The sequence below is a fragment of the Hypanus sabinus genome, chromosome 18 (assembly GCF_030144855.1).
Source record: "Hypanus sabinus isolate sHypSab1 chromosome 18, sHypSab1.hap1, whole genome shotgun sequence".
NCBI classification, from domain to species: Eukaryota; Metazoa; Chordata; class Chondrichthyes; order Myliobatiformes; family Dasyatidae; genus Hypanus; species Hypanus sabinus.
This window is the reverse complement of record NC_082723.1, coordinates 65,975,727-66,097,345: the sequence shown is the minus strand read 5'-3', so window position 1 is coordinate 66,097,345 and position 121,619 is coordinate 65,975,727. Positions and strand designations below refer to the sequence as shown.

General features: G+C 45.0%; 2 protein-coding genes and 2 non-coding genes across 6 annotated transcripts; 1 reads left to right on the top strand and 3 right to left on the bottom strand.

The window, feature by feature from the left end:
* Positions 1–2,925: 2,925 nt before the first annotated feature.
* On the bottom strand, positions 2,926–2,998 carry trnaf-gaa (transfer RNA phenylalanine (anticodon GAA)). The gene has a single exon. It is a non-coding gene; the product is annotated as a tRNA-Phe (tRNA).
* A 13,710-nt stretch (positions 2,999–16,708) lies between these two features.
* LOC132377537 (general transcription factor II-I repeat domain-containing protein 2A-like) lies at positions 16,709–18,399 on the bottom strand. 2 transcript variants are annotated; one of them, XM_059943816.1, is made up of 2 exons: positions 17,153–18,399; positions 16,709–17,083 (listed from the first exon to the last, which is right to left on the bottom strand). In XM_059943816.1, the coding sequence occupies exon 1, from the start codon at positions 18,312–18,314 to the stop codon at positions 17,157–17,159; it is 1,158 nt and encodes a 385-aa protein (XP_059799799.1). In that variant the 5' UTR covers positions 18,315–18,399; the 3' UTR covers positions 16,709–17,083; positions 17,153–17,156. The 2 variants fall into 2 exon arrangements, with proteins under 2 accessions (XP_059799799.1, XP_059799798.1); XM_059943815.1 differs by having other exon boundaries at positions 16,709–17,067.
* A 7,893-nt stretch (positions 18,400–26,292) lies between these two features.
* LOC132407705 (syntaxin-2-like) lies at positions 26,293–111,852 on the bottom strand. 2 transcript variants are annotated; one of them, XM_059994584.1, is made up of 10 exons: positions 111,726–111,852; positions 101,029–101,103; positions 99,625–99,724; positions 72,293–72,367; positions 58,557–58,630; positions 56,493–56,601; positions 43,856–43,929; positions 37,035–37,172; positions 31,659–31,769; positions 26,293–27,793 (listed from the first exon to the last, which is right to left on the bottom strand). In XM_059994584.1, the coding sequence occupies exons 1-10, from the start codon at positions 111,753–111,755 to the stop codon at positions 27,713–27,715; spliced, it is 867 nt and encodes a 288-aa protein (XP_059850567.1). In that variant the 5' UTR covers positions 111,756–111,852; the 3' UTR covers positions 26,293–27,712. The 2 variants fall into 2 exon arrangements, with proteins under 2 accessions (XP_059850567.1, XP_059850568.1); XM_059994585.1 differs by lacking the exons at positions 72,293–72,367; positions 99,625–99,724; positions 101,029–101,103; positions 111,726–111,852 and adding an exon at positions 71,332–71,387.
* Positions 111,853–115,338: 3,486 nt separating this feature from the next.
* On the top strand, positions 115,339–115,411 carry trnaf-gaa (transfer RNA phenylalanine (anticodon GAA)). The gene has a single exon. It is a non-coding gene; the product is annotated as a tRNA-Phe (tRNA).
* Positions 115,412–121,619: the final 6,208 nt, after the last annotated feature.

Below are 121,619 nucleotides of genomic sequence, written 5' to 3'. Positions count from 1 at the left end.
GACCCTCTTTTAAGCAGACTGGACTTTTAAAGCTTTTTGCTGGACATACGGGAACGCTTCTACTGAGTGTGCACAGTACTCCAATCAATGACTGACAGTAAGAAAAGCTTCTGATTTTTAACGCTCTTCACCTCGTCTCTCACCATTACTGAATATACATGAGAAAATTCAAACAACACGCACAAAACGCTGGTGGAACACAGCAGGTCAGGTAGCATCTATAAGGACAAGCACTGTCGACGTTTCAGGCCGAGACCCTTCATCAGGACTAACTGAAGGGAAAGATGTTAAGAGAGTTGAAAGTAGTGGGGGAGGGGGAAATGCAAAATGATAAGAGAAGACCAGAGGGGGTGGGATGAAGCTAAGAGCTGGAAAGGTGATTGGTGAAAGTGATACAGAGCTGGAGAAGGGAAAGGATCATGGGACAGAAGGTCTCAGGAGAAAAGGAGGTGGGGAGCACCAGAGGGAGATGGAGAACAGGCAGTGTGATGGGCAGAGAGAGAGAAAGAAAACAAACAACTAAGTATGTCAGGGATGGGGTAAGAAGGGGAGGAGGGGCATTAATAGAAGTTAGAGAAGTCAATGTTCATGCCATCAGGTTGGAGGCTACCCAGACGGTATATAAGGTGTTGTTCCTCCAATCTGAGTGTGGCTTCATCTTGACAGTAGAGGAGGCCATGGATAGACATATCAGAATGGGAATGGGACGTGGAATTAAAATGTGTGACCACTGGGAGATCCTGCTTTTTCTGGCGGACCAAGCATAGGTGTTCAGTGAAATGGTCTCCCAGTCTGCGTCGGGTCTCACCAATATATAAAAGGCCACACTGGGAGCACCGGACACAGTATACCACACCAGCCGACTCACATGTGAAGTGTCACCTCACCTGGAAGGACTGTCTGTGGCTCTGAATGGTGGTGAGGGAGGAAGTGTAAGGGCAGGTGTAGCACTTGTTCCACTTACAAGGATAAGTGCCAGGAGGGAGATCAGTGGGAAGGGATGGGGTGTATGAATGGACAAGGGAGTCGCTTGGGGAGCGATCCCTGCGGAAAGCAGAAGTGGGGGGGAGGGAAAGGTGTGCTTGGTAGTGGGATCCCATTGGAGGTGGCAGAAGTTATGGAGAATTATACGTTTGACCTGGAGGCTGGTGGGGTGGTAGGTGAGGACAAGGGGAACCCTATCCCGAGTTGGGTGTTGGGCAGATGGGGTGAGGCCAAATGTGCGGGAAATGGGAGAGATGCGTTTGAGAGCAGAGTTGATGGTGGAAGAAGGGAAGCCCCTTTGTTTAAAAAAGAAAGACATCTCCTTCGTCCTGGAATGAAAGCCTCATCCTGAGAGCAGATGCAGCGGAGATGGAGGAATTGTGAGAAGCGAATAGCATTTTTGCAAGAGACAGGGTGGGAAGAGGAATAGTCCAGGTAGCTGTGAAAGTCTGTAGGCTTATAGTAGATATCAGTCGATAGGCCGTCTCCAGAGATGGAGACAGAAAGATCAAGAAAGGGGAGGGAGGTGTCGGAAATGAACCAGGTAAATTTGAGGGCAGGGTGAAAGTTAAAGGCAAAGTTAATGAAGTCAACGAGCTCAGCATGCGTGCAAGAGGCAGCGCCAATGCAGTCGTCGATGTAGCGAAGGAAAAGAGGGGGATGGATACCTGTATAGCCTTAGAAAATGGACTGTTCCAAAAAGCCAACAAAAAGGCAGGCATAACTGGGACCCATACGGGTGCTCATGGCTACACCCTTGGTTTGGAGGAAGTGGGAGGAGCCAAAGGAGAAGTTATTGAGAGTAAGAACTAATTCCGCTAAACGGAGGAGAGTGGTGGTCCAGGGGAATTGGTTAGGTCTGGAATCCAAAAAGAAGTAAAGAGCTTTGAGACCGTCCGGGTGGGGGATGGAGGTATATAGGGACTGGATGTCCATGGTGAAAATAAGGCGATGGGGGCCAAGGAACTTAAAATCATTGAAAAAATTCAAAGCATGAGAAGTGTCACAAACATAGATGGGAAGAAATTGAACAAGGGGGGATATGACAGTGTCAAGGTATGCAGAAATGAGTTCGGTGGGGCAGGAGCAAGCTGAGACAATAGGTCTACCTGGACAGGCAGTTTTGTGGATCTTGGGTAGGAGGTAGAAACGGGAAGTGCGGGGTGTGGGAACTATGAGGTTGGTGGCAGTGGATGGGAGATCCCCAGAGCTGATAAGGTTGGTGATGGTATAGGAGACAATGGCCTGGTTCTCCTTAGTGGGGTCATGATCAAGGGGTAAATAAGAGGAGGTATCAGAGAGTTGCCGCTGTGCCTCTTCCAGGTAGAGGTCAGTACGCCAGACAACAACAGCTCCTCCCTTATCAGTGGGTTTTATTGTGAGGTTGGGATTGGTGCGGAGGGAGCGGAGAGCAGAGCGTTCGGAAGGAGAGAGGTTGGAATTGGAACAGGGTGTGGTGAAGTCGAGACGGTTGATGTCCTGTCGGCAATTAGCAATAAAGAGATCCACAGCAGGCAGAAGACCAGAGCGGGGTGTCCATAAAGAGGAGGAGGGTTGAAGATGGGAGAAGGGGTCATCGGTCGGGGTAAGAGAGTCCTTGTCAAAGAAGTAAGCTCGGAGACGGAGCCGGCAGAAGATGAGGTCAGCGTCATGGCGTATGCGGAACTCGCTGAGGTGTGGGCGAAGGGGGACAAAGCTGAGGCCTCATTTTATCTTATGAGAGGTAGAGCGCAGAACAGGCCCATCCAGCCCACCCAGCTGTTCCACCCAGGAATCCACCGATTTAACTGTAACCTAATTGTGGTACGGTTTAAAAAATACAATTAACACGAACTTAGTTACAGAAGATGCCACAACTGAATTCCAAACTCTGACTCTACAAGCTGTAAGTGTCAGACTAACTGCTAGTCTGCTATCACGGTCCCAATAAATACGTAGCAGTGCCGAAACCCAGGATTGAACCAGGGACCTTTAGATCTTCAGTCTAACACTCTCCCAACTGAGCTATTTTGGCTGATATGTCTCTATGTTTGTGGTTCACCTCTGTCTTGTACCTCAGCATTCTTGTATCTCTGGTATTTTATTTCCTTCTGCATGGTATCTCATCATTATAGCATCTGCAGTATTGTAGTGCTTTAATCATCATCCTTCCAGTATCTCTGGCATTCTTTCCCTATGTTTTGTCATTGACGGTTCCTGCATTTGCAGTATTGTATATCATTGGCTTTGTAACTCACCATTCCTGAATCTGTGGAATTGTAGTTCTTCTCTGGCTGTACCTCACCATTGCTCTATCTGCGGTATTGTAGTTCTCCTCTCCTCCATCCCTCACCATTACAGAATATTATTTATATTCCGTCCAGCCCACCCAGCTGTACCTCCCAGAAATCTACTGATTTAGCCCTAACCTAATTGTGGGATGGTTTAAAATAACAGATTAACCTACTGAGCTGTATGTCTTTGGTCTGTGGGAGGAAACCAGAGCACCCAGAGGAAACCAATGTGCACGTACCAACTTACTTACGGAGGGCACTGCAAATGAACTCCGAACTCTGATGCCATGAGTGGTTATAGTGCCACAGGGCCAATAAATAAGTACAGTGACAAAACCCAGGATTGAACCCTCTACCAAATGTGCTACTTCACCTGACAGATCTGCAAGATTGTACTTCTCCTCTGTCTTGTACCTCACTGTTGCAGCATCTGCAGTATTGTATGTCTCTTGTACTTTCTACCTCACCGCTCCATCATCTGCAGTATTGTAGATCTACTGTGATTTAAAACTCACTATTCTTGTATATGTGGTATTTTATTTCTCCTCTGCCTTGTACCTCACTGCTCCAGCACCAGTGGTATTGTATTTCCCTGTGCTTCATACCTCACCTTTCCAGACTCTGCAGTATTGTATTTCTCCTGTGCTCTGAGCCTCAACATTCCAGTAAATGTGGAATTGTGATTCTCCTCTGCCTTAACCTCACCATTCCTGTATCTGCAGAATTGTATTAATTCTGGGCTTTGTAACACTGTTTCAGCATCTGTAGTTTCAGCATCCTTTCTGGCTTATACCTCACCATTCCTGAGTCTGCGTTATTGCGACTCACTGCTTCCTGGTCCCTCACCATTACAGAATATTACTTATTTTATTTTATTGAGAGATACAGCCCACCAAGCTGTGACACCCAGGAACCCTCTGATTTAACTCTAATGTATTTGTGGTACAGTTTAAAATAACCAATTCACCTACCAACCATTAGGCCTGTGGACTGTGGGAGGAAACAGGGGCACCCACAGCAAACCCATGTGCACATGGGAAGTACTTACAAACTTACTTACAGAGGATGCCAGAATTGAACTCTTAACTCCAACACCCCGAGCTGTAATAGAGTACACCAACCACTACAGTACCGAGGTGGCAATAAACAAACCCAGGATTGAACCAGCAACCTTTAGATCTTCAGTCTAACACTCTCCCAACTGAGCTACTTCAGCTGACACATCTACATTTTTCTGCATATCTCACCATTGCAACATCTGCAGTATTGTATTTCCCTCTACATGGTAACTCACCATTCCAGCATCTGCAGTATTGTATTTCCCCTGATTTGCACCTCACCATTCCAGCACCTGCAGTATGCTTTCCATGTGCTTTATACCTCACAGTTCCTGTATCTGCGGTATTGTATACTCCTCTGTCTTGTCCCTGACTATTTAACTATCTGTAGTTTGCTCCTGCAGTGCCTTGTACCTCACCATTGCTCTATCTGAACTATTGTACCTTTCCTGTGCCTTGCACCTCAACATTCCTGTATCTACGGAATTGTATAACACACTGTTGCTGTATCTGCAGAATAATAGTTCTCCTCTCCCTCGTCCCTCACCGTTACAGAATTTTATTTTATTTTATTTTATTTAGAGATGCAGTGTGAAATAGGCCCCTCCAGCCCTTTGGGCTGTGCTACCCTGCAGCCCCACGATTTAATCTCACCCTGATCACGGGACAATTTACACTGACCAGTCAACCTACCATCCAGTAGGTCTTTGGAAAACCCAAACACTTTGCAGAACACCTCCTTTCGAGTCACCAAGGACAACATTGAGCTACCGATAGCCCATCGCATTAATTCATCCCATTCCCACTCTGATCTGACTGTCTTTGTCCTCTGAGAAAATCGTGCACACAGGAGATTCTGCAGGAGCTGGAGATCCAGAGCAACACACACAAAGTGTTGGAGGAACTCAGCAAGTCCGGCATTGTCTATGGAAATTAATAAACAGTCAACATTTTGGGCCGAGACGTTGCATCAGGATATGAAACATTGACTGTTTATTCATGTCTACAGATGCTGCCTGACTTGCTGAGTTTCTCCAGCATTGAGGGTTAATAATGTGAACTTTGAACACTCCCAAATCACATTATGAATGCCCAATAAATCTAAGTATATAAGCTGTAGTACTGTGCAAAAGTTAAAGGCACTCCAGAGTTTTTATATGGTTTCAGATGGTGTGGCCTCCATAGAGCAACTTTGGACTGTGGGAGGGAATGAAATCACTTGGAGGAAACCCACACGGTCACAGGGAGAACAAACAAACTCCTTACAGACCTTACAGGAATCAAACCTTGACTGCTGATCACTGGCACTGTAAAGCGATTGAGCCACCGTGTTGTCCCACCAGTGTGTGCCCCAGTGTTCAGAGAACCAGCTGAGCCAGTGTGTGTCCCAATGTTCAGAGAGGCAGCTGAGCCAGTGTGTGCCCCAGAGTTCGGAGAGGCAGCTGAGCCAGTGTGTGTCCCAGTGTTCAGAGAGGCAGCTGAGCCAGTGTGTGTCCCAGTGTTCAGAGACCCAGTGTTCTGAGAGGCAGCTGAGCCAGTGTGTGTCCCAGTGTTCAGAGACCCAGTGTTCTGAGAGGCAGCTGAGCCAGTGTGTGTCCCAGTGTTAGGAGAGGCAGCTGAGTCAGTGTGTGTCCCAGTGTTCAGAGAACCAGCTGAGCCAGTGTGTGTCCCAGCGTTAGGAGAGGCAGCTGAGCCAGTGTGTGTCCCAGTGTTCAGAGAGCCAGCTGAGCCAGCATGTGTCACAGTGTTCAGAGAACCAGCTGAGCCAGTGTGTTCCCCAGTGTTCAGAGAGCCAGCTGAGCCAGTAGGTGCCCCAGTGTTCAGAGAGCCAGCTGAGCCAGTAGGTGCCCCAGTGTTCAGAGAGCCAGCTGAGCCAATGTGTGTCCCAGTGTTCAGAGAGCCAGCTGAGCCAATGTGTGTCCCAGTGTTCAGAGAACCAGCTGAGCCAGTGGGTGCCCCAGTGTTCAGAGAGCCAGCGTGTGTCCCAGTGTTCAGAGAATAGCTGCTGATTGGCAGAGTCAATGGCATTCCTTTAGGGTGGGCTGTGTTGATTGGACAGGAGCTCCAGAGCCAGCAGTGATTGGATGAAACGTCAGCTCCCAGTGATAGGAGGGTGGGACGATGGGGGAAGGGAAGCATCGGCACAGTTTGGGGAAAATGTCTCCAGGCACGACTTCCATGGGAAAACGTATTGTGGACCCTCTTCCTTCAGAGGCCACACCAGGATGCTTTTCCCCTCCCTCCCTGGCTCCTGGGCTGGGGAAACCGTGAGTACACTCCAGAACTCAGCTTGTTGACACTCAAAGACCACCCAGGAGGAGGAACAAAACAGACGGATCACCCCCCACAAAACCCAAAGGGACCAGGTGGGGGGAAATGTCCCATCGCTGGATGAATGAAGAGGCTTACGAGGGAACAGCGAGCAATGGACCAGCTTTCAAGGGAGCTGAACTTCACCCCGGGTATTCTCCACACGCCGCTGGTGACTAACCAAGCAGCCCAGAGGACGAGGAGGGAGGAGGGGCCTGGCTGGTAAGAGAGGTTTGAAGTGTCCTGGACCGACACGGTCAAAGTGAGCATTCTTCATGAACGCCATGCGGCTGGGATTCCTGAATCTGATGAGTGTCCCGTCTTAAAACAGCCAGAGCAGCAGTCCGAAGCTGGAGGCTCCAGGTTCATATTCTGACCGTTCAGCTCCCGTTGGATCTGGTGCCGGCGTTTCGGAATAACCCTCACTTTGATCAGTTTGCCCCAGGAGCCGGAATCTGTTCCCTCGCAGGGTCCGTCCTCCTCACCCCGAGGCCCAGCAGTGTGAGGAGCACGTTGGAATGAAGGTAGGCTTGTCTTTAAACGTCAGGTGACCTGGCATTCTCCAGGGGCTGCTGAGCCGGCCCGACAGCAGTGAAGCACAAGGGTGTTCGCGGACGGTTTGTGAGGCCGGGAAAGGGTTAATCTGGACCACCAGCCACTGCAGCTTTTCCGGTAGCATCCTGGAGATCAGGCAGCCCCGGACAACAGGAGCCGGGAAAGAGCCACAGACTGTGGAGCCTCTCCCCATCTGCCCGCAGAGTGGTGATCGTCCGGGATGTGAGCAGCTCGCTCGGCCTGGTAACCCCTCCCGGGTCCAGAGAGGAACTGGACTGGCTCCGTGAGGGTGGAGCTCAGAGCAGCTGTCTGATTGTCCGGCCCCGGCAGAGTGTCACCCCGTCACTCAGGCACAAGTGTGTCACCGAGGGAGAGAGAGAAACCCAGGAGGGGTCCCAGCATATGTACAGAGCCCTGGACTCGGGATATACTGATGGAACCCTGTCCCGTGTCCAGAGCAGGACAAAGTCCACTGTAGCCTTCACTCTCCAAGCCAGTGGAAATGTCACATCCACGCCCGGAGCCCACTGGTCCTGCGTGAGATCCTGCATCCAGGTGCCAAGGCATCTGAAGGGCCCAAGGTCCGCAGCACCGAGCCTGGAGAAGGCTGGGCACCCAGGGTCCAGCTCAGTCAGCTGCTGCATGCCCAAGATCCCGGCGAAGGGAGGGAGTCCTGAGACGTCGGGATGACTCTCCGAGTGTGTATACTCGGAGTGCATCCTCCAGTGGAGGGTCCTGCTTAGGGCCAATCCAACCCACACTGCGGGCAACATGAGGGCCCACCCCATCTGGGTGACCAAGGCAGGAACAGTGCTGAGGAAGGTGGACAGGGTGTCGGTGGTGAACCGGGTCCCTCGTTCCGAATCTGGAATGACAGGCCAGCGAGGCACAAAGGATACTGAGGTCTGGCACAGCCTCGGAGAGGATGGTGGAGGGGTCAGGGATGAAGGTCACAGCTACTAGTGATCGTGTCCCTGCTCCGTGAGGGATATCCTGAAGGATCTGCTGCAGCACGTGGAGGAGGCCCCGATGTGGAACGGGAGGTAAAGTGGTGACTGGGACGGGGGATTTGCTCTTTCACCAAGGGTCTCACAGCCTGTTGCCGCAGTGGACACTCTCAGGAGGTGCTCCTCACTACGGCATCAGCTGGAGGGAGCGGATCGGGAAGATAAGTGGAGGGACGTCCAGACCCTCAGTTCGGTACATCAGCCGAAATGTGGAGATCGTGACCGAATCAGGCTCCCACTGGGCTTCCAAAGGCGGGCGGGCCTTGGGATGGTTCCTATGGCCGAGCCAGCAAAGAGGGAAGGTTGAGAGGGAATCCCTAGGGACAAGAATGAGGGTGGCTATCCAGCTCTGAGCTGACAACTACAGGAGTCTGACCCTCACCGTGAGGCCCTATCACTGGAGAAAGGTGCCACTGGGGCCCATACACCCTCCCTGGGTGTGCCACCCCCAGGTACCCAGATGCTTCCTGTAGGATTTGAGCTGAGTAGCTGGGGAGTGTCCACACTGCGGAGGGGAGCCACATAAAGGGCCAATTGTGAACCAAAATCTATCACATCATGCTTGTCCCAGTTAAGTTCCCACTGCCATTCCTTGGCCCAGTCCTCGGCTGGTCTCCATCCCATTGTAAACTTAGACAACTCTCACTTTCACCACTCTCCAATTTCAGTGTCATCCACAAACTAACTATCGCCTACATTCTCCTCTGAAGTATGAACACAAGACACACAGCAGATTAAAACAAGATGACTGCAAAACCGTTTACACTTCTAGATTCCGATGGAGTGCGAATCTCTGCCTGAGTATTAAATGTGACAGGTTCTCCGGTCTGTGGTTTGACAATGGGCACCGTCTGACATCACTGAAGGGCCTTTGACATCACCCTGGTTGGAAGAGCTGGGAGCATCTCCTTAGCAACGGCCAGGAACAACAAGGACAGTGGGTCATTGCTAAGGAGCTGCTCCCAGCAGTAATTATCCACATTTACCCCGGGCGGATCCCCAAATCTCAACAACTAATCTATCTTTCCTCCCAAAGACAATCACTGTAATCATTGTCCCCTGAAGGAGTGGAAGGAATCAGTACTTTGTCTCACTCTTACAGGAGTTCTCGCTCTCTCTCTGTCTCTCAGGGAGTCTCTCCATCTTGTTCAGGTTTCTTCCTTCTCCTTCAGACATCTCCACCCGTTCTCCAAGTCTGTCTCTCCTCTTCAGAGTCTCGATGTTGAAGGTTTTGTTCAGGAAGGTCGGTCAGGTTTGGGATGAAATCCCACCGAGGACCAGGATCCTGAGTCTCAGGAAGAGGTCTTTTGTCCCTTCGCTGTGTTCCTGCGATCTGAACGTCACCATCCCGGGGATCAGTGAAATCTGCAGCCCAGAAGGAGACGTCTCACCAGCCACCAGATCAGCAAACTGTCCTCCAGCAGTGGTGAACCTCTGGTCCCCACCAGACCCGAGTCTGAATCTGTCGGGGTGTTGCATCTCGTTGTGATGTCCCACTGGTGTCCAGGTGACCTTGTGATGTCAGGGTCTGACCTCTCCCTGAGGGTCACCTACCCATGCTTAGCAAAAGCCTCGGTCATTGGCTGGCTTACAATGAGGTGCTGAGGGTGTAGGAGTAACTGGTTTCCATGGTGACCCTGGGTCTTTGACCTTGGGAATGGTAGAGGTGGGATTGTTCATTCTCCCTGCCCCCTTGTCCAGGTTAAAGGAGATTCGGTGCTAAAATGGTGCTTGGGAAGGAGGAATGTCTGAAACATTGCACAAAATATTCTAAATTATTCCCAGGTTAATTTAACCACAAAGAATTGAGAAATAAAATTGAATATAGTATGGAAAATATAAATTAATAATGAAAATGACATTTCTGAAGGCTTCTTGTGAACACTGTCCCACAGTGATGAACTCCTGTGACCACGACCCCTCTCCCTGCTGACTCCCTGAATACATTCTTACACTTGGGACCCCTTGTGAGCACAGTCACACTTCTGATAGCTTCCTGTGACCACCGTCCTACTCCTGGGATCCTGCCCTGAACACTCCGACTGCCCCGCGAGGTGAACACGTCTGTCAGTGAGGGTCCAGTCACCTGGTTTCCATGGTGACCCCGTTGATCTCGTGTATCTTGCTTCCTAAAGGATTCCATCCATCCTCCCAAAACATCCCTGACCTTTGACCTGCCTTCGTCACGGATGCCTCCTCCCTCGGTGACGGAGATCAGGCTGTTCCATTTCCCACACGGATGGGAGAAGAGCAGCAGAACAAACTGACGGACTGATGGTGAATCTGTCATTGATCGAAGAGTTATACAGTGCAGACACAGGCCATTCGGCCCAACTGGTCTATGCTACCCAAGATTCCCCTCCTACATTGTCCCTTTGACAACATTTGGCCCGTAACTTTTAAACCTTTCCAATCCGTGTACCAGTCCAAATGTCTTTTAAAAGTTGATATTGTACCTGTCTCAACCATTTTGTCTTGCAGCTCATTCCATGTATGTACCACCCTGTATAAAATATTGACCCTCAAATTTATATTAAATCATTCTCCTCACCTTATGTCCTCTAGTTCTTTATCACCCCAACCCTGGGGTAAATACCATTTCTATGCCTGTATGATCACATAAGATCACATCTCATTCTGGAATCAAGCCCCAGCCTGGCCCACCTTTCCTGATAACTGGATCTTGAGTCCGAGGAATGTTCTGGAAGAGCTGGAACTCTGTTTCACTTTGTAGAGCTGTCGCCTGACACACTGACTATATCCAGCATGTTGTGCCGCAGCGATCGGTGCTGGTTATCATCGATATAATCTCAATCAGGAAATTTGCAGATGTCACCAAGATTGGGGAGAAGTGGACAGTGAGGGAGTCTATCGAAGCTTGTAGTGGGACCTGGACCAGCAAGAGGAATTGGCTGAAGAATGGCAGATGGGATATAACGCAGATAGGGGTGAGGTGTTGCACTTTGACCAAGAGACATAGAAACAGAGTTAGGCCATTTGGCCCATTGAGTCTGCTCTGACATTCCATCAAGGCTGATTTATTGTCCCTTTCAACCCCATTCTCCTGCCTTCTCCCCATAACCTTTGACACACAGACTAATCTAGAATCCATCAACCTCCACTTGAAACATACCCAATGTCTTGGCCTTTACAGCCAAGAATTACCACCCTCTGGCTAAAGAAATTCCTCTTTAACTCTGTTATAAAGTAACATCCCTCTGTTCTGAGGCTGTTCCCTCTGGTCCTAGTCTCCCCCATTATATGCTCACTTCTTGCTGCTGCCATCAGGAATGAGGTACAGGAGCCTCAGGACCTACACCACCAGGTTCAGAAACAGTTATTACCCCTTAAACATCAGGAAGGAGTTACAGGAGCCTCAGGATTCCCACCACCAGCTTCAGAAACAGTTATTACCCCTTAAACATCAGGAAGGAGGTACAGGAGCCTCGGGATTCACACCACCAGGATCAGGAACAGTTATTACCCCTCAACCATCAGGAAGGAGGTACAGGAGCCTCAGGATACACCACCAGGTTCAGGAACAGTCTTGAACCAAAGGTGATACCTTCACTCAACTTCACTTGCCCCATCACTGAAATGTTTCCGTGACCTGTGGACTCACTTTCAAGGACTTGCAATCTTATCTTCTTGATATTTATTGCTTATTTAGTTTCTACTTTTATTTCATTTTTCTTTCTTCCTGTATTTGTGGCTTGTTTTCTTTTGCACACTGGTTGTCCATCACTGGTCTTTCAATTGATTCTGTTATGGGTTTTGGAGTTACTGAGTATGCCCACAAGAAAATGAACCTCAGGGTTGTATATGGAGACATTGATAATAAATTTACTTTGAGCTTTCAGTGCCTGTACCTAAGGTGACTGACAGGAAATGATAAAGTAGTGGTGGTTGGGGTTGTGATAGAGTGGGTTACTGGGTGCAGGTGATCAGCCTTACTGCTTGGGGGGGGGGGGTGTAGAGTATCACCTGGATGGGTGTTTACAGGATTTCCCAGCAGATACAGTGTGCCGGGGGTAGGGGAAGAGGAGGGAAGGTGTATTGTTGATCTGAGATGGAAGCAGATTGAACAGAGAAATTCCACCGGGGCCTGGGGAGAGCACAAGGACTGGGTCTGATTAAACAGCTCTTTCACAGGTTCGATGGGCATAACAATCTCTTAGGCTGGGAAATTCTGTGAACTTCAGCCAGAAACAGTGTTCAGCTTTACCAAGCAGAGTGAATCTGGAACAATGGAAGTCTATTCTCCACGTGGTGTACGAGTGAGTTTGGGGACGGGTCTTTGTGACAAGGTTTGGATGGAGCTGCACCCACAGCAGTACCTGTCCTGTATCCAAAACACACACCTTACTGCACAGAGGGGCGGCATGGTAGTGATGTGGTTAGTACAATGCTTTAGAGTACCAGCGACCCAGGTTCAATTCCTGCCACTGTAAGGAATTTGTAAGTTCTTCCTGTGACCGTGTGGGTTTCCTCCGGGTGCTCTGGTTTCCTCCCACAAAGATGTATGGGTTAGTAGATGAATTGGTCACATGGGTGCAATTGGCCCACAGGGACTCATTGGGACTGTTACCATGTTGCATCGCTATCAATAAAAAAACAACGGTAAGGGGGAGGATGAGGGGTGAGGGTGAGGAAGCCTCAGGTAGCAGAGCCTCAGTCACCCTGTGGTCTGTGCTGCCCCCTGTTGACCATCTGCCACCACTGCAGCTGGAGCCGTTTCTCTGCCTCACACCTGCCTTTCTGTAGCGCCCGTTACCCTCTCAGGATTTGCTCATGTCCAGTGGAGTCACAATTGAGGGAAACACGGCAGTGAATCCACAGACACCTCTCTGAGCTCAGGTTGGCATCTAATAGAAGGAAAAGGCTCAAAACCTTTGACTGAAGAATGACATGCGAGAAATAGAGGTTTAACGAATTTTTGGATTGGTCTTTAGTAGAAGACAGTTAAAATTCTCCAAACATCATTGGAGTAGGGAGGGAGGATTTTCAAACAATCTCCCCCTCTGGTAAACAACATCCAGGGTATCCATGGGCCTAAAGACCGACCAGCAACCCCACAAAACCCTCCCCCTCCAGTCTAATGCCCGTCGTCCCGGCTCAGGTGACTGCAGAGGCCATGGACTCAGTGGCTGTAAACCCCCAAAACTCTGCGGGTCTCCCAGCACTGGAAAACCCTTCAAGAGTGGAAACGAGCGCTCAGTTATTCAGACACCGGCGGACAGTGGGATCCCTGATTAAAGTGGTTAAAGGCAGGGCATCCAGGGAATCGCCAGACAGACACAACATGATGATACGAGACTGTTCCTGAGCCGGTAATAAACTGGGTGTCGTTAATCGCGATTCACATCACTGCCTGGTACACAGCGGCGGGCAGAACGGCTCTACAACAGGAAGTCAAAACCGACCAACACATCACCGGCAGCAGCCTACCCATCATCAAGGGCATAGATACAGAAAGGTGCCGGAAAAGGGCCAGTAACATCGTGAAGGATCCCACCCACCCGACTTATGGACTGTTTGTCCCACTCCCATCAGGGAGGAGGCTATATTCCATCCACACCAGGACCACCAGACTCAAAAACAGTCACTTTCCCCAAGCAGTGAGGCTGATCAACACCTCCACCCACTAACCCACCCCTCCACACCCCCAACACCACTACTTTACCATTTCCTGTCAGTCACCTTATGTACAGACACTCCTGTGCCTAGCGTCACTTTATGGACAATCCATGTATATAAGCTATCTTTTGTATTTACAGTTAGTTTTTTTATTATTATTGTGCTCTTTATCTCACTGTTGTTTTATGCTGCATCGGATTTGGAGTAACAATTATTTCATTCTCACTTACACTTGTGTACTGGAAATTACACATTAAACAATCTTGAATCGGGACAACATACAAAATGAATAGTCGCCGATTCAGGTTGAGACCCTTTATCAGTACTCATGAAGGGCCTCGGGCTGAAACGTTGACTTTATTCCTCTATAGATGCTGCTTGACCTGCTGAATTCTTCCGGCATTTTGCGTGTGTTGCTCCAGATTTGCAGCATCTGTGTGCTCGATGGATATAGGTGGGGTTGAAAAGGGGACGGTTTAGGGTGAGGTAGGGGTGTGATGACCCCCTAGGTTTATCTTGCCGTGGACTGTTATTTTTAAGAGAGAGTGCCTGAGTGACATCAGCCACCGACTTTCTTGGCTCCTGTTTAATTCTCACTAAGAGAGAGAGAGGGGCAGAACTATTTGACTCTGCAGCTTGTTTTGATTTAAGCAAGGACACTCACTCACATACAGTCAGTCGCAGCTGGAGTCGGACAATGGAAGGAAGCCAGTGACTAAGAGGTCACTGGTTGGAACTTTCGAGTGCCCACAAGGGTGTGTTGAGCATCGACCCAGCTCATTGATAAGTGGCTGTCACCTTGTGGAATCTACCTATGTGTGTTAACCCTTGCCTGGGACGTAGTTCCCTTTGAAGACGGTACCCCTGTGATAAGCTACTACTGTTAATAATTTGTAAGTGGATCTGGAACGATGACGGATAAAACCTGCGGCGATTGTTTTCCTGTCTTACCACCGTGGAACCGATGGAATACGACATAAATTCCTTCTCTTGACATCCACCTTGGATTACAAATATCTCTCTCACATTATTTAAACCATGGATAAACTGAACTTTCATCCCTCACCATCTCAAGATTTTAAGCCTGGTGCCCCCGAGCTCAATAATTTGGAGTTATATTTACACATATGTATACTCACAACACTGTTAAACATAGAACATAGAACAGTACAGCAGAGTACAGACCCTTTGGCCCACAATGTTGTGCCAACCTTCAAACCCTGCCTCCCATATAATCCCCCACCTTAAATTCCTCCATATACCTGTCTAATAGTCTCTTAAACTTCACTAGTGTATCTGCCTCCATTACTGACTCAGGCAGTGCATTCCACGCACCAACCACTCTCTGAGTGAAAAACCTTCCTCTAATATCCCCCTTGAACTTCCCTCCCCTTACCTTAAAGCCATGTCTTCTTGTACTGAGCAGTGGTGCCCTGGGAAAGAGGTGCTGGCTGTCCACTCTGTCTATTCCTCTTAATATCTTGTACACCTCTATCATGTCCCCTCTCATCCTCCTTCTCTCCAAAGAGTAAAGCCCTAGCTCCCTTAATCTCTGATCATAATCCATACTCTCTAAACCAGGCAGCATCTGAAAAATCTCCTCTGTACCCTTTCCAATGCTTCCACATCCTTCCTATAGTGAGGTGACCAGAACTGGACACAGTACTCCAAGTGTGGCCTAACCAGAGTTTTATAGAGCTGCATCATTACATCGCATCTCTTAAACTCTATCCCTCGACTTATGAAAGCTAACACCCCATAAGCTTTCTTAACTACCCTATCTACCTGTGAGGCAACTTTCAGGGATCTGTGGACATGTACCCCCAGATCCCTCTGCTCCTCCATGCTCCCAAGTATCCTGCCATTTACTTTGTACTCTGCCTTGGAGTTTGTCCTTCCAAAGTGTACCACCTCACACTTCTCCAGGTTGAACTCCATCTGCCACTTCTCAGCTCACTTCTGCATTCTATCAATGTCTCTCTGCAATGTTTGACAATCCTCTATCTACAACACCACCAACCTTTGTGTCGTCTGCAAACTTGCCAACCCACCCTTCTACCCCCACATCCAGGTCGTTAATAAAAATCACAAAAAGTAGAGGTCCCAGAACAGATCCTTGTGGGACACCACTAGTCACAACCCTCCAATCTGAATGTACTCCCTCCACCACGACCCTCTGCCTTCTGCAGGCAAGCCAATTCTGAATCCACCTGGCCAAACTTCCCTGGATCCCATGCCTTCTGACTTTCTGAATAAGCCTACCATGTGGAACCTTGTCAAATGCCTTACTAAAATCCACGTAGATCACATCCACTGAACTACCCTCATCTATATGCCTGGTCACCTCCTCAAAAAACTCCACCAGGCTTGTTAGGCACGATCTGCCCTTCACAAAGCCATGCTGATTGTCCCTGATCAGACCATGATTCTCTAAATGCCCATAGATCCTATCTCTAAGAATCTTTTCCAACAGCTTTCCCACCACATACATAAGGCTCACTGGTCTATAATTACCTGGATTATCCCTACTACCTTTTTTGAACAAGGGGACAACATTCACCTCCCTCCAATCCTCCGGTACCATTCCTGTGGACAACAAGGACATAAAGATCCTAGCCAGAAGTTCAGGAATCTCTTCCTTTGCCTCATGGAGCAGCCTGGGGAATATTCCATCAGGCCCCAGGGACTTATCCATCCTAATGTATTTTAACAACTCCAACACCTCCTCTCCCTTAATATCAACATTCTCCAGAACATCAATCTCACTCATATTGTCCTCACCATCATCAAGTTCCCTTTCAGTGGTGAATACCGAAGAGAAGTATTCATTGAGGACCTCACTCATTTCCACAGCCTCTAGGCCAGGGGTCAGCAACCTTTACCACTGAAAGAGCCACTTGGACCCGTTTCCCACAGAAAAGAAAACACTGGGAGCCGCAAAACCCGTTTGACATTTAAAATGAAATAACACTGCATACAACGTTTTTTTTGCCTTTATGCTATGTATAAACAAACTATAATGTGTTGCATTTATGAAATTGATGAACTCCTGCAGAGAAAACGAAATTACATTTCTGCATGCAACAAAAACATTTTGAACTCCGAAAAAAAGACGTTGGGTTGAAAGTTACTTTTAAGTAAAATACTCAATGTCTATTTGAGTCCTTCTTGTATTTATGAAAAACGCCGAACTTAAATTTTCCGCCAGCAGCAAACCAAAAATAACGTCAGCCAGCTGTCAGCCTGAAAAATAAAAGGACTATTTCACTGAACAATGAAAAAATATGAATACACATAAAATAATAGGCAATTAAAATATTTATCATACTTGGTTAATGGGATTTCTGCTCCTGGACCTCAGCGCACAGCGTCTGCACATCAGGGCTGTATGACGTCACCTTCATCTTTACACAGGATCGCAAGCTGTCATCTGTGAGGCGTGCGCGATGTTTGTTTTTAATAAAGTTCATGTTGGAGAACACCTGCTCACATACATATGTGGATCCAAAGATCGACAGGACTCCAAGCGCATACTTTTTCATGTTTACATAAATGTCGGGCACAGCATTCCATGTTTCAAACACAAGTTGGTCCGGATTTGGAAGGTTTTCAATATCACTCCATTTGTGATTCTGAGCAAGAACGGCCTTCTGACGGGCAACATCTTCAAGGTCTGCTGTCAAGCGTCTAAACTTGGACACCCATATGTCTTTGTCGGCTATGTCGGCCAGTTCCATCTCAAGATCAGGTTGACTCACACCTGCCAATGCAGTCGTATTCAGTAGGGAAGGATCGATGCTTAAGGGAGTGACCGGGAAGGATAATGTGTTTTTTTCCTCTCTGAACTCACAGAAGCGTTTCCCAAACGATGTTTGCATTGCGATGATTGCAGAATGTAAATACTCCGAAATTATCATGTCGTGACCTTGTTTGAACTCTCTCAAATTGGGGAAGTGAGACAAAGTGCCTTTCTGTAAATCTCTGGCAAGCACTGTCAACTTGCGCTCGAATGCCAAGACATCCTCCAACATGTGCAGGGCTGTGCGTCCTTTCCCCTGAAGAGCTGTGTTCAGCGTGTTCAGGTGCGCTGTCATGTCTACCATGAAGTGTAGCTTTTCCAGCCACCCTGGCTGTTCCAGCTCAGGAAAGTTGAGCCCTTTGCTGCCCAGGAAAGTTTTCACTTCTTCCAGACACGCGACAAAGCGTTTCAGCACCTCCCCTTTGGACAGCCACCGGACTTTGTTGTGCAGCAGGAGATCAGAATATGCGCTTTCCATCTCGTCCAGTAACAAACGGAATTGACGGTGATTTAAACTTTTTGCCATTATTTTATTGACAATCTGAATGACAACATCCATTACTTCTGTGCATTCCGGAGGAAATGTTTGAGCGCACAGTGCCTCTTGGTGCAAGATGCAGTGAAAAGTCAGCAGCTTTCTGTCCAGCGACTTCTGCAGTAAAGCCACAAATCCCTTGTGCGTTCCCGTCATATTCGGAGCCCCATCAGTAGCTACTGACACCAGATGGGTGGTCTTTATTCCTTTGGCTCTTAAACAATTCAAGACAGCCTCACAGATGTCCTCCCCCCGTGTTTGGTCTTTTAGAGGTATCAACTCAATCAGTTCTTCCTGTGGCCCGGCAGAGTTTACATACCGGCAGAACAACGCTATTTGTTCAATATCGCCTTTGTCTTTAGACTCGTCACAGGCAATCGAGTAGGCCACAGCTGAATTGATGTCTTTAATTTGCTGTCTTGTGATGTCTTCTGCCATTTTTATGGTTCTGTCTTTGACAGTCTTTGCAGAGAGGGGCATATCCCTGATTTTCTGCACAATTTCACTCTTGTTTTTAAAGTCCGTGAATAGATGTTCTGAAATCTTAATGAAAGATTCTTTTATATATTCACCATCTGTAAACTGCTTCCCGTGCCTGACTATTTCCTGAGCGGCAATATAACTGGCGTATGTCGTTGATTTTCCTGACTTCATCCATTTCTGGAAATGATTTTTGCTCAGATCAACCTTCCGCATCAGTTCCGAAACGGCTTTTTTTCTCTCATCTCCATCCGGATATTTTTGAGCAAAGGCTGCGTGTTTACTCTGGAAATGCCTTGCGACATTTGACTTTTTGTTGTTTGCTAGTTTCTCATTGCATATTAAGCATACCGGTAAACCAGTCTCGTCAACAGTGAAAGCAAATGAATCTGTCCACGTATCATTAAACGTTCTGTTTTCTTCAGTCACTTTTCTTTTTTTAGAATTCTCCATAGTTGGCTTACCTTGGATCGAAAAATTAAAGAAATCGCGCACTGGCGGGTGTCAGGTATTGGCAGTGGTGACGTATATTAATAGCGATAAAAACACGTTGCAGCGGTGTGTTCAGGCAGTCAGTAAACTGCAGTCGAAGAACTTTATTCGAACTAAACAGCCTTGCTTCTAAGCCTCCCTCAACCCAGCCCCCATGGACGCAGATGCTGCAAAAGACACGTACTCACAAACCCCCGTAGGCAATCTCCCTTAGCCGGAATGCTGGCTAATTGAGAGCCGTTTCGGATGTGTCAGAAAATGTGTCGCCACACTTACATTGTACAAGATCACCATAATCTTCAAATTTAGAATTACATTTCAAAAGCTAACAAACTAACATAAAATACATTTTAATTAAATACTGACCAATTATTTCCCAAAGCCACAGGGAGCCGCAGCACAGAGGTGAAAGAGCCACAAATGGCTCGGGAGCCGCAGGTTGCCGACCCCCGCTCTAGGCACATCTTCCCACTTCTATCTCTAATCGGTCCTACCTTCACTCCTGTCATCCTTTTGTTCTTCACATAATTGAAGAATGCCTTGGGGTTTTCCTTTACCTTACTCGCCAAGGCCTTCTCATGCCCCATTCTTGCTCTTCTCAGCCCCTTCTTAAGCTCCTTTCTTGCTACCCTATATTCCTCAGTAGACCCATCTGATCCTTGCTTCCTAAACCTCATGTATGCTGCCTTCTTCCACCTGACTAGATTTTCCACTTCACTTGTCACCCATGGTTCCTTCACCCTACCATTCTTTATCTTCCTCACCGGGACAAATTTATCCCTAACATCCTGCAAGAGATCCTTAAACATCGACCTCATGTCCATAGTATATTTCCCTGCGAGAACATCATTCCAATTCACACCCACAAGTTCCAGCCTTATAGCATCATAATTTGCCCTTCCCCAATTAACTTTTGATTATTCTTGTTTAAGTTGTTATATTAAGTAGATACTAATAAAGATAGTGGCTTTAACAGCAAAACCAGATTCCAGGTGTGGGCTATTGCTGCTGGTTCGTTTAAACCGTTACGGGTACGTACAGGGGTATAGTAGGGTTGAATTGGGCTTGGGTTGTGTCGGGGATGGGGATGGTTGGGGTGGATGCCTTACCTATCATCTGCCAGTATATACTCCATCCCTTCCCCCAACATTCGGGCTTCTGCCCTCCCTTCCTTTTCAGTCCTGAAGGGTCTCAGGCCAAAACATGAACTGTTTATTCATTTCTATAGATGCTGCCTGATGTGCTGAGTTCCTCCAGCATTTTGTGTTGGTTATCAAATCAAATCAAATTATTTTTTTAAGCATACATAGATACAACTGAATGAAACAGCATTCCTCTGGGACCAAGATGCAAAACATTCAGGATAGTGAGTAGCATTCAAAGTAGCGAGCAATGCAGCACATTCACTCAGAAAAAATATATATTTAGTCCAATACCCTGGGCAACATTGTCCGCCAATTGATGGCAAGTCTGACAGCAGTGCAAAACAGCCTGTCATATCACTGTGTGAACACAGGAGGGCAGCACTGATGAGAGGGACCAGGCCCCAGCCGAGCACAGCCACCATGCTGACTTGGTCTGCAGTAGCAGGCAAGCCCGAGGCTTGAGGCCCAGTCCTTGCTACAACCAAGGCTACACAGCCTCCATGTCACCTGTCCCATCACTAAATAAGGGTAGCAGGTTTGGGCAACTTACTTATCAATGTCCAACAGAGTCTTGTGATCACAGGTGAAATGTCGGAGATAATTTCCCACCGTTATACTGCTCCAACTTCAATGTCTGCGAGTAGCAGACAGCAGCCAGGTGAGTTCTCCAATATCCTGACCACCACCTCTCATAACCCGATCGTCTCCTCCCTCTCCGGCCGACACCATTCCAGTCACTCTGATCAACGAGCAGCTCACTGATGGAGTAGCCCTGCAATACCTAATGTTCTTGGAGTTGAATTGACTTTGGATCATAAAAAATTAACTTTACAAAGAGGAAAGCACCTTTGGTTGGCCCCTGAGAGGCTGCTGTGCTTGCACGCGCTACTATCATTCCAGAAGATTTTACTGGAAATACTTTGGATTAGTCCAGCATCAGCTGAATCTCGAGTTTATTCTTTCTCCTGTACCTTTCATTCTCTCGCTCTCTCTCTCTGCCTTTCGCTATCAATCTCCTTTTCTCTTTCACTCTCTCTCCCCTGCTTCTTTCTCCCTTTCTCTCGTTCTCCCTCTTTTTTTCTCTTTCACTTGCCTCTCCACTGTGATCTTCCCATATACATTATTGTAGTAAAATCTTTTATTTTCTGCAGTCCTTCCTGCAATGCCCCACAGGCACTGACCACAATCACTGTCTAACTAAAGGTTTAATATACGTTTCACAAAACATCTTGACATTTAAATTTTGCCTGTGGCATGAGATCACGGGCTTGACTTGCTGCTGTTGTGCTTGAACTCATGTGTCTAATTTTGTGTGAGCTTACAATCTACAAGGTGAGAGGTTAGCAGAAGCCCGTGGGGTAGAGAAATGTGAATGGCAGGAGGCCAGGAAGTGGTTCTGTTGCCATGGGCAACAGTTTGACGGAAGATATGGACACAGCAGTGATAGGAGCACATTCTAAACACTGGAGACAGACTTCGAATGCTGATCACCTGAGTATGAACTTCAGATAGAGTAAACTGTGAACTTCCTACCATTGCCCAGGAGATGAAGGAATGTTAGGTCCCACACCACCCAATTCAGGAATGGTTATCACCCTACAGCCATTAGGTTCCTGAACCAAAGTGAACAATTTCACTCTGAACTGATTCCACAACCTACAGACATATTTTGTCTTCTTTTGCACATTGGTTGTTTGTAAGCCTTTATTTATGTATAGTTTTTCATAAATTCTATTGTATTTCTTTATTTACCTGTAAATGCCTGCAAGAAAATGAATCTCAGGGTGCAATATGATGACAGACGTGTACTTTGACTGACTTTGAAGTTGCCTCAGTGCCAATAGCCCGCGAGGTGCCCTCATTGAGTTTGTCCCCAGTGCCTGTTAGGGTGCCCTTGCTATATTTACATATAGAGAACAAAAAGGAAAAAAAAGTGAGGTAGTGTTCATGGATTCAAAGTCCATTCAGATATCTGGTGGTGGTGGGGAAGAAGCTGTTCCTGAATCATTGAGTGTGTGTCTTCGGGCTCCTGTACCTCCTCCCCGATGGTAACAATGAGAAGAGGGCATGTCCTGGGTGATGGAAGGTCCTTAATGATGGATGCCACCTTCAATAAATAGACCTGGCCCTGATATTCTGGCATACTGCTAGCTTCTACAACAAAGACTGATGCAAAATACTTATTCAGTTCATCTGCCATTTCCTTGTTCCCCTTACTACCTCTCCTGTACCATTTTACTTTTGGTCCAATATCCACTCTCTCGCCTCTCTGCATACCTGGAAAATTTTTTGGTATCCTCTTTGATATTATTGGCTAGCTTACCTTCTTATTTCATCTTTTCTTTTTATGACTTTAGTTGCTTTCTTTTGGTTTTTAAAAGCTTCCCAGTCTCTAACTTCCCACTATCTATTACATGCCCTCTCTTTTGCTTTTATGTTGGCTTTGACTCGCCCTGTCAGCCACAGTTGCATCATTCTGCCTGTAGAATACTTCTTTGGAACATATGTCTGACGAATCTTATAGAATTTTCTGAAGATGTAACTAGTAGAGTGGATGGGGAGAGCCAGTGGATGTGGTTTATTTATATTTTCAAAAGGCTTTTGACAAGGTCCCACACAGGAGATTAGTGTGCAAACTTAAGGCACACGGTATTGGGGGTATGGTATTGATGTGGATAGAGAATTGGTTGGCAGACAGGAAGCAAAGAGTGGGAGTAAACAGGACCTTTTCAGAATGGCAGGTGGGGTACCGCAAGGCTCAGTGCTGGGACCCCAGTTGTTTACAATATATATTAATGATTTAGACGAGGGAATTAAATGCAGCATCTCCAAGTTTGTGAATGACACAAAGCTGGGCAGCAGTGTTAGCTGTGAGGAGGATGCTAAAAGGATGCAGGGTGACTTGGATAGGTTAGGTGAGTGGGCAAATTCATGGCAGATGCAACTTAATGTGGATAAATGTGAGGTTATCCACTTTGGTTGCAAGAACAGGAAAACAGATTATTATCTGAACGGTGGCCGATTAGGAAAAGAGAAGGTGCAACGAGACCTGAGTGTCATTGAAGGTGGGCATGCAGGTACAGCAGGTGGTGGTAAAAGGCAAATGGTATGTTGGCATTCATAGCAACAGGATTTGAGTACAGGAGCAGGGAGGTTCTACTGCAGTTGTACAAGGCCTTGGTGAGACTGCACCTAGAATATTGTGTGCAGTTTTGGTCCCCTAATCTGAGGAAATTCATTCTTGCAATAGAGGGAGTACAGAGAAGGTTCACCAGATTGATTCCTGGGATGGCAGGACTTTCATATGAAGAAAGACTGGATCGACTAGGCTTATACTCACTGGAATTTAGAAGATTGGGGGGGATCTTATTGAAATGTATAAAATTCTAAAGGGATTGGACAGGCTAGATGCAGGAAGATTGTTTTCGATGTTAGGGAAGTCCAGAACGAGGGGTCACAGTTTAAGGATAAAGGGTAAGCCTTTTAGGACTGAGATGAGGAAAAACTTCTTCACACAGAGAGTGGTGAATCTGTGGAACTCTCTGCCACAGGAAACAGTTGAGGCTGGTTCATTGGCTATATTTAAGAGGAAGTTAGATATGGCCCTTGTGGCTGAAGGGATCGGGGATATGGAGTGAAAGCAGGTACAGGGTTCTGAGTTGGATGATCAGCCATGATCATACTGAATGGCAGTGCAGGCTCGAAGGGCTGAATGGGCTACTCCTGCACCTATTTTCTATGTTTCTATAACCGTCCTGCATTTTCCAAATTTCTCCCAGAAACTACCACTGTTGCTGCTCTGCTGTCATGCCTGCCAGAGTTTTCTTCCAATCAACATTGGCCAGCTCCTCTCTCATACTTTTGTAATTCTCTTTACTCCACTGTAATACCGCTACTCCTGACTTTAGATTCTCCTCAAATTGCAGGGTGAATTCTATCACATTATGATCACTGGTTCCTAAGGGTTCCTTTACCTTAAGCTCCCTAATCAAATCTGATTCTTTACACAATACCCAATTCAGACTAGCCCACCCCCAGTGGGCTCAGCCACAAGCCATCCTGTAGGCATTCTCTCTTTTGGGATCCAGTACAAACCTCATTTTCCTATCTATCTGCATATTGAAACCCCCCGGATTATTGTAATGTTGCCTTATTACATGCCTTTGCTAACTCCCATTGTAATTAGTACCCCACATCCTGGCTACCATTCGGTGGTCTCCATATAACTCCCATCAGGGTACTTTTAACCCTTGTAGTTTGTTAACTCTAGCCACAAGGATTCTGCATCTTTCTGGTTTCATGTTTTATCAGCACAGGCATCCCACCCCCTCTGCCTACCTGCTTGTCCTTGCAATACAATGTGCATCAAGCTCCCAATTATGATAATCTTTCAGCCTCGACACAGTGATGCCCATGTCATTACTGCTCGTGTCTAACTGCGCTACAAGATCATCGACCTTATTCCATATACTGCGTGCAGTCAAATGTAACTCCTTCAGTCCTGTATTCATCACCTTTTTTGATTTTGCCCCCCCCCCCGTAACACTGCAACTCATTCCACTGACTGCAATTTTGCCCTATCATCTGCCTGTCCTTCCTGATAATTTCACTCCGCACTGCCTCTTGTCTTAAACCAATTGCCACATGCTCAGCACTATCACTCTGGCTCCCTTCCCCCTGCCAAATTATTTAAATCATCCCAAACAATGCTAGAAAACCTGCGCGCAAGGATACTGGTCCCCTCAAGTTTGGTTGTAACTCAGCCCTTGCTGTAGAGGTTGTACTTCTCCCAGAAGAGACCCAAATGATCCAAAAATCTGAAACCATGCCCCCTGCCCCAGTTCGTCAGCCACACATTCATCTGTCAAACATCCTATCCTTGCCTTCACCAGTGTGTAGGACAGGCAGCAATCCAGAGATTACTACCCTGGCAGTCCCTGCTTTTCAACTTTCTACCTAGCACCCTAAATTTTCTCTTCAGGACCTCCGGTTTAAGATGGTGCTACCAAAGATGTGCCAAAGCTTACTAGTACATCATAAGGCAAGAGAATCGACTAATAACATTACATATCTTTTCTGAAGCAAATTGTGGTGAATTATCATCACAGTGAGGAGGCAGGTGGAGGCAAGGCTGGTTCAGGGGATGAACGTACTGGGATATTGCCAGACGCAATGTGTTCAAGCCGGGGTACCGTACAGAATTTGTATCACTGCCAGAGATGGAGTGATTTGGAGAGGAGTCAATGGGGAAGAGTTTCGATGCCCGTTCACTTAACTTGAATGCATGGTTGGATCAGTCCAAGTCCTAAGCCGATTTGGTGAGATCAAGAAAGGCATCAAGCTGTGCAGCCCAAGTGTGTCGGGGCATCTGGATCCAGGTCTGGAACGTGGTACTACACGGTGTTTGTCAGCTCAGATAGACTGCAAGCCTGAGTGTCAGGCATGGAGGCGAGGGCTGGGCTAATTTCACTCGCTCTCCAGCGAATGCTCACTTCTTTCTCCGTGGCTCTGAGGCTGCGAATTGATTCAGCTGCTGTGCGTTTTGCCCTGCTGGTGGAAGGAACTGGGACCAAGACTTGAGCCTACTCCAGATGATCCAGGAGCAGATGTGGGACTCAGTCTGGGTTAGGATCCTGCTGGCTCGCACGATGTGTGTGTGTGTGCTTTTCTCTCTCTCTCTCTCTCTTCAGAGATTTTTTTGTCTTTTTTAAATTGGCTTATTCGGTTTCTTGCTTTGTGGCTGCCTGTAAGCAGGCAAATTCCAAGGGGTATAATTTATACATTCTTTGATAATAAATGTGCTTTGATTCTTTTTGAATCCTTTTTGTGGACGTTTCAGAAGAAAATCCAAATCTCTTTTTCTGGCCCCTCTACCTCATGTCCTCTGGTCACCAATTCAGACAAAAAGTTCTGTATTCTCTGTAAAAACAAAGCATCTGATGGTAGTGAACACATCTGCTCCACCTTCACTTTCATTTCTCCTCCGCTCCAGAAACCCCTCCGGTTGCAGACACATTCAACACAGCCCACAGCAAGTTTCTTAGCCATAACTATGATATTCATTTATTCTGAAATTTAAACATAATTTACATTCCCAAATTGTAACGCAACACAATGCCTTAACATCTTTCTCAATTCTCAGATTTGATCTTTTCTTCTTTCAGAAAAGTCTACACTTCAGAATTTTTTTTGGAAAGTTACAACTTGAAAACAGGTGTGAAGTGGTGAATGTGTAACATGACTCAGCACCTGTCTCCAAGTTTCTATATTCTTACAATAATTTAATTGGATTTGCATAGTGAGTTTATATTAATGCTCACATTTAGTGATTAGCAAAGCAGTAAATGTTATATTTTCAAGAGAGTTTAAAAAGTCACGAGTTTCTTTTGTAATCTTTTAAAACAATTGTGCAAAGTCTTTAAAACTTAACGTAATACACATTTAAACATTTAATCTGACTACAACAGGTATTGCAAGATGAGTGATATTTTCTCCTAATCTAAAGCTGAGGGTTTAACAAGCTGTTAATGCACAAGGAATCTATCACAACGGCTTTTCCTTCAATCTGTGTCATCACGAGCTGGAGTAGAATTTATGAAATACAATTATTCCTGATGCTTGTTCGAGTTTCTCCACATACAAAGTGCAATGATGCCTTGCTGCCATAGGAGGGGATGCCCATTCGAGTCAAAAGACTCAACAATCAGTAACAGTCTCAGCTCCCACCGTCAACTCTTCTTGCACATCACCGGGAGTCCTCAGGCAAGAAAGATATTTCAGTGGAGCACGTTGTGTTGTGAGCCCACGGGCTCTGTTGTTTCAGGACACTGGCAAGGTGTTCTCTATGTTACGCGCGTGGGTTTTCAACTGGTGTGCACATGGTGTGTGTGTCTCTGCAGGGGATGGAGGAATGACAAGCATGAGAGGGGCAGGGAGAAAAGGAGGGAGGGAGAGAGGGGAGGAGGGAGGGATAACACAGCCCTGGTTACTGGAGTGTAAGAGTGTTTCTCACATGCATGTGTGTGCTTGGAGTGTTTTGTCTTGCTGTCCCCACAAGGTGGGGAAGGGAACTGACATGCCACTGTCCATGTGGGTGCAGTGCAAACTAACTCAACTTTGTTCAGGCTTTCCTCAAGTGGCAACTGCAAGCTGAGCACCGCAAAATCAACAGAGCGTTTATCTTGTAAACAGTCTCCAAATCATTAACTTAAAAAAATATTGAAATGATATATATAAAAAATGCTCGAGTATTGTACAAACTAGTCAATTAATGGCAGTAACGGCTTTGGCTTTAACCATCTCACAAGCAACTCTCCACGCGTTTAGTTGTGTCCTCACTTCACCAAGACCGCAGCAGCATGGGGAGGCTGGGCCAGCGTGGCATTGGCAGAGGGAGTTCTGCAGAACGGGGCTGGAGCCGGCCCCAGGGCAGGGTCGCTATGTACCCACCGACAGTCCGATGATAATTGCAACAACTGCTATCAGGACTACGACACAAATTATGATGAGGAACATTTTCTGCAAGAGAAAAGAGCACAGAATTATTACTGGCACCTCACAAGACTGACAACTCTTCAATGGCACATCATATGTTTAGAAAAGAGAAAGCCAGTTTTGAAACAGGACGGATAGCACGAAGTTCGAAGATTCAAGCCCCCTTCCTTTCTAGTCCTGAAGAAGTGTCTTGGCCCAAAACAACGACTCTTTATTCACTTCCATAGATGCTGCCTGACCTACTGAGTTCCTCCAGCATTTTGTGCATGTTCCAGCATCTGCAGAATTTTGTGTGTTTAGAAGATTCAAGATTATTTAATGTCACTCCCAGTACACCAGTATAAATGAGAACGAAATAATTGTTACTCCAGATCCGATACAGGACAGAAAAAACACAATAATAATAAAACCACAATATAAATACATAAGATAGCTTATATGGTTCTGTGCAAAAGACTTAGGCACATATATATAGCTAGGGTGCCTAAGACTTTTTCACCATACTGTATTTGTCCAGGACATCTTCAAGGAGTGATCCCTTTAAAGGGCAGCATCCATCATTAAGGACCCCATCACCCAGGACATGCCCTCTTCTCATTGCTCATCAGGGAGGAGGTACAGGAGCCTGAAGACACACACTCAACGATTCAGGGACAGCTTCTTCCCCTCTGCCATCAGATTTCTGGATGGACAATGAGCCCATGAACACCACCTCACTACATATTTTACACACACACACACAGATACATATGTGTTTTTTTTTAATTTTATTACATATTGTAATATACTGTTGCCATAAAGTCAGCAAATTTCATGGCATAATCCATTAATATTAAACCTGATTCTGTTTATCAATGTGGAGTGGAGAGATGGAGAGTGGGTTTGTAAAACTGGTGGGACCAAAGGATATTGAGAATGGTGAGGTTGGAGTGCCGTGGGAGGGGTGGGGACTGGAGGTAGAGAAGGAGTGTCAGGGTGGGGGTGGTGCACGTGCAGACACATCCAGCCCTGAGACACCAGGCAAGGTCATTTCATTCTAAACAATTGGTTTATTGATCATTACAGAGCGTCTCTCTGGTGCTTCCCACTCCCTCCCCTCTCCCCTCTCCCTTCCCCTTTTCCCAACCATGATTCCCCTCTCCCTGCCCCCTTCCCACTCTCAGTCCACAATAGAGACCCAGATCAGAATCAGGTTTATCATCACTCATGTATGTCATGAAATGTGTTTTTTTGCAGAAGCTGTACAGTGTAATACATAAAATTACATTACTGTGCAAACCATATAAAAATTACAGCATGGAACAGGCCATCTTGGCCTTTCTAGTCAGTGCCGAACGCTTATAGCAAAGGTCTTGCTATACATATAGCTTTTGCACAATACTGTATGCATAGAATAATTTTATGTCCATAATGTGACACTAGGCAGGAACTGATATTGGGGGTGTTGAGGAATTGGGTTAGTGGGTGGACCTCTTTACTGTTTACCTGTGCTATGCACTTTGAATTATATTTAATATTTTGGTCTATGTGTTATATGTGAGATACATGTTATGAGAGTGTACCATGGTCCAGAGGGACATTATTTCGCATAATTGTATACATGTATAGTCAGATAACAATAAACTTGAACTTGGGATTATTGGTGCTCCCTAGGGCAGCAGACAGAGCCCGTCTGAGTGTCTTATCTACAAGAGAGAAATCACACAGTTGAGGGAGCTCTGCACTGTCGACCTATCAACTAAGATTAGATCTCAAGCTACACACTAACTCTCACCCTAATTTGGCAAATTGGGAGGTCTTCTTCCAACTAGGATGGTTAACCAACCACCTCAAGTGAGGACTGGAGGTCCCAGGGCTCCATTCCAGAGATTGGGAGAGGAACAGGTGCAATGACCTGATCAGCACTGTCCCCTCACACTTAACATCGACAAAGTCTCTCCCAATTCTCAGGTTTGATCTTTTCTTTACAGGAGAAGCACATTATCTTTCAGAAAAGTTTGCACAACTTATGAAAACAGATTTTTTGGTAAGTTACGACTTGAAAATCAGGCTCGAAATGGTGAACATGTAATATGAACCTGTGACCCAAAATCCTAAAAATGTCTGAGTTGTAACAGTACTAGCCAAGCTTTTGATACAGTTCACTTTAATTTATATACATTTATATAAAGTTTAAGATCAGATGTATTTGTCGCATGTACATGAAAACATACAGTGAAATGCATCTCTCGCATCACCAACCAAAACAGTCTGAGGATGTGTTGGTTGTGTTGCCAACCAACCAACAATGGCAACCACTAGTGTTGCCATGTTCTAATGCCAACATAACACACCCAAAACTTAGCAACCCTAACCCATATGTCTTTAGAATGTGGGGGGAAACCGGAGAACCCAGAGGAAATGCACACAGTCACAGGGAGAATGTTCAGACTTGGTGGGAACTGAATCCTATCTTCCAATTCCTGGCACTGTAAAGCATTACTATTAGACCCAAGAGCAGAATGAGTCCATTCGGCCCTTCATGTCTGCTCCACTATTCCATCATGGCGGACTTACTATCCCACTCTACCCCATTCTCCTGTCTTCTTCCTGTAACCTTTGACGCCCTGACTAATCATGAACCTATCAACCTCTGCTTTAAATATTCTCAATGACCTAGCCTCCACAACCATCCATGGCAATGAATTCCATCAGATTTACACTACCGTACTGCTCCCGTTGGCAAAGGACACAAGAACTGACAAAGACAAAGACAAGTCCTAAGGAAAACAGACTGGTGCTGAGCTGGGTTGGGCTGGAGTGTGGCAGAGATAGTTTGGAAGCTACAGCAGGACTAGTACGGAGAGAGCTGACTGAGGCAAAGGCCAGTCGACGAACACGTGTATAGCGTCCCTCTACACAACCCAATGAATACACGGCCCACCGAGGTCCTGTCACCAGGACAGCAAGCTGCTTACCGTTTACCTGCGTTGCATTTTGAATTATATTTTATTGTTTATAGTAATATTTTTGTTTATTTGCTGTGTGTGATATGTTTTATGGCTACACTGTGGTCTGGAGGAACATTGTTTCGTTTGAGTGTACACGTACAGTCAGACAACAATAAACTTGGAAGCTGAGAAGATCTGCAGATGCCGGAAATCCAAGTAACACACACAACATGCTGGAGGAACTCAGCAGATCAGGTAGCATCCAATGAAAAGAGTACAGTCGATGTTTCGGCCCGAGACCCTTCATCAGGACTGGAGAGAAAAAGATGAGGAGTCAGAAAAGAGGGCAGAGAAGGGGAAAAAGAAGCACAAGGTACTTGAACTTGAACCCTTCAACTGATTCAGGAGTCCTGCCACTTTGCAAAGTGTAAGGCTTGAGGAAGATGGAATAAGCAGAGAATTCTATAAACCAGTTAGCTAGACACTGGCTAGAGTTCTGGGGTCCTTTCAGGGCATCAACATTTCAGGGGTGAGAAAGCATAAGACATGGTCCAGGAAACTCCGGAGAAGAGTGGCTCCCAGAAAAGTCCCAAGCGCATCCTCTGTTAGCTCATCCAACAGGCATGTTTAGTTGATTAACAGGTTGAGTCAGTGGTGTGGAAAGCAAGTCCAATGTTAGCATTCATTTCAAGGACTATAATACAAAACCAAGGACATAATGCTGAGGTTTAGAAGGCATTGCTCAGACTACACAAAGTTTTATGGGCCCCTTATCTATAAGAAAGGAAGTGCTGGTATTGGAGAGGGTACAGAGGAGGCTCATGAGAATGATCCTGGGAATGGAACAGTTATTGAACATGGCATTGGACAGGAATGGAAGGATGGGCCGAATTACCAGCAGGGCTCTGGGAAGTGGGTCTGAGAGACCTCTGCTCAGGCTACACAGGAAACAGACCTACCCGCCGGGCTTTGCTCTGGTATCGCATTGCTTTCTTTGTCTCTTCCTTCGCCCGCTCGACGTACTCCACGGCATTCACCACATTGGTCTCGATGTTGTTGACCATCTCGCCCTTTAAGAGAGGCAGTTAAAGAAGCGCTGTAAGATAGCGTGTGCATCCACTGCCTTCCCCCCTCCACCATTGCTGAAGACCCCCACTCTGGTGTCACAGATGTCCTGAGCCCAACACTCAGTTCACCAGAGCTACTCGCACAAACCAGCCCCTACTCGCTCCCCGCCTGCGCCTGGCCTCTTACAGAAAGGCTACACACCACTTCAGCAGCAGTGAGGGTGAGGGCTCTGCTTTAACCTTCCAGCCATGGCTGTGTTCAGCAGCACAGACCATGCTGCAGGTTCCATAATGAGAGCCCCCATCCGTTTCCTCACCTTCAACTAGTCACAGTCATATAGCCATTCAGTCCAGACAATCCCTGCTGACCAAACATCCTATGCCAATTCTGGTTTATTCTCCACACACTTCCATCAAATCCCCCCAGATTCCAACCCTCACCAACACACTGGAAGCTATAGCGGCTAATTCGCACCCCCAACCCACAGTGCAAGGCAACCCTCTCAGGACACCCCCACACCCCGATCCTGCACTGTGCAGTCCTAGAAATCCCACTGAACCTCTCCCTAATCCGCCAACCTCTCCCTGGAACATCAGGATTTCTGTTCCAAAATCCAGCTCTCAGGACCACGACAGGGACTTGGACCTGACAAAGTCATCATTGAGCCCAACCACCTTCAGTCCTTACAGAAGGAATGATCTCTACATGTCCTGAACATTCTCCTGTCACCGAACCCAACCACCTTCGGCCCTTACAGAAGGAACGATCTCTACGTGTACTGAATTCAACCCCATCACCAAGCCTCACCATCTTCAGCCCTTACAGAAGAAACGATCTCTACATGTACTGAATTCTCCATCACTGAACCCAACCATATTCGGTCCTTACAAAAGAAACGATCTCTACATGTACTGAATTCTCCATCACTGAGCCTCACCATCTTCAGCCCTTACAGAAGGAACGATCTCTACATGCACTGAATTTTCCATCACCAAGCCTCACCATCTTCAGCTCTTACAGAAGGAACGATCTCTGCATGCACTGAATTTTCCATCACCAAGCCTCACCATCTACAGCCCTTACAGAAGGAACAATCTCTACATGTACTGAATTCTCCATCACTGAGCCTCACCATCTTCAGCCCTTACAGAAGGAACGATCTCTACATGCACTGAATTTTCCATCACCAAGCCTCACCATCTACAGCCCTTACAGAAGGAACAATCTCTACATGTACTGAATTCTCCATCACTGAGCCTCACCATCTTCAGCCCTTACAGAAGGAACAATCTCTACATGTACTGAATTCTCCATCACCAAGCCTCACCATCTTCAGTCCTTACAGAAGGAACAACCTCTATATGTACTGAACAGTCCTACATCATCAACCCAACCATTTTCAGTCCTTGCAAAAGGAATGATCTCCACGTGTACTGAACATTCTTTTGCGTTGAACCCAACAATCTTCAGCCCTTACAGAAGATCTCTACACATACTGAAACAGCTTCAATCACCAACAGTCTCGGGGTTTTTCTCACTGAGGATGCCCCTATAGGGGTAGGTTTATCCTCACCCAGTGAACATAGTACAGGCCCTTCAGCCCACTATGTTGTGCTGACTTTTTAACCTTCTCTAAGATCAGTCTAACCCTTCCCTCCCACACAGTCTTCAATATTTTCCTTTCATTTATGTACCTGTCTAAGAGTCTCTTAAATGCTCCTAATGTATCTGCCTCTACCACCACTCCTGGTTCCACTCACCCAATACTCTGTAAAAAAAAAACTAACTCCAGCAACATACTTCCCTCCCATCACCTTAAAATGATGTCCTCTCGTATTAGCCATTTTCTGGGGAAAAAGTCTCCCACTATCCACTCGATTAACACCTCTTTTTATCTAGTACACCTTTATCAAATGTTCTCCCATCATCCTTCACTCCAAAGAGAAAAGCCCGAGTTCATGCAGCCTCTTCTCATCAGACACGCTCTCCAATCCAGGCAGCATCCTGGTGAATCTCCTCTGCACCCTCTCCAATCCAGGCAGTATCCTGGTGAATCTCCTCTGCACCCTCTCCAATCCAGGCAGCATCCTGGTGAATCTCCTCTGCACCCTCTCCAATCCAGGCAGCATCCTGGTGAATCTCCTCTGCACCCTCTCTAATCCAGGCAGCATCCTGGTCAATCTCCTCTGCACCCTCTCTAATCCAGGCAGCATCCTGGTGAATCTCCTCTGCACCCTCTCTAATCCAGGCAGCACCCTGGTAAATCTCCTCTGCACCCTCTCTAAAGTTTCCACACCCTTCCTATAAGGAGGCAACCAGAACTAAACACAATACACTAAGTGTGAGTCTAACCAGGGTTTTATAGAGCTGCAACACTACCTCCCACCTCTTGAACTCAATCCCCCAATTTATGAAGGCCAACAGACCATAGGCCCTCTCACTCAGCTTATTAACTTGAGTAGTAACTTTAAGGGATCCATGGACATGATATGAAGGAGTCCCTTTGTTTCAAGCAGACCACACAGAAAAAGGGTCCTTCCTCTCATCACCAGAAGAACATAAAAACCACAACTTCTGTTGACAGGTCGCCTTGATCATCGTTCCCAGGCTCCAACTCTGGGAAAACGGCGTGAAAAGGTCAACAGAAGTGTCCGGCGTGTTCAGGCCGGGCCTTGACTGGTGAGCCTGGGTGGGTGATGAAGATGATTCATGAGTGAGAGACGGAATGGCAGCGAGGCTGACGAACAGGCACAAGCAATGAGCTACCAGCGCAGCTTGTCAGGATGCACAACGTACACTGGAGCACCACACAAGCCAGGAAGTTCAGTGTCATGAAAGGGTTAATGGATGAGAAGTGTTTGATGGCTCTGGGCCTGTACTCACTGGAGTTTAGGACAGCTAGGGGGATCATATTGAAAACTATTGAATATTGTAAAGTCTAGACAGAATGGATGTGAAGAGGATGTTTCCTATGGTGGGGGAGTCGGAGTCTAGGACACAGACTCAGAATAGAGGAACATCCATTTAAAATGGATGGAGGGATTTCTATAGTCAGAGGGTGGTGAATCAGTGGAATTCGTTGTCACAGATGGCTATGGAGGCAAAGTCATTGGATGTATTTAAAGCAGAGGTTGATAGGATCTTGATTAGTCAGGGCATCAAACGTTACGGGAAGAAGGCAGAAGAATGGGGTTGAGAGGGATAGTAAGTCAGCCATGATTGAATGGCTGGGCAAACTCAATGGGCTGAATGGCCTAATTCTGCTCCTGTTTCTGAAAGTCTTGTGGTGTGCCCCAGGAATGGTTATGGAATGGAAGTGCAGATATTTCAGGTAGTCTTGAGTCCGTGCAGGCAGGCTGAGCCGGTGAGAGCTTGCGGCATCACTGACAACGTACAGGACAAATACCACAGCGATTCAACATGCCCATCGATGGAATCGTGTGTATGGGGTGGTTACCTGAGTCACAGGCCATCAGCAGCACTTAACACAAGAAAAGAGAGAAATCTCGTTTACACATGACACTTTAACACATCAGTCCGCCAGCAACAACTCCCCAATACGGATATGTACCTGACTGGTCTGGGTATGTCTTACACAGGAGGAGTAGGACATGCACATTGAACTTTCTCACAGGATAGTAGAGAGCCATTCTGCCCACTGAATCTACCCTGGCCCACAGAACAATCCCATTATCACCACTCCCCAACTCTTGTTTCTGGGAGGATAAATGGTCACTGTAAATTGTCCCGCGATGAGGCTAGGGCTAAATCGGTGGGTTGCTCAGTGGCACGGCTCTGGGGACTGGAAGGGCCTGTTGCACTCTGTATTGCTGATTAAAAATAAACACATGACGTTCGCTTTCCCAGGCATCTGATTATCGCAGACCCACCATCCAAGGCTTGGGTGTGTGCAATCAGGAGGGTGCTGAGCTTGTTTCTATGGTTACGGGTTTTAATGAATCATCGTCAGAGTTGCTGCTCCAATCCAGTCCACCACAGGTAGTGCCCTCCCGACCACTAGGCACACCTACATGAAACACTGTTGCAGGAATGCAGCCTCCATCATCAGAGACCTGCACCACTCAGATCATAATCGCTTCTCGCTGCAGCCATCAGAAAGGCACAGGAGCCTCAGGACTCACACCACCAGGTTCAGGAACAGTTATTACCCCTCAGCAAGAGGGGCTATCTTCACTCACCCCATCACTGAACTGTTCCCACAACCAATGGACTCACTTTCAAGGATTCTTCATTTCACATTCTCGATAATGATTGCTTATTTATCATTTTTTTTCCTTTTGTATTTTCAGATTGTCTTTTGCAAACTGGTTGTCCACCTTGTCAGTGCAGTCCTTCATTTATTCTGTTATGGTTGCTGGCTTACTGTGAATGCCCACAAGAAAATGAATCTCAGGGTTGTACATGGTGACGTCCATGTACTTTGAACTTTAAACTTGTCTACTGGAAATTAACTTAGATATCTTCAATCTTGAATTATGAACCAACAGCAAAGGCACATATGCCAGCTCCTGAAAGGCAGAGACGGCTGGTGAGGAGCGAAGTCTTAGGTGAACACTCGAGTTTCTCAGAAGCTTTCATAGGTTCTGCATGTCATCAAAAACTCTGACAAACTCCTAAAGATGGACTCAATGGAGAATATCCTGACTGGTTGGATTACGGCTTGGTAAGGAAATACCAACATCCAGCCCAGTCCATCACAAGCAAAGCCCTCCCCACAATTGAGCCCATTTACATGGGGTGCTGCCACAGGAAAGCAGCATCCTTCATCAGGGCGCCCATCCAGGTCATGCTGTCTTCTCACAACTACCAGGTTCAGGAACAGTTATTACCCCTTAACCCCCAGGAACCAGCATGGATAACTTCACTCACCACAACTCTGAACTGATTCCACAACCTACAGACTCACTTTCAAGTTATCTTAACAACTCATGCTCTCGATAGTTTTTACTTGAGCAGTTTGCCTTCTTTTGCACATCGGTTGTTTGCCTGTCTTTATAGATTTCCATAAAATTCTATTGTATGTCTTTATTTTCCTGTGAATGCTTGTAAGAAAATGAATCTCAAGGTAGTACAAGGTAACATATACACACTTTGATAATAAGTTTTGACTTTGAGACATGCCCCCCTTACAGTGATTGGTTCATTTGAGCACTGCTCCTCAATATGTGCTGACAACACGCTTAAGCACGCTAACAGTTGCATAATTAATGGTGGGATTGACCACTTCACTCTGAAAGATACTCCACCTGTTGCTCGACTAACATCGCCATGTCCACGAACATATCGTGCAGCTCCCGTATACTTGCTTCCAGCTTCATGATGTCCTTGTGCCGTGACTCAATCTCGTTCAGTGCCTGCCGGGTGATTTGAGTGTCTGATATGATCTGTGAAGATACAATCGAAGAAGGTGACTTTGCTCTTCTGCCGCAGAAGACAGAACCCTTGGTGGCCACCCATTTCAATTCGTCTTCCCGTTCCCATTCTGACATGTCAGTCCATGGCCTCCTCCACTGCCATGATGACGCCAAACTCAGGTTGGAGGAGCAACACCTCATATTCTGTCTGGGTACCTCCAACTGATGGCATGAACATCGATTTCTCTAACTTCTGGTAATTTCTCCCTTCCTTCTTCCTCTTGTTTTCATTCACCATCCTCTCAACCCTTCTTTCCTCCTCACCTGCCCATCACCTCCCTCTGGTTCCCTCGTTTTCTTCTCTTTCACCCATAGTCCACTGTCCTCTTCTATCAGATTATTTCTTCAGCCCTTTACCTCTTCTACCTGTTACTCCCACTCCTCAGCTTCTCAATTCAAACTCTCTCCCTCACATCCACCTATCTTCCCCCTGACCTGGTCTCACCTACCACCTTCAAACCTATATCACCTCCCTCTGCTTCCCTTTCTCTTTCTCCCATGGCCCACTCTCCTCTCTTATTAGATTTACTCTTCCCCAACCCTTTACCTTGTCTACCAATCACCTCCCAGCAATTTACTTCATTTCCTTCCCCCACCCACCTTCCCCTTGACCTGGTCTCGTCTTTCACCTGTCAGCTCGAACTCCTCCCCCACCTTTCCAGTCCTGATGAAAGGCCTCATTTCATATACATTGCCTGACATGCTGAGTTCCTCTGGCATTTTGTGTGTGCTGCTCTGGATTTCCTGTATCTGCAGAATCTCTTGTGTTTATGAACTCTGCACCATTCAGGAATTCTAACGACTTCCTTCCTCCGGCTATTCCAGGGTGAGGTTGGCTTTTCCATTGCTACAGTGCAGGACCCAATTTGAGTTCACCCACAGGCAGATCAGAGCTCTGCCATGTCGTCGGAGGCAGAAGCCCACAGTGTAAATGACACTGGTTCAGCTACAGATGTTGTGTAGCTTGTTGTCACCACACTGCAGTGGCTGGCTAGGCTGAATGTGTTTTAGACCAGAAGACATAGGAGTGGAATTATGCAAACTGGCCTATCGAGTCTGCTCCACCATTCCATCATGGCTGATACATTCTCCCCATAACCTTGACTAATCAAGAACCTATCAACCTCCACTTTAAGTATACCCAATGACTTGGCCTCCACAGTCTTCTGTGGTAATGAATTCCACAGATTCACCACCTCTGGCTAAAGAAATTCCTCCTCATCTCTGTTCTAAATGGACATCCTTCTATTCTGAGGTGTGTCCTCTGGGCCTAGATTCCCCCACTACAGGAAATTATCTTATCTACTCTATCCCGGCCTTTCAATATTGACAGGTTTCAATGGGATCACTCCCTCATTCTTCTAAACTCAAGTACAGGCCCAGAGCCATCAAGCGCTCCTCAGACATTAACCCTTTCATTCCCTGGATCATTCTTGTAAATCTCCTCTAGACTCACTCTAATGCCAGCACACCCATTCTTAGATATGGGGCTCAAATCTGCTCACAATACTCCAGAGATGTCTGACTATTGCCTTATAGAGCCTCAGCTTTTTCTTTGGAATAACGAGGCTTAACAGAGAAGAATAAAATTATGAAAGCATTGACAAAAGAACTGCCAGCAGCGTCCAGTATAACTTAATTATAGTCAGCAGTGGAAAGGGTGAGCAGTTTTAAGTTCCTGGGCATCAACATCACCGAGGATTTATCCTGAGCCCAACACATTGATGCAATCACAAAGACGACAAGCCAGCAGCTCTACTTCGTTAGACATTTGAGGAACACAGCATTTCACCAAAGACTCCAGCAAATTTCCACAAAGGTGTGGTGCAGAGCACTCTGACCACTCTGGTATGGAGGCTGCACAAGAATCCAAGAGGTTGCAGAGGGTTGTAGACAGCCAGCTCCGTCACATATAAACCCACCCCACCATCAAGGACATCAAGAAGGCATCCATCACCCTCACCGTCGAGGACATGCCCCCTTCTTGTTACTAACATTGGCGAAGGGTACAGGAGTTTGAAGACCCACACTCAACAATACAGGATCAGTTTATGGGTGATCCGATAGTACAGCATTAGCATAATGCTGTTACAGCGACAACAATGGGGCAATCCCCTCCACTGTCTGTAAGGAGTTTGTACGTTTTCCCTGTAACTGCATTGGTTTCTTCTGCACGCTCTGGTTTCCTCCCAAGGTCCAAAGACCAACGGGTTAGTAGTTTAATTGGTCACATGGGTATAATTGGGCAACACTAGAATAGCCTGTTACCGTGTTGTATCTCTGAATAAAATATGTTTCTTTCCCTCTGCCATTAAATTTCTGAACCATCCATCAACCCATCAACACCATCTCCTTGTTTCTTTTGTCTCACTCTATTTATTTTGTAATTTATTTATTTGGAGATAACGATTAACCCAGATAAATGTGAGGTGTTGCACCTCAGTAGGGCAAATGTAAGCAGACAGTACGCTGTAAAGAGTAAAATCCTTAACAGTGTTGCTGAGCAGAGATCTTGGAATCCAAGTTCATTGCTCCTTAGAAGTGGCTGCACAGGTCGATAGGGCGGTTAAGGAGGCTTATGGAATGCTTGCTTTTATTAGTCGAGGCATTGAGTTCAAAAGTCAACTTTCTAAAACTCTGGTTAAGCCACATCAGTACTGCATACAGATCTAGTCACCCCACCATAGGAAGGATGTTGAGGCTTTGGAGAGGGTGCAGAAGAGATTCACCAGGATGCTGCCTGGTTTAGAGGGCATGTGTTATCAAGCAAGGCTGGACAAACTTGAATTGTTTTCTCTGGAGTGGTGGAGGTGAGAGAAGATCTGATAGAGGTTTATAAGATTATGAGAGGCAGAGATAGAGTGGACAGGGATTATCTGTTTCCAGAGTTGAAATGTCTAATACCAGAGAGCATGCATTGAAGGTGAGAGACGAGATGTGAGGGGTAAGTTTTTTTCACAGAGTGTGGGGTATCTGGAATGCACTGCCTGGTGTGGTGGTACAGGCAAACACCTCAGAGACTGGTGGATTGGTATATGAATGTAAGGAAGATGGAGCACAGGGTTCTCACCCTCAAGCCTGTGGCCGGGGGGGTCGCCGAATCCCACTTCAGACAGGATGTGGAGGCTCAGATTCATTACCTTCTCCAAAAGATCATTTGGTCCTGCAGGTTAATTGACCAATAAACTTCTCCAGTGTTGGTGGCATCAGAGGAAATTAGACCATAAGACGTAGCAGCAGAATTAGTCCATTTGACCCAGTGAGTCTGCTTCACCATTCTATCATGGCTGACTTATTTTCCCTCCCAATCCCATTCTCCTGCCTTCTCCCTGTAACCTTTGACACACTGACTAATCAAGAACCTATCAACCTCCACTTATTTAGACAATGACTTGGCCTCCACGTTTCCAAGAGGACCACAACCTTGTCGTGGTTTGGAGGCTTGTGTGCCTCAATGACCTGGAGAATTATGCTGGCTGGAGTCAAGGCTTTATGCTTGGCTCTTGGTACTGTCACCTGTGCCAAACAGGTCAAAGGGTAGAGGCCAGACTAAGAGGGTCTACCGGCGGGTTCAGCTCAGGACTAACAACCCTGACCGGTTATTAAACACCAATTATAAAATAATAGCAAAAATCTTATCTAATAGATTATCTAAATGCCTACCAAAATTAGTGCATATGGATCAAACAGGATTTATCAAAAATAGACAATCGGCAGATAATGTAACCCAGTTATTTAGTATAATCCATTTAGCGCAAAAGAGGGAGGAAACGAGTGTGGCAGTTGCTTTAGATGCAGAAAAAGCATTTGATAGATTGGAATGGGATTTTTTATTTAAGGTATTGGAAAAATATGGATTAGGAACATCATTTATAAAATGGATTAAAACCTTAAATACTAATTCCAAAGCTAAAGTAGTGACAAATGGTCAAATTTCAACATCATTTCAGTTAACAAGATCAACTAGGCAAGGTTGCCCATTATCACCTGCTTTGTTTGTGTTGGCAATAGAGCCACTTGCTGAATTAATTAGAATGGACCCAGATATTAAGGGTTTCAGAGTTAATCAGGAAGAATACAAGATTAACTTATTTGCTGATGATGTTCTACTTTATTTAACAGATCCATTACATTCACTACGCAAATTATCTTATAGATTAGAAGAATATGGGAAAATATCAGGTTATAAAATAAATTGGGATAAAAGTGAAATTTTACCTCTTACTAAAGGAGATTACAATCAATGTCGATTAATAACTCAATTTAGATGGCTGGCAAATGGTATAAAATATTTAGGTATAAGAGTTGATAATGACATAAAAAACTTATACAAATTAAATTATTCACCACTTTTGAAAAAAATTCAGGAAGATCTTGATAAATGGATGGCATTACCAATAACATTAGTAGGTAGAGTAAATACTATAAAAATGAATATATTCCCTAGACTACAATATTTATTTCAATCATTACCAATACAATTACCCCTGAAGTTTTTTCAAGAGTTAAACAAATATGTGAGGAAATTTCTCTGCAAAGGTAAGATGTCAAGAATATCATTGGAAAAATTGACATGGAAATTTGATCTAGGACGATTACAACTTCCAAATTTTAAGAATTATTATAAAGCAAATCAACCTAGATTTATTGCATCTTTTTCGAGAAAGATAAACTGGCATGGATTAGAATAGAACTAGATAAAATAGGAGAAAACGTACCAGAAGATTTTATATACAAATGGGAATCTAAATGGATACGGGAAAAGAAAGAATCTCCTATATTAAAACATTTGATTGACTTATGGAATAAGATAAATGTTGATGATGAGACAAAAAAATCTTTATTAGCAAAGAGATCTTTAATTCAAAATAGACATTCCTTTCACAATGGACAATCAACTTTTATATAATTGGTTTCAAAAAGGGATTAGATATATAGGAGATTGTTTTGAAGGAGGTATATTAATGTCATTTGATCAATTAAAGAATAAATATAAAGTATCAAATAACACTTTATTTTGTTACTTTTAATTAAGGGCTTATTTAAGAGAAAAATTAGGTCCAACAATGTTATTGCCGAAATCTAATGAAATAGAAATTTTAATTCAAAAAGGAAATATTAAAAAATTATATCTTGTATGTATAATTTGATTCAAAAACAGGCAATTAAACAAGGAGTCCATAAGTCAAGACAAAAATGGGAAAGTGATTTGAATACTAAAATTGAAGAAACAAATTGGTCAAGACTATGTCTTGATAGTATGACGAATACAATAAATGTTCGGTTAAGATTAGTGCAGTATAATTTTCTACATCAATTATATATTACACCACAAAAAATAAATAAATTAAATCCAAATTTATCGGATCAGTGTTTCCGATGTAACCAGGAAACTGGTACTTTTTTACATTCTACATGGTCTTGCTCTAAAATTCAATCTTTTTGGACAAATTTAAGACTTTTACTGGAACAAATTACAGGAACACAATTTCCTCATAATCCAATATTACTCTTACTAGGTGATATTGAAGGGATAAAACCGAAACTCAAACTAAATAAATATCAGAAAGAATTCATAAAAATTGCACTGGCAGTAGCCAAAACAGCTATTGCAGTTACTTGGAAATCGGATAGATATTTAAGTATAGACTCTTGGAAGAAAGAAATCTATGGCTGCATTCCATTAGAAAAAAATACTTATAATTTAAGAGATAAATATGAAACATTTCTGAAAATTTGGAGCCCTTATTTACAAAAGACAGGACTAAATATATAGATGCTCTGAAGATGGAACAGTTGGTTATTTGGGGAAAGAAATAAATATATATATTAAAGTTATTACGAACTCCATGGAGCATGTGGAGATCTTCCAACAACCAGGCACTCTTTTTTTTTCTATAGGGCAGTTAGGGGGGAGGGGTTGGGGGGGGGGGGGGAAGGGTTATATACATTTTTTTCTAACTTTACTTTGTAACTACTTAAAAATGCAATTTAAAAAAAAGTTTTCAAACAACCCTGACCGGTCAAACAGAACTGTTACAGAAACAGCAATCAAGATCCCTTCCACATCTGAGTGCGACGGTATTCCTGAGTCTCCACTTAGGACTTGCAGGACTGACAGTAGTGAAAACCGAGAGGAAGCTACTGCCATGATGAAGGAAGCCCAGAATGGAGCCCCAGAGATGCAGCATTCTATAAGCCAGTGGCATAACGGGCAGCAAGTAAGTTGGCAACCACAGATGTCCGTGTCAATAAATTATCAGATTCACCCTCTGGCTAAAGAAATATCTCTGTTCTAAAGGGACATCCTTCCGTTCTGATGCTGTGCCGTCTGGTCCTAATCTGGGTGGAATATACTGGGATTAGTTCAGGATCAGTAGTTGCTGGTTAGCATTGCTCTGGTCAGCTGAATGGCCCATATTCATGTTGTATCCATGACTACCTTGGGAGCGTTTGACCAAAGGAAGTTGTGAATTCTCAGGGTGGGGTCTGAACCCAAAACCCTTCAGTTTAGAGGTAAGGGTACCCAGCAGGGGCAGGAGGAGAGAACAGGAGATAGGAGCTCTGCAGTAAGGTTCTGGACCACAGCACTGGGTCACGTTGTTAAACTGTGCTCTCTACAAAACGTAGGGGCAATGGAGGTGTCTGCGTACATCGGATGTGAAAATAGATGGGTTACCACTCTCCAGCATCTCTTCCAGCTCATCGTCTGTGGTAGTCTTCCCAGCTGTTGAGGAAAAGCAGAAAACAGTTCATTGACTGTTGACCCTTGTTGAACAATTCTCCCTCCACGAAACACCAGGTGATTGAGAGTAAATCAATATACTTCAGCAGGGAACAACAAAATCAGTCACCCCATGCCCCCGTCCAATATCTTCCAATGGCTGCCCAACAAGCTTCGGAAGTAATGATGGTCCCACCCATAGATTCCTTCCTTCAGTTTGTTATAGGCAGAGGTGGTAATGGGGATAAGCTCCCACTACTATTAAATGCTCTCAATACTGGAGTTCACCTTCAGGCCTGCACGTGTGGCTTACCCAATAAGCCCAACGGAACATTTCTACTGACAGAAGGGGCAAAGGCAGGTTACTGGTGCCTTAAAACCAGTCGCTTCAGGCAGATGGGACTCATCAGCCATGGTCGCCAGCTCATCTAAAAGGAAAACGCTGATCCCAAACCTCCACTACCTTGCAGCTATACCCGGTCATGGGGAAGGTTCTATGAGTAAACCCTGAAGGAAACATTCAGAACTAGTCCCTGAGGCATTCCACGTTGGCAACTCTATGTCTCTGCCATTCCTTTGGAATTATCAGCAGCGTGGAGAGGGTAAGCTAGCTACATGGGCAACAGCTTGCTCTCCATATTATACTGCCCTGGCTTGCGTAGCAAACACAGACAGCTAGGATGCAACAACCATGATTGACCCTGATCGGAGGGCCTCGTGGATAGATTCACCACTGGCTTGTAGCACAGCTTCCCCACATTCACCCAGCACTGAATCCAGAGGCAAGGAGCAACATGTAACTGCCCAGAGAACTCAGCGGGTCAAGAGGCATCTGAGCAAGATGAGGAGCTGAAGATGTTTTGGATCAACACCCTGCGTCAGGATTTTACGCAGGGAGACACTGGCCTTCATAAATCAATGTACTGAGTATAGGACTTGAGATGTTATGTTGAAGTTGGATAAGATGTTGGTGAAGCCTAACTTGGGAGTATTAAGTGCAGTTTTGGTCACCTACCTACAGGAAAGACTTAAGAAAGATTGAAAGAGTACAGAGACATTTATTTATTAATTGGTGCAGCGCGGAGTAGATCTTTACAGGCCTTCAAGCCATGCCGCTCCTGCAACCCACAATTTACAATGACCAATGAACCTATCCGGTACATTTTTGGACTGGGGGAGGAAAAGGGAGCACGCAGGGAAAACTCATGTGTTCCACAGGGAGGATGTAAGAACGGTGACAGGATTGAACACTGTGAGCTATAATAATGAAACGCTAATTGCTATGCTGCCATGACATCCAATGATGTTGCCAGGACCCGAGACCTGAGTTATAGGGAAAGGATGAATGGGTTAGGACTTTATTCCCTGGAGCACAGGAAAAAGAAGGGAGATTTGATAGAGGTATACAAAATTATGAAAGGTATAGACAGGGTAAATGCAAGCAGGCTTTTTCCAGAGGTTGCGTGAGACTAGAATTGGAGGCCATGGGTTAAGATAAGAGGGAAATGTTTGAGGAGAACTTATTCACTGAAAGGGCGGTGTGAGTATGGAATAAACTGCTAACGCCTGGCAGGTTAGATTACAACATTTAAGAGAAGTTTGGATAGATAGATGAATGGGAGGGGTGTGGAGGGCTATGGTTCTGGAGCAGGTCAAAGGGACTAAGCAGATTAAAGGATCAGCATGGACTAGATAGGTGGAAGGGCCTGTTCTGTGCTGCAGCTTTCTATGACTCAATGTCTGAAGAAGCACGCTCAGATTAGCTTAAAGTGACTTCCTCCATTTCCCTGCAAGGAACAATAGTTACAAAGAAGCTGACAGTATCTTTAAAAATCAAGGTCACAGCCCAAATCACTAGAATGCCAACAAGCAGAACATGTCGAAATATTAGAAGGATACAGTGATCTTATCTGTATTCTAGCTTTGTCCTGATGTGTCCCATGCAATTCTAGCCTTACGAGTGACATTGAGCAGGAACTCAGCAGGTCTGGCAGCAACTATGGGGGGAAATGAGCAGTCAACTTTTCAGGCTGAGACCCTTCATCAGGACTCTCTCTTCAAGTGAAAGGAGAAGAGGGAAGGAGAGAGAGAGAGAGAGAGAGAGAGAGAGAGATCGTCTTGCCTTTATTCTCGTCTTGTTTTCTCGTTACTGCCGCAGCTGCTGGATATAGTGGACATACTATGTTAGTGCTAGAATGTGTGGCAACGCTTGCAGGCTGCCCCCAGCACATTAGAACATAAAGCATAGAAAAGTACAGCATGGGACTAGGCCCTTCAGCCGAGTTATGCTGAAGCAATTAAATTAGTATCTCCTCTGCCCACAAAAGGTCCATTTCTCTCCATTCTTAAAAGTCCCTTATCTATCTGCCTCTACCACCAGCCAGACATCCACCACTGTGTAAAAAAAAAACTCGCCCCTCACATCTCCTTTCAAATTATCCCCCCTCCCCTTCAATGCATGCCCTCTGGTATTAGACATTTCAACCCTGGGAAACAGATGCCCTATCTCTGCCCCTCTATCTATGCCTCTCATAATCTTATAAGCCTCTATCAGATCTCCCCTCAGCCTCTGGCGCTCCAGAGAAAACAACCCAAGTTTATCTTGTTACAGCATATGCCCACTAAACCAGGCAGAACCCTGATAAACCTCTCCTGCACCCTCTCCAAAGCCTCGACATCCTTCCTACAGTGAGGTGACCAGAACTGTATGCAACTCTATTTTCAGCCTAACTACAGTTTTACAAAGACCATAAGATATAGGAGCAGAATTAGGCCATTTGGCCTATCGAGTCTGCTCTCCCATTTCATCATGGCTTATCCATTCTCCCTCTCAGCCCCAATCTCCTGTCTTCTCCCCATATCCCTTCAAACTCTAACCGATCAAGAATCTATCAACCTCTGCCTTAAAAACTTAACCTCCACAGCCACCTGTGGCAACAAATGCCACAGATTCACCACTCTCTGGCTAAAGAAATTCCTCCTCAACACCGTTCTAAAAGACCCTCTATTCTGAGGCTGTGTCCTCTGGTCTTAGACTCCCCCACCACAGGAAACACCTTCTCCACATCCTTTGAAGGCCTCTTAACATTTGATAGGTTTTGATCATGTCACCCCTCATTCTTCTAAATTCCAGTGAGTTCAAGCCGAGAGCCATCAAACGCTCCACATGTGACAAGCTGTTTAATCCTGGAATCATTTTTGTGAACCTCCTTTGAACCCTCTCTGGTGTCAGCACATCCTTTCTAAGAGAAGGGGCCCAAAGCTGTTCACAATACTTCAAGTGAGGCCTCACCAATGCTTTATAAAGCCTCAACATTACAGCCTTGCAGGCCCTCATCATTGAATGGATGCGTCTGCCAGTTCAGAGGACGATTATATCAGAGAAGCTCCAGCTGTTTGAGCAACACAGTGTGCTGGAGAAAATCAGCGGCTCGAGCTGTGTTGGTGTGAGGAAAGGAATTGTTGATGTTTTAGGTCAAAAGCCTGCATCTAGAAGCCACTCTGAAGTAGTTAGCATGACATTCTGAAATCCCTCGGCAGACAGCAGTGAAGAATATAATAATTAAGCTTTCACATTGAAGGCTAACATTTATTGAAGTAATTCTGACTCATTGTTATGTGTCGTGATCTCTGCCTTGTGGAATGCGTAGTCAGAATTTCCAAACACCTCTGGCCCCAAATTCTAAATGCTTTATCTTGTCTGTTCCTGTCCCCCGGGATGTTACAGTGAACTAACAGAAAGAGGAGTTTTAGATTAAATGTACTGTGGACTCCAGTAAGTGGGCCATTGGTCAACCGGGACAGTCACTTGCTTGGGACAATTCTTTAAGAACAAAAACTAGAATGGGCAAAGAAATGGAATACACTGTGGAAGTGCAGGTCATGCACTTTGGTAGAAGAAATAATACCATACACTATTTTCTAAATGGAGAGAAAATTCAAAAAATGGTGGTGGTAATCTTTGTGCAGGATTCCCTAAAGGTTAATTTTCAGGTTGAGTCAGTGGCAAGGAGGCCAAATGCAATGTTAGCACTCATTTCAAGAGGATTAGTATACAAAAGCAAGGCTGTAATGCTGAGACTTTATGAAACACTGGTGAGGCCTCTGGAGTACTGTGAGCAGTTTTGGGCCCCTTATCTTCGAAATGATGTGCTGAAACTGGAGAGGGTTCAAAGGAGATTCATGAAATGATTCCAGGATTGAACGGCTTGTCATATCAGAATTACCTTGTAGTTTTCAAAGATTCATTTATTATCAAAGTATGCAACTTGAAATTTGCCTTCTCAGGGTAGCCATGAAACCCAGAAAGAAAAGCGGCACAATCATCAACCCACAAAATCCCCCTGCCTGCACAAAAAAACAAACAAGAAAGATGGGGTGAAAAACACGGAGTATAAAAAAAACTATTCAACTGGGAAAAAAAGTCTACAGGCCATTCAAAACGCAGAAAACCTGGGCAACACTCTCTGACACAGCAGCAGACCTTTCCCTCTCTGTAGCAGAGACAGGCAGCAAGTGCTGGCCCTCCACACTCGCCTTGTTGCTTCAGTCTCCATCACTGCTTTCACCAGCAGTCCAAAAGCGGCTTGCACCCCATCCCGCTAGCTTCTCGCCACAAAGTTCACGCGCACTGCCTCCGTCTTCCGGAATCCTTACAGAGACTGCAGAGCGCTGAAGCACCCAAACAAACTCCAAGCTTCTGCATTCACCTCGATGTTTCAATTGTCCTCGTTGTTTTAATCAGTGAACAATGGAAGCGTTAATCAGTGAAATGGAGTCAAACATCAGCTTGCAGCCTGCCTGCTATGAGGTTTGCTCACATTGTCTCTAGCTCCCGCAAGTCTCTCGGAGACTGCAGAGCACTGGAACTGCTGAACGATCTCCAAACAGCAAATCACAGGCTCCAACAGCTCCAGAATCACATCCAAGTCAAAAAACAAACGTAAAAGACATAAAAGAATTAAAATATATGGTTTCATGATCTATCCAGAAGATGTCGACTGAAGGAACATTGTACCCAGGCGCCATCTTGACTGGAAGTTCTGGTTTTGGCTTCTATTCCCTGGAATTCAGAAGAATGAGGGGCAACCTCATTGAAACTATCAAATGTTGAAAGGCCTCAAAGAGAATGGATGTGAAGAGGTTGTTTCATATGGTGGGGGAGTCTAAGACCAGAGAGCACAGCTTCAGAGGGGTGTTCTTTCAAAACGGAGATGAAGAGGAATTTCTTTAGCCAGAGTGGTGAATCTGCAGGATTCGTTGCCACAGGCGGCTGTGGAGGCCAGGTGTTTAGGTATACTTAAGGCAGAAGTTGATAGATTCTCAATTAGTCGGGGCACGAACGGATACGGGGAGAAGGCAGGAGATTGGGGCTGAGACAGGAAATGGATCAGGCATGATGAAATGGCCGAGCAGACTCAATAGGCTGAATGGCCTAATCCTGCTCCAACATCTTAACAGTCTAATTGAAAGAATAGCCGGGATTCATTTTGTTTAATTGGGACAGAAGACTGCTGCCGAACAGTTTCTAACTGGCATCAGTCACGTCACATGTACTTGGGGTTGTTAGACACTACACCATCCTTAGAGCAGGTTTTAAATAGTGTCAGTCGCATGTTTGTGTTCAACAAGCAGTGATTATTCTCACCGATAGTTGGTGAGAAATAAGCAGCAAGACAATTCAGAACTGTTTTGCTCACTGCAGCTTCAAGCATTCAGGCCTGGAGATGCCAGAAACAGCCAAGAGTGAAAATGAAACTATTTCACCACTTAGGAACTTTGAAGAATTTAAATCATCTTTAATGTTACAACCACAACGAAGATTTGGGGGATATGCTTGTTGAAAGCATTGCATGAAGGCAGTCTGTTTTCTGCATGAGGTGTCTATAGTGATTTTATTCATTTACAGTCTATCAAATGAAGATGCCAGCGTTAACTGAATGCATTACTCTGTCGATAACTATTAGGAACTAAATCGCAGTTTCATTGGACTGTAGTTATATTGATAGCGTTCTAATCTATTCTCCATTTCACTTCAATACAAAAAATTGTTACTCAGTTAAACTGCAGTTTATGTTTTTTTAAAATACTTTTTTTAAATCGATTTCCATGAAACTTTGGCTAACTAGGGTAGGTGCTTGTACTCCTCACACTCCCCTCACCTCCTCAGTCTGGCTTCTTCCCCCTTCCTTTCCTGTCCTGATGAAGGGTCTCAGCCCGAAATGTCAGCTCTTTATTCCTCTCCATATATGCTGCCTGACCTGATAAGTTCCTCTTCACTTTTGTGTGTAAAACACCTGGGCCATGAGCTGACCAATAAACACAGAGACAAGTTAAGATTGTAGTATGTTAATCCAAAACCCCCTTTGTAATGGCACTACCCTCTGCCAGCCCACAGCTCTTGTGGGAACATGATATCCTGACAAAGGGTCTTGGCCCGAAACGTCGACTGTACTTCTTCCTATAGATGCTGTATGGCCTGCTGCGTTCCACCAGTATTTTGTGTGTGTTGCTCTCTTGGGAACATTCCAACTTTGCCAGTCCATTCAGCCCATCGTCCTTTGGCATCACAGTGTAGCCATTAGCGAGATGCTGTTACAGCTCAGAATGGATTTTGGAGTTCAATTCCCACGTCCTCTGTAAAGAGTCTTTACTCCCTCCCAGTGGAATGCATGGGTCTTCTCTGGGTGGTCCGATTTCAGACATACTGGTTAGTAGGTTAATTGACCATTGTAAATTATTCAGTGACTTGGCTAGGGTTAAATCAGTGGGTTGCCGGATAGCGCAGTTTGATGGGACAGAAGTGCTTGTTCCCCAAATAAAGTAAAATTAATTTCAATGCAATCTCCTACAATAGAATACTTTTACATGGTAATGCTATCTTTGAATTTGTGTTGTTGTATAATCTTAATGGAGTGTGTGGGCTGTCCAGGAAGAGCAGGCATCTCTGGTGAAGGGGCTTGTCGTGTCCATTCTGAGGCAGCTCACTCACCTTTGGAACCCAGCGGACACTCAGCTCTCACCTGTGGCTCCAAGCAGCTGTTTGCATTTGACAGTAGCCACAACCTAGTACACCACTTCAGCTGGGGCTAAAGCAGGTGAGGGTAGCTGGCAGAGACCCCATATCCCACCAATAGGGACATGCCTGTCCTAGCATGCAAAGTCAGCTCTGGCTAGATGAGATCTACAGTGAGATCCAACAGCCAGGAAGGTGGTTCTGCAAGGCTCCATGGAGAGCGAAGGACACGACGAGGCACAGAAGATGTCATGGTCGTCCATGGCAACCAAGGAAAACCCCAGTTTGCGACGACCACCCAGTTCAATTCAATGTACATTTATCAAAGAATGTATAAATTATACAACCTTGAGATTTGTTTGCTTACAGGTAGCCACAAAGCAAGAAACCTGAAAGAACCCAAATAAAGAATAAAAAGACCAACAACTGATGCACAAACGAAAGGGGAAAAAAGTACAGATCATGCAAACAATTGAAGTGAACAACAACATTCAGAATCAAATTGAGACCTCAGATCCGAACTCGAGTCGGCCCAAAGCCTCACCTATCAGTTCATCATATAAGTGGGCACAGAGCACAGCACCTGGGGCAGTCTTCCTAGCCTCAGTGCCACAGAGGGAGAGGGGTGACCGTCACGGAGAATGAGTGAAATTGGCTCTCACCTCAGATCCAGACACGCTGGCTTTTCAGTCTATCTGGGCCAGCATTTAAATTGACCAAAAAATGGAACAGCAAAAGGTTTTGGTGCCCTAGAGAGAGGAGTGACCATTGTGGCAAGCGAGTGAAATCAGCTCTCACCTACAATCTGGGCCAGTGTTTGAACTGTCTTACACCACACTAGGACCTGGTTACTGCGAAGGGCTTGGGGCCTAGACCACGTTGCCCAGAAATTCGCTTCCAGGTCCAGATTTCGCCACCCAGCCCAAACCTGCTATCGAGCTTTTCAAATAATTGGCACCCAGAGCAATCCAACTTCATGATGGAGCTAGTTGTATGGGCAGCAAATCTCCTCTGCCCCAGTCCAGATTTCTCCTCATGGCACCCAGAGTGATCCAACCTCACACCCCGGCCAGTCATACGGGCATCGAATCTCCTCTGCCCTGGCCCCAACTTCACCTCTCGGCACCCAGACTGATCCAACCTGACACCTGGACCAGTTGTCTGTAGTTGAATTTTCTGTTTTTTTAACTACCAGTGAGCTGTGGTACGCATTTGGTAGGGCCATTTTAACCAAACCACTGGACCTGGATTTACGAGGTCCAGAGAGTAGAACCGCCCCAGTGCAATGGCTTTTCCACTTAAAAACTTTCCCACACAGGTATCGTGTCATCGTCAGATACAACGGCCAACCAACAACACTAGCATTTGAATGAGCTTTTCCAAGTGAATGGCAGGGAATCCACAAGTAGTCTCTACCTCAGCAGCAACACAGTGTTCACCTTCACAAGGTGAGTGACACAGCCTCAGTATGGTGAGAGGGGGAAACTGGACAAACTTGGGTTGTTTGCTTTGGAACGGTAGAGGCTGAGGGGAGATCTGACAGAGGTTTATAAGATTATGATACGCACAGATAGAGTGGACAGACAGTATGTGTTTTCTAAGGCTGAAATGTCTAAGACCAGAGATTCAAGATTGTTTAATTTAATTTTTAGCACACAAGTGTAAAGGAGAACAAAATAATTGTTACTCTGGATCCGATGCAGCAAAAAAAAAACACACACAATAAGATAAAGAACCCAATAATAGAAAATCAAAATAAATATAAATGCATAAGATCGCTTATACACATAGATCAATTGTATGTCCAAAAACTGACGCTAAGCCCAGGAGTGTCTGTACATAAGGTACAGGGAGATTTTAATTTCCCAAATATCGATTGGCATCTCGCTAGAGCAAGGGGTTTCGATGGGGCGGAGTTTGTTAAGTGTGTTCAAAAAGGTTTCTTGATACAGTATGTAGATAAGGAGAGGAGAGGCTGTACTTGACTTGGTATTGGGAAATGAGCCTGGTCAGGTGTCAGATCTCTTAGTGGGAGAGCATTTTGGGGATAGTGATCATAATTCTATCTCCTTTACAATAGCATTGGAGAGAAATAGGAACAGACAAGTTAGAAAAGCATTTATTTGGGAGTAAGGGAAATTATGAGGCTATCAGGCAGGAAACTGGAGGCTTAAATTGGAAACAGATGTTCACAGGGAAATGTACGGAAGAAATGTGGCAAATATTCAGGTGATATTTGTGTAGAGTTCTATATAGGTACGTTCCAATGAGACAGGAAAGTTATGGTAGGGTACAGGAACCATGGTGTACAAAGGCTGTAACAAATCTAGTCAAGAAGAAAAGAAAAGCATACAAAAGGTTCAGAGTTAGGTAATGTTAGAGATCTAGAAGATTATAAGGCTACTTGGAAGGAGCTTAAGGAGGAAATTAGGAGAGCCAGAAGGGGGCATGATAAGGCCTTGGCGGCAGGATTAAGGAAACCCCAAGGCATTCTACAAATATGTGAAGAGCAAGAGGATAAGACATGAAGGAATAGGACCTATCAAGTGTGACAGTGGGAAAGTGTATATGGACCAGAGGAAATAGCAGGGGTACTTAATGAATACTTTATTTCAGTATTCACTATGGAAAAGGATCTTGGTGACTGTAGTGATGACTTGCAGCAGACTGAAAAGCTTGAGCATGTAGATATTAAGAAAGAGGATGTGCTGGAGCTTTTGGAAAGCATCAAGTTGGATAAATCGCTGGGACCGGACAAAATGTACCCCAGGCTACTGTGGGAGGCAAAGGAGGAGATTGCTGAGCCTCTGGCAATGATCTTTGCATCATCAATGGGGACAGGAGAGGTTCCGCAGGATTGGAGGGTTGCAGATGTTATTCCCTAAGTCAAGAAAGGGAGTAGAGATAGCCCAGGAAATTATAGACCAGTGAGTCTTACCTTAGTGGTTGGTAATTTGATGGAGAAGATCCTGAGAGGCAGGATTTATGAACATCTGGAGAGGTATAATATGATTACGAACAGTCAGCATGGCTTTGTCAAGGGCAGGTTGTGCGTTACGAGCCAGATTGAATTTTTTGAGGATGTGACTAAAAACATTGATGAAGGAAGAGCAGTAGATGTAGTGTACATGGATTTTAGCAAGGCATTTGATAAGGTACCCCATACAAGACTTATTGAGAAAGTAAGGAGGCATGGGATCCAAGGGGACATTGTTTTGTGGATCCAGAACTGACTTGCCCACAGAAGGGAAAGAGTGGTTGTAGACGGGTCATATTCTGCATGGAGGTCGGTCACCAGTGGAGTGCCTCAGGGATCTGTTCTGGGACCCTTACTCTTCATTATTTTTATAAATGACCTGGATGAGGAAGTGGAGGGATGGGTTAGTAAGTTTGCTGTTGACACAAAGGTTGGAGGTGTTGTGGATAGTGTGGAGGGTTGTCAGAGGTTACAGCGGGATACTGATAGGATGCAAAATTGGGCTGAGAAGTGGCAGATGGAGTTCAACCCAAATATGGTAGGTCAAATATGATGGCAGAATATAGTATTAATGGTAAGATTCTTGGCAGTGTGGAGGATCAGAGGGATCTTGGGGTCTGAGTCCACAGGACACTCAAAGCAGCTGCACAAGTTAACTGTGGTTAAGAAGGCATATGGTGTATTGGCATTCATCAATTGTGGAACTGAATTTAGGAGCCGAGAGGTAATGTTGCAGCTATATAGGACCATGGTCAGACCCCAATTGGAGTACTGTGCTCAGTTCTGATCACCTCACTACAGGAAGGATGTGGAAACTATAGAAAGGGGTGCAGAGTAGATTTACAAGGATGTTGCCTGGATTGTGGAGCATGCCTTATGAGAATAGGTTGTGTGAACTCAGCCTTTTCTCCTTGGAGCAATGGAGGATGAGAGGTGACCTGATAGAGGTGTATAAGATGATGAGAGGCATTGATCGTGTGGATAGTCAGAGACTTTTTCTCAAGGCTGAAATGGTTGCCACAAGAGGACACAGGTTTAAGGTGCTGGGGAGTATGTACAGAGGAAATGTCAGGGGTAAGTTTTTTACTCAGAGAGTGTAAAGTAACTGTTTTTGAGTCTGGTGGTCCTGGCGTGGATGCTCTGTAGCCTCTTCCCTAATGGAAGTGGGACAAACAGTCCATGTGCAGGGTGGGTGGGATTCTTCATGATGTCACTGGCCTTTTTTCACCACCTTTCTCTATACATGTCCTTAATGGCGGGTAGGCTGGTGCTGGTGATGCATTGGGCAGTTTTGACTACCTATTGTAGAGCCTTCCTGTCCGCCGCAGTGAAGTTTCCATCGCAAGCAGTGATGCAGCTTGTCAGTACGCTCTCTCCTGCATATCTGTACAATGATGTAAGTATAGATGTGCAAAGTCCAGCTCTCTTCAACCTCCTCAGAAAGTAGAGGCATTGCTGACTTTCCCTGATTGTGTAGAATGTCTTCTGGGACCATGAGAGGACACACAATTAAGGTGATGCGGGGGGGGGGGGGGGGTTCAAAGGAGATGAATGAGGCTAATTTATTTTTTTCTACACAGAGAGTGGTGGGTGCCTGGAAGGTGTTGCCTGGGCTGGTGGTGGAGGCCAAGTCATGCTTGTGTGAGGACAGTTTATTATTTAGAAATACAGTGCAAAACAGGCTGTTCCAAACCAATGAGCTGCACCACTTAGAAACCCAACTATTTAACACTAGACTAATAATCATAGAGTCATAGAAAAGTACAACGCAGAAACAGGTCCTTCAGCCCACCTAGACCGTGCCAAACCATTTAAAATGTCTACTCCTATTGACCTGCACTGGGACCATCGCCCTTCATACCATGACCATTCACCTGCCTATCCAAACTTCTCTTAAACATTGAAACTGAGCTCATATCCACCACTTGTGCTGGCAGCTCATTCCACACTCTCACCACCCTCTGAGTGAAAGAGTTGCCCCTCGTGTTCCCCTTAAGCTTTTCAACTTTCACTCTTAACTCATGACCTCTGGTTGTTGTCCCATCCAACCTCAATGGAAAGAGCCCACTTGTATTTACCCTATCTATACCCCTCATAATTTTGTACACCTCTATCAAATCTCTCCTCAATCTTCTACATTCCAAGGTATACAGTCCTAACCTATTCAATCTTTCCTCCTAACTCAGGTCCTCCAGACTCAGCAACATCCTTGTATATTTCCTCTTTATTCTTTCAGCCTTATTTATAACTTTCCTGTAGGTCAGTAACCAAACCTGCACACAATTCTCCAAATTAGGCCTCAGCAATGTCTCATTAAACTTCAACATGACATCCCATCTCCTGTACTCAATGCTTTGATTTACGAAGGCCAGTGTGCCACAGGACAATTTACAATGACCAATTAATCTATACTAACCAGTATGTTTTTGGACTGTGGGAAGAAACCCATTCAATCACGGGGAGAACATACAAAGTCCCTACAGAATTAAACTCTGAGCTCCAAAACGCCCCAAACTGTAATTGCATTGGGCTACCATGGCAAATCAGTGAGACGGCTCATTTAGATTCACTCACTGATTTCCAGTTGACGCTGAATCCTTCCTTTGCTGCGCTCTCTGAAATATATCTGGATCTCGTTGTACTCTGTCATGACGTTGGCAAACTTTCGGGACAGTGTTGAGTGCTGAAATTAAAAGAGGGGTGTTTAAACAGGTGAGTCACATCAACCACTGACATAGAACATAGAACAGTTTAGCACAGGAACAGGCTCTTCAGCCCACAATGTTGTGCCAAACCAGCTAATAAATAAGTCAAAAACACCCAAGTCCCTCCCACCTACAGCATGTCCATATCTCTCCATCTTCCTTACATCCGAGTGCCAATCCAAATGTCTCATAAAAGCCTCCAATATATTTTTCTCTACCACCTTACCAGGCAGCGCATTGCTGGCACCCACCACTGAGTAAAAAAAAACTTACCCCTCACACATCCTCCTTGAACTGACCCCCTCTCACCATCAATGCATGCCCTGACATTTCAACCCTGGGAAACAGATACCCCCTGTCCACTCTGTCTATGCCTCTCATCATCTTATAAACCTCTATCAGATCTCCCCTCAGTCTCCGACACTCCAGAGAAAACAACCCAAGTTTATCCAGCCTCTTATGATAGCACATGCCCTCTAAGCCAGGCAGCATCCTGGAAAACCTCCTGCACCTTCTGCAAAGCCTCAAACATCCTTCCCACAGTGGGGAGTGTATGCAACGATAGTTCACAACAGAAGCATTTGCCGCAGCAGTTTCTATTACAGATTGTCCCGTCCCCGACCCCCCCCCCCCCACCACAAGCTCCATATATCAATGTTAAACATAAGAGATTCTGCAGATGCTGGAAATCCAGAGCAACACACACAAAATGCTGGAGGAGCTCAGCAGGCCAGGCAGCATCCATGGAAAAGAGTACAGTCGACATTTCGGGCCGAGACTCTTCAGCAAGACTGGAGAAAAAAGATTTGGAGTAGATTTACAGAGTTGATTGGTTGGTGAAAGAGATACAGGATTGGGGAAGGGGGAATCTGATAGGAGAGGATTGAAAGGAGAGGAAAAAGAAAAGAGGGAGGAGCATCAGAGGAGGTGATGGTCAGGCAAGGAAATAAGGTGAGGGAGGGAAAGGGAAACAGTGAAGGGGGGAGAAAGGGAAGGAGGAGGGGAGAAAAGGAAGGTGGAGGGGGAACCCGGGGGGAGGCAATAAGACAGATGAGAAGAGGTAAGAGGCAAGAATGGGAAACTGAAGCAGAGTAACACTTCCCCCTGCAACCACCCCCTTCAACCAATGGACACAGAACGACAGCTCCTGCAGAGCATACAGGTGTAACACTTCTGTACATGGTTACATCACCAAATGCAAGCAGAGCTGAAGCCAATATTCTAAGTCTAGGACCAGAGAGCACAGCCTCTGAATGCAGGGATATCCTTTTAGAACAGAGATGAGGAGGAATTTTCTTTAGCCAGAGGATGATGAAGTCAAGTGACTGAGTATATTTAAAGCAGAGGTCTATAAGTTCTTGACTAGTCAGGGTGTCAGCCATGATGTAATGACGGTGCAGACTCGATGGAGTGAATGGTCTAATTCTGCTCCTATGTCTTATGGTCTTTATACACCCCTCCCCTCTGTCTCTGAGAGTGGGGTTTAAAGACTAGAAGACACAGCTGCTCTGCCATTCCATCATGGCCAATTTATTATCTCTCTCAACCCCACTCTTCTGGTTCTCCCTGTAACCTGTGACGCCCTGACTAATCAAGAACCTATCAACCACCACTTTAAATATACCCTATGTCTTGGCCGTCTGTAGCAATGAAGTCACCACTCTCTGATTAAAGAAATGCAATCCTCACCTCTGCTGTTAAGGTGTGTCTTTGTATTCTGAGGCTGAGACCTCTGGTCAAAACCGTTCACATTTGAACACAGAACATTTCAGCACATTCAGCTCACGATGCTATGCTGACCTTTCAACCTACTCTGAAATCAATCTAACCCTTCCCTCCCACCTGGTCCAACATTTTTCTTTTATCTAAGAGGGTCTTAAATGTCCCTGAAGTATCTACCTCCACTGCCAGCCCTGGCAAAGTGCTCCTGTACCTGGGTTTTCCGTATCCTCAAATCGACCGAGCCTTGGTTCTCTTCATCTTCATCTTTAAAGCTCTGCTCGATAACTAGGATAGAATATGACATACAAGAATCACAGGCATTAATGATAGAGGGAAGTCTAATTAACACCCCATCTCTACAGGAAGACAAATTGCAACTTGATAAAGATTAAAAATTAGCTTTATTTGAATGAAAAAGCCTATAAAAATAAGTGGAAGCAGACCAGTCCATCAGGGGTAAAGACCTCCGCACATCTACATGGAGCATTGTTGCAGGAAAGCAGTATCCAACATCAGTGACCCCCACCATCCAGGACATGCTCTCTTCTCACTGCTGCCATCAGGAAGAATGAACAGGATCTGAACACCCACACCACCAGGGTCAGGAACAGTTACTACCCCTCAACCACCAGGCTCCTGAACCAAAGGGGATATCCTCTCTTGCTCCATCAATTAACTGATCAGCAGTAAGGCTGATCAACACCTCCATCCACTAACCCACCCCTCCAAACCCCCAACCACCACTACTTCATCATTTCCTGTCAGAGTCACCTTATGTACAGACACTCCTGTGCCTAGCGTCACTTTATGGACATACAATCTATGTCCATAAGCTATCTTTTGTATTTACAGTTAGTGTATTTTTTATTATTATTGTGCTCTTTATCTTATTGTTTTCTTATGCTGCATCGGATTTGGAGTAACAATTATTTCATTCTCATTTACACTTGTGTACTGGAAATTACACATTAAACAATCTTGAATCGGGACAACACACAAAATAAATAGTCGCCGATTCAGGTTGAGACCCTTTATCAGTACTCATGAAGGGTCTTGGGCTGAAATGTTGACTGTTTATTCCTCTATAGATGCTGCTTGACCTGCTGAATTCTTCCTGCATTTTGCGTGTGTTGTTTCAGATTTGCAGCATCTGTGTGTTCGATGGATATAGGTGGGGTTGAAAAGGGGACGGTTTAGGGTGAGGTAGGGGTGTGATGAGCCCCTAGGTTTATCTTGCCGTGGACTGTTATTTTTAAGAGAGAGTGCCTGAGTGACATCAGCCACTGACTTTCTTGGCTCCTGTTTAATTCTCACTGAGAGAGAGAGAGAGAGAGAGGGGCAGAACCATTTGACTCTGCAGCTTGTTTTGATTTAAGCAAGGACACTCACTCACACACTACTTTCCCCAAGCAGCAGTAAGGCTGATCAACACCTCCGTCCACTAACCTAACCTTCCCCTCCACCCCCATCCCACCACCATTACCTTATCATCTCCTGTCTCTAAGGTGACTCTACCTTATGTACAGACATCTGTGCTGAGTGTCACTTTATGGACATACAATCAACCTACAGTGCCTATAAAAAGAAATCCTCCCCCCCCAAGAAGTTTTCATATTTTATTGTTTTATAACATTGGATCACAGTGGATTTAATTTGGCTTTTTTGAAACTGATCAACCGAAAAAAAAAACACTTTCATGTCAAAGTGAAAACTCATCTCTTCAAAGTGATCTACGTTACAAATATAAAACACAAAATAATTGATTGCATAAGTACTCACCACCCAAATCAGCATTAGTACAGCCAATAGGTTTTAGAAATTAAATAGAAACATAGAAAACCTACAGCACAATAAAAGCCCTTCGGCCAACAAAACTGAGCTAAACATGTCCTTACATGGTGATCTCTTTTTGGAAAACTGAGCAGTCAAGGTGATTCAACTGATTGTAGTAAAAATACACCTGAATCTGGAATGTCAGTATCCTGGCAAAAACTACACCATGAAGACAAAAGAACACTCCAAACCACTCCACGAAAAGGTTATTGAAAAGCACAAGTCAGGAGATGGTTAGAAAAAAAATTCCAAGTCACTGAATATCCTTGGCATACAGTTAAGTCAATCATCAAGAAATGGAAAGAATATGCCACAGTTGTAAATCTGCCTAGACAGGCCATCCTCAAAAACTGACTGTCCGTGCAAGAAGAGGACTAGTGAGGGAGGCCACCAAGAGACCTATGACAACTCTGGAGGAGTTACAAGCTTCAGTGGCTGAGATGGGAGAGACTGCACATACAACAACTGTTGCCCGGGTGCTTTACCAGTTGCAGCTTTATGGGAGAGTGCCAAAGAGAAAGCCACTGTTGAAAAAAAAAACTGCATGAACTCTCAGCCAGAATTTGTCAGAAGGCAATTGGGAGACTCTGAAGTTAGCTGGAAGGAGGTTCTATGGTCTGATGAAACCAAATTGGGCTTTTTGGCCATCAGACTAAACACTATGCTTGGTGTAAATCAAACACCACACATCATCAAAAACACACCATCCCTACAGTGAAGCATGGCAGTGTCTGCATCGTGCTGTGGGGATGCTTCAATGCAGCAGGTCCTGGAAGGCTTGTGAAGGTAGAGGGTAAAATGAATGCAGCAAAATACAGGGAAATCCTGGAGGAAAACCTGATGCTGTCTGCAAGAGAACTGTGACTTGAAAGAAGACCTGTTTTCTAGTAAAACAATGACTCCAAGCATAAAGCCAAAGCTACACTGGACTGGCTTAAAAACAACAAAGTTAATGTCCTGGAGTGGCCAAGTCAGAGTCCAGACCTTAATCCAAATGAGAATTTGCAGTTAGATTTGAAAAAGGTTGTTCACTCACGATCCCCATGCAATCTGACAGAGCTTGAGCAGTTTTGTAAAGAAGAATGGGGAAAAATTGTAGTGTCTAGATGTGCAAAGCTGAAAAGAGACCTAGCCACACAGACCAAAGGCTGTAATTGCTGCCAAAGGTACATCTACTGAATACTGACTTGAAGAGGATGAATACTTACTCGATCAATTATTTTGTATTTTATATTTGTAATTAATTTAGATTAGTTTATAGAGATTTGTTTTCATTTTGACATAAAAGTCTTTTCCTGTTGATCAGTGTCAAAAAAAGCCAAATTAAATTCACAGATTCAATGGTGTAAAACAATAAAACATGAAAACTTCCGGGGGGGGGGGGGAAGAAATACTTTTTATAGATGCTGTATCTATACAAACTATTGTACATGTTTTTTAATTGTGTTCATCATCTTCTGTGGGTTTTTGGGCTGCATTGGATCTGGAGTAATAATTATTTTGTTCTCCTTTACACATGTACTGGAAATTACATTAAACAATCCTGAATCTTCAAATACTCCACACCAGCGACCTGTGGACAGTTCTGGCCCCTAAAACAGACGCACATTTAACACTGCAGGCAGTTCAGAGCTCTGATAACTTAGTTCCTAGTCTGAGGAGAGACTGCATCAACTACAGTTTCATTAATGCTGTAAATTTATTCCCTGATAGCTTAAGTTTGTAGGATTGCTTATAGCACAGGATTATTAAACCACGGGCAGAATATTTCAGGAAGTTTCCAGATCTGAATGGAATAGAGCTCATAAACACAGGAGATTCTACAGATGCTGGAAATCCAAAGCAATAAGCCCAAAATGCTGGAGGAACTCAGCAGGTCAGGCCGTATCAGTGGAAATGAATGAACAGTTGACTTCTTGGGCTGAGACCTTTCATCAGGACTGGAAAAGGGGGAAGACTGGGGAAGGGAAGAAATACTAGCTGGTAGGTGACAGGTAAGACCAGGTAAGGTGGAAGGTGGATATAAGTGGGAGTGAAATAAGAAGCTGGAAGGTGATAGGTGGAAAAGAAAGACTGAAGAAGGAGAAATCTGATAGGACAGGAGAGTGGGCCACGAGAAAGAGAAGTAGGCACCAAAGGGAGGTGATGGTCAGGTCAGGAGAAGAGAAAGGGTGAGAGGGAAACCAGAATGGAGGATGGAAAAAGGAATGGGAGGGGGAAAATTACTGGAAGTATGAGAAATCAATGCAGAAGGCTAACCTGACAGAATATGAGGTGCTACTCCTCCAGCCTGAATGTGGCCTCGTCACAGTAACAGAGGAGGCCACAGACAGACATATCTAAATGGAAATGGGAAATTCGAATTGAAGTGTGGGTGGCCACTGAGAGAACAGTTCATTGATCAGTTCAAATTATTCAATGGTAAGTGTAACTATCAGGGACTTTCCTCATTACAGTGATCAGCTGCCCTTTAAGGAAGAATATACTGGACAAATATGGACTGCACAGTACTAATACCTGTATCAGGATGCTGTTTATCAACTGCAGCTCAGCGTTTAACACAGTCATTCCAACAGTTCTGATCTAAAAGCTCCAAAAGATGGGCCTCTGTACCTCCCTCTGCAATTGGACCCTAGACTTCCTCATCAGCTGCAAAGGATCAAAATAAGCTGCAGAGAGTTGTAAACTTAGACAGCTTTATCATGGGCATGAGCTTCCATAGTATCCAGGACATCTTCAATAAGTGAGGCCTCAAAAAGTGATGTCATCAAAGACCCCCATCAACCCACTCTACCATCAGGAAGAAGGTACAGATGCCCGAAGACAAATACAGTCGGCTCTCCTTATCCACGGGGGAGGACCCCCCCCCCCACACCCCGTGGATACCAAAAAACGCAGATGGTCAAGTCCCTTATTCAACCTGTCTCAGTGCGGTGGTGTTTAGGACCCAGCGGAACCCCAGACTTTATTTAACATGCTCAATGCGGTGGACATTAGGACCTGGCAGTGCAGCTCTGAATCCGCAGTGTTTCTGTTCACGAAAATAATCACGATCACGATTGAAAATAAGGTGGAAGTAATAAAGTGATCGGAAAGAGGTGAAACGCCATTGGTCATTGGAAAAGCATTAGGCTACGTTGGTCAACGATTGGAACAATTTTAATGGATCATATGAAAGGCTCTGCCCTGATGAAAGCTACAATTATTACTAAGCAACGCAATGGTTTAATTATTGCAATACGTATGTTTCTTAAGTGTTTTATATGCATAGAAAGGTAAAATATGTACTATATACTAAGAAAAACATTTGACTAACTGATGCTAAATAATACCGGATGTACCTGTTCCGACTTCAAATCCGACTTAAAGACAGACTCAGGAATGGAACTCATTCATAACCCGGGGACTGCCTGTACTTTTAAGTCATTTCTAGATTATTTATAATATCTAATACAATGCAAATGCTATGTAAATAGTTGTTATACTGTATTGTTTAGGGAATAATGACAAGAAAAAATAGTCTGTACGTGCTCAAACAACGAATGCTGGAGAGAGAACTTCTGGGTTTTCCCAATCCGCGGTTGGTTGAATCCGCGCATGCGGAATCCGTGGATAAGGAGGGCCAACTGCACTCAATGATTCAGGAACAGCTTCTTCCACGCTATCAGATTTCTGAATGGTCATTGAACCCACAAACACTACCTCACTACTTATTTTTATTTTTAAACTACTGATTTAACTATTTAATATGTATTTATGTTTACTGTAATTCAGTTGGTTTTTTATCCAATTATGTATTGCATTGTACTGCTGTCACAAAGAAACCATCGGGTCCGCCATCAGGGGCACAAACCCAATCCCCCCTCTATATTTCCTGCTGCACCTGGAGCTCATTCTCTCACATTCCCCCCAACTCCCCTCTGGCATTACCCTCCTTCGGGGGCAAATTTCCCACCATTTCTGGGATGGGCACAGTGGTTAGCACAACACTATTACAGCTTGGGGCACTCTGGAGTTCAGTGTTCAATTCCTGCATTGTCTGTAAGGAGTCTCGGTACATCTTCCCCATGGAAGGTGTGGGGTTTCTCCAGAGTCCTCCAAAAGTCCAAAGACATACTGGTTAGGTTATTATAAATTGTTCTGGGATTAGGTTAGGGTTAAATGGGTCATTGGTCGGGTTTGTTGGGGCGTGACTCGAAGGGTTGCAAGAGCCCACACCACGCTGCATCACTAAATAATTAAATGTGGGATGCCAGCAAAGCATTTGGGGAGGAACACAAACTCATGTGTGTTGTATCTGAATCATTACTTTTCTACTATTTCTCTTGAAGTTTAACTTTCCAATGTTTGCTTACATGTTTTTATATCTTCACCTATATATGTGTAATTGCTTTCAGAGGCCGTCTGCTAATTGAAGTTGACCATGGATGTATCTTCCTAGTTGTACATGTAGTTGACATACAAGCCAGGAAGTACAGTATGGAGGGCAAGTTGTTGCCCACGTAGCAGGCACTCCCTCTCCACACATCTGATAAATCCAAAGGAGTGGCAGAGACCAGCAACTTTGCAGGAGTTTTCAGTCAGCGTTTGTACTCAAAATAGGACTGCCTTAGGGACTCCAGCTCTGGATTCTTCCCTCGGTGTTTACTTCCGAAGCCTTCCCCAAGAGGAGGTAGGACTGCAAGGCAGCAGAGGTTTGAGATCAATTTTCCATCTCCTTGATGAGCTGCCAGGAGCTGGTGAGCTCCATCTCCTGGAGCAACTGGCTTTAAAGTGACAAAACCCAACTTTGCACCTTCTGTCGGCAGAAACAGTTCCACCAAGCTCAGTAGCTAAACTACATGTGTAATTGCTCAGTAAGATGTATAGCAATTGTAGAATAGTATATTTTCCAGAAGCTACAGTTTTTCTGCAGCAGGGGACACATCAAGAGTGAGGTTTGATCAATCTAAGTGTCAGGCTGATTTGGAAAGATCGGTAATGAGTCAAAACAAGGTGGCAGGGTCCAGGCCCAAAACATACCAATGCAACGGGGCCTGGGCCCTAGTCCAAGGAACGATGATTTCTGGATGCTTGGATGATGTAATCACCAGACCAGATGGGTTGAAAGGGCAGCATGTTGAGTTGGTTCTGTTTGCTGCTCTGTTAACTTGATTCAGCTCTGCGCTGAATCAAGGTCAAGGCGGTGGCCTGCTCCAGGCTTCGTATCTACAGACTCACTTTTATTCTGAATGCTATTTGCGTACTTTGACTATTTGCACAATTTGTTTCATTTTTTTCCTCTTTGCACATTGGATGTTTCACTGTCTTTTCCTTTATGGGTTTCTTTGTTTTGTGGCTGCCTGTAAGGAGAGGAACCTCACTGTTGTATAGTATGTACATAGTTTGATAATAAATGTACTTTGAACTTGAATCTGGCTATTTCATAATTAATTGTTATCACTGGAATGTTATCTCTAGTCTCTATGAGATGACCACAACTACTTTTTTTCTTTGTTCATTTTCTTTCCTTCATTTTTTGTTCTTTGCTCTTGTAACATTCCATAAAACAACTGTGACCACCAAGATTTATGCCTTATTCTTAACTTCTGAAGATCACCACCACTGGATCTGTCAAGAAGGAACAATTCCAAGCAAGGTTGGAGGTGACATTGGATACACGTCAAACCTGGCAGGGTCTGCAGGACATTACTCCCTACAAAGTGAAACCCAATAGCAAGAATGGCAGTGATGCTTCACTACCAGACAAGCTCAACTTCTTCTATGCCTGCTCTGAAGTGGATGTCAATGTCAAGCTGTCTTTCAGAAGGGTGAACCCTTGAAAGGCGGCAAGCCCCAGTGGAGTACCTGGTTAGGCTCTGAAAACTTGTGCCAACCAACTGGCAGGTGTATTCAAGGATATTTTCAACCTCTCATTGTTATGGTCAGAAGTTCCTAGAGGACAAAGATTATACTAATGTCTAAGAAAAGCAAGGTGAGCTGCCTTATGGCTATCATCCAATACCACTCACATCTACAGTGATGAAATGCATTGAGAGGTTAGTCATGGCCAGAATCAACTCCTGTCTCAGCAAGGACCTGGACCCACTGCAATATGCCTTTCGCCACAATAGGTCTATGGCAGACACAACCTCAACGACTCTTCATACAGCATTAGGTTATGTGGACAATACAAACACTGATGCCAGGATGCTGTTTGTTGTCTATAGCTCAGCATTTAACAGCATCATGTCTAAAGTCCTGATCAATAAGCTACATAACCTGGGTCTCTGTACCTCCCTCTGCAATTGAATCCTCTATTTTATAACCAGAAGACCACAATCTGGGCGAAAAAGTATAAATAATTCCTTCTCGCTGACGATCAACACTGGCACACCTCAGGGGTGTGCTTAGCTCGCTGCTCTACTCTCTCTATACCCATGACTGTGACTAAGCATAGCTCAAATGCCATCTACAAATTCGCTGACGATACAACCATTGTTGATAGAATCTCAGATGGAGATGAGAGGGTGTATGGGAGCGAGATATACCAGCTAGTTGAGTGGTATTGAAGCAACAGCCTTGCACTCAACGCCAGTAAGACTAAAGCGCTGACTGTGAACTTTGGAAAGGGTAGGGAGGAATCTGAACCAATCCTCAGCGAGGGATCAGAAGTGGAGTGAGCGAGCAGTTTCGAGTTCCTGGGTGTCAAGATCTCTGAAGACCTAAAATGGTCCCAAAATATCGAAACAACTATAAAGAAGGCAAGGCAGTGGCTATATTTCATTAGAAGTTAGCGAAGATTTGGTTTTCACTCAAGACGCTTGAAAACCTCTACAGAAGTACCACGGAGAGCATTCTGACAGGCTGCATCACTGTCTGGTATGGGGTGGGGGGGGGGGGGGCTACTGCATAAGATTGAAAGAAGCTACAGAAAGTTGTAAAATTAGTCTGCTCTATCTTGGGTACTAACCCCCATAGACATCTTCAAGGAGCAATGCCTCAAAAAGGTGGCATCCATCATTAAGGACCCCCCATCACCCAGGATGTCCTCTTCACACTATTACCATTGGGAAGGAGGTACAGGAGTCTGAAGACACACACTCAGTGATTCAGGAACGGCTTCTTCCCCTCTGCCATCAGGGAGGAGGTTCAGGAGTCTGAAGACACACACTCAGTGATTCAGGAACAGCTTCTTCCCCTCTGCCATCTGATTCCTATGTGGACATTAAACCCATGAACACCACCTCACTTCTATTATTTCTATTTGTGTACTATTTTTTCATTTAACTATTTAATATGCAGAGCTATACTTATTGTAATTGATTTATTTTTTCCTAGATTATCATGTATTGCATTGTACTGCTGCCACTAAGTTTACAAATTTCATGACATATGCTGGTGATATTAAACGTGATTTTGATTCTGACTAGAAGGAGACCATGCAAACTCCACACACACAGGCAGTGCTGGAGGTCAGGATTGAACTTGAACATAAAACACAAAAACAGTCCAGTACAGGAACACTTGACCCACAGCATTGTGCTGTACCAGCTAAAAAGCAAATCAAAAGCACCCAAACACTGATCCTTCCTACCTACACCATGTCCACATCCCTCCATCTCCCTCACATCCATGTGCCCGTCCAAACGTCTCTTAAAAGCCTCTACTGTATTTGCCTCTACCGCCACACCAGGCAGCACATACCAGGCATCCACCACCCTCTGAGTAAAAAACTTACCCCTCACATTCCCCTTGAACCAACTCCCTCTCATCTTCTATACATGCCCTCTGGTATTAGACATTTCTATTGTGGGGGGAAAGAAGATAGTTCCTCATCTGTTCTATCTATGCCTCTCATAATCTTATAAACCTTTATGAGATCTCCCCTTTGCCTCTGGTGCCCCAAAGAAAACCCAAGTTTGTCCAGCCTCTCATGACAGCACATGCCCTCTAAACCAGTCAGCATCCTGGAAAACCTCTTCTACACCTTCTCCAAAGCCTCAACATCCTTCCTGTAGTAGGGCAAGCAGAACTGTATGCAATTTAGTTGAGTCACTGGAGCTGTGAAGGGGTGGCTCCTAACCACAAGGTTACATTTTTGTCAGCACCTTCCTGTAAGATGGCGGTACACACGGTCGCAGCAGCCTCTCTGGGTCCAACCCAAGGCTCACTTGTTCGTCCTTTAAGTCTTTCTTTTTACAATCACTGCTGGTTGTCAAAAACATCAAGCACTGCAGGTCTACCCAATGAACAACTTGCTCAATAGCAATGGAGCTGGACTTGGCATGGACTGTCTTGCTGGCCATTACGAAAGGCTTTGGAGTTGGTCAGTGGAGGCTAAAAAATTGTAATTGCCATGGATATATTTCTTCTGATCACAAGATCCTGTCGGACATTAGTAACATAGAATATCGCAAGTCTAGTTCACTGGTAAGACCAACAACGAAGGAGCTGCAGGAGCTTGACTGTAGAGCAGACTAAGCCCTTATTCACCTGTTGTAGCCACACAGTGGAAAGTCTCTGGAGACAGTATAGGAGAGAGCAGACAAGCTGCAGCCTGTGCTGAGTTGGTGCTGCCCTCCAGTGTTTGCTCGATGACAAACAAGCTGGATTGCATTCATCTGCAGACTGCTGTGGACTCGTTCTTGCCAACAACATCCATGCACCATCAATCTACTGAACATGACACTCAGGGTCTTGGGCTGGATTATATTATTCTGTGTGACTTGATGTTTAGTGCTATCTTACAGCAATGTTCAAAAGTCTCAGGCACACATATATAGCCAGGGTGCTAAGACTTTTACACTGTACTATACTTATCAATGCAGGGCAGAGAGTGAGTCTGTAAATCTGGCAGGAGCAAAGGATGTGGGGAATGGGGAGGGTGGAGAGCCGCGGGAGGGGTGTGGGGCAGGTGGCAGAGAAGGAGTGACAGGGGCGCGAGAGGGGCAGTGGGTAGTGGAAGTGCAGACACACCCAGCCCTGAGACAACCAGACAAGGTCATTTGATTCCAAACAACTGGTTTACTAATCATTACAGAATGTCCCTCTGGTGCTCCCCTCTTCCTTCCCCTTTTCCCAACCATGATCCCCCTTCTCCCTGCCCCCTTCCCACTCTCAGTCCACAAGAGACCCATATCAGAATCAGGTTTATCATCACTCACGTGTCATGAAATTTGTTTTTTTTTTTGGCAGGAGCCGTAAAGTGGAATACATAAAATTACTACAGTGCTGTGTAAAAGTCAGGCACTTTAGCAATATATATGGACCTGAAACTTCTGCACATTACCGTATGCACTATATACGCCTTGCGCAGTGTGCGACAGTTGATAACGTGCTTTGCACCTTGGCCCCAGAGGAATGCTGTTTCATTTGTCCGCATACATGTGTATGGTCAAATGATAATTAAACCTGAACTTGAACGCTAGCGAGGAGGTTATCAGTGACAAGCTGAAAACCACAAAAAGCCACAGTCTAATCTAGAGTTTGGTTATGAGTCAATACCCTGACTGATTACGTAACCACAAGGGACAGGAATGATGCATGCTTTCCTAAACAGAGGCAGCTTCACTCTACATGAGATGAGACTGTGATGTAGACAGAAAGAACTGTCAACAAAAGTCACCAGAGATCAAGAACAGGGCTATTCATCTGCAGTTAAAGGGACTTTGTTGCTGGGAAGGTAATGAGATTAGAAATGGGTTATTTGATCTCTGTTCTAAATATTAGAAGCAGGTTTAATATCACTAGGATATGTCGTGAAATATGCTGTGTTGTGGCAGCAGTACACTGCAATACATAAAATACATTAAAAACTATAAATTACAATTAAATATGCACATTGCTTATTGCAATTTATGTATTTTTTCTAATATGGTAAAGTTTGTTTGGTGCATTGGGGTGCAACCTTGCCGTTTCTTTAGTGTTTCGTCTGTTTTACAAGGCCGAGTTGTGAGTACAATGCTCAACCCAGCACAGATGAGAAGTGTGTAAAGAGCCGGCCGGATTCGAACCCAGGCCATCGTGATCTAATGTCCGGTTGCAGATACCACTGCATCACCAGTACAGACACACCACTTATAAATTAAGTAAGTTGTGCAAAAAAAAAGAAAAAAAGAATACTGAGGTAGTGCTTATGGGTTCATTTTGTATTCAGAAATTGGATGGTGGTATGGAATAAGCTGTTCTTGAATCGTTGAGTGTGTGTGTTCAGGCTTCTGCACCTCCTCCCTGATGGGAGCAATGAGAAGAAAACACGTACTGGGTGATGGGGGCCACCTTTTTGAGGTATCACCTTTTAAAGACGTCCTCGATGCCGAGAAGGCTAGTGCCATGACGGAGCTGTCTGCGTTTACCACTTTCTGCAACTTTTCCCAATCCTGTACAGAGGCCCCTTCACACCAGATGGAAGAAACTATCAAAAGCAACCTCACCAACCTCTGAGCAGGCGATGGAACCGACCATCAGCAGTCAGCCCCAGTACTCTCTGTGTTCCACTGTGGTAAATGTACAAAACACAGTTCAAAAAAGCAGACTCCTCTACACAAATACTTCAGTCCGAGTCAGTAGTGAACTGAGAGCTACATAAAAGAATGTTGTTCAAACGAGAATGAACCAAATGTGGCAATGGCTGAGAACAGATGGATTATTGAAGGCAAATTTCCTCATATCTATTAACCTATAAATTTGTTGTGAGAGACAATCAACATTCCAAATATTAATGGTAGGGTAGTGGTTAGTATAACGCTTCACTGCGCTAGCGATGTTCAATTCCTACTGTTGTCTGTAAGGAGTTTATACATTCCCCCCATGGTTATATGGGTTTCCAAAAGGTGCTCTAGCTTCCTCCCACAGTCCAAAAGATGCACGAGTTAGGCTTAGTAAGGCACTGCTATTTGAATATACTGTATTCTCGATGCTGGAGAGGTGGGAGTGGGAAGTGCGGTGGGGAGCTGAGACAGATCTGAAGAAGCTACAGAAGTGATTTAGTAAAATCGTTTCCAGGGATGAGGTATCTTAGTTTGCGGGACAGAATGGAGAAGATGGGGTTGTTTTCCTCGGAACACGGGGAGGTTGGGAGAGGATCTAAGAGGTTTAAGGATGTAAATGTAGAGAAACCCAATTGCCAGAGGCATCAAGATTCAGAAGACACAAAATGAAGATCAACACACTTGAGCTTGGATTGGATGAGCAGACGTAGAAGCCTGGTGGTGAGTCTGCTTGCGCTTGAACTCAGGACATGTGATGACCCAGGCTTATCGAGAAGCGGTGGCGCCCTGATGAGGTGTGAGTTGCATTCAGTAGGCAGTCTTGTTGATTCTGGACCAGAAGGCATAGGAGCAAAATTAGGCCATCCAGTCCATCAAGTCTTCTCTACCATTTCATTGTGTCTGATTTACTTTCCCTCAACCCCAATTTCCAGCCTTCTCCCCATGACCTTAGATGCCCCAACTGATTAAATACCTGACACAAAATGCTGGAGGGACTCAGCAGGTCAAGCAGCATCAATAGAGAGGAATAAACACTTGATGTTTCCGGCTGAGACCCTTCGTCTTGACTGAAAGGAAAGGGGGAAGATGCTAGGATAAGGTGGAGAGGGGACAAACTAGGTGATAGGTGAAGCCAGGTTGGAGGAAGGGGAGAGAAAGAGCTGGGATGAAGAAAGAAGCTGGGAGGAGATAGGTGGAAAAGGTCAAGGACTGTAGAAAGAGAAATCTGATAAGAGAGTGAACCATGCAAGAAAGGGAAGGTGGAAGGGCACCAGGGGAGGTGTAAGACAGGTAAGGAGAAGAGGTCAGGGGCCAAACCAAGGAATTGGAGGAGGAAGAAGGGGGAATTACCAGACAATGGAGAAATGGATATTCATGCTATCAGGTTGTAATGAAGATCATTGGCAAGCAGCTTTTTTATAAAAAATTAAAACACTCAGCAAGTGGTTAGGATCTAGAATACATCACAGAGAATTGGGCAAGAAACAACAGGTAGGGAAATAGAGGGTGGGGGAATGAGTACTGCTAAGTGTTCTTAGAGCCAATACAGACTTTGAAGGGCTGAATGGCCCTGTTCACACTAACTAATCTGTAATTCTGTCAGAGAGACCAGCCTACAAGATGGCTGTGTAAAAACTCTTACCTTTTAGCTTATTTCGAACTTTGTTCGCTGTTGCCTTGATCGAGAGTGTTAGGTCCTCCAGTTCTTCTTTCGTTTCTACAAAATGAAAAGTTTTAATTAAACTCCCAAGCTTACAAAAAGGGAATATTTGTTCAAATATTGGCTGCAGTTCATAACATGTGTTAACATCTGCCCAATATTAAATTCTAAATACGCTCAGCTTTTTGTTTGCTGGCTTTGAATGGAAAACAGATTTCATTGCAAAACATTGTCTGTTGCTGTTTGTCATCTACGTCAGTGACCTGGATGATAATGTGGTTGACTGGATCAGCAAATTTGTGGATGACACCAAGTTAGGGGGTGAGGTGGACAGCGAAGACTACCATGGCTTGCAGTGGGATCTGGACCAGTTGGAAAAATGGCTGAAAAATGGCAGATGAAACAATGCAGAGCAAGTGTGCACTCTGGGAGGACTAACCAGGGTAGGTCTTACACAGTGAACGGTAGGGCACTGAGGAGTGTGGTAAAACAAAGGGATCTGGGAATACAGGTCCATAATTCATTGAAAGTGGCATCGCAGGGAGATAGGGTTGTAAAGAAAGCTTTTGGCACTTTGACATACATAAATCAAAGCACTGAGTACGAGATGGGAGGTTACGTTGACATTGTATAAGATGTTGGGGAGGCTTAAATTGGACCGTTGTGTGTAGTTTGGTCACCTACCTACAGGAAAGATGTACATAGTACAGAGAAAATTTACAAGGATGTTGCCAGGTCTGGAGGACCTAGGTTATAAGGAAAGACCGAATAGGTTAGGACTTTGTACCTTAGAACATGGAAGATGAGAGGAGATTTGATATACAAAATTATGAGGGGTATAGATAGGGTAAAAGCAAGCAGGCTTCTTCCACTGAGGTTGGGTGGAACTACAACCTGAGGCCATGGGTAAAGAGTGAAAGGTGAAAAGTTGAGGGGGAACATGAGGGGAGATGAGTGTGTGGATTGACCTGCCTGTGCAAGTGGTACGTGCAAGCTCGATTTCAACGTTTAGGAGAAGTTTGGATAGGTACATGGATGGTAGGGATATGGAGGGCTATGGTCCCGGTGCAGGTTGATGAACAGGGGCATAAATGGACTAGGTGGGCTGAAGGGCCTTTCTCTGTTCTGCATTTTTCTATGACTCTATGACATCTAACAACTAGTTAAATACAGTCCACCTTACACTGTTAGGAAATGTAACCAACCCACTGTGTCAAGCCATTTCTGGGAGACGGCACTGACGCAAATGGCAGAATGAACTTGACTGGCTAAGAATTTGCTGAAAACTTCGCCATTCGTGTTCTTGGTTCTCTCCCAAGAGCTGGAAATCATGTTTGGACAGAATTGTATCCTTTCTACTTGTCACAGCACTCATTCTGGTGGTTTATTAACATCTTGCTGGAGCATCACTATTTCCACAAGACTGTGGTGACCCACTTCCCAGCGCACTCGAACTGGTTCACAAAGTGGCGCGCGCCGGCAGAGAGGCCGGTCCCAAAAAGGGCACCAAGCCTGTTTCACCAGCAAGGGGAAAAGCATTCCCGCCCAGGGAGGGCGAGATCAGGAAGGCTTTAAAGCGAGGCCGCGAAGTTTGAACAAATCTCTTTTTGCAACTGCAGTTCACTGACTCTGTGTCGTTATTGCAGCACTGCGTGTAGCACACCTCTACAAGACCATACAATACAGGAGCAGAATTAGGCCATTTGGCCCATCGAGTCTGCTCCGCCACTTTATCACAGCTGATCCATTTTCCCTCTCAGCCCCAATCTCCTGCCTTCTTCCTGTATTCCTTCAAGCCCTGACTAATCAAGAACTTATCAACTTCTGCCTTGAGTATACCCAATGACTTGGCCTTCACAGCCGACTGTGGCAATGAATTCCACAGAGACACCACCCTCTGGCTAAAGAAGGTCCTCCTCATCTCCGTTCTAAAGGGATGCGCCTCCACTCTGAGGCTGTGTCCTCTAGCCTTAGACTCTCCCATGATAGGAAACATCTTCTCCACATCCACTCTGTTAAGACCCTTAAACATTCAATAGGTTTCATTGAGGCCATCCCTCATTCTTCTGAATTCCAGTGAGTATAAGCCCAGAGCCATTAAATGCTCCTCATATGGCGAGCCTTTCACTGCTGGAATCATTTTCATGAATCTCCTTTAACCCTCATTCCCTGCATTGAGAACTTTTGAACGAGGCATTTCCCTCCCGAGTGCATCTGTTACTAAACACTATCTTTAGTCACATATTTGTGTTTTATTATTATTATTGTGTTTTTTAATGTACTGCATCGGATCCAGAGTAACAATTATTGCACTCTCCATTAAGCAATCTTGAATCATCAAGGACTCCACACCAACGATACCCAAGACAGGGGCACACTTTTAATATCGGGTGGGGGAGAGGGGATGAAGTAAGAAGCTGGGAGATGATAGGTGGAAAAGGTAAAGAGGACTGTGGGAGAAATCCAATAGGTGAGGAGAATGGACCATGGGGAAAAGGGAAGGAGGATGATGGGCGGATGAGAATGGTGAACAAAAACAGAAGGGGGAGGGGAGCAAATTACCAGAAGTTAATTATCTCATTGTGTTCGTTATCTTACTGTGGGGGGGGGGGTTTGCACTCCATCGAATCTGGAGTAACAATTATTTTGTTCTCCTTTACACTTGTGTACTGGAAATGACATAAAATAATCTTGAATCTTGAATAGGAGGTATTGTGATTAAGCAGAAAATGGCACACAGAAGGTTCACAAGGATATCACCAGCAGAAGAGGGCTTGAATTGAGAGACTGGATAGGCTGGGATTTATTTACCTGCAGTGTAGGAGGATGAAAGGTCACCTTGTACAGGCATAAAATAGAGGGGCATACTGTAGATCAGGTAAATGGTCACAGGCTTTTTCCTGTTGTAGCTGACTCAACTCTAGATGGGTGGCAACTTGAATCCGTACACCTCTGAACTGTCCTTGTCCAGAGAACTGTGGAAGTCCTTAATCACTGGGGTTACTGAGTCCAGTGAACAGAATTCTTCAGCAACACACACAAAATGCTGGAAAATCTCAGGTCAGGCAGCATCTATAGACATATATACAGAAAGGTGCCAGAAAAGGGCCAGTAACATCATGAATGATCCCGCCCACCCTATTCATGGACTGTTTGTCCCACTCCCATAAGGGAGGAGCCTATGTAGCATCCACCCCAGGACCACCAGACTCAGAAAGAATAACTTTTCTCAAGCAGCAAAGCTGATCAACACCTCCACCCACTAAACCACCCTCAACCACAACTGCTTCATCATTTCCTGTCAGTCACCCTATGAATGCTGGCAGGCTGCATAATAATGAATAATAATGCTCAAATAATGACTGTTCAGGCGGCTGCACGATCTACCCTTCATTCTACACTTGCGCTCATCCATGCAGGAATCAGAGCACCTGGTACAGGTGTGTGTGCGCGCGCGTACATATGACCTTCTGGAATTCCTGACGTTTCCCTCTGCGTCTATAAATTGCCACGGTGAGCACAACATTATTTCAGCTCGGGTCATCAGAGATCTGAGTTCAACTCTGACGTCCTCTGGAAGAATGTTTGTATCTGCGTGTGGGTGTTCTCTCAGTCGTCCCTGTGGAATGCATGAGTTTCCTCCGGGTGCTCCGGTTTCCTCCCACTAAACCAAAGATGTACTGGTTAGTCGGTCAACTGGTCATTGTAAATTGTCCTGTGATTAGCCTAGGGTTAAATAAGTGGCTTGCTGGGTGGTTCAGCTCGTTAGGTCATAAAGGCCTATTCCGCGCCATATCGTTAAAGAAATTAAAATGGAACAGTGTAGCACCAGACAGGCCATTTGTCCCACAGTATTGTACTGATCTTGAGGCCAATTATCAAAGCAAATAAGAACCAATTTATACCAATGTGGCAGTGAATCCAGAACAAATGGGCAAAGGAATTCTTAATTATTCCATTTTTAAAGAGGGTGAGGGGGTGTGTGAGAGAGAGACAGTCTTTCACTCCCCCTTGATGCTTTCAGAGGATGTGTTTATGGATTGGACTGTTGTTCACTTAGACTCTTTTCAGTTTTAATCTTGTATCCTGTGTTTTTGCCTGTTCTTTCTCACTGCCGTTTGGCACTATGTTATTTTTTGTGCATGTGGCAGCGAGTTGACGGTTTCCATGGTTTTCCTTGTTTCAAGGCTGTCGGGAGAGGAATGGGCCTTGAATGTACATTGAAACACTGTGAAATACATCCTTGGCTTCAATGACCAATACAGACCACAAATGCACTGAGGGTAGATCGCAAGCCTCACCATGCTCCCAATGCCAAAGTAGCATGCTAAGAACTGACTAACCCTAGAAGAATGTGGAAGGGTAACTGGAGTACCAGAGGAAACCCATGCAGTCACAGACAGAACGTACTAACTCCTTACATCCAGCAGCAGGAAATGAACTCTGATCATTCGCTGGCGCTGTGAAGTGTTATGCCAAGTGCTACGCTGCCGTGCTCAATTCTCAGGGTATCTGGTCACATAATGAAGTTACAAACTCTAACATATTAACAATGCAACTTCAAAAACCACCTTTTGACGGGAATCCATGAATTGACAGATTGCTTGCTGTGGAGGCGGATATTGAGTATATTTAAAGCAGAAATTGATAGATACGTTATTATAAACACAAGAGATTCTGCAGAAGCTGTAATTGTTTTCCTCTCTCCCTTCAATTCCCCACTGTGACCTGAATCTCCTTCTCCTCATGTACCTATCAACTCCCTTTGTACCCCTCCCCTTCCCTTTTTCCATGGTCCACTCTCCTCTCCTATCAGATTCCTCCTCCTTCACCTTTTCCACCTATCACCTTCCAGCTCCTTACTTCATTCCTCTCCCCAACCATCTGATTCACCTATCACCGCCTCGCTTGTCCTTCTTCCCTTCTTGGTCTGATCTCTTCCCTCTTCCTTTCCAGTCGTGATGAAGGTTCTTGGCCTGAAACATCAACTGTTTATGCATTTGCACAGATGCTGCCTGACCTGCTGAGCTCCTCCAGCATTGTGTGTGTGTCATCCATCACCAGTGATCCCTACCACTACCCAGGCCATGTTCTCTTCTCACTGCTGCCACAAGAGCCTCAGGACTTGCACCATCAGGTTCAACAACAGTTATTACCATCAGGCTCTTGAATAAAAAGTGGTAACTACACTCACTTGCCCCATCACGTTCCCACAACCAATTATCTCACTTTAAGGACTCTTCATCTCATTACAGGCAGAGCTACGATGACACTCAACAACAACTCCATCCAGCTCATTTGCAGGAACAGCTTAATTTCTGCCTTTGATGTCCCTCTTTTTCCTTTTCAGGATGGATGATGTTCTGTCTGAGACCCTGACCTGGAGTTACACCCAGACTTGAGTTCTTCACAGTGATGGGACCCTCTTCTGGGGGGTGGGGGGGGGTCACAACTGGTCACTTTTCAAAATCCCAAGGACATGGCTGAGAGGCTCCAAGGCTTCACAGCCCTGTGGATGAGCTGATTCTATGCTGTGCCACTGGATAGAACATTGTGGGAGGAAACTGAACACTGGGAACAGCGGATCAGCTGTTGGAGGCTCTGTACTCGGTGATTCGCTTGTGCGCTCTCTCTCTTTTGTGGAGGAGAGTTTGTTGCCAATTCTAGAGTTGGAGAACTTGGGGTAAAAGTGATGCAGCAGACATTTTGTTATGTCTCCCTTCTTGCTATGAAAGGGGACACTGCTTTCCCTTTATTAGGGAGAGAGAGCCTGTGGTATGTCAAATTGTCAGGTGAACAATTAGTTTTTGTTGAACTGTACTGCAGATCACGGTCTCTCCAGGAGGCTTTGCTATTGCTTGCTTGGTGGGTGGAGGGTGCTGATGATTCTTGCTGTAGTCAGTGGAGGTGGGGGAAAGGGGCGGCAGAGGGAAGAGGGCAGTGTTGATGCTTTGCTGCTGCTTGTGTGTGGGGGGGGCCTTGGGGTTCTAACATTTTTACTGTCACTCATTCTTTGGGCACTGTTTTTCATGCATCGCTGTGAAGAACAAGAATTTCAGGTTGTATATTGCATACATTTCTCTGATATTAATATGGAACTACTGAACTATCCTACCTCAGTTATATATTGCTATTTATATTTACATTTGCACAGCTTGTCGACTTCTGCATTCTGGTTGATCGTTCATTGATCCTGGTATAGTTACTATTAGAACATAGAACTTCTATAGATTTGCTAAGTATGCCCACAGGTAAATGAATCTCAGGGTTATTTATGGTGACATAGATGTACTTTGATAATAAAATTTACTTTGAACTTTGCAAGTGAAATATGCAGTAAATATGAAGTATATGAAATAAGCTGTAAACAGCTCACAGTGCTAGTGACAAGACTTCGGTAGTGACAAGACTTCGGTGGTGCCAAGGTATTCATTTGCCTCAGTCTGAGAGAAGGAGCTGTTACCTAGTCCGGCTGTCCTAGAGAAGGCACCCTGTGTGAGAATTTAAGACAGACCCGAGGTTCACAGGTACTTTCCACCCAGAATGCTTTGCAGCTCAATAACCGACCTGTATTTCCAATCAAACTGGTGCCTTACAAATCTCTGACACACCGGGGATCAATTTACACACAACAGTAACCACGAAATCCTCACATCTACAAATGGAACTTTGAAATTTCAGCTGAGTTTTCACCTGAAATTGTTAGTGTCAATTTGCCTTGAACTGTCTAAGACTGAGCCTTCAGAACTCCTGGCATTAAAAGAGCTTCTGTCTTTCAACATCAATTCACTTCATATTAAACTCAAAGTACACTTATTATCAAAGTAAATTACCTTAGGGTCTGGACTATATATATTCTTACAAGTTTATTTTGCATGGTTGAATTTTACTGATATGTGCTTGCTGTCTTGTACGTACGAGGACTAAGCCTCAGGCCGAGGTGCCCCCTGTTTACAGCCGCCAGGAGAGGTGTCCAGGCTGGAGCTGGTGCTGCAGCCCCAGTGGTCACTCAGCAGAAGACAAGTTCTATTGTGCTCATCTGCAGAGTTCTGTGGTGTTGGATGGCTTAAGTTTGGACTTTTTTTTGGCGTGGCTGCAACTTTCTATCTTATCCAAGCTTTGTGCTGTGTGAAACTGTTGATACTGTGTTTTGCACTTTGGCCCCATAGTAACTGTTTTGTTTGGCTGCATTCATGGATGGTTGAAAGACAATTAGACTTGAACTGATTTGTCTTTCCACAGGCAGCCACAAAACAAAAACCAGAGAGAAACATCGAACACTCAATGTGCAAAGAAAAGAATGAGTCACGCAAGCAGCAAAAAGAAAAAGAATATAAAGTACCAATCCACTAAGTAATCGAAAGAGTTCAGGCACGTTCAGTTCAGCTCAGTCCAGCACTCTGTCATTCACTGACTGCAGGCTGCAGAGCCAGTCTGCCACAAACAAAATCGCACAAAACAGCAACCCCAGAAACACTTAACATGAACTACAGAGCTCAATGATTTGACTGATAATATTCCTGATAGCATATCAACTAAAAGGACACTTGCTCTGGAAAGAAATTGTATCCTGGAAACCTGCTTCCAGTGCATACATACCATGACTTTCCAACCTCAGATCACAGATTTTCAAACTGATTATATATTTTAGAAAGAACTTCAATGAAAAATGGTGGAATATGTTTCCGTTATAAAACACTGTGGCCTGTAACCAAGTTGTGGATCAGGAGATTTCAGTGTTTAATATGGTATAAAGTGTGCACTGAAGTACTTTAGAATACATCCCTGCCTTTCTCTCACAGTATCACAGTATATTACATTTGTTTCGAGTTACAGTATTACTAAACCAGTTCCTTTTGGTTGTTATAGGTGAGGGGGTGGTAGTGGGGATAAGCTCCCACTACCTACTAAATACTCCCACTGGTGTGTGCCTCATACAGCCTCTATCAACCATCCAACTCCTAGCCTTCATGTGTGACTTGGCTACTAAGCCGGCAGAACCCTTTCTACTGACAGGGGAAGGGGTAAAGGCGGGTTACTGGTGCCTTCAAACCAGTCGCTTCAGGCAGGTGGGGCTTGTCAGCAGCTTATCCAGAAGGAAAACTCTGACGTCAAACCTCTGCTGCATTGTGGCTATATCCACTCATGGGGAAGGCTTTGAAAGTAAACACCGAGGAAAAATCAGGAGTTGAGGTCCGCAAAGGCAGCTCTATGATGAGCTCAACACTGACTGACAATTCCTGGAATGCCGCTGGTACCAAACTGTATCAGTCTCTGCCGTCCCTTTGGATTCACCAGCTGTGTGGAAAGGGGAGCCCGCTGTATGGCCAACAGCTTGCTTCCCACATCATACTGCCCTGACTTCCATATCTCGTTAACAGTTAAGGCTGATTTATACGTGCATATGGGCTACACCGTAGGCCTAATTTTCACATCTGCGTAGGCTCTACGCCGTAGCGAGTATGCATTGGTGTGCGCCAAAACATTAGTTGGCAGTGGGGTTTCTCCACCATTGTGTTGAGTTTCTTCATGAGAGACATGGACGAGGAAATGCATTTCAAACATTTTCACATGTTGGCAGGTAGATATGACTCATCTATTTTGCATCGGTGTGCAGACATGGCGGAGAAGCAGCAACCGGAAATGCGTAGGAGGAAATGCCATGCTACCAAGCGGACCAATCACAGTTGTTGCAGTCTGCGTCGCCACGACACGCGAGTTAGGGAAGGTGCACATCACCCTACAGCAGTGGTTCCCAACTTTTTCTATGCCCCACACCCCTAGGAAATGTTTGATTAATGTTCGCACCCCTTACAAAAGTAATAACACATTTGAAGATGAAGTCAAATTTCTAATTTTTGAACCACAAATTGAACCATACAATATTGTGGGTGAACAAATTGAAATTAAAAAAATAAGCTTTTAACTCAGTGCATAAAATGCAAATATAAATTGAGCAATTAGATTCTAATTTATTCAGAAAAAATAGTAAACAGTACAATCAATCCCAATTGTGAACATAAAATTCAATGACTTCTTTACTCCTGCTTCTCATTCATGATTTTGTCAAAATGGGGAACTTTCTTGCTGACTGCGATCCGCAGGTCTGCCTGTGGATTCAGGCGATTCCTAGATTTTGTCTTGATTGACGAGAGAACTGAATCCAGATTCACACAAGTATGTTGTTGCAAATGGAATGAGGACATGGAATGCTTTTCCACCAAGTCTTGGGAACATATCCAGTGCTGCACACCAAAACTCCTCCAAAGTCTTGCTTTCAAATTGCATTTCAAGAGCTCAGTTTGTCCGCAAATCAATAAGATCTTCCTTCAGCTCTTCATCTGACATTTTCTCCAAATTGTAGGAATATGGATTCATGATCCATTCTTCTGAAATCTTCAGGTCTCCAGCAGCAAAATATCCATCAAACGGTTCTGACAGCATTTCCAAATGAGCCACAATTTCTTCATGCACAGTAGGAATTATGGATCCAGCATCATCATCCATCTCTTCTAGTGAAGGAAAATTTGAGAGACTGCCTCTTTCCATCCTTCGACGCCAAAGATGTAACTTCTCTTTGAAGGCATTCAACTTTTCACAAGCCTTCAATGTGGTTATCCCTTTTCCTTGAAGAGAAACACTCAGGTCAATCATACGAGTGAAAATGTCAGCTAATTAAGCCAGCATTTGGGCGAATTCCTGTCATTCCATTGCCCCAATCAGATTCCAGATCACATTCTTCCAGAAAAATTTTGATTTTTTTTCCCCACAGTTCAAAGAAGTGGGTTAAAGCTTGTCCTCATGACAACCAACGGACTTCTGTGTGGAAAAGCAAAGCTGAATCCTCACTGAATCCTCAAAATGATTTGAAGATGCGATGATTCAAAGCATGCCCCTGATCCAGTTGATGATCTTCACACAAGTATCAAGGACTTTCTTCAAATTTGGAGGCAACGTTGTTGATGCCAATGCATGCCGATGAAGAAAACAATGGGTAACTTGCAAGTCTGGAATCTCTTTTTTCATCAATGCAGAAAAGCCAGGTTTATTTCCAAGCTTTGTGGTGCCCCATTAGTGCACACAGAACCAATGACTTTGATATCTAAATTATGTTTGGCAAAGAAGTCTTTCACCAGCTGCATCACATCCTTTGCAGTTGTGTTTGTTTTCAGATCTTTACAAAACAAGAAATCTTCCTTCACAGTACCATCATTGACATACCTCACTAATGTGATGAGTTGACTACAACTGGAGACATCAGTTGACTCATCCAACTGAATAGAGATTTTAATAGGACTAGCTCTGACATCTGAGATGACTTGGTCCAAAATATCTTCACTCAAATCACTGATTCAGTTGTGAATGACATTATTTGATAGGGGCACCTGATCAAATTTTTGTCTTGCTTCTTTGCCCAGGATAATTGTTGCCATTTCCAGTGCACATGGCTTGATGAGATCTTCCACAATTGTGTGGGGCTTCTTGGATTTGGCCACTTTATATGCCACTTGGTATGAAGCAAGTAGTGGTTTTTCAACAGAAAAAAAACATAATTTTGGAAGAGTTCCTTGTGAATCAAAACTAGCTCTTTTGATTTTCAATGACCTAACATCGTGTCCTTCAACATCAGCTCCGCCATGCTTGTTCGTGAAGTGCTCTTGAAGCTTGGATGGCTTCAGGTTTGAGTTGGAAAACACAACGCTACAAAGAATGCACTGGGGTTTTTGCAAGCCATCATTTCCTGTTGTGCAAGTGAAACCAAAGCAGAGTCATCATTCCATTTCCTTCTTTTTGACATGATGAAGGGTTAAAGGTAAAGAGAGAAATATGAGCTAATATGAGAAAAACTATCTGACGAAGTCAGGGATGACCGCTTTACTCAACTAGACACACCTATAGCAAAGTATCGCAAGAAATACTCTTTCGAATATTATACTACGATATTATCTGCGGTTACACCAAGATAAATTGTCAGGTGGACGCGAAGCGACTTATTAGGCTACTCTCTACTGAATTTACACACCTACTTCCAATGATTACTGGAGATATGAACTCCCATCACACGATACAAAGTCCTCGGTGCTAACCATGATACCTCCTCAACTAACACAATTCAAATGAAAAACCTTTGAAATTCAAAAACTTCTCTCATGCATTGAGACAAATATGAATGAATGACTTCAGCTGCTTTTTATCAAAATGCAGCTTTTTAAAATTTTATAATTGAATAACTTACCTACTGTCTGCATTGGTTTTAAAGCGAAGTCGTTACTCGATGGTTGATTCGGGATGTATAAAGATTTTGGCATTATGAGATGATTTTTAACTCTGAGATGTAACCTTCTAGCTAACATTGATGAGATTCCTCAACTCTGAGGTGTGACTCTCAGGTAACGCTGATGAGAATCCTCAACGCTGACTCGGGCATCTCTCTCGACTCAGGCAGCGGAAGACTGGAGTGTGCTTGGGACAAACGTTACTACCACTTCTCAAAGCACCCTGGCAGCTGGCTGAGTGATGACTCATGACTCGTCACTCAAGGACACAAGCCACTCTTTGTCAAACCCCCTGAAATTCCATCTCGCACCCCCTGGGGGTGCGGGTACCCCAGGTTGGGAACCCCTGCCCTACAGCGTAGGGTACGTGGTACCTATGGCATAGATGCAACGCACAAGTATATATCAGCCTTTAGGATGCTAAATACATGGTCAACCCTGACTAATGGAACACCTCAAGATATCACTGAACCCTTTTCTCATTACCCTTTTAGCTGGTGTCTGCAAGACCACCATGAGGATGACAAAAGGTTTATGTCCCTTCTGGGTCTCGTGCTGGTTGTCCTAAATCTGTGCACAGCCGGAGACGTTTGCCCAGGGTGCAAATGGCTAATTCAAGGAAGCATAATTTTAAGGTGACTGGTGTAAAGTATAAAGGATGATGTCAGAGGTAATTTTTTTTATATATAAAGCACAGAGTGTTGGGTGTGTGGAACACTCTGGCAGGGTGACAGCAGAAACAGATGCATTAAGGACATTTAAGAACTCTTAGATAAGTACTGGAGATAGAAAAATGGAAATCAATGTGGGGAGGGCTTTGATTGATCTTTGACTAGATGAAAAGTCTGGCAAAACATCGCAGACTGAAGGGCCGGTACTGTGCTACAGTGATCCCAGGTGTATGGGTCTACTGTAACATCAGAGTACTGTACAGAAGTCTTAGGCATACATAAATAGCCAGGGTGCCTAGGGCTTTTACACAGTACCATATGTCAACATGGATTGGAGAGTGAGTTTATAACTCTAGCAGAAGCAAAGGATGTTGGAATGGTGAGGGCAGAGCACCTTGGGAGAATTGTGGGACAGGTGGCAAAGGAGTGCCAGGGCGGGGTGTGGAGTGGATGCAGACACACCCAGCCCTGAGACACCAAGCAACATCATTTGATTCTAAACGATTGGTTTACTGATCATCACAGACCGTCTCTGGTGCTCCCCTCTCCCTTCCCCTTTTCCCAAACCTCCTTCCCACACTCAGTTGACAATACAGATACATATCAAAATCAAGTTTACCATCAATCATGTCATGAAATTTGTTTCTTTTTTTTGTAACAGCATTAGTGCAATACATAAAATTACCACAGTATTGTGCAAAAGTACCAGGGACAGGGTTGAAAGGAGACTCACGAAAATGATTCTAGGATTGAATGACCTGACAAATGAACAGCGTTTGATGTTTCTGGGCTTGTATTTGCTGCAATTCAGAAAAATGAGAGGTGACCTCATTGAAACCCATCAAATGTTGAAAGGCCTCGAGAGCATGGATGCAGAGAGGATATTTCCTATGGTGGGGAGTCTAAGACAGAAGACACAGACTCAGAATCGAGAGATGTCCATTTAGAACAGAGACGAAGAGGAATTTCTCTGGCCAAAGAGTGGTGAATCTGTGGAATTTGTTGCCACATGCAGATTCAAAATTATTTAATGTCATTTCCAGTACACAAGTGTAAAGGAGAACGAAATAATTGTTACTTTGGAGTCGACACAGCACGAAACAAACAGTAAGATAAAGAACACATAAGATTGCATGCATATGAGATTAATTGCATGTTCATAAAGTGATGCTAGGCACAGGAATGTCTGTACGCAAGGTGACTGACAGGAAATGATGAAGTAGTGGTGGTTGGGGGTGTGGAGGGGTGGGTTAGTGGGTGGAGGTGTTGATCAGCCTTACTGCTTGGGGAAAGTGACTGTTTTTGAGTCTGGTGGTCCTGGCGTGGGTGCTGCTACCAGCTGAGTTCTGTCCACTCTTACAGTCGTCACTGTGTTAACGTGGTATGATGTAACACTCTGGAGAGAATTCTCAATTGCTCATGCAACACAGTTCCCAGCCTGTCACTGAGGTTACATTACTAAATAGGCAGAAGGGGTGAACTTCCCCTTTCGCACTGTTCATCCTCTCCCTAAGCCGAACGCATTGCCCCAGCACAGGCCGAGTCCAGGTGGCAAGAAGCAAGAGGCAAAGAGAGCCGGGGGAGGGGGGGGGGCAGATAGAGCCAGTGGAGGGAAACAGTATAGAGTCATACAGCAAAGAAACAAACCCACCTAGTCCATGTTGAACCATTTAAACTGCCTACTGCCATCGACCTGCACCCAAACTGAACCACAGCCCTCCATACCCCTACCATCCACATACTTCTCTTCAATGTTGAAATAGAGTTTGCATGCACCACTTGCACTGGCAGCTCGTTCCACACTCTCACCACCCTCTGAGTGAAGTTTCCCCTCACCTTCCCTTTAAACTTTTCACCTTTCACCCTTAACCCATGACCTCTAGTTAAGGTCCACCTAAAAAGCTTGGAAAAAGCCTGCATGCATTTATCCTATCTATACCCTTCATAATTTTGTATACAGGTAGTCCCTGGGTTACGTACAAGTTCCGTTCCCAAGTCCGTCTTTAAGTCAGATTTGTACGCAAGTACATCCAGTATTATTTAGCGTTAATTAGTCAAACGTTTGTCTTAGTATATAGTATGTATTTTACCTTTCTATGCATATAAAACACTTAAGAAACATATGTATTCCAATAATTAAACCACTGTGTTGCTCAGTAATAATTGTAGCTTCATCAGGGCAGGGCCTTTCACATGCTCCATTATTGTCACTTTATCCATTATCCTTTAAAATTGTTCCGATCGTTGACCAACTGTAGCCTAACGCTTGTCCAATGACCGATGATGTTTCACCTCTTTCCAAACGCTTTATTATTTCCACTTTATTTTCAATCGCGATCGCTTCCCGTCAATGAAACAGAAACACTGCGGGGGTCAGGTCCTAACCAGCGCCGGCTCCCGAGGTCCGCTGGGTCCTAAGGATCGCCGCACTGAATTCCCCGGGTCCTAAACTGTACCGCACTGAGACAGGTTAAATGGGACAAGTGGGGGCTGTGCTGGGTTTGGGTATTTGATCCTCCACAATATTCCACGTGAGAATTTAAACTGGAGGTGGCAGTGGGTTTTTTTTTTATGAGGTCGAGTTGCGGGCTCAACATTAACCCGGCACAGATGGTACAGGAGTCACTGGATCGACATCAACTCATCACGGGAGCGGTCTGTCACTAAATCAAACTCAGGAACCTCTGTTATCTAGCCCGGTGCAGATCTGACTGCACCATCAGCCAACTGGAATGGGGGGGTGGGGGGGTGGGGGGGAAGAGGCGGGGTCAGGGTGAAAGTTACTGAGAAAAATTTAAGCTAAATACAAAGTTAAACACTCACAGTGTCAATGGCAACAACTTAAAATGGCGGACGGCGTTCTCCTTCCTCGGTTCGCAAGTATGAGTTGTCCATAAGTCAGACATTCGTAACTTGGGGACCACCTGCACCTCTATATCTCCTCTCAATCTTCTACATTCCAAGGAATAAAGTCCTAACCTATTCAATTTTTCCTTATAACTCGGGTCCTCCAGACCTGGCAATATCCTTGTATTTATGGGGAATGGTATAACATTGATCCACTGGCAGTCTCAGCTAACCTCAATCTTGATGACCAACATGCTGCTTCCAGGATTGAAAGGAATGTCATACGAGAAGCATTAGATGGCTTTCGGCCTGTACTCATTGGAATTCAAAAGAATGAGGGGTGACCTCATTGAAACCTGTCTAATGGTGAATGGCCTTGATAGAGTGGATGCAGAGATGTTTCCTATGGTGGGGGAGTCTAGGACTAGAGGACACAGCCTCAGAATAGAGGGATGTCCTTTTGGGACAGATCAGGAAGAATTTCTTTAGCCAGAGAGTGGTACATCTGTGCAATTTGTTGCCACGGGCTGCTGTTGATGTCAAGTCATTGGGTATATTTATTTTTTTCTCATTTATTGACACACAGCACAGAATAGGCCACGCCACGCCACCCCAGCAATTCCACCATTTAACCCTAGTCTAACCACGAGACAATTTACAATGATCAGTTAACCTCACTGATACGTCTTTGGACTGTGTGAGGAAACACACATGATCACAGGGAGAATGTATAAACTCCTTACAGACAGCAGGGGGAAATGAACCCGGGTCACTGGCACTGTAGTTGTGCCAGCCAAAGCAGAGTGATTAGTCAGGGCTTTAAGGGATGGATACAGACAGAAAGCAGGAGAATGGGGCTGAGAGAAAAATGGATCAGCCATGATGAAATGCTGAAGCAGACTCAATAGGCCAAATGGCCTAACTCTGCTCTAATATCTTATGGCTTTCTATTAATCAACTGGAGAATAATGAGCAACAACGCAAAACCTCGGGGGATTGCAAAGAGGACCCGCATCGATAGGCTGTTCCTCAGGGGGACACACCGAGATGCACTTTGGCCCGTCTGAAACTTATTGGTCTTCCTGCATCAGTGGACTCCTGCCATTGGCAACACTCCAGGGTGCAGCAGGATGTGCTGAGGAACGCACTGAAGCTAGGTACAGCCACGCAAAAAGCTCCGAGTTAAGACAATGGTCCAGGACAGATGTTCCCACCCTCTCTTATGCCAAGGACTAATACAGGGGTCCGTGTACCCCAGGCTGGGAACCCCTAATCGAGGATATTTCCACAAATGGGCATAGACAGGCTCAGTCTGGTGTAATGGCCTCTCAAACACTTCATGGGAGTATCGCTTAAGGAGGAAGCATTAGAGACCTCGATGCATGCTAAGAGAGTCTTGATGTCTGCAGTCTGGGCCAAGAACTGGCAGTCTAGAGGCAGCCTGTCATGGCGTTGAACATGGGCATGCTATGTTGGTGCCAGAATGTGTTGAGTCTTTTTTTTAAAAAAGTCAAAGAAAAGTACAACACAGGAACAGGCACTTCCAAAACTATTTAAACTGCCTCCTCCTGTGTGAGAGTGTGAGTGCGTGTGTTAGGGTACCTATGACTTTTGCACAGTACTGATGCAATTTTATGTATTGCACTGTACCACTGCTGCAAAAAAAAACAAATTTCACGGCATATGTGAGTGATGATAAACCTGATTCTGATCTGGGTCTCTATTGTGGACTGAGAGTGGGAAGGGGGCAGGGAGAGGGGAATCATGGTTGGGGAAAGGGGAAGGGAGAGGGCAGGGAGCAGGAAGCACTGGAGAGACATTGTGTAATGAACAATAAACCAATTGTTTGGAATCAAATGACACTGCCTGGTGTCTCCGGGCCGGATGCACCTGCAGTCTCGTCACCACCCATGGCACTCCTTCTCTGCCACTTGTCACACACCCCTCACCATTCCCAACATCTTCTGCCCCCACCAGATTTACAAACTCTCTCCACTCCACGTTGACAAATACAGTACTGTACAAAGTCTTAGGGACACCCTAGGTATATACATGTGCCTGACACTTGCACAATTCTGTGATAAATCTGAATGTCTGATGGTAGAATTTTAAAGATGTGGACCAACTGCATTTCCTGTAAATACTCTATATAAACAAAGTATACTTTCAAAATAGTCTTTGAAGATGCAAACACATCTCATTTCACAGAGCACTTCCCACCCACCCAGTTTCTCCCCAGCCTGCTCAGCTGAGGAGGAGGCTTGCGCAGATTCAGGACTGAGTCAGCAAATACTCTCAGATTTCTATAGATGTAGAGTGGACAGTAGTTTAACTGGTTACATCACCGTGTGGTATGGAGGGGCCAGTGCACAGGATTAAAAAAAATTCATAAAGTTGCACTCTGAGCCAGCTTCGTCGTGGGCACTAGCCTCTCCAGCAGAGGACACCTTCAAAGGCGATGCATCAAAAAGGTGTCATCCATCATTAAAGACCCCCATCACCCAGGACATGCCCTCTTCTCTTTAGGGTGGAGGTACAGGAGCCTGAATACTCACAGTCAACATTTTAGGAACAACTTATTCCCCTCTGCCATCAGATTTCTAAATGGGCAAGAACCCATGTGCACGAACTCAATTTTTTTGTTTCTTTCTTGCACTTATTTTATGTATTTTTAATATATATACATACATACACACACGTGTGCATATGTAGAGACACACACACACACACTCGCTCTCTCAGTCCACAATAGAGACCCATATCACAGTCAGGTTTATCATCACTCACATGCCATGAAATTCGTTTATTTTTGTGGCAGAAGTAAAATGCAATAACATAACCACAGTACTGTGTAAAGGTCTCAGGCACCCCATCTATATATACTGTATGTGTGCCTCACACACAGGCTTGTATACAACACAATCACAGTGGATTTATTTTGGCTTTTTTGACACTGCTCATCAGAAAAAGACGGTCGTGTCAAAGTGAAAACAGATCTCTACAATGTGATCTAAATTGATTACAAATATAAAACACAAAATAATTGATTGTACTTAATAGAAGCACCTTTGGCAGCAATCACAGCCTTGAGTGTGTGGATAGGTCTCCATTACCTTTGCACATCTGGACACTGCAATTTTCCCCCATTCTTCTTTACAGAACTGCTCAAGCTCTGTCAGATTGCATGGGGATTGTGAGTGAACAGCCCTTTTCAAGTCCAGCCACAAATTCTCAATTGTACTGAGGACCAGACTCAGAATTGGCCACACCAGGACATTAGCTTTGTTGTTTCCTGGGTAGCTTTGGTTTTATGCTTGAGGTCATTATCCTACAGCATGAAGACAAAAGAACACCAACCAACTCTTCGAAAATGTTTTTGAAAAGCACAAGTCAGCAGATGTATACAAGAAAATTTCCAAGTCTTTTCCCTAGACGCAGTTCTCTTGCAGACTGCATCAGGTTTTCCTCCAGGATTTCCCTGTATTTTACTGCATTCATTTTCCCCTCTACCTTCACAAGTCTTCCAGGCCCTGCTGCAGTGAAGCATCCCCACAGCATGTTGCACCACCACCATGCTTCACGGTAGGGATGGTGTGTTTTTGATGATGTGCGGTGTTTGGCTTATGCCAAACATAGCATTTAGTCTGATGGCCAAAAAGCTCAATTTTGGTTTCATCAAACCATAGAACCTTCTTCCAGCTGACTTCACTCTCCCACATGCCTTCTGGCAAACCCTAGATGAGATTTCATGAGTTTTTTTCCCCTAACCGTGGCTTTCCCTTTGCCACTCTGCCATAAAGCTGTGACTGGTGAAGCACCCAGGTAACAGTTGTATGTGCAGTCTCTCCCATCTCAGCCATATAAGCTTGTAACTCCTCCAGAGTTGTCATAGCTCTCTTGGTGGCCACCTTCACTAGACCCCTTCTTGCACGATCACTCAGTTTTTGAGGATGGCCTGCCCTAGGCAGATTTACAGCTGTGCCATATTCTTTCCATTTCTCGATGATTGACTTACAGTAACTATACTCCAAGAGATTTTCAGGGACTTGGAAATTTTCTTGAATGCATCTCCTGACTTGTGTTTTTCAATAACCTTTTCACAGAGTTGTCTGGAGTGTTCGTTTGCCAGGATACTGACTCATCAGCAGTTGGAACTTCCAGATACAGGTGTATTTTTACAAGAATCCACTGAAAGACCTTGACTCCACACAGTCATCTCCATTTAACTAATTATGTGACTTCAAAATGGTGATTTGGTGTATCATATTTGGGGGGTGGGGGGGGAGTGATAAATACTTCGTATAGGCGCTATGTATAATATATATACAAAATATAAAACATACATATACACACACACACACTTACAGTTAGTGTAACTTACAGCTTTTACTATGCATTGCTGCGTCAAAACAATAAATTTCACAGCCTCTGCCGATGATATTAAACCTGATTCTGAGTGGAGCGACACAGCACTAAAGAGCGGAAAACTCCCAGCGGTGGGAGTTATTTATAGATCACCAAACAGGAGATCATGTTGTAAACGAGAAGAGATGAGAGGTGCACGCAACACAGTGGTATAGTACGCGCTGCGCTTTAACCCATCAGGCTAGTCAAATTAGTGCTAACAGAGGATAAATTCCTGTAATGTATATTGATTGATTTTTTGATGACTGTATTGAAGGACAAAACAGGAAATAGCTATTTCAGATCTCATACTGTACATCAAGGGCTAATAATACCAGCTTCCTCAATTTGAACTGGAACTGTTTCAGCGTGAAAGGCTCACTGGGGTGGGGAGGAGGTGTGGAGTTTCTAAAAAGAAATACTGTCTAATTCTGGATTAGAGAACATTTTTTTTTAATGAGGAGAGGTTGTGTGAGCTAAGGCTTTTCTCTTTGGAGCGAAGGAGGATGAGAGGTGACTCAATCGAGTTTACAAGATGTAGAAGAGGAGGGCGCCTAGTAGCATTGTAGTTAACACGAAACTATCATAGCTCAGGGTGTCAGAGTTTGGAGTTCAATTCCAAGCTCATCCGTAAAGAGTCCATGTCCTCCCCACGGAACACATAGGTTTCCTCTGGCTGCTCCTGTTTCCTCACAGTCCAAAGATGTACTGGTTAGTAGGTAAATTGTCCCGTGATTAGATATTAAGACCATATGATATCGGAGCAGAACTAGGCCATTTAGTCCATCGAGTCTGCTCTGTCATTATGGCTGATCCATTTTCCCTCTCAGCCCCAATCTCCTGTCTTCTCCCCATATCCCTTCATGCCTTGACTAATCCCTCTCCCAGTTTCACCGATCACCTACCACCTTGTACTTCTTCCTCCTCTCCCCCATCTTCTTACTCTGACTTGTCATTTTTTTTCCAGTCCTCATGAAGGGTCTCAGCCCGAAACGTCAACTGTTGACTCTTTTCTATAGATACTGCCTGGCCTTCTGAGTTCCTCCAGCATTTTGTGTGCGTTGCTTGGATTTCCAGCATCTGTATATTTTCTCGCGTTTGTAATCAAGAACCCATCAATCTCTGCCTTAAATATACCCAATGACTTGACTTCCATAGCTGCCTATGCCAATTCCAGATTCACCAATCTAGTTAAAGAAATTCCTCCTCATCTCTGTTCTAAATGGACGTCCATCTATTCTGAAGCTGTGAGCTCTGGTCTTAAGACTCCCCCACCATAGGAAATATCCTCTCCACATCCACTCTATCAAGGCCTTTCAACATTCGCTAGGTTTCAATAAGGTCACCCCTCATTCTTCTGAATTCCAGTGAACACAGGCCCCGAGCCATCAAACACTCATATGATAAGCCTTTCAATCACGAAATCATTTTTGTGAACCTCCTTTGAACCATCTCCAATATCAGTACACCCTTTCTTAGATAAGGGGCCCAAAACCACTCATAACACTCCATGAGGGCTCACTAGTGCTTTACATTACATCCTCGACATTACATCCTTGATTTATGTTCTGGTTCCCTCAAAATTAATGCTAACATTACATTTGCCTTCCTCACCACCAACTTAACCTGCAAATTAACCTTTAGGGAATCCTGCACAAGGGCTCCCAAGTCCCTTTGCACCTCGATTTGTGAATTTTCTCTCCAGGCTAGAGTTAAATTGGGGATTGCTGGGTGGCACTCTGTCAAGTGTAGCGTCCAGGCAGATACATTAGCTGCATTTAATTACACAGGCACATGGATGATAGAAAAATGGAGGGCTGTGGGGGGGGGGGGGGGGGGGGGAGGGTCATACTGATCTTGGAGAAGGTAAGGAGGTAACACTGTGGGCCAAAGGGCCCACACTATTCTATGTTCAAGCACATTTGAGCTATAAGTAGACAATTACATTGAAGAAGCTGGACTGGAATTCATCGCAGGAGCACAGCCAGGCAAGTTGATAAATTGTCACTGGGAGATTGTTTCAAAGGTAGCAGCTACAGCTTTAAATCTCAAAGCTAGTTATGGAGAAAGGCAAAGATGGTCTAGAAATTAAGGCTCCGGATTGGCCAATTTCAGTACGTTTAGACTTGACTGTGCAAAAGCAAGATGGAAGCAGAGCTACTTGGTCACTGTAGCTCACCTCCCAGTACAGTACTTGGTACAGGAAAACCAAGTTCAAGTTAAAAAGGAAAACTTCACACATTTGCCCCATTATTTAAATGTTCCCACAACCAATGGACTCACTTTCAAGGATTCATCATCTCATGTTCTCAGTATTTACCAATTATTTATCATTATTATTTTTTTCTTTAGGTATTGGCACAATTTGTGGTCTTCTGCACACCGGTTCTACACCGAAGTTGGAGCAGTCTTTCATTGATTCTGTGGTTTTTGGATCTATTGAGTATGCCCGCAAAGAAAATGAACTTTGGGGTTGTATATGGTGACATACGCAGCATGCTTTGGAGGGTTAATGGCGACTCCTTTGTTTGCATTTTTGGAAACAGCTCTATTTCCACTGTTAATATCTCCATTTTTCCCTTTCAGGGTTCTTTTGAAGACCCTGACCTGGAGTTACACGCTGACTACGGTTCTTTGCGGTAATGGGACCTGCTCTCGGGGTTCCACGGCTGGCCATTATTCAACACGGTTTGGCCTGAGAGTCTCGCTCAAGTTTGGAAGCCTAAGATCTCAGGGCTCTGGAGATGAGTGGGTCGAGGGTTGGTGTCACGGCAGGAGACTCGTGTGTTGTTAGGGAGGCTGGAAAACCTTTCACTGTGGGCCCGAAGACCCGAGGTCTTTGTGATCTTCGGACACAGAGTTAAAAAAAAAAGCAATGAAACGTACTTTTAACATCATAAACCAGCGGGTTGTTGTTATGTCTCCCGCTTGCTGTGAAAATGGGGGACACCTCCCTCTCCCCTGCCAGGGAGAGAGAGAACCTGTGGTTTGTCAAATGTCGGATGAAATGAGAAGCCTTTGGGGTAACTTTGGTCTGTGTCTTTGCTATTGCTTAGCACACGCTTGGGGTCGGTGACAGTACCGATGTGCCTGTTTTTTGCTGGTTGGGGAGGGGGGATTGTTGCTTGCTACCGCTTACACGCAGGATGGGGGAGTTGGGGGGACTTTGGGGTTCTCACATTTAACTGTCATTTATTCTTTGTGGCACTTCTGTTCTTGTGGATGTTTGCGAAGAGAAAGCATTTCAGGATGCAAATTGTATACATTTCTCGGACATTAAATTGGACCTTTGAACCTTTGTATGTACTTTAATAATAAAATTTACTCTGAAGTTTGTCTATTTGTAACACAGACACCACTTCCAGTCCATGGCATGCAAACACTCCATGCACACCTCACTCACACAGTACGAGGACCTGCAACTGTCTGTACACTCAGCTCCAAATCCAAACTCAGCTGGTGCTCTGGAGAAAGGAACCTGTGCACTAATAACCACATGGCCAGGTTCTGTGTTAACTCCTACATACAGAGCTCCCCAGCTTTTTTTAATGCCATGAACCAAGGGGTCCGGGGACCACAGCTTGGTAAACCCTGATCTGCATATGATACCACTATAGTGGATCATATATCAAATAACAATGAATCAGAGACCAGGAAGGAGATAGCCAGCTTAGTGACACATTGAGCATAAAGGTTGTCATCGTGACAATGTCGTGAAAACAAGAGCTGGTCATTAACTTCAGAAAGGGGGAGGTGAATGTGCTCAGGTCTACAACTGAGGTCAAGAAGATTAAGAACTTCATGTTCATTGCTGTGAACATCACCAATAACCTGCCCTTGTCCAACTACATAGACACCACAGTCAAGGCTCACCAATGCCTCTACCTTCTCAGGTAATCTGTGAAGTAATTTGGTACGTCTCCTTCGATTCTCACCAATTTTTAAATCGATGCACTACAGTAAGTTTGGGGTGGCAGGGTGGAGATATGTCTCTACCAAATGAGGTGAAAGGTGCTCCTTCCCTCCGCTAGCCTGCAGGTCACCCTTGGTCAAGGTGTAGCACCTGCTTAGCTCCCCCAGCGATCAGGGTCACGTGAAGCTATGGGAGCAGGTGGTAGATGGTCATACGAGTAGCCGGTGCAGATCAAAAGTCCTGGTTATGCAACCACTGACACCAGGCAGACAATCTCTGAAGACTATTGATAATGGTTGGGGTCACCATCTTATAAAGACACTGCCCAGAAGAAGGCAATGGCAAACCACTTCTTTGGAAAGATTTGCCAAGAACAATCATGATCATGGAAAGACCATGATCACGTAACAAAAATGAACTACAGAAAGCAACCTATTGAGATGCATCAAGGCTTGGTACTGTAACTGCTCTGCTTGAGACAGCAAGAAACCACAGAGAGGTGTTTCCAGCACATTTTGGAAACCAGCCTGCCTTTCATGGACACGAAGAAAGATGGCGCCAGCGAACAACGCAACCAATGGTGACATCCTGCAGAGTGTTCATGAAAATACTTTTACTTCTTTCAAAGATAATTCTGCAACTATTGGAACCAGTGATCTACATTTTGATGGTGTGTTCTCAGGCCAATTAAACTTGCGCCTTGCTGAATCTGAGGGGCTTCGGTGAAGTTTCAGGAGGTATGTACCATCTGGAGGCTAAGAAGCTTGCAGATGGGTTGCAAGCTTATAATCGACACCATTTCTTGCCAATTAAAGTGTCAAGGAAGACTGAAATCAATGGGGATGAGTGTGGAAGCCGAGCAAGTATTCAGCGCCGTCTGCCTGCGAATGCTCACTGATCCTGGTGGAAGGTCCCTACCTTCTACTGGTCTCTCTCTCCTTGCTTCCTGCTCCAGGAGGGAAGTGCCTATGTTCGATTGGTCTCTCTCTCTCTCTCGCTTGCTGCTCCAGGAGGAAGGTGCCTCAAGCTCAATTGGTCTCTCCCTCTCACTCAGTACTGCCGGAGGATGGTGTGGAAGTGATGGGCAAGCCTTAATCACCACGGACTTCAGATTGGATTCTGTAGTTCACGTTATGTGTTTCTGGTTTCTCCTTTCGTGGTGCTATTTTGTAGCAATTCTGATTGGGCAGACCGGCTCTGCGGCCTGCGGTCAACAAATGACACCCTAGATTGAATTGAACTAAAACTGAACATTCATGGACTGTTCCATTAACTTTGTGGTTTGATGTTTTATGTTCTGCGTTTTTCACATTTTTTTTGTTGTTCCCGTGATTTGTTTTTTTTGTGTGTACTGGGTATTTGTGTGGCTTCCTTTGAATGGGTACCATGCTTTTTTTTTGTTTCATGGCTGTCTGTGGGAAGACGAATCTCTGGGTTGTATACTACATAGATATTTTGATAATAAATGCATTTTGACTTTAATATGAAGCAAATTACAATGTTGGAAGACAAAAGCTCTTTTAATGCCAAGAGTTCAAGGCAAAATACCATTCACAATTTCCAAATGAAAACTCAGCTGAAGCTTGAGAGTTCTGTTTGTAGATGCGAGGATTTCATAGTTACTGTTATGTGTAAATTGATCCACAGTGTGTCAGATTTTTTAAGGTTGTCTATACTTCTCAATAACATAATCAGAGATGCTACACATCCCAGACATTCTCTCTTCTCCTCCCTCCCACAGGACAGAAAGTACAAAAGCCTGAAACCATGAACAGCTTCGATCCTGGTTATCAGACGCTCGTACGAAAAGGTGGAGTTTTGATCTTACAAACTACTTCATTACGACCTTGCACCTTATTACCTGCACTTTCACAGAAACACTTTATTCTGCACTGTATTGTTTTTCCTTGTACGACATAACACAGTGGCATGAAGAAATTATAAGACACAGGAGCAGAATTAGTTTGAGGAAATTGGGTGCCCAGCAGGAAATCCTGCTTTTTGTGGTGGATGGAGGGAGGTGCTTAGTGAAGTGGACTCCCAACCTGCATTGGGTTCCCCTTTACTCCATATGCCACAAAAAGCGGAATTTCCTGGTGGCCACTCATTTCAATTCTACTTCACATTCCCACATGCCAGCCCTCTTCTCCTTCACCATTCATATTTCCCTCTGACTTTGTCACCTTACCTTCCCATCACCTCTCTCTGGTACTCCTCCCTCTTCCCTTTCTTCCATGGTCTTCTGTCCCCTATCAGATTCCTCATCCTCCAGCTCCTTATCTCTTTTACCAATCGACTTCCTAGCTCTTTACTTCACCCATCACCCCTCCTAGTTTCACCTATCACCTTGTACGTCTCTCTCCCCTCCCCCACCTTACTCTGACTTCTCATCTACTTTTCCCCATACTGATGAAAGGTCTCGGCCAAAACAGTTGACTGTTTATTCTTTTCCATAGATGCTGCCTGACCTCCTTCAGCATATTGTTTGCATTGCTCTAGATTTCCAGCATCTGCACCTCTTGTGTCTAATCAAAAACCTAGTAAAACTATAAGACAAAAGAACAGAATTAGGCCATTCAGCCCATCTGTATAGTCTGCATGCAGATGATTTTCACTGTACCTGGGTACATGTGACAACAATAAACCAACTTACCAGTGATTAATTCATCACATTATATTCTCTGGACAATCTACACTCTCTACTTTGCCTGAACAGAGTGCCTGGGTATGTGAACAGCTCGTCAGTTCATGAACAGACAGAACGCAGAGGGGTGCAGTCACAGCCGCCAGTGGTGTTCTTCCATTCACTTTGACTACTCCTCATCTGTACTTTAATCCTACCTATCTGCCTTTGTTCTACGGGGGCGGCACAGTGGTGTAACACTCTTCCCACGCTAGGACACTGCCTCGAAGTTGCCCAGCAAATTGAAGGGGTGCTTACGGCGGCGTATGGTGTATTGGCCTTCACTTGTTGGGGGATTGAGTTCAAAAGCTGTGAAGTAATCTTGCCACTCCATAAAACCCTGGTTAGACCACACTTGGAGTATTGTGTTCAGTTCTGGTTGCCCTCGTTATAGGAAGGATTTGGAAGCTTTCAAGAAGATGTAGAGGAGATTTACCAGGATGCTGCCTGGATTAGCGAGCATGCCCTCCGAGGACAGGTTGAGTGAGCTAGGGTTTTCCCTTTGAAGTGAAGGACGATGAGAGGTGACTTGACATAGATATACAGGATGTAAGAGGCATAGATCAAGTGGACAGCCAGAGACTTTTCCAGCCAACTGGAAATTGCTAATACCAGGGTGCAAAGTATTTGGGGATGTAAGAGGTGGGAGGGGAGTGGTGGCAGCAGGGCCTACTGGCTCCTTCCTTTCCTGTCCTGATGGAGGGTCTCGGCCCAAAGCACCAACTGCTTGTGCCTTTAACAGAAATTAGTTCTGTCATTGAAGTACAGATTTGCATTGCAGTGTGAAATTATCACTAAGATAGAGCAGTGGATTAAATAGTTTTCTGATAAATAAATGAGGGTGGACAGCACTGTCTGATATGAAGCTGTTGATTCAAGGGCTTTGAGCTGAGACTTCTTGTGGTGCATGTGAGCACAATTTCCACATTTAAGAGAAGTCTGGATAGGTCCATGGATGGTAAGGGTATGGAAGGCCATGGTCCCAGTGCAGATCGATGGGAGTAGACAGTGCATGAACAAGATAGATGGGCTGAAGTGTGTTTCTCTGTGCTGTACTTTTCTATGACTTATGACTAATACTTGTTTTGAGTGTTTTCATGAACACTATCAACTTGGAGATGAAATTCCACCTAACCAGTAAACTGAAATAATTAGTAATAAACACAGGAGAGTCTGCAGATGCTGGAACTCCAGAGCAACACACACAAACTGCTGGAGCAACTCAGGAGGTCAGGCTGCATCTATGGAGGGGAATAAACAGTTGATGCTTTGGGCCAAGACCCGTTGTTAGAACCGGTAAGTTTATTTTAAAGCAGAGAGTGGAGGCGAGTGTGTGACAGTGAGCAGACGACATTGCCTTCTGAATTATGGGAAGGAACTGGTTAAACCCCTTCAGCACCTTTGCTAATTCCAAACAGATTTTCACTGCTCTGGCTTCCAGCACACATGACATCAGCGTTAATCTCCAAGCAGAACTTTAGTACAACATTAGCTCTTAACCATTTCAGGCTGATACTCACTGCCATCAGGGTTGGGCGCTGATAGGATGATGCTATGCTTCTTCTTCACTTCTTCCACGCTGTCAGAGATGCGATCGATATATCCTCGGATCTCCTCAACCTGCAAAATCAACCCAGCCTCTAATTACAGACTGCGCTCCTGCGTAAAGCAAAGGGCACAGAGTAGCAGAAACAACTCGACTGCATGTTCATGCATGGTTCCTCTCAGCTACCTTTCTACTACAGAGGCTCTGTCATAAACAGATGAGATTCTGCAGCTGCTGGAAATCCGGAGCAACACACACAAAATCCCGGAGGAACTCAGTAGGTCAGGGAGCATCTATTGGGAATAAACAGTCAATGTTTCAGGGCCAAGATCTTTCATCAGGATCTACACAAGAAATTCTGCAAATGGTGGAAATCCAGAGCAACACACACAAAATACTGGAGGAACTCAGCAGGTCAGACAGCATCCATAGAGATGAATAAAGAATCAATGTTTTGGAACCCAGACATCTCTTTAGGACTGGAAAGGAAGGGGACAAAAGCCAGACTGTGAAGTTGGGAGGGGAGTAGAGAGGGTTTTGTTTTCCAGCTGTGGCACCTTCCTTTCCGATCTTGATTAAGCGTCTTAGCCCGAAACCTCAACTGTTTATCCCCTCCAACAGAAATTAGTTCTATCATTGAAGTACAAATTTACATTGCAGTTTGAAAGCATCACTAAGATGTATAAGCAGTCGATAAATTAGTTTTCTGGAAAATAAATAAGATGGTGGAGAGCACAATCTGATATGAAGCAGCTGATTCATGGGCTTTGCGCTGCGAATTCTTGTCTCCAGTATTTCCATCCACAGTAATTCCACTTATTGAGTAAACCAAAATAATTAGTAATTATTGAGATTCTGCAGATGCTGGAAATCAATAAACAGTCAACGTTTTGGGCCAAGACCCTTCATCAGGAATGGAAAGGAAAGGGAAAGATGTCAGATTAAGGTGTGGGGAGAGGGAGGACTAGCTGGAAGGTGACTGGCAAAGCCAGGTGGGTGGAGGAGGGGGGGATGAAACAAGAAGCCGGGAGGTGACAAGTGAAAAATGTAAAGGGCTGGTGAAAAAAGAAATCTGATTGGAGAGGAGAGTGGACCATGGGAGAAAGGGAAGGGGGGCACCAGGGAGAAGTGATGAGCAGGTGAGGGGAAATGAAAAGGGAAAGGGGAAAAAAAAATCACTGGAGGTTGAAAAATTAATGTTCATGTCATCTCGTTAGAGGTTACATAGACAGAATATGAGGTGTTGCTCCTTGTGGCAGAAGAGGAGGCCATGGACCGACATGTCGGAACAGGAATGAGGGTAGTAATTAAAATGGTTTATCACTGTATCCGGTACATAGGACGATAATGCAGCAACTTCTGATTACCAACTACCTACCTGCTGGAAGAAGTCATCCATAAAGTGATCTTTCTCCACAGTAATCGTCACTTCATCTTCAAAGTTTTCTTTGTGCTAAATAGACAGAAACAAAAAATAACCAAACGATTGATGCAAATTCTCAAAGAGCCATGGCAGCATATATTTTCCAGCTCAATTTGATTTATCTTCAGCTAGTTCATCGTTGGGCTTCTAAGAGAGTTCTCCATCAGTCAGAGGCGACCATGGATGGTGAATCCTGGCTGTCTATGCAAGCCAGGGCAGTACTATATGGAGAGCAAGTTGTTGCCTATGTAGCAGGATCCCCCCTCTATGCAGCTGAAACAGCAGGGACCAATACAGTCTGACATCAGCTGCGTCACAAGAGTTGCCAGTCAGCATTGAACTCAACATAGGACTGTCTTAGCTCAGGATTTTTCCTTGGGATTTACTTCCATGAGTTGGACTTCTAAACTTAACCAAAATTTGAATCTAAGATGGTGATGAATCAGCATATAGGAGGGAGACTGAAAATCTAGCTGAGTCATGCCATAGCAACCACCTCTCACTCAATGTCAGCAAGACCAAAGAACTGATTACTGACTTCAGTAGAAGGAAACCAGAGGTCATGAATCAGTCCTCAATGGAGGATAAAAGGTGGAGAGGGTTAATAATGTTAAGTTCCTATGTGTTATTATTTTGGAGGGCTTGTCCTGGCACAGCACGCAAGTGCAACTATGAAGAAATTACGGCAGCTCTTCAAATTCTAGGAGTTTGTGGAGATTTGGCATGACATCTAAAACTTTTACAAACTTCTACACATGTGTGGTGGAGAGTATATTGACCGGTTGCATCACAGCCTGGTATAGAAACACCAATGCCCTTGAGCAGAAAATCCTACAAAAAGTAGTGGATATAGCCCAGTGCATCTCAGGTAAAACCCTCCCCACCATTGAGCACATCTACATGAAACACCATCGCAGGAAAGCGGCACCCATCATCAGAGATCTCCAGCGCCCAGGACATGCTCTCTTCTCGCTGTTACCACCAGGAAAGTGGTGCACAAGCCTCAGGTTCTACTCCACCAGGTTCAGGAACAGTTATTATCCCTCAACCATCTTGAACCAGAGGGGATAACTTCACTTGCCCCATCATTGAACTGTTCTCACAACCCATGCACTCACTTTCAAGGACTCTTCATCTCATGATCTTAATATTTATTATGACTATTTCTTTTTTTCTGTATTTGCACAGTTTGTTGTCTTCTGCACTTTGGTTAAACACCACTCCACTCCCTTTGCAATTTTTGCTAATTTCTTTCTCAATTCCCACTAAAACATTTTTTACATTTACATTATTTATTATATTGTAATTTGCCCTTTACTGTGCCTATTGTCTTGTTTATTCATTATTGTACTGTCTCGCACTGTTTTCTGCATTTTGTGTAGTCCTGTATAGGTCTGAAGTCTAAAGTTGTTTTGTGTTGTTTCATGCAGCACCATGTTCCTGAAGAACGTTGTTTCGTTTTTACTGTGTACTGTACCAGCAGTTAGGGTTGAAATGACAATAAAAGTGACTTGACTTGAAGTCAAGTAATCTTACATTGATTCTGCTTTGGTTATTATTCTATAGATTTATTGACTATGCCCACAAGAAAATGAATACATGTACTTTGATAATAAGTTTAATTTGTAATTTGAAAATCTTAACAGCCATCTTAATTGAATTTTACAGAAGCATTGGACCCTGCAACAGCTGAGAGGATCATAGGGGTCTCCCTACCATCCATCGGGGCCATTTATCTGGAGCTTTGCGTATACGAGACCTTTAGTATTATCAAGGATCCCACCCATCTGTCCAGCAACCTCTGACTTTCTACCATCAGGCAGGAGACACCAATGCATAAAAAACAAAAACTGTCATGATGGGAAACAGCTGCTTCCCTCACGCCATTAGGCTTCTGAACTCCCTGTCACATCACATTCAGTGTCACTGGTCAATCTCACAAAATGCTGGTAGAACACAGCAGCCAGGCAGCATCTACAGGGAGAAGCACCGTCGATGTTTCGGGCCGAGTGATGAAGGGTCTCGGCCCGAAACATCGACAGCGCTTCTTCCTATAGATGCTACCTGGCCTACTGTGTTCTACCAGCATTCTGTGTGCGTTGCTGTTTGAATTTCCAGCATCTGCAGATTTCCTCGTGTTTGCTCACTGGTTAATCTGTTTTGTACCTGACAATGTTTAATTTCTGCACTCTAGTTTGTTAATTTGTGTGAGATTCATCTGTAGATTTTACCCTTACCCTTATCATGTGTCGTGTACTACTGTGCTTTACATCCTGGTTTGGAGAAGCGTTCTCTCATTTCTATATACATTATATACATGTATATAGTTAGATGACAGTAAACTTCACTTGAACCTGAACTTTTTACCTTGTACAGCACTACTTTAGCTCTGTTCCTCACCACTTCACCAGAGCTTCACAAGACCTTCCAGCACTATCTCAGGTGTGTTGGCTCTTAACACAAATTATATGTCAGTGATAAATTATCCAATTCTGAAGTTTAATCAGTTGGTGCAAAACAATTTTCCAAAACAGGACTTGGACAATGTGGCGTGGGTTCCAGCACAACAGTTGGTGATGAATCAGCATTTCGGAGAGAGTTTGAAAATCTGATTGCTGCCACAACAGCCACCATTCACTCAATGTCAGAGCTGATTATTGATCACAGGAAGATGATACTGGAGGCCCATGGGCCAGTCCTCATCAGGGGATCGGAGGTGGAGAGGGTCAGCAACTTTAAATTCTTCGGCATCATCATTTCAGAGGATCTGCCCTGGGAACCAGCACACAAGTGCCTTTACAGAGAAGGCATAGCAACCCCTCTACTTTCCCAGAAGTTTGTGCAGATTTGGTGTGTCAGCTAAAACTTCGACAAACTTATATAGATGTATGGTTGCATCATGGCCTGGTGTGAAAACACCAATGTACTTGAAGGGGGAAATCCTACAAAAAGTAATGGATCCAGCCCACCCCATCATTGAGTACATCTCCATGGAACATTGTCACAGGAAAGCAGCATCCATCATCAGGGACCCCCATCGCCCATGATGTGCTCTCTTCTCCCTGCTGCCATCAGGGAGGTGGTACAGAAGCCTCAGGACTCACACCACCAGTTTCAAGAACAGTTATTTCCCGTCAACTATCAGGTTCTTGAACCAGCATGGATAACTTCACTAACCTCAACTGTGAACTGATTCTACAGCCTGTAGACTCACTGTCAAAGATCTATCAATCACATTCTCGATATTATTCATTTAATTAGCATTTACACAGTTTATCTTCTTTTGCACTTTGGTTGATAGTTAGACTTCGTAGTTTTTCATTGGTTCTGTGGATTTTTTGTTTTACTACAAACGCCTGCAAGAAAATGAATCTCACGTTTGTCTGTCATATCCGACAATGTGTTGGGAGAGGTTTTAAAGTGGAAAGGCTGGGGTCTGCCTTGGTTGTAGAGGATGATCATGATATCTTCTGTGCCCTGCCACACCCTTCTCTCTCCAGAGCATCGTAGAACCACTTTCTCAAGATAGTGGAACTCACTGTAGATCCACCCATCTGCTGGAGCTGACTTCGCATTTTAGTACAGGCATGGCCCTATCTCACCAGGGTATGAAGCCTACCAGTTACCCTCCCCTCGTTTAGCATTGTATATGGTAACAGACATATTTCCATCATAAATTTACTTTGAATTTTGAATACTGTAGATCATTGATTCACTGAAAGCTTGCTTGAAGCCAGAACGGAAAAACAGAAACACATCTGATGGCTGGCTGGGAGTATCTAAAGGCACTAGCCAACAGTCACAAGGACTCTTTGGGTGCCAGACTGGAGAATGATGAGCAATTCAACAAACTTCATCTTGAACTCGTAGTGGGAAGTCTGCTGGGATGCCTTGTCAGAAGCAGCTCCACCCCTGGCCCCAATACAGGTCCACAAACATTCATACTTCCCTGAACTATCTGACAGCTTTGTGGGTCGAGGCTACAGGAAATTAAATTCAAAGAAGCTGGAGTGAAAACAAGGTGGAAGCCAACAGCTTTCTGTAGTTTGAATGTTACACTGCACTCTTTATTCAACACTTAGAAGCTAGTCTGATCTTATCAATAACTTTCTCCACCCAGCTGCTTTTCACTGTTATTGTCAGTGTTAGCAGAGTGGCCTGAACAAGTGCCAAGAACACGAAGGTCCAATTCACAAAACACCACGGCATGCACCAAGTGCAAATCCACAATAGTGGATATTTCAGAAACACCGACAACTTCAATATTTCCTCTAGATTAGTCCAAGCTGTATTGAAAAGTTGTAGATTTTTCTGTTGTTTGCTATGGAGCGTTTAGATACAGGACAAGTGGTGCAGTATTAACATTTTCCCTCAACTGCACCCAATGTTCTGTACGGTCCAAAGTATCAGAATCAGGTTTATTATCACTGACATATCACTAATTTTGTTGTCTTGCTGCAACAGTACAGTGCGAGACATCATAAACTGATGTTACAGTTTTCACCGAGCTTGGCAGTTAGATGGTGACGTTTCATCACCAGTCAAGGTGACATCCTCAGTGCACAGTTGTTGGTGTCTCTCTGGGAGCACCTGCATTTATATAGGCCCCCATTTGCTTGGATTCTAACTCCGTAAGCAAATGTATTGAAACAGTCGCCAATTACGAACCCCAAAGAGCCAAAGAAATGTGAACCAACAGAATTGAAAGTTCAACTGAAGGGGTAGCTAATCAGGACCGAGGCAAGGGAGACACCAACAACGGTGAACACCACACATCAAATCATCAACCTGAGCTACCAATATTCACCAGCATCCTAAACACAATAAATTAGTTTACAAGTTACAATTAAGAAATATATTAAAAAACAGATCATGGTGAGGCAGTGTTCATGAACTGTTTCGATGGCGGAACAGAAGAAACTGTTCCTAAATCATTGAATCCAAGTCTACAGGCTCTTGTACCTCCTCCTTGATCATAGCAATGTGAAGAGGACATGTCCTGGGTGATGGACACTGCCTTTTTGAGTCATTGCTTCTTGAAGATGTTCAGGAAGCTGGGAAAGTGTTGGGCCCAAGTTAGATTCTCAGAGATACTGACACCCAGGAACTTGAAATGGTGGTGAAGACACAGTAGTGAAGCACGCATGTGGCATGCTTGCCTTCATACAGCGGGGCTCAGAATCAGCTTTAATATCACTGCCATATATTGTGAAATTTGCTGTTTTTTGCAGTAACAGTACAGTGCAATACATAAAAATAAAAACTATAAATTACAATAAGTATATATAAAAATTAAATTAAAGCAAAAACAGAGCAAAACATTAAAAATGTGCAGTAAATTTAAAACGTCAGCAGCAGTGAGAAGAGAGCAGCCCTGGGCGGTGGACATCCCTGATGGATGCTGCTTCCCTACGACAATGCTCCATGTAGATGTTCTTGGTGTGGGAAGGACTGTGATAGACCAAGTCAGATCCACCACTTTCTGAAGGAATCTTCTACCTCTCTGATTTACCTTCTAGCTCGCTCAAGATCATTGAATACCTGTTTCAAGGTTTTTTTTCTAAATCCTGCACCAAAGGGTTGTCTCTCAGGGCAACCTGACATCAAAGTGACATGATTGGCAAGTCCTGAGGTCAAAGTCCGGTGGTTAAAGACCAAAGGCATCAAGTCCAGAAGCTGAAGGCCTAATCTCTCTGCAGGCCTGGGGCCAGGGACTCCAGCGTGGTCTGTGTTGTGGTTGGAGCGGTGGGTGGGTGGGTGCACGCACACACACACACACGCAGGGGTAAAGGGACTTGGTCAACTGCTGTTGCTTGTGTTGTTCTACTGAGCATTGTGGACATGCTATGTTAGCACTGAAATGCATGGTGACACTTGTAGGCTGCCCCAGCACATCTTTAGGCTACTTATTAACACAAAAAACACATTTCACTGTATGGCTCAATATATCAAAAGACCGTAAGACACTGAAGCAGAATTAGGCCATTTGTTCCTTTGAGTCTGCTCTGCCATTCAATCATAGCTGATTTATTATCCCTCTCAACCCTATTCTCCTATTTTCTCCCTGTAACCTTTGACTCCCCGACTATAAACAGCACATCAACCATTTCAGTATACCCAAAGACTTGGCCTCCACAGCCACATGTGGCAACAAATTCCTCAGACTAACCGCTCTCTGGCTAAAGAAATTCCTCAACTCTGTTCTAAATGGACATCCCTCTATTCTGAGGCTGTGTCCTCTGGTCCTAGACTCCCCCACCACAGGAAACATTCTCTTCACATTCACTCTATCCAGGCCTTTCAATAAGAGATAGCTTTCAATGAGATCTCCTCTCATTCTTCTAATCTCCAGTGAGCACAGGCTCAGAGTCATCAAACGCTCCTCATATATTAAACATGATAAATGAATCTGATCTGAACCCGAGCTTCTGGACTCCCTGCCTGATGACACTTCCCCAGGGAGCTATAATGTATCAAAGTCTTTTCTTTTAATTAATTAATTAATTAATTAATTAGAGATACAGCATGGTGGAGAGGATATTGACTGTCTGAATTGCAACAATGCCCTTGAACGGAAAATCCTACAAAAAGTACTGGGTAAGGACCAGTCCATCGTGGGTAAATCTCTCACTACCACTGAGCACATCTACATGAAACCCTGTCACAGGAAAGCAGCATCCATCATCAGGGGCCCCCACCACCCAGGACATGCTCTCTTCTCACTGCTGCCATCAAGAAGAATGTACAGGAGTCCCAGGACTCTCACCACGCGGTTCAGGATCAGCTACTACCCTTCAACCGTCAGGCTTCTGAACCAGAGGGGATAACTCACTCGCCCATCACAGAACTGCTCCCACTTCCAATGGAGTCACTTTCAAGGACTCTTCATCTCATGTTCATGATATTTATTACTTCTTATTTTCTTTTGTATTTGCACAGTTTGTGGTCTTTGGCACACTGGTTGTTGCCCTGTTGGGTGCAGTCTTTCATTGATTCTATGATGGTTAATGGATTTAATGAGTATGCTTGCAAAAAATGTATCTCGGGGTTGTGCACGGTGACATGTATGTACTTTGATAATAAATTTACTTGGAACTTTTGAACTTTATTTGGGACAACTCTTAAAGACCAAAAACTAATTGAAAATTTAGCCAGGATTTCCTTTGGGACATTATGCCTCTTAATTGGAACAGGAGAATGTTGGTGTTGAACAGTTTGTAACTAGCACCAGTTACATTCACTTAATTGTCCGTTAGATACTACACTACGCTTAAAGCAAATTTTTTTTTTAAACTGTCAATTGTGGCACTTGCATTCAAAAAGCAGTGTTTTGTCACTGGTAATTAGCGAGAAATAAGCAGCAAGACAATTCAAAACTGTTTTGCTCACTGCAGTTTCAGGTATTCAGGCCTGGAGATGCCAGAAAGTGGCCAGGAGTGAAGATGAAATGATTTCACTACTTCAACAAGTTAGGAACTAAGAATCTGAAGGTATTGACAATCTTCTTGAATGTTACAGTGAAAATGAGGATTTGGAGGGTGTGATCATTGAAGGAAGCCTAATATCTGCACTATGTGTCTGTGCTGATTTTGTTCATTTAAAGTCAATCAAGAGAACACGACAGCGTACGCTGGGCAAATTCTTCATCCCTGAGGCCTGATGTGGTCATTCTGTGAGAAACCTCAAAGCAGGTGGTCATGGTACAAACAAGGGGGCCTTGGGAAGACCAGATTGAGGTGTTCAAGCAGGAGCTGGTAGAGCAGTTCCTCTGACAGGGAGGGCGGCACAGTGAGAGACTGTAGAGGGGCGTGTAGAGGTTATGTTGGCTGCTCACTCTGCAGAACCTACTCTCTCCTTGACATTGCAGAGATTGTACAGAGGTGCCCTCAGGACCATCATGGAAACTGCTGAGTGAGCCTCCAGACGGCTGTAGGTCAGAGGTGTGACCCATGGGCCTGCTGGGACACAAGCCAGGGCCTGATCAACCCTTGGCTGGGTCACCTGGCCGAGGGCGTTTGATGTTGAAAGACCCAAAACACCCAGTGATCCCGAGTTACATCACTGATGAGGTGTCCCTATGTGTCCTGGGATGTATCTTAGCATTTGCATCCATTAACTATTAGGAACCAACATAGTTTTATAATACTGGAATAGTATACATAGTTTTCTAATGTGTTCAGCTTTTCACTTAAAAATATATAATTTGTTACTCAGTTAAGTGGCAGAATGCCTTTTTAACTACTTCCATGAACTCGGGCTAATTTAGACAGCTGCTTAATTTGGCCAAAATACACTCTGATGCATCCCAATTCACCAGAATCCCCAACTGTATTTGAAGACAAGACATAATTCTAACTACTGCAAAGCCAAAAGACTGCTTACAAAATTCACTCCTTTAAAACCACACTGTGGTTTGCAACACTCTCACAGCTCACGCGTGACCTCAGACTCTTCAACAAAGTTCTGCGGGCAACAATCTCAACAGTGTGTCTGCACAGAATTCACACCATAGACTCCGAGGTATAATCAGTGCCCTCTGGACAAGATTTCACCATCAAAGGCATAACTTGTTAAACAGATGTGGAGAGTTTCAGTGGAGCAGGGTACACTGTTTCCGGGCAACTTCATCCCAAGCCCACCTGTAAAACGAGGGAGGGAGGGCTGGGCATGGAGCGAACAGCCCCATCCTGTAAAAACCCTGAGCTACAGAAACACCAACAGAGGACTCAAAGACCTCACCCTGGGGGAGGAAGGATCTTCGTCTGGAAGGTGAATGAAGTCGTGTGGTGAACGTGGAAGCCACACGACCTATCAAACTTCGGCCCAGGACGGAGGGCTCTGGCCAGCTATGCCTCAGTGGGGGTGACGGGCTTTCGAAAAGGACTTTCTGGGTAAAGCTCCAAAGTTCTGACCAACAGAATGGCTGCAGCACTTCCCAGCTTGCAACAGTGACCACACCGCAGTCTAGTTTCCCCAATGCCAAATACATTGGAACAACTCCCTAGGGAGTGAGGGGAGTGTGAGTGGGTGAAAAGACACAACGCCCTGAGGAGTGGTTGAGAGAGTGTATGCATTACTCAGGGGTCAGGATGTTGGGACACTTTACCCGGGAGGGGTGGAGAAGGCCGGAAAAAAAACAATGGCGGACGGGTGGGTAAGGAAGGGGACATAATTCCCAGGAGGAGGGACAATACACTGCCTGAGGATGGGGGTGGGGGGGGGGAAGAGAGACATATTACATTGAGGAAGACAATACCAGTGGAGTGGGGGGAGGGAACACATTACTCGGGGGACATGAGGAAGACAATACCGGTGGAGTGAGGGGGTGGAACATTACCCAGGGGAGGTGGGGCAGACAATACCAGTGGAGTGAGGGGGTGGAACATTACCCAGGGGAGGGGAGGAAGACAATACCGGTGGAGTGGGGGGTGGAAGACATTACCAAGGGGAGGTGGGGAAGACAATACCGGTGGAGTGGGAGGGGGTGGAGGAGAACACATTACACTGGAAGGGATGGGGAAAGGCAACAATACCGGTGGAGTGAGGGGGTGGAACATTACCCAGGGGAGGGGAGGAAGACAATACCGGTGGAGTGGGAGGGGGTGGAACATTACCCAGGGGAGGGGAGGAAGACAATACCGGTGGAGTGGGAGGGGGTGGAACATTACCCAGGGGAGGGGAGGAAGACAATACCGGTGGAGTGGGAGGGGGTGGAACATTACCCAGGGGAGGGGAGGAAGACAATACCGGTGGAGTGGGGGTGGAAGACATTACCAAGGGGAGGGGAGGAAGACAATACCAGTGGAGTGAGGGGGTGGAACATTACCCAGGGGAGGTGGGGCAGACAATACCGGTGGAGGGGGTGGAACATTACCCAGGGGAGGGGAGGAAGACAATACCAGTGGAGTGGGGGGTGGAAGACATTACCAAGGGGAGGTGGGGAAGACAATACCGGTGGAGTGGGAGGGGGTGGAGGAGAACACATTACACTGGAAGGGATGGGGAAAGGCAACAATACCGGTGGAGTGAGGGGGTGGAACATTACCCAGGGGAGGGGAGGAAGACAATACCGGTGGAGTGGGGGGTGGAACACTCATTGCCCAGGTGAGGGGAGGAAGACAATACCGGTGGAGTGGTGGGGGGGGGAGGAGAACACATTACATTAGAAGGGATGGGGAAAGGCAACAATACCGGTGGAGTGAGGGGGTGGAACATTACCCAGGGGAGGGGAGGAAGACAATACCGGTGGAGTGGGGGGTGGAACACTCATTGCCCAGGTGAGGGGAGGAAGACAATACCGGTGGAGTGGTGGGGGGGGGAGGAGAACACATTACATTAGAAGGGATGGGGAAAGGCAACAATAGCGGTGGAGAATGGGTGGGTGGGGCGATACATTGCCTGAGGGTGGGTGGACACTCATACCCTGGGGATGTGGGGCAGACGACAATACTCCTAGAGGTGGTTGGAGAAGGGGGAACGGCGAACAGCGACTACCCGCGGTCGGACCGCCAGGCCTCCGCCTTCCAGTCCCGGGTAACGGTCCTGCGCTTGTCCGACGGACGGGGAGGGGAGGTGTTGCCGGGGGAGTCAGGGTGGCGGGGTTGGGGATGGGGGTGAGTGTTCTGGTCTCCGGCCGCCACTCACTCACTCACCGCCCGCAGGTCACCGAGCCGGTCCTTCATGTCGAAACCACCACCGTCGTCGCCGCCGGCACCGCACAGGCTGCCTTCAGCAGCGCCGGCAACCGCACATGCGCACCGGCGCCCCGCCGCCGCAACACCACGCCACGCTCCTCCCACCCGGCTGCTGTAAGCCCCGCCCCGTCTGTCCATCAGCGGCAGACCCCGCCCACACCCGTCTGTCCCCGCCCCCAGCCCTGTCCATCGCCCATCCCACATTGACTGTGCTCTCACCCGCAATAAACTCCACCCTTTGCCCCACCTACAGCTCTGTTAATACCCCAAACCCCGGCCGCCATCAGCGCCAACCCTATTCTTTATCTTGCCTGCCAATCAATCTCGGGATTGACTCCAGCCCCTCCCACAATGTCCCCAAAAGTCCCGCCTCAAACCAAACGCAGATCCGGCACGCAGCGTCAGAATTAGAATCAGGTTTAATATCATTGGTACATGGTGTAAAAAATTATTGTTTTGCAGTAGCAAATTGCAATGCATAATAATTTTAAACCTATAAATTACAAAAATAAATATATTTTTTTAAAATAATGTAAGCATTGCAAAGAGAGAGCAAAATATGATAAGGTAGTGTTCGTGGGTTTATTATCCATTCAGAAATTTGATGTCAGAGGGGAAGAATCGTTGAGCGTGTGTCTTCATCCGTCCCTGATGGTAGCAATGAGAAGAGGACACATCCTGAGAAATGGGGGTCCTTAATGACCGATGCCATCTTTTTGAGGCATCGCTTCTTGAAGATGTCCTTGACGCTGGGAGGTTAGTGCCCTTGATGGAGCTGGCTGAGTTTACAACTTTATGCAGCTTTTTCAGATCCTGTGCAGTGCCCCCCAATACCACAAGTTGATACAACCAGTTAGAATACTCCCCACAGTACAATTACTGCTGTGAGAGTCTTTGGTGTCATACGAAGTCTCCTCAAACGCCCAATGAAATCTAGCCAGATAACTCAGTACTGCGTCTTCCAGCTTCAGGCCACTCACATTCTCTGCCTTCTGGTCTCATTCCAATCGCAATAAATCATTGCAGCAAGCCCCACCTCTCCCACCCTGCAGCAGCAAACCCCGACCACACCACCAAGCCCTGTCCCCACCCCAAACCTGCAAGACCCACCAGACCCCCAAGCCCCACCTCTCCCACCCTGCAGCAGCAAACCCCGACCACACCACCAAGCCCTGTCCCCACCCCAAACCTGCAAGACCCACCAGAGCCCCAAGCCCCACCCTTCCTGCATCCTCCACCAATCTGTCTTTTACACGTGCGTCGTGCTCTTGCTCTCCAGCCCATTGACATCACCCGCTTATCCCCATCACAAGCCTGAACTGCATCTGCAGTATTGTATTTCTCCTGAGCCCTCTGCCATGTACCTCACTGTTCCAGCATCTGGGGTTTTCCGGTTCACCTATGCCTTTTACCTCACCATTCCAGAATCTGCAGTATTGTATCTCTCCTGAGCCCTCTGCCATGTACCTCACTGTTCCAGCATCTGGGGTTTTCCAATTCACCTCTGCCTTTTACCTCACCATTCCAGAGTCTGCAGTATTGTATCTCTCCTGAGCCCTCTGCCATGTACCTCACTGTTCCAGCATCTGGGGTTTTCCGGTTCACCTCTGCCTTTTACCTCACCATTCCAGAATCTGCAGTATTTTATCTCTCCTGAGCCCTCTGCCATGTACCTCACTGTTCCAGCATCTGGGGTTTTCCAATTCACCTCTGCCTTTTACCTCACCATTCCAGAATCTGCAGTATTGTATTTCTCCTGAGCCCTCTGCCATGTACCTCATTGTTCCAGCATCTGGGGTTTTCCAATTCACCTCTGCCTTTTACCTCACTATTCCAGAATCTGCAGTATTGTATTTCTCCTGAGCCCTCTGCCATGTACCTCACTGTTCCAGCATCTGGGGTTTTCCGGTTCACCTTGCCTTTTGCCTCACCATTCCTGCATCTGCAGTATTGTAATTCTCCTCTGATTTGTACTTCACTATTCCTGAATCTGCAGTACTGTATTCCTCGCCCTTATATCTCATTGTTCCAGCATTTCTTTTTCTCCACCTTCTACTTCTAATTTTTAAATATTTTAAACTTTTATTTTGAGATACAGCATGAAAACAAGTCCTTTCTGCCCAATCACATCCACATGTCCAATTAAGTCTTTGGAATATGGGAGGAAACCAGAGCATCCAGGGAGCATATCTCCTCCCAATCGCAATGAATGAAAATCAACAAACTACAGGTGTGGGAAATCTGGACGGAAAACAAAAATTCCACATCAGGACAGGCTCAAGTAAGGAGGCATGGGATTCAAGGGGACATTGCTTTGTGGATCCAGAACTGGCTTGCCCACAGGAGGCAAAGAATGGTTGTAGACATGTCATATTCTGCATGGAGATCAGTGACCAGTGGGGTGGCTCAGGGATCTGTTCTGACTCTTTGTGACTTTTATAAATGACCTGGATGAGGAAGTAGATGGATGGGTCAGTAAGTTTGCTGATGACACAAAGGTTGGGGGTGTTGTGGATAGTGTGGAGGGCTGTCAGAGGTTACAGTGGGGCATTGATAGGATGCAAAACTGGGTTGAGAAGTGGCTGATGGAGTTCAACCCAGATAAGTGTGAAGTGGTTCATTTTGGTAAGTCAAATATGATGACAGAATATAGCATTAATGGTAAGACTCTTGGCAGTGTGGAGGATTGGAGGGATCTTGGGGTCCAAGGCATACGGTGCACTGGCCTTCATCAATCAAGTTTAAGAGCCAAGAGCTAATGTTGCAGCTATTTAGGACCCTGGTCAGACCCCACTTGGAGTACTGTGCTCAGTTCTGGTCACCTCACTACAGGAAGGATGTGGAAACCATAGAAAGGGTGCAGAGGAGATTTACAAGGATGTTGTCTGGATTGGGGAGCATGCCTTATGAGAATAGGTTGAGTGAACTTGGCCTTTTCTCCTTGGAGAGACAGAGGATGAGAGGTGACCTGATAGAGGTGTAGAAGATAATAAGAGGCATTGATTGTGTGGATAGTCAGAGGCTTTTTCCCAGGGCTGAAATGGCTAGCACGAGAGGGCATAGTTTTAAGGTGCTTGGAAGTAGGTACACAGGAAATGTCAGGGGTAAGTTTTTTACACAGAGAGTGGTGTGAGTGTGAAATGGGCTGCCGGCGGTGGTGGTGGAGTCAGAAACCATAGGGATTTCTAAGAGACTCCTGGATGGCTACATGGAGCTTAGAAAAATAGAGGGCTATGGCTAAGCCTAGGTAGTTCTAAGGCAGGGACATGTTCAGCACAGCTTTGTGGGCCAAAGGGCCTGTATTGTGCTGAAGGTTTTTCTATGTTTCTATGCTGGAAAGATGAGTTACAACATAGAGCAGAACCACAATTGTACAAAATGGAATGTTGAGGTACAAAGCACAGGGAAATACAATACTGCAGATGCTGGAATGGTGAGGTACAAAGCACAGGGAAATACAATACTGAAGATGCTGGAATGTTGAGGTACAAAGCACAGGGAAATACAATACTGCAGATGATGGAATGTTGAGGTACAAAGTACAGGGAAATACAATATTGTAGATATATCAGCCGAAATAGCTCAGTTGGGAGAGCATTAGACTGAAGATCTAAAGGTCCCTGATTCAATCCCGGGTTTCGGCACTGTTACTTATTTATTGGGTATCGCAGTAGTACAGCAGTTAGTTTTATAGTGGACACTATTAACATCTTGAGTTCAGAATTCAATTCCGATATCCTCTGTAAGCAACTTTGTACATCCTTCCCATGTGCACATGGGTTTCCTCCCACAGTCCAAAGACCTACTGGTTAGTAGGTTAATTGGTCAATGTAAATTGCCCTGTGATTAGGTTAGAGTTAAATTGTTGGATTGTTGGTTTGGTGGACCAGAAGACTTGTTCTGTGTAATAACTCTAAATAAAATAAATAAAATTCTGGAACAGTGAGATAGAAAGCAGAGGATAGTCACAATCCCATGGATACAGCAACAGTGAGGTACAAGGCACAGGAGGAGGAAAATAATTCAGACAGCAGAATGATGAGGTAAAAAGCACAGGGAAATACAATACTGCAGATGCTGGAATGGTGAGGTACAAAGCACAGGGAAATACAATACTGCAGATGCTGGAATGATGAGGTACAAGACAGAAGGGAAATACAATACTGCAGATGCTGGAATGGTGAGGTACAAAGCACAGGAGAATCACAATAAATGGGAGAGTGAGCAGCCAGAGGTCATGGTCCATTTAGGTACCAATGACATAGGTAGGAAGAGGGATGATGTTCTGCAAAGTGAATTCAGGAAGTTAGGTGCTAAGTTAAAGGACAGGACCTCCAGGGTAGTGATCACAGTATTGCTACCTGTGCCACCTGCTAGTGAGGCTAGAAATAGGAAGATGATACAGTTTTATACATGGCTAAGGAGTTGGTGTAGGAGGGAGGATTTATGGATCATTGGGCTCTCTTCCTGGAAAGGTGGGACCTGTACAGAAGACACAGTTGGCACCTGAACTGGAAGGGGACTAATATCCTAGTGGGAAGGTTTGCTTATACAACACGGGAAGGGGGGGGGAGGGGGAAATATTTAAACCAGAGTAACAGGAGGATGGAAACCAGAATCCAGAACAGTTAGTGGAGAGGTTGTGGAGACAGATGTTGTTAAGACCTCAGACCAAAGGTTGAGCATGGTGCGACTAATGTCCTGAATTGGGTATATTTTGATGCAAGAAGTATCGTAGGGAAGGCAGTTGAGCTCAGGGCATGGATCAACACACGACATTATGATATTGTATCCATTAGTGAGACTTGGTTGCTGGAAGCTCAATGAAACAGACAATGAGAAATGAGAATCAACTTTGCAGGTGCACTGGGGGTTAAAGGCATACAGTTTCCTTTAAAGTTTAACTGCTCCAACCAAGCCATCCAAAATTAGCTTTGCTGATTTTGTGAAGGTGATGCAGGAACTCTTAGAACTAAAGCCATTGTTGATTGCAGAATGTTTTAGGTTTCATAGGCAGAATCAAAAGGAAGGGGATTCCATTTCAGCTTATGCGGCTGAATTGAAGAGATTGTCTGAACATTCAACACACACAAAATGCTGGTGGAACGCAGCAGGCTAGGCAACATCTAGAGGAAGAAGTACAGTCGACGTTTCAGGCCAAGACCCTTCATCAGGGCTAACGGAAAGAAAAGATAGTAAAGATAGAAAAGATAGGTATATGGACAGGAAAGGAGTGGAGGGTTATGGGCTGAGTGCGGGTAGGTGGGACTAGGTGAGATTAAGAGTTCGGCATGGACTAGGAGGGCCGAGATGGCCTGTTTCCGTGCTGTGATTGTTATATGGTTACATGGTTATATGGAGATTTGAAAGTAGGAGGGGGAGGGGGAAATCCAAAATGATAGGAGAAGACCTGAGGGGGAGGTGTGAAGCTAAGAGCTGGAAAGGTGATACAGGGATAAGCAAAAGGGATACAGAGCTGGTGAAGGGAAAGGATGATGGGACGGGAGGCCTTGGGAGAAAGAAAGGGGGAGGGGAGCACCAGAGGGAGATGGAGAACAGGCAAGGGGTGATTGTGAGAGGGGCAGAGAGAGAGAAAAAAGGGGGGAAATAAATAAATAGATAGATAGATAGATAAGGAATGGGATAGGAAGGGGAGGAGGGTCATTAACAGAAGTTAGAGAAATCAATGTTCGTGCCATCAGGTTGGAGGCTACCCAGACGGAATATAAGGTGTTGTTCCTCCAACCTGAGTGTGGCTTCATCTTGACAGTAGAGGAGGCCATGGATAGACATATCAGAATGGGAATGGGACGTGGAATTAAAATGTGTGGCCACTGGGAGATCCTGCTTTCTCTGGTGGACTGAGCATAGGTGTTCCGCGAAACGGTCTCCCAGTAAGGGCAGGTGTAGCACTTGTTCTGCTTACAAGGATAAGTGCCAGGAGGGAAATCGGTGGGAAGGGATGGGGGTGACGAATGGACAAGGGAGTCACATAGGGAGCGATCCCTGCAGAAAGCAGAAAGGGGGGGAGGGAAACATGTGCTTGATAGTGGGATCCTGTTGGTGGTGGCAGAAATTACAGAGAATTATATGTTGGACCTGGAGGCTGGTGGGGTGGTAGGTGAGGACAAGGGGAACCCTATCCTAAGTGGGGTGGCAGGAAGATGGGGTGAGAGCAGATGTGCGTGAAATGGGAGAAATGCGATTGAGAGCAGAGTTGATGGTGGAGGAAAGGAAGCCCCCTTTTTTAAAAAAAGGAAGACATCTCCTTCATCCTGGAATGAAAAGCCTCATCCTGAGAGCAGATGAGGCAGTTGGAGAAACTGCAAGAAGGGGGTAGCATTTTTGCAAGAGACAGGGTGGGAAGAGGAATAGTCCGGGTAGCTGTGGGAGTCTGTAGGTTTATAGTAGATATCAGTAGATAAGCCGTCTCCAGAGATGGAGACAGAAAGATCAAGAAAGGGGAGGGAGGTGTCGGAAATTGTCAGTTCTGTGTTGGGCTTAATGATGCACTGTGGAATCTTACAAGAATGCATTCAGAAACACCTCCTAAATAAATTATGCTTACATTTAAAAGTGCAGTTGAAACCCCTGTCTCAATGGAAACCACAGACAGAGACACAATGGAGTTGCACTCTGGAATGTAAGTCAGCATGAACAAAATATGCGAGAGCTGGACAGATGGCTGCCTGGCCGAACAAACTGTGTTACCACTGTGGCAGGGTTTACCAGATCAATGCAGATGGAATGGCGAAACTTGTAGAAAATGTAACAAAGTAAGACACATACAAAGAGCATGTCAGACAGACAAAAATAAATGGACTGCACAGGGAAAAGAAGAAAATAAAAATTCAAGTTGCAGTTTCAAGAGCACTAAACTGTATTCTCTTGATGAAAAATCTGATAATGATGAGAGTGTGTGGCCTTGAGATTTACAATGTGAAAGCTAACAATAGACAAGAAATACAGCTTGTGTAGGCTCCGTTAGTCTCGATAGACCATGGATTTGCACCTTGGAAAGTTTCCAGGGTGCAAGCCCGGGCAAGGTTTATTTTATGGGAGACCGGCAGTTGCCCAAGCTGCAAGTCTCCCCTCTCCACGCCACCGATGTTGTCCAGGGGAAGGGCATTAGGACCCATACAGCTTGGCACTGGTGTCATCGCAGAGTGGTTAAGTGCCTTGCTCAAGGACACACTTGCAAGCCTTAGTCAAGGCTCGAACTAGTGACCTTCAGATAACTAGATGAGCACCTTAACCACTTGGCCACGCAAAATATGGTTTACTGCAGAAGTGAATGGCAAATTAATTAAAATGAAATTTACACTGGTTTGGCAGTTTCAGTTCTTCCATGAAATGAGTTTGAGTGGCTTTTCAAAGATACTAAACTGAAGCCTACAGATATCCAACTGAGAACTTCTACTGGAGAAAAGATAAATTCTGTGTAAATAACATTTGTAATAGTGAATTACAACAACCACCAAGACACACTGGTATTGTATGTGGTTAAAAAAAAAGGAAGGGGACATTGTGGGGACATGAGTGACTGAGACAACTACAACTCAATTGGAGATCCATCCACCATTTGCATGCCACATCCCCAACAATAGTCACTGAAAGCAAATTAAGAAAGGTACTAAATGACGTCACAATTGTCTCCATGCTGTACACCATGAACCATTGTCAGGTGTTGGTGCTAACCTCTGTGTCTCTGGTTGGAAGGTATATTGGACCAATGAATCTTCAGAGGAATCTTGACAGGACTGAAAGCAGTGGTCCGACTGCAACAGATTTTGCAGGCGACGTGTCTGAGAGAGCTTCCAATGTGTTAATCAGACAGCTACTTGTGAAATGTGGCTTAGTTCTGAGCTGGAAGAGAGTTCAAAGAGCTTCTGCAAAGTTGCAAACATTCGGCTTTTGTGAGTATAAAGACCCAGAATCTACTCTGCCTGCGGTAAGGGTTTTGCATGAACTTCGAGAGCAGGGGTTCCCAACCTGGGTTGCCCGCAGCCCCCAGGGGTTGCGAGATGGAATTTCAGAGTTGAGGAGTCTCATCAGTGTTAGCTAGAAGGTTACATCTCAGAGTTAAAAATCATCTCATAATACCAAAATCTTTATACATCCCGAATCAACCATCGAGTAACGACTTCGCTTTAAAACCAAACCCGCAGACAGTAGGTAAATTATTCAATTATAAAATTTTTAAAAGCTGCATTTTGATAAAAAGCAGCTGAAGTCATTCATTCATATTTGTCTCAATGCATTAGAGAAGTTTTTGAATTTCAAAGGTTTTTCATTTGAATTGTGTTAGTTGAGGAGGTATCATGGTTAGCACCGAGGACTTTGAATCGTGTGATGGGAGTTCATATCTCTGGTAATCATCGGAAATAGGTGTGTAAATTCAGTAGAGAGTAGCCTAATAAGTCGCGTCGCGTCCCTGTAAAATCGTCCACCTGACGATTTATCTTGGCGTAACCGTAGATAATATCGTAATATAATATTTGAAAGTGTATTTCTCGCGATACTTTGGTATAGGCGTGTCTGGTTGAGTAAAGCGGTCACCCCTGACTTCGTCAGATAGTTTTTCTCATATTAGCTCATATTTCTCTCTTTGTCTTTAACCCTTCATCATGTCAAAAAGAAGGAAATGGAATGATGACTATGTGTGCTTTGGTTTCACTTGCACAACAGGAAATGATGGCTTACAAAAACCCCAGTGCATTCTTTGTAGCGTTGTGTTTTCCAACTCAAACCTGAAGCCATCCAAGCTTCAAGAGCACTTCAAGAACAAGCATGGCGGAGCTGATGTTGAAGGACACGATGTTAGGTCATTGAAAATCAAAAGAGCTCGTTTTGATTCACAAGGAACTCTTCCAAAATTAGGTTTCATTTCTGTTGAAAAACCACTACTTGCTTCATACCAAGTGGCATATAAAGTGGCCAAATCCAAGAAGCCCCACACAATTGTGGAAGATCTCATCAAGCCATGTGCACTGGAAATGACAACAATTAACCTGGGCAAAGAAGCAAGACAAAAATTTGAACAGGTGCCCCTATCAAATAATGTCATTCACAACTGAATCAGTGATTTGAGTGAAGATATTTTGGACCAAGTCATCTCAGATGTCAGAGCTAGTCCTCTTAAAATCTCTATTCAGTTGGTTGAGTCAACTGATGTCTCCAGTTGTAGTCAACTCATCACATTAGTGAGGTATGTCAATGATGGTGCTGTGAAGGAAGATTTCTTGTTTTGTAAAGATCTGAAAACAAACACAACTGCAAAGGATGTGATGCAGCTGGTGAAAGACTTCTTTGCCAAACATAATTTAGATATCAAAGTCATTGGTTCTGTGTGCACTGATGGGGCACCTGCAATGCTTGGAAATAAATCTGGCTTTTCTGCTTCGATGAAAAAGGAGATTCCAGACTTGCAAGTTACCCATTGTTTTCTTCATCGGCATGCTTTGGCATCAAAAGCATTTCCCTCCAAATTTGAAGAAAGTCCTTGACACTTATGTGAAGATCATCAACTGGATCGGGGGGGGGGGGCATGCTTTGAACCATTGCATCTTCAAATCATTTTGAGGATCTGGGAAGTGAGCATTCAGCTTTGCTTTTCCACACAGAAGTCCGTTGGTTGTCACGAGGACAAGCTTTAACCCACTTCTTTGAACTGCGGGAAAAAATCAAAGTTTTTCTGGAGGAATGTGATCTGGAATCTGATTGGGGCAATGGAATCACAGGAATTCGCCCAAATGCTGGCTTAATTAGCTGACACTTTCACTCGTATGAATGACCTGAGTGTTTCTCTTCAAGGAAAAGGGATAAACATATTGAAGGCTTGTGAAAAGTTGA

Bases quoted from the DNA above. Each gene is read 5' to 3' on its own strand.
- LOC132407705 (XM_059994584.1), bottom strand. From the start codon at position 111,755: ATGAAGGACCGGCTCGGTGACCTGCGGGCG. The intron at 101,104-111,725 runs GTGAGTGAGTGA...CTGTCTATTTAG, and splicing joins GGCTCGGTGACCTGCGGGCG to CACAAAGAAAACTTTGAAGA. The intron at 58,631-72,292 runs GTAAGAGTTTTT...ATTCTATCCTAG, and splicing joins AGTTCGAAATAAGCTAAAAG to TTATCGAGCAGAGCTTTAAA.
- LOC132377537 (XM_059943816.1), bottom strand. From the start codon at position 18,314: ATGACGGGAACGCACAAGGGATTTGTGGCTTTACTGCAGAAGTCGCTG.